At 48.4% G+C, this 117,539-nt stretch overlaps 1 protein-coding gene across 2 annotated transcripts; it reads left to right on the top strand.

Moving 5' to 3' along the window:
• The first annotated feature begins 38,278 nt into the window (after positions 1-38,278).
• Spsb4 (splA/ryanodine receptor domain and SOCS box containing 4) lies at positions 38,279-114,312 on the top strand. Of its 2 annotated transcripts, none has more exons than XM_051140586.1 (3): positions 38,279-38,924; positions 60,829-61,562; positions 113,760-114,312. In XM_051140586.1, the coding sequence occupies exons 2-3, from the start codon at positions 60,983-60,985 to the stop codon at positions 113,885-113,887; spliced, it is 708 nt and encodes a 235-aa protein (XP_050996543.1). In that variant the 5' UTR covers positions 38,279-38,924; positions 60,829-60,982; the 3' UTR covers positions 113,888-114,312. The 2 variants fall into 2 exon arrangements, with proteins under 2 accessions (XP_050996543.1, XP_050996542.1); XM_051140585.1 differs by having other exon boundaries at positions 38,312-38,924; positions 60,829-61,676.
• Positions 114,313-117,539: the final 3,227 nt, after the last annotated feature.

The raw sequence follows: 117,539 nt of genomic DNA, 5'->3' as shown, positions 1-117,539 counted from the left end.
CCATCCCAGCCCCTCCCCCACCCCTCAGCCATTACTCATGGAGACTGTGTTCACAGCCTGGGGAGGCCCGGGATTGCAGTCACCTGCTTTCTTGTTTGTTCCTTTGTTCATATTCAGCAAGTGTCTGCTGATTAGAGCCATTCAGGCAGAGCCGGCAAGGCATGTGGTGAAAGAGCGCTCAGTTGTGCTCACACTGTACCCAGGAGACAGCCTGCTCTAGCTAGCGAGCCATTCTGGAAAGGCCTTGAGGAAGAGTCTGGACTTATGATGGACTCCTGGAGTACCATATACCGAAGACAGGAAGCCCAGCCCACAGCACCCCACAAACTGCTACACTCAATAAGGCAGAACACTAAGGTCAGAAGAAGGGTCTCTGAGTGTGTGAAGATGGTTTGGGGTTTGAAGGAAGCCACATCCAGGGCTCTCCTCCACCTGAGCCCATGAAGGATGCTGTACTTGAGGCCTTTCCTCTGTGCATCAGGCTTTTGCGCAAGTGCTTGTCGACTTCTAAGCTCTGAACAGGCCTGTAGTGTTTCCTCATCTTGTTTTATAGACGGGAAAACAGAAAGTAACCTACTCAAGTTTCCAGAGTCGGTGACAAGCTTGGGGGCTGAAGACCTGTTGGAACTGGGAAATCATGTGACTCGAGACATCAATGGGTCCATGGGTCGGTGCTTGTTTGAATGAGTCTGTCTCCCTCCACATTTCACATGGGGCTAGAGTGCTAGATCTTTTTAGAGATCTGGGGTTTAAATAATTTAGCATGTCAAAACACAGATGTTTAAGCACCAGCAATTCCCCCAGCAAACGGGTCCCTTTTCTCGTTTGAAAAAAAGGCACACCTCTTGCTGTGAGCCTTGTTCTACAGGCTACAGAGAGGCTACAGAGACGGGTGACTTCATCAGTGTCATTCATCAAGGACATGGCAGTGCTGTCCTGCCTTCTACTCACCATGGGTTCTCAATGTCCCACCAGAAATCCTGCCTCAGTGGACAACCTGGTCTCCCCACTCTCCAGTCTCTGTATAAATACAAGGTATCTCAGAGTTTTTAATACGTGATACGTTTTCTAAGAACGCCTGGGTAGCGAAATCCCTGCAGTTTGCCTTATTAGATTGAGAGCTTACTGAGGAACCCATTTCAGAAAGTCACAAAACCTGTGGCAACACCTGCTCTGTATCCGCATGGAAAATAACTCACCCCTGCATTGGAGGAACGCTACACGGGTTGAGTTTGCCTATGTGTGTTGGTATCTGCCTTCTACACTGTGGCAGCTTGTCCAGTTGTGCCCAAACATTAACATACCGAAGTACATATTACTGCTAACTCTGATCTTCACTGGAAAAAAAAAAAAAAAAAAAAAACAGTTCCACCATTTTGGGCCAAATTTGAAGCACGCATTATTAAATATTAAATACTAACCAAGAGATGGACTTTAGTCAGGACAATTCCCTGGAAATTTGCCAGCTGAATGGCCTTGAACCACATGGTGCAGGAGCTTATAAGGACAACCTTACAGTCCACTGTATCTTCCCACAAGGCTTTGTTTTCCAAGAACTACAACTCCCAGCATTCCAGATCCTTGGGCAGGTGGGGCTTACAGGTTAATTTTGGGCATTACATTAGTACAAATGGCTTCTTTTTATTATTATTATTATTTAATTTTATTCCAAGTCATAAAGAGGACCCCACAAAATAATTTTCAACAAAGGGGAAGTTTTATCAGGAAGGCTAAAAGCCCTCGGTTCTCTACTGCTCCTGCTTTTTTTTTTTTTTTTTTTTTCTCTCCTCCCTCCCTCTTGCCCAGACAAAACTTCCTATGTCCCAGGCTGGCCTCAAACTCTCTATGTAGCCCAGGCTGACCTTGAACTTCTGAACTTCCTCCCTCTACCTCCAAAGCTCTGGGATTACAGACACGCATCCCCATGCCTGCTTTATGTGGTGCTGGGGGAACAAACCAGAGCTTCAGGCAAGCCGGCAAGCACTCTCTGCCGAGAAGCGTCCTCAGCTTCTTCTCCGCCTGACACTTACCTCCCTGCAGCAAAGCGCCCTAATAAATGGCTTAAACGAGACAGAGATCTGTTTCTCTTTCTCATAAATGAAATCCAAAGAAGAATGATTGCAGCTGGCATGACAATTCCGGCAGTCACCAGGGACCCGGCCCCCTTCGATGCCTCTGTTCCCTTATCTTTAATGCCAGGCTTTCATTTTCAAGGTTGGGTCCAAGATGACACTGGAGCGCAGGTTGCTGCAATCACAGGCCGAGCAGGAAGCTAGGAATGGCAGGAGGACAATGGGGTACCTCGCAGCTGTCTGTCCCCCGCTAAGGAGCTTACCCAGAAGCCCCATCCAACAGCTGCGGTTCATCCCTTTGCCCCACCTACTGCAAAGGAAGCTGGGAAAAGCCATCTCTCAGCTCAAGTGCTTTGTTCTATGGGATGAAATCAAGAGTGATTAAGAAAGGAAGAAAGGACATTGGTGTGGCATTTAGTGATGATCTCAGTGACTTGCTCAGTAACTTGATAAAAGAGAAACAACTCCTTCTCCAGATGTGGAGAGCTGATGACTTTCTAAAGAACAAAGCCTGCGCCGCCATTCAAGAGACACACTCGTCTAATCCGGGGCCCCTCCACCGACTGCGTGCGGATCTGAGCCAGGTGACAGCCTCTGAGCTTTCCTTTCCTTATCGGTACACGACGGACAGAAATAGAACCTACCTTGCGTCCCATGAACTTTAAAGAAGAAATTGCTCACAAAGGCCCTGTCAAAGCCCCGAGTCACCATTCACCTCCTCCCGCCCAGTTACACGGTTAACAATAAGCAGTGCTGGGTCCTCAGTAAAGAAAAAGCCCAGCGCTCTGTTCCACACACAGCAGAGGAAACTGGTCTCTAGGAAAACACCCGCCTCACACCTGTCAGCTCTTGGCCCCCGACTCCGCGGGAAGGATGCGGAGACAGCTGGGTTTGGTTTTTCTGGGCTCTTCTCCACGAGACTTTCCGGCAGGGCCAGCCAGAGGCCAAACTCTTGAGCATAGTCTAGTCTCTCGCAGCATCTGCCTTCCGTATACAAGAAAAGCCCTGACTGGGGATTGTGCGGGCTTCGCATCCCCTTCCTGTCCCCACCGCACGCTTTTAAAGAGAGTCCTCTCCCTTAATTAAGCACCACTTACCTTCCAGAGGAACCAGGGCTCCTGGGAAACATGGCTGATTCCAACCAGGACATGATCTTCACAAGATAATCCTGGGATAGTTCACATCCAGAGAGCATGGAAGCTACCAGAAAGTTAGACGCAGCAGACAAGACATAGAAACAACTAGAAGGCCAACATTTCTGATGGTCAAAGATGACTTGTGTATCAAAACCAATAATGATCATATAGTTTTAATGCAGTTTATTTTTAGCTTGCCTTGTGTGCAGTGTGCATATGAGTCATGTACATGTATGCATATATGTGCATGTGGGAGCCAGAAGTCATCATCAGGTGTCTTCCCCCGTTGCTTTTACCTTAGTTTTTGAAGTGGGTTCTTTCACTAAACCTGGAGCTCACTGATTCAGTCATATCGGCCGGCCATGAGCCCGAGATACCCCTGTCTACCTCCCCCACACTGAGGTGTACACTGATAAATATAACATTTTTAACATGGGGCCTGAAGATTTGAACTTAGGTCCTCACGCTTGCTTGGCAGGCTTCCGGTTTTACTATGCTTTAAATGACAGAGAACACTTATTCTAGTTTTCTTGTTTAATATCGAAAGGACAATATTCCGAGAAAAGGTAAATGAAAGAATCAACTAGAAATATTTATTCTGACTTTAGTGGGTAGACTATCTTTTAAAGTAATCAAATAAGTGGTTATTATTTTATCCCTTTTTATATTAATTTATCCTTATAGAATAAACATAGATAATAGCTGGTTGAATTGGAACCCCCTGGCCTCCCACTTTCTGCAGGCCCTATTGGCATCATGGATCTAAGCCACAACCTTCTGTGATCTGAAGCAATGGTGTGAAAGGAGAGGGCATCCAAAGATGGATGAATCTGAAAAAAAGTACCCTGTCCTGGTGTGGCGTGCTTCTAAGCGCGGGGCCATAGGAAATACCCAGCACCCCGGGGAAACAGTCCTCCAGACAAAGTATTTTAACCTGATGGAAACTGAGTCTCCCAATCATCCCTTTGCTTTACAAGGCGTGAAAGAGCAGAGTAGGAAACAGCACGGGGACACAGTCCTTTGGGTCCTGGGGGCCGGAGCATCTGCAGGTGAAATGTGTCTGCCCCTTGGGTTTACAGATGGTGTGCTGTGAGAGGTAAAAGGGAGAGAGATGCTTAAGTGTGAGGCACTTAAGACACAGAAGCCGGATGCAAGAGAAGGAAAAGAACAAGACTCTGATTTAGAAAAGACACTCAGGACAAAGGGGGAGACAAGACATAAACATAGAATAGCTAGCAGAGACCATTAATCGCCATAATTTGGAGTATAATAATGATATCTTTGTAATGTTGTTCCTTAATTTTAAAATATGAAATCTATACCGCCCTCAATCCTCAAATGCTTTGCGCCCCCTCTCCCTCTAAGTTCCAATTTCATGTTCTCTTCCTTAGTACTATTACATGAATACACAACCTACCTCGCCCATTTAGTGCTTTTCATATGCACATGTGTCCAGGGCTGGAGGCTTGCATTGAACAACATTTGTATGTGAGATACCTCTGCAGGAAACCGCCTCTCTCTCTCTCTCTCTCTCTCTCTCTCTCTCTCTCTCTCTCTCTCTCTCTCTCTGCCCCGCCCCCCAGCAGGCACTGACCACCTGGAGCTCCCCATCTAGAGGTGGGACCATGGAGAACTCCCCCTATTCACAACTGGCAACAACTGAGTAAGCCAAACTCACTCATTTCTTTTGTTTGTAGTCTTTGTTGGCGGTGAAATGATGTGATGTCTAGTTCACTTTTAAATTCTCCAGGAAAGCCGGGTGGTGGTGGCGCACACCTTTTGTCCCAGCATTTGAGAGGCAGAGGCAGGCGGATCGTTGTGAGTTTGAGACCAGCCTAGTCTACAAAGCAAGTCCAGGACAGCCAAAGGCTAAGACAGAGAGACCCTGTCTCGAAAAACCAAAGAATAAAAATAAAATAAATTCTCCAGTGTAGGAACCAGGCCCGACTGGGCTGCCTGCCTGTCTTGCTGTTTCATGTCCTGTTTCTAGCGGCCTCCACGTCTGTGTTTATCTTGGTTAGCTAGTCATGTTTACTGCTCTGAGAACACGCCTCTCCCTTCCTCAAGACTTTTCCTCCTGTGTGTGATTACCTCTTGAGGGATTTCACCTGGGAGGAGGATGCCTGTTTTGCTGCCTATAAGAAGGCTCTTTGGAACTCTGGAAGGTGATGAGAATAAACCGCAGCCGTGGCTGCTGCTGCTCTCTTAGCACGAAGGACCCTCTGTGTTTTTGTGTGTTTGTGTCTGTGTGTGTGCATGAGTTAAATCCGCAGCCCCTCGCCCTCGACTCGGTACTGCTGTGGCGCGGGCACCACAAGTGGAGGTTGCACCGAGATCAGGGAAAGAAGGGAGGAAGCAGACGGATCGCCCAGGGAAGCTGGCCAGCGCCTCAGGGAGGTAGGAAATGGGCGTATTGGAAATAGGTGCAGCAGGTTCGTCCACGGTTCTGGTGGGCTAGTGATTAAGGCACCGGGATTAAGTATGAGAGCGTTAAAATGGGTGCCGCAGGTTCGTCCACGGTTCTGGTGGATCAAGTATTGAGATTGTTAGAGGATCAAGGCACCGGGATTAAGCATGAGAGTGTTAAAGATTTTATAAAAACAATAGAATTGAGTAGTCCTTCGTTTATGGTATCCGGAGAGCTAAATATCCAAGATTGGGATCAGGTGAAGTCTGATCTCCAGAGGACTTTACGAAATGAAGGGTCCAACACTGTTCCTATTGCTACCTTTTCGTTATGGCGTCTTGTTAGAGATGCGCTTGGGAGCAAGGATGAGAAAATAAGAGAGCAGCTAGGAAGTTTGGAACTTGCCCTAAATGAAGTGCAGGAGGAGCAATCTGTAAAATCTTTGGCCCCATCTGAGATTGCCTCTGATAGATCTTCTTCTAATTCTGAGGAGGAAGAGGCAACTTTAACCTCTGAGATACAGGCCCCAAAGAAGAAGTTGAAGGAGTGTAAGATTGAAGGAAAAGAAACTAGAGGAGAGTGGCCTGCAGCATATAACCCAGATTGTCAGTCAATTATCTTTGGCAAAGCCTTCTGCTCCCTCTTGGGGAGTAGTCTTTTCAGTAGTCAAAGTGCCTCACCCAACTAACCCAGGGCAAATGCAGAGACAGCATGAAGCCCTCCAGTTTAAAGACATAAAACAGCTTAAGGAGGCTGCTATGGCCTATGGTCCACATGCCACTTTTATGATTTCCATTTATGAATCCTTCACAGGACAATTTTTAACACCTAGTGATTGGCAACAAATGTGTAGACCAGTCCTCTGTGGGGGTGATTATTTGCTTTGGCACAGTGATTATCAAGAACAGTGTATTCAGTGTAATGCGGCAGCTGCGGTTCCACAGAGAAACGTGGATACGCTAGCAGGCATGGGTTTGTGTACTGAACTTAGTGCCCAGATACAATATGACCCAGCTGTGTATGCGCAGATTGCAACTTGCGCCACGAGGGCTTGGAAGTCTTTGCCTAATAAGGGGGCAGGAGAACAGCTGTCTAAAGTGGTCCAGGGAACCTTGGAGCCCTTCCAGGAATTTGTTGATCGCCTTATGCAATTGGCAGGAAGGATTTTTGGAGATGTGGAAGGAGCCATGCCTATTATTAAACAATTGGCCTTTGAAAATGCTAATAAGTATTGTCAGGAAGCCCTTCAGCCTTATAAATACAAAAGTGTGAATGACTACCTGAAAATTTGCCGAAGTATAGATACTACACACATAATGGGACAAGTAATAGCTTCTGCTGTTCAGGGACGGTCACCTTCTGGGGGAGTCTGGCCAAAAACATGTTTCAGATGTGGCCAGATAGGACACCTTAAGAGAGAATGTACTCGAAGGGAGATTCAAAGGGCGCCACACTCTGGGAAAAACAAAAGTTGAGAGAAGAATAGAGGACAGATAGAAAGAGCATCTGAAAGCCAGGGGCATACCCTCCTGCCTGGGAGGTGGGAAGCAATTTGAGCCCCTGGCCTCAGCCCCTCCATGGCCATCCTGGGCCTACTGATCAAGGCTCAGGACTGAGGAATAAGATTAGCCCCTCCAGCCTGATTTGAGGTTACAAAGAACAGAAGGCAACTCTGGGAAATAAAGGAAAAGAAAGCTGATGGTCTTTCCCCCTCCCTTGCCCCCTCCCTCTCTGCCTCTCCCTCCCCCTCCCCCAGGGGACACAATGAGCTCTCACCCCTACTCTCTGAGGTTACTCACCAGGAAGCCTGGCCTCTGGAGACCCAGCACCCCTGTCATTCTTCTATTCCAGTCAAGACGAGACTCCTTTACCCAAAGTGCAAGCATCCGCCCCAGAAACTCCTTTTCCTTGACCGATTTGTGTCAAACCACACCTCTGCGCCCATCCCTGTGGTCTAGGGATTGCATTACGGTGAGGACATAGGCAGCTTGGTCACTCATCCATCCCAGGAGCTAGGCAGCTTCCCCTGAACCACAGCGGGCTGAGTGGGCCAGGTAAGCAGGGCAGGTAACATAACCTGACATTGCTACGAGGTTGGGGGGCTTGATTTTTTTGGTTTGGTTTGGTTTGGTTTTGTCTTTTGAGAAAGGTTTTTCTCTGTTTAGCCTTGGCTGTCCTGTACTCACTGTGTAGACCAGGCTGGCCTCGAACTCACAGCGAGCCGCCTGCCTCTGCCTCCAGAGTGCTGGAATTAAAGGCATATGCCACCATCCCCAGCCAGGGGGAGCTTGATTCTTGACAAAGAAGACACACAAGGCCCCTCTATCACTATGCCCCGACTTCCACTTCCTTGCCTGTAAATGAAGATGCTGTTGTGTCTTACCTGAGGTCTCAGCAGAGTCTATCAAGCTCCTGTCCCTCAAGCCTGGGATGAAAGGAGCTGTTTTCCTCCATTCTCTCTGGTGGCCTTATGTCCGTTCCTTTTTGTGGACACAAACCATAGACCTCAGGGTCCCCTGAAGCCTGCACATGTGTGCATTATAACAGCCATGCTTTGTCACCCTCTTCTCCCCCACTGGTGTTGGGGAACCCTGAAATGGCAATAGTAATTGTAACAATAAAATTAGGAGGCTTCATGGAAATTGTAGGCCACCATAAGGTGTTTATAGAATTTATCCAGTGGGCCCGGCAGATTAGCTGTGCTCAGTCAAAACTCCCAAAACAAATAAATAAGGCCAGGCATGGTGGCGCATGCCTTTAACCCCAGCACTTGGGGTGCAGAGGCAGGTGGATCACTGTGAGTTCGATGCCAGCCTAGTCTACAAAAGCGAGTCTAGGACAGCCAAGGCTATACAGAGAAACCCTGTCTCGAAAAACCAACCAACCAAACAAACAAACAAACAAAAATTAAGCATACAGAAACATTTCTAATATGATGTGACTGTGTTTAGTCAAGTAGTTTGGCAGCTGGCTTCATTTGTCCCCACTTTGGCTATCACAAGGTAAGGGTTGAGCGTTTTGTCTCTCTTTAAATTGTATACAAGAAGTCACGAGCTTAACATTCACCATCTAGAACTCATCTGGTGAAGGAGTTCTAGCATGTAAGGCTTGGGGGAGCAGACATCCTGGCTTAAATCCTGAGCGCGCTAAGCATTTCTGAGACCCAGTTTCCACATCTATAAAAAGGGGAGAGGGTGAGGGTAGAATCTGGCTGTGGCATTTAAAGGAAGAAATTGGAATTTTCCACAAAAGGCCATTTCCCTCTCTTCCGTATGCCATTGCTTCCGGGGGTACAGCATGCCTCCGAGGGCAGCAGGGCAGGGGCTCCCTGTGGGGACTGAGCTATATGACTTGCCTCTTTTGGGCGTTCCTTTTGTTCACCATCTGTCCGGCGAGCCAAGGCCAGCTGCCACATGAGGTTAGCATGCACCACCTCTGCCAGCCTGGGGGAGGGGTTGTGCAGGACCTCCTTCAAAACAATGCCCAGGGGGCTTGGGTTTTGTATATGCCTGTGGGCCTCTTGCCCCGCTCAGAGCCAAGCCCAGATGGGCTGGAGTGGAAAAGGGATGGGGCAGACAGAGGAGAGGATTTACTGGCCTGGACTCTCCCTCCCTTGCTGTCGCACTCAGGCCTTGGCAATGTTTGCTTGCAGGGTGGGTTCCGACCACATGTGAGGACTGACCAGACAGAGTCATGTGTGTGCGTCTGGATCCACACTTCACACACAGATCATTCTGTCTCCTTTCAGCTAGTCTGTGTCCTTGCTAGGGATTTTGGGATTAGGACTGTTCACTAAGGAAGTCACCTGATTCATAACAGGGAGAACTTGTGGAATGGGGTGTGTGATTATGGGGACAAGGAGGATGAAGGGAGGAAAGGGAATAGAAATAAATAAGGAAAAAGAGTGGTTTTAAATACTGCAAGTGGTAGTTTTCCATGCCTATTTATATGCATATATAAGACTTGGAACACACAGGCTTTAATGCCTCAAGTCCAAATGAGTGAAGAAAGACACAAAAATCATTAAGCAAATTTGTTTTCACGGAGAAAGAAATCAAATGGGCACTTTGTAGAAGATTGTTGCAGACTTTGTACATCTGATTGTCATTGACAGCCCTGTGAGACAGACAACTTTGTCCACAGGAAATGGAAAGCCAGAGACGGCGAGTGGATTGCCCACAATCACACAGGTGGTGGATGGCAGACGCTGACTCAGGCCCAGGTTTGTCTGGCTCCAGAGTCTCTGCTCGCCTCAGCAGGCACCAGTCCCCTGGCAGACCTGCAGCACGATGGGGTGCTGGTGCCATCACTGCTTGCACACGCGTGGGCTGTGTGACTCAGTGTGGCTGCCACACTTGCCTTCAGTCTTCTTCCCTGTAAAGTGGGTGTACCACTCAGTCTGCCAGTCAAGGTGGTTTTAAGCCTAGACTGAGATGCTTGGGTGGGATATCCTCTATATAAATGCTTCTTTTTCTACTTTTGTTGGTGTTTTGTTTTCCATCCATGCTAAGGTGGCTCAGGGATCTCAATGATGGAGAAGAGACATATGGGACAGCTCCGGCCAGGGAGCAGTAGGCCAACTGTGATGGCCGCTGTGGAGAAGAGAAAATGAGGATGATGAGGTGGTCACAGGCAAGAGAGAGGAATGACTGGAACCTTGGAGACAGAGTAAGAGGAAAGGATACACACACATACAAACACACATGCATGTACACACACACATGCTTGCACACGCACATGCACACACACGCATTCACAGGTGCATGTGCATACACATACACACACAGACACATACATACACGTGCACACAAACACACACACACACACACACACACACACACACACGCACACGATCTAATGGCACTACAAGTTCTCTAGTGTGGTACTAAGTGGGTATGTCAAGACTGAACGTCCCACTTCCATTCTCTGGAGGGAACCCTCAGTCTCTCATCAATGCTGTGAGTGCATTTATCATTCCTTGGTAGGCGTCATTTATGATGTGGAGATTTTGCTTTTGCTTACTGTTTGGTTTTCTAAGAGGTTTTAAAAGCACTAAGTGGGAAATTAATTTTATTAAATATTTTTCCTTGGTAATCAAGAGTTGGTTTTTAGCCGAGTGGTGGTGGCACACACCTTTAATCCCAGCACTCGGGAGGCAGAGGCATGTGGATCCCTGTGAGTTCAAGGCCAGCCTGGTCTACAATACGAGTCTAGGACAGCCAAGACTACACAGAGAAACCCTGTCTCAAAAAGCAAAAACAAAAAAACTAAACTAAAACAACAACAACAACAACAAAAACCTTAAGAGTTCTTTTTTAGGGTGTTGCACTGAAAAAGTTCATTCTGAAGTACATTGGGTTGATTTCCGAATGTTGATGCTGACCCAGTTTGGATTTCTGACAGACATCTTTTTTCTGTTTTCTGAGACAGTGTCTCATTATGTAACCCTGACTCAGAGATCCACCTGCCTCTGCCTCCTGAGTACTGGGACTAAAGGCGTGCGCCACCACGCCCAGCACTCTGATGTAAATCTTATTTTGGTTATATTGTAATATACACAAAATTAAATATGTATACAATTAAAATTGCTAATTATGCGACTGCCTGGTGACCACAGAGGCCAGAAGAGGGTGTCAGACCCCTGAATTGGTGTTACCCATGGTTGTGAGTCATGTGGGTACTGGGAACAAAATCTGGATCCTATACAAGAGCCACAAGTACTCTTAACTGCTGAGCCATCCCTCCAGCCCTAACTTGCTAGGTTTTTCAAAAAAGGATATTTGCATCTGTGTTCACATAGTCTGTGTTTTTCTTTTCTTATTGTTGTCTCTAACTTTCAGAGTGAATTGGAAGGTCTTTCTTCCTTTTCTACTTTCTGGCAGAGTCTATGTAGAGCTGGCATTATTTCTTCTGAAGGTTTAGTAGAAAACACAACCACAACCATCTGGGACTGGAAATTTTTTTGTGGAAATATTTCTAATTCAGAATTCAAATCCTTTTCTAGACCTGGAGTTTCTCAAGACACATGCTTCTTACTGATGGAGTTGTGTTCATTGGTGCCTTTCAAAGCACTTTCCTGTTTGTTGTTTGTTGTTTTTGTTTTGTTTTTTCGAGACAGAGTTTCTCTATGTAGCCTTGGCTGTCTTGGACTCACTTTGTAGACCAGGCTGGCCTCGAACTCAAAGCCATCCAACTGCCTCTGCCTCCTGAGTGCTGGGATTAAAAGTGTGCACCACCAACGCCTGGCTACTTCCCCTCCCCCCCTTTTTTAAATTATCAAATGCACTAAGCTGTTCACATGGCTGTTCACAGGGCCATGTGTTAGCTTTTCGCCACTGTGATGATTACCTGAGAAGGATAATTTAAAGGAGGGAAATTTTATTTTGGCTCACAGTTTCAAAGCTTTCAGTGCCGGATTTCTGTCTCCATTGTTTTGGACCAGGGAGGGGGGAGGGGTTCTTGGGACCTTTTATCATGGTAGAAGATTATGGTGGATCAGAGCCTCATGGCAGCTAAGCACAGACGGGCGATGCCAAGAGCAAGATATGGCCCCCAAGGAAGTGCCTCCAAAACTGTTTCCTCCAGCCAGGCTCCACCTCCCAAAATTGCTAGCACCTTCCTGAATAGCTCCACAAGTGGGGACCAACCTTTCAACATATGAAGCTGTGGGGGTGTTGTGTAATTGTTTTCCCCAAATTAATTTCTTGAGTTCTTTATATAGTTTGGATATTAGACCCTTGTCAGATGCAGGGTTGGTGAAGATCTTTTCCCAGTCTGTAGGCTGTCGCTTTGTTCTTTTGACAGTGTCTCCTGTCTTACAGAAGCTTCTCAGCCTCACTTTTCCCCAAATTAAACATTCTCTCCCGGAGGTAGACTCAGGAAGTTCAGGAAGGTAACAAAATTTACAAGCCCCAGGAAGCTGAAGGAAGTCCCAAGTTTCACAAGTTACACACATTCCAATAGCGGCCCAGAGAAGCTGGGGTTCAGTTGTCCAGGGATGAGTCATCACCCTTGCCGAGTGGGCTTCTCAGTGATGCACCTTCTGTTGACCTCACGTCTGTAAACAACCTGTTTACAGTCCTGTCATCCTATAAGGGGCCTCAACAAGCTCACTGGGTTACTATACAAAATTGGGGCTGTCTCATGTGTCTGTTCTTGGTGCCTTATCTGGGGCTGATAGTCCTCTGTTCATGCAGGAAAAGTCACACACATTTCATATTCAGAGCACAACAATGGAATAAAAAGTTTTCCACTACCATACTTGTACTGTGTATAGGGTTTTAATTAATATCTATTATTTCATTTCTAAGAATAATTTTTCTTGAATTTATCAATTTTATTTCTCTTAAAAATAAACTAGTTTCGTCGATCTATGTATTTATTTTTGTTTCTCTGTTCACTAACTTGTATTAGTCTTTCTTATTTTTATTTTTTGCTTGCACTTGAGTTTATTGTTTCCCTGCTATCTCAACCATCAAAGTTATCTCTCTACACCTCTTTTGTTGTTGTTGTTGTTTTCTTTTCTTCTTTGTTTCTTTCTTTTTCTTGGTGTTTTTCAAGACAGGGTTTCTCTGTGTAACAGCCTTGGTTGTCCTGGAACTCACTTTTTAGACCAAGCTGGCCCCAAAGTCATAGAGATCCACCTGTCTCTGCCTCTCAAGTGCTGGGATTAAATGTGGTTGCTTTTTCTTTTTTTGTGTGTTATTTTTCTTAGCATTTAATTGTAATTTTTTTTTTTTTCTTTTTTGAGACAAGGTTTCTCTGCGTAGCTTTGGCTGTCCTGGACTCACTTTGTAGAACAGGCTGGCCTTGAATTTATGGTGATTCGCCTGCTTCTGCCTTCTGAGTGCTGGGATTAAAGGTGTGTGCCACCACGCCCAGCTTAATTGTAATTTTTTAAGAGACTGTCTCTTCACTTTGTGAGTTATTAAAAAGTTCGTTGCTTAATTTCCAAATGGTACATGTGCCAGGCGTCCTTCAGTTCATGATTTCTGTTTTAATTTTGTCACTCTCCCTCTCATGTGATTTGACTTTTGTATCATGTAGCTTCTTTTAAACATGATTGGATCCGTCTCATGACTCAGTGTATGCCCCACTTTCATTCTCCATGTCCACTTAGGAGGAGTGTATACTCTGTTCTTTGAAGGTAAAATTAAATGTCAGTTGTTTGATCTGTGTGGCTTCAATGTATTTAAATTTACTGCATGACTCATTGTGTATTCTGTTTTTGAAGTCTGTAGACTTCAAAAAAGCATGCATTGGGCTGGTGACATTGTTTCATGGGTAAAGGCACACATGTTTCTAAGCCTTATGACCTAAATCCAATTCCTAGACAACACATACGCTTGCGTGCACGCACACGCACGCGCGCACACACACACACTAAATAAACAAATAAATAAATGTAGAAAAGATATAGAAGAAAACATGTGTTCCACAGGCATTCTATAGCTATTACCAGATCAATATTGCTAACAGTATTGATCAGACTTTGTTTTTCTTTTCCTCAGAAGTTAAATTCCAGACTTAATGAAGTCATTTTTCTCCCAACCATTTTATATGCTTCCTGATTCTGACCCAGATCACCCATCTCCTGGTCTTGCTCCACCAGGACCATGTACCATCAGAAAGTCTTTCAAAAAATAAACCTTGGTAAAAATAAGAGGTGGAAAAAAAAAAAAAGAGGTGGGGGATGCTAAAACCTTGGGTTGTGGTCTTAAAACTGTTGATATTTTCTCTTCCTTCATACTTCTGCTCCATAGATGATAAAGCCATGACATTAAGCACATGTACATTTATCGTTGATATGTCTGATTAATTCCTTTCTAATTATTAAATGACCCTCCCCCTTTTTTTTAAATCTCCACAGCACTTCTATCTTGAAGTCTTTTTTTTTTTCTGTCACTAATATGGACACTGGTTTTATACTTATTATTTGCCTGCTATATTTTTAAAAAATGTTTTCATTTTTATGTATGTATATGTATTCATGTATATTGTTTTCCTTGGCCAGAAGATGTCAGATTCCTTGGCACTGAAGTCATGAGACAGGTGATGTGGGTGCTGGGAGCCAAACTTGGGCCTGTGCAACAACAGCAAGTGCCCTTAGCCACTGAGCCACCGTCTCTAGGCACCTCCACTCACGCATCTTCCTTTTCCTCCTGGTTCTTGGTTAAACTGTTGTGAAAATAACTCACAGATTTAATTCAAAGAGAACCCGTCACCTCTCCTCCCTGGTCCCTGTTTCATCCCACAGAGACAACTGTGCATAACTTGTGTGTAACTGTACAACGGTTTCAAGGAAAGTGTGTAGCTACTTCTTAAGAAGACCTCCCTGTGTGGGGACCGGGTTTGCGAGTGAGTCCACAGTGATGGTTTCGTTTCTCTCAGTTGATGATATGCGTCGTGACTTCTACATCACCAGGGTTAGATAGATCCCATGTTTTCCAAGTGGCACATAGTACTCCAATACAGGGATGTACCACAATTACCTTACCCAATTTCCTATTGATGGATTATCAAGGTTTCTATTATTTTTTTGTTGTTACGAACCACACTGGATAAGGAACTCTCTTGTAAAGACATGTTTGCGCACACGTGCATGCATAGGATAAATTCACTTTAGTGGAATTTCTTGGTGAAAAATGTGAACATTTACAACTTTGAGTGACACTGCCCAGTTGTTCTCCAAGACATGCGTATGTGTGGCCTTTTCATCATTAAATCCAGAGGGTGCAGCTGTTATCAGGAGTCTGTTAGTATGCTTAGTCACTGAACAGCATTAGCTTTCCACTCAAACAGAAACCAAGCATTTGGGATCAATAAATATTTAATTAAGTGTCTCTACAATGTATTACTTCTAATGTTATTATTCATAGAAAATTTATTATATTAGAAAACAATTTGTAGGTTAAATTTTGTTCATTTTGTAAGAACTCACAAGCATATATGACTGCTCAGCAATGGCCCGTCATAAATCAAATAGTCTATTATAAATTAAATAGCTTATAATAAATTAAATAGTCTATCATGAGAATTACTGATAGTCATTTCCAAAAGCGAAACTAGAAAAACTTTCAATATTTCAGTATCAGCAAGATTACACTTAATGTGAATGGATATATATTTTATATCATATAGGAGCTCATTTATAAAAGTAAGGAAGCCTAGGACTCACGTGGGGCTTAGGATAGCCTTGACTGTACCAACCACATAGGGAACTGCTGTAATATTTATATCCTTGTCACGGTGCATATTTTTGAACAGTCCTCAATCATGTGAGGTTACAAATATTTCGCTCCAACTTGTTTTCAGCCTTACAGAGTTTTACACACTTTTCTCAAGCTTAATGCAAAATTCCCTTCATGACATCCTACAGGAAGTCTAAGAAGAGCAAAACAGAGGTTGTGGTGGTTCCAGGATGGAAGTGGTGTGATCTGATACAAGCTTTAAACGTGGGGCCCAGGGCTGGAGAGGTGGCTCAGAGGTTAAGAGCACTGGCTGTTCTTCCAAAGGTCCTGAGTTCAATTCCCAGCAACCACATGGTGACTCACAACCATCTGTAATGAGATCTGATGCCCTCTTCTGGCCTGCAGGTGTAACACTATATACATAATAAATAAATCTTTTTTTTTTTTTTTAATAAACGTGTGGCTCACATCTTAGGAGGCAAGATGTGACTGCAGAGAGGATCACTGTGCCTGCTTCCCTTGGCCACATTTGTCTGGATCCACAACCCACATGATAACAACGTGTTGACTAATTCCACACACTTAGTAGCTGGTGTTTTACAGTAAGAAAGGGCTGGCCTCTCTGTATGCATTTGTGTAGTAGATACAAATTCTTTTTAAAGATTTATTTTTATTACTTTTTAATTATATGTATGCGGAGTGGGGGCCTATGTACACATGAGTGCAATGCTTGCAGAGGCCAGAGAGTTTGGGTCATCTGGAGGAGAAGCCACAGGCAGGCAGTTGAAAGCTACCTGCTGTGGGTACAGGGAACCTAATGTGGGTCCTTCATAAGAGCAGTACACTCCCTTAACCACTAAGCCATGTCTCCAGCCCCTACATATTAATTCTTAATGATCTCAGTTGGCTTCAGTCCATCATTTCATAAATCTGGGTGCTTTGTGCCTTTGAAGGGAAGTCCCCTTTCTCATATCGCATGCATGTTGCTAATATTTCATAACATGATGTTCAATGCTTCTCTTTAATCTGCTCTGTCCCCATCTTTGCATGAGCCATTTCTTCTGAAATCCTTGGTCTCTCAGAGCAGAGAAGAATGGCTTTTACAAACCAGGAATGGACCGGGTGTGGTGGCAAACGCCTTTAAGCCCAGAACTTGGGAGGCAGAGGCAGGCGGATCGCTGTGAGTTCCAGGCCAACCTGGTCTACAAAGTGAGTCCAGGACAGCCAAGGGTACCCAGTCTTGAAACCCAAAAAAACAAACACACAAACAAAACCAAAAAGAAACCAGGAATATGTGCTTACTGCCGTTAGGGCATCAGTTGTTCTGGGGCCCTTCCACTGGACAACTCCAGAAACACTGGTACCCATACTGCCACACGGTGCTGTTAGGTTTGCTTGCCTTGTTCACTCACAGTTGCATCTCCTTCATCCACAGTGACAAGAGCTTACCAGCTATGTGAGAATCTTTAAGGTGGTATAGACAATGCGATGGATAGGGGGAAAAAAAGATGGCAATGAGCTAGGAACCTCCCTTAAAGACCTCTTCAGTTTTTGCTTAGGAAGATTCACAAGGGAAACTGGAATTAGGTTAGTTGACCAGATGGTCAGTAGAAATGAATATATGGATACAAAAAAGGCAATGCCCCAAACAGCAAACCTGATGTCACTGGGAATCTCTGTAAGAAGCTACTCCTTGTTGACTTTGGCTTGGCCAAAGAGTGCACAGACAAGACAATGCATATGGCACAGAGAGGATAAAAACCTCATGGTCACAGAAAAACAAAAAAAGCTGGGCATGGTGGCACATTCCTTTAAACCCAGCACTCAGGAAGCAGAGGCAGGTGGATCTCTGTAAGTTCGAGGCCAGCCTGGTCTACAAAGTGAGTTCAAGACAGCCAAGACTACACAGAGAAACTCTGTCTCAAAACAAACAAAAAATAAACTCAAACAAAAACCCCACGGGGGATGCTTGGTTGTGGTAGCATCTGTGCAGAGGCTGGTCCTGGGCAGAGTGGCTGAGATGACATGGAATCATTAGGATGTACTTTATTAGAACCAGCCTACCTTGATTAGGACACGGTAAGGATGCAATGAAAGAAGCAAACGGAGGAAAGATTTCCAGTCGCCTTAAAGTTTTGCATAGGGGTTTCCTACAGGGATCTCCATGTTTCAAGCTGTTACTTATGATGGGCTGTGGTCCAAGGTAGCCTGGTTACACATCCACATGCATTACAGGATCCTGAGCCATTAATATGATCACACATTTGGTTAGGCGCTGTAAAAGCAGAAAGCATTTGCAGGCAGCCTCTTCCAGTGCACCAGGGCAGCAGGTCCAGATGCCCACAGGCAAGCAAAGTGACAAAACGAAGAGAAAGGAGTGTTTCCAAGCATGAATAGAGGAACCTAAGAAACAGAGCAGAGGGTCAGAGTGGCATTTGTGTCTGTGCAAATCTGGAGGTTTTAGTTCACAAGTATATGTGCCAGTGGGTGCAGACAGCATTTAGCTGGTGTGTGGAATTTGTCAGGACAGCACTGACAAAGCTGGACTCCGAGTCTCAACTGTTAATTGTAAACACTAAGAGGGTAAAATACATCATGTTCTCTTCGGGAGGCAGAGGCAGGCGGATCGCTGTGAGTTCGAGGCCAGCCTGGTCAACAGTGCGAGTCCAGGAGAGCCAAGGCTACACAGAGAAACCCTGTCTCGAAAAACAAAAATAAAAACAAACGAAAAAAGCAAGTGATGGGAACCAAACTCAGGTCCCCTGCAAAAGCAGTATTCACTCTTAATCACGGAGCCATCTCTTATTGGCTCTTAGTCTTGTGTTAAGATCAAAATTCACAGTAATAGTGCTACAACACTCGAGTGTACATACATATTCTCACCACTAGAGGTGTGTTGGAAGAAGCCTGCTGTTTGAGGTTGCTGTCCTTGCAGGGCCCGGAGGGTAGCCACTCTGAGCTTAGGTGCAGGACTCCCTCTCCCCAGCAGGGCCTCCGGGTTCTCTGCCTGACTCCATCTGGAGAGTGTCTTTAGACATAGATACCCCTAATCACATTGGATACATGGCCCTTGACACAGATCCCTGCTAGCTCTCCCCTCCCTGCGCCTATAGGATAATTAGGTGCTGTGTTCCCCACTCATATGATAGGAGTGTGCTTGCTGCCAAATGCAGAACAAACATCCTTAAAGTGCCTGGTTCCAACCCATTATGAATGCCTATCCTGGAAGTTCCCCATTCATTCCCCGAAGGCTATATAGATTTTGTTCTCCCTGATTTAAGTTGAACTGTCTCCTGAGGTGGTTCCCAGAGTGTTTGATCCCTGCTATACTTATGGTCTGACAGGCCCTGCGTCTCGTCTTCTGCTTCTCTTGCCTCGGTGGGCTGGTGTCCAACAGCCCCCCAGGGAAGAGGAGAACCATAGAGGTGTATTACATCTGGGGTAATTTTTTTTTTTAAAGATTTATTTATTATGTACATCATGTTTTGCCTACGTGCCAGAAGAGGGCACCAGATCTCATTATATATGGTTGTGAGCCACCATGTGGTTGCTGGAAATTGAACTCAGAACCTTTGGAAGAGCAAACAGTGCTCTTAACCTCTGAGCCATCTCTCCAGCCCCGGTAATTTTTTTTTTTTTTTTTTTTTTTTTATGTGATCTGCTTGAAGGGTGAATGCTTGCGCAACTGTTCGGTGCCATGAATTTCTCAACACTTCCATTGGCTGCTGCTAGTTGTCTTACTGCCAGCAACGTATGAGAGTGATGGCAATAACCCTTGACCTCAGAGTGCTCCTTAAAGTTAACCCGCCCAAGTTTTCTTTATGGCCAAAGTCTGCTGGTGTGTGGGCAGGACAGCCTCTTTACTTGGGACTCACGAGAATTGAGAGAAGTCACTATTGAGTCAGGGGCTGGGACTTGATTCATTCACGGAGGATCTTCATGTCAAAGTCAGGAAGTTTGTATTTTATTCAATGGCAAGCCAGTCAAGAAGTTTTTTTTGGGTTTTGATCATTGCAACAATTAGGGACCTTTCGACAAAAAGCAGCGAGCAGTCCCCCTGTAAACGGCTGAGGCAGAAAAGGCTGTAGAACTACTACCACTTGTGTAATAACATAATAACAGAAACACCAGCTGCATTAGCATCATGGCTTTTCTTCCACCTTGCTGGTCTCCTCTCTGTTAAACACACAGGTACTCCCAAAGTAGGGCCTCACCCTAGGTACCTGGAATCCCATCCCATGCTCTGGCTACCCAGTGGCTCACACACCAGCCCCACTTAGGATTTTGCTTTAATGCTGCCTTCTCCAAGATGCTCTGGTATTTGTAACCCCCCTTTCTTTTCTCTGTCTCTTAAAATGCTTGTCACCCTCTTGTGTTTTCCTCTTCTATTACGCTGACTCTCGCTCCCAGTGCCTCAACTCTATAAAGTGGAAAGTCACTGATGTCCCTTGACATGTCCTTGGTGCCATGATAAATTCTGGGCATGTGCGGAGGCAACAGAGCCATGGTTGACTTCAGCTCAACACAATCCAAGGTACTGAATTGGCATCTCCGAGTTTCCCAGCCTTGTCTTCATAGTTGAAAAAGGCCTATGGCTTCAATCATATTATTGTAAGGAAAAGTCTCATATTGGAAGGAAAGGACATGAATAAATGGGGTTTTCTACTCTCCCTTCTATCATGATAGGAAAAAAAATCTTCCTTGGGAGGCCTCAGGAGAATTCCTCTTCAATTTCATTGACCAATTTCACTGGCCATTTGTCTGCTCCTAGCTCAATCCCCAGTGAAGGGAAATGTGGTCAGGGCTGGCTGAGACTGATCAGGAATTGTTTCCTGAGGTTCAGTAGATTGCTACTGGACTAAAAGTAAAGCTATTGTTCTATTAATTTAACAGATGGAAGGAGTGTTTCAGCAGCTAGCCAGGGGTGTCCAGCCATGCCGCACTGGAGAGTATTTGGAGAACACAGGAGGAAAGAGGGAAAAGAAACTTCCAAGGTGCAGGGGAAATATCTGGCTCGGGAGAGCTGACTGCAGACATGGAACCAGCTAAGTCCCTCCTGACTCTTGTAAACACACTCATCCCAGCTTCATAGATAACACATTTCATATGTGCATCTTTGAGTAGACTACTAGATGGGTGGCCTTGAACACACTGTTCACCTCTCTTATGCTGTGTGCTCGCTGGGAGAGAGAGCCCATGAACCTGTCTATGCTGTTGCTACAATGATTATTCCACATTTGTGTCTCACCGGCGGTTTTGGCCAACACGGCACGCTTTTCTTTAATTGGCACACATCCCCAGATCCTTTTACTAGGCGGCATTGTAACTACAGTGTTCACCTTAGACTCCTTTGTTGTCTTAGAGAGAATGAATGATCATGTCAAGAGCATAAAAAGATAATTCAATGAAGCAGACAACATATTTGGCTGCCTTACAGGTCATAGCAGGCAAAAATAGGTCACGGATGGCAATAGATCAGACAGCGTAGCATGGATGGCCTTCAGTACGTGGGTGGAATACCTTTCCTGCTATGAATTCCTCGTGTTCTCAACGCAAGCCTTCTTCGCTGATGCCATGGCCTAACTTCTTCTCAGCGGGGCAGTGCTATCCAGGATGTATTGACTGTAGGCAGGTCTTTGAGAGTCAGCTATATCTGAACTGAAACCAACGTTAGTTCCTCACTCTGCACGATGCTGTTAAGTGTGAGTAAGACACTATGACTCCCACAAAATAAGACATGCCCTCAAGGGGATGATGGATGATGAGAGCCAAGCTGACAGGCGCCATTAGTGTGGCTCCTTTCTTCCCTTGTGACTTCATGGATTTCCCAACCCAACCCTGTCTGCCCATGTACTATTTCACCCCTTGGTGACCTCAATCTACTGTTCCCTCAGCCAGCTGAGCGTTAGATCAGCAGAGAACAGGAGCCAAGAAGGACTATCCTTTTTCCCAATCTCATGCTCAGCACATTTTTTTTTTCAGGACTCAAGGAACATTGAGCCACCTGCTTCTCTCTTCATAAAGAAAAATTAATTGTTTTTCAGATACCCACCCAGTTCCCAGGCTTCTTACTGGATTCTGTGAGTGATATTTAAAAAGGATAAAGATCTCTGGTTCTTGCTTTCCAAGAATTAAAAATGCCCTTGATCACAATGCCAAGCCAAGAGAGCTGTGTTAAATTCCAGTTCTGCCATTTACTGCCCCACGGCCTTTAAACAACCACTTAGCTCCTCTCTGAGCCTATGCAGGAACGGTGCCACCGGTACCCCTGCCATCACGATCTTTAAATTGCTACTCATGTTAGAGGCCTGGCACAGAGCAAGCGCTTGGAAAATCTGAGTCCCTTCCTCGTCAAGCCACACGGCAGTTAAATAATATAACAGGAGACCTATTACAAGGCAGCCTATAATTCACTGCCAAGTGAAATGCCATCCAAAACAAGGTTCTTAGAATGTAGCGTAGGGCAGAAGCCATTCGTGCTGGAGGACGTGGAGGGGTTTACTGGGTAAGAAAGAAAAGTGCCTGCCATTCTCCTGGCCTGGGCTGATTTTCTCAGGTACGACACAGGCACCGTGGCCCCAAGCCTTTTCCCTGCACCCATGGTAAGGAGTAAAGACTCAAGCACTCAGGATGAACGTGTCACAGTGAAAGCTAAACACCACAGCTCTGTCTTCTCGCCATGCTCAGACCACAGATGCTGTCTTCCTCAAGCAGTGTGTCTCCCACCCACCTGTCTGGGTGGCCTTTCGGACCATTGGAGGAGAATCATCTTCCTGCTGCAGCATAGGTCTACAGAGGCCCCTGGGCAACAATAGAGCATGTATAGAGCTAATACACGCCTGAGATTAAGGAAAGTCCAGTGTTTAATCCCAGCATTTAGAAGACAGAGGCAGGTGGATCTCTGAGTTTGAGGCCAGCCTGGTCTACAGAGTTAAGTGCCAGCACAGCACAGCTAAGGCTGCACAGAGCTACCCTGTCTCAAACAAACAAACAAACAAACAAACAAAAATAAAATGAAGAAAAGGACTAGAGAGATGCCTCAGCAGTTAAGAGTACTGACTGCTCTTCCAAAGCACCAGGGTTCAATTCCCAGCCCCCACATGGCAGCTCACAACTGTCTGTAACTCCAAGATCGGACACCTTCACACATGCAGGCAAACCAACGCACACAAAATGAAAATAAATTATTTTTCTTAAAAACAAACAAAAACAAAACAAGAAAAAGGAAGGCCTAATAGACAAAGAGATGTCTGCTCCACTACACATAAGGAAGATCTGCTATTCTTAAGAATGTGCAGAGAAACTCATTTGTAGCAGCATCTGCTAATAGCGATCATCAGCTGTGGTAGAGGGCACTCGTCCTCCCAATTCTCCTCTCCTTTGTATGTACATCCTTTTCCAGCCAGGACTCTCTCTCTGGGTGGAGAGTACAGCAGGTTCTCACATATTTTCATGACTACATGTAACCTACTTTGGGCAGTGACATATGAGAGGATGCAACAAAGATACCACATCAGGGCAACAAAACATTAAGTGAACGTCCATGGCTTATTTGGCTCCACGCCCTGCCCTGTACCACAACAGTGGGTCTCCGATGATGCTGCTATCAGCTTGAGTCCCAGAAGGAGAAATCCTGGTACTCAGGGCAAATTATGTGGAGTTTTACAGAGCGCGGCAGACCAGTAGGCTGGCAGATGCAGCCACTAGGAATGTTTGTTATGTAAGCACAGAGATGTGCTTACAGGTTTTCTGTTACCACAGCAAGAGCTGACTAAACATATCAGCAGCATTCATCAAGCATCTGCTGGCTGTTGGGACTGTCCCAGGCGGTCTACGTATGCTCTGTCATGTAGTCTTCACATTAGTCACGGAACCTGTGTTTTAAGCCAGGCCTCCTCCGTGGAAATCATCAGGAAGTTACACTGGCTGTGGTTGCATAAGGAAGTCCAAAAAGGAAGGTTTCTGCCTCCAACCAAAATGGAAGAGTCGAGTCTGGATGTGCTTCCCTATGTGGGCAAAGGAAAGCCAGTAAGATGCACGGAGCATCTCTGAGTGAGACAGATCTCTGAGATGCAAAGCAACTGTGATGACTCCTAAGCTGACACATCCTTCTGTGCAGAGAGAGCATCTTCAGGTCATGGGAGGCCTGGCGAAACTCAGCTATGGCTCTGACTTCAGAAGACAGAGCAGAGAGCAAGGAGGCCAAAGTGGCTTCCTTTGCAAAGGAGAATACAAGAAAATAAGCCACCACCCAGAGGTCCTCCCTGGGAGGACTCAGCTTAGTACAGAGCAGCAGTACGAAGGACCTGCAGGGCAATGACCAAAAAGCTCAGAGCATCAATCTCAAACAGGGCTAAAGACAGAAAAGTTCTCACCGGTGAGACAGGATCCTGGGTGAAATGAATAATCAAGAAACCTTCTCGGTGGGAAAAGATTACTAAACATGCAAAGAAGCAGGCATATACAGGCCCAAATGAAAATACAATCACTTAAACTGATTCCCAAATGGCACAGAGAGTAGGATTAGCAGACAATGAAATAAAGAAATACTATTGTGACTATATATACCAGACATTCAAGAAATTAGAGGGAGTCGGGTGTGGTGGCGCACGCCTTTAATCCCAGCACTAGGGAGGCAGAGGCAGGCGGATTACTGTGAGTTCAAGGCCAGACTGGTCTACACGGCGAGTCCAGGATAGTCAAGGCTACACAGAGAAACCCTGTCTCAAAAAACAAAAAAACCAAAAAACAGAAGAAGAAGAAGAAGAAGAAGAAGAAGAAGAAGAAGAAGAAGAAAGAAAGAAAGAAAGAAAGAAAGAAGACGAGACACATTAAAATCACTGTGAGTAGAACCAATGATAAAGAAACCATGACAGTTGGGTTTGGGGCCAGGAGAGATGATTCCGCATTTAAGAGCATTAGTTGCTCTGGAAGAGGATCAGGGTTTATTTCCCAGCACCCAATGGCAGCTCACAACTGTAACTCCAGTTCCAGGGGCTCCAATGACCTCTTCTGAACTCAGGTATCAGGCACAAATGTGGTGCACAGACATACATTCAGGCAAAAACACTCATAAAGTTATTTTAAAAACGAATACCAGGCGTGGTGACGCATGCCTATAGTTTTAGCACGTAGGAAGAGATGGAAACAGGAGGCCATTCTTGGCCAATAAGCAAGTTTAAGGTCACCCTGGGCTACTTGAAACTGCCTCCAGAAAATGTTAAAGAAAGTCAGGAAAGAGGGAAAATGACAAGGAACTAACATATAAACACCAAACAAATAGCAAGATGGAACATTTAATCCCAATAATTGATAATCTTATAGATATTATGCAACAGTAAAAACAAGTCACATCTATAAGCTATTAAATTTATTTTTAATATAAGGGCCCATTTAAACCCATGGTCAACATATTGGAAAAGATACCATGTTAGTCTAATTCCAAAAATAATCTAAGGTGGGTATATTAATATTAAACTAGTAGATTTCAGAGTGATGAGTCGTATCTGGCATAAAGAGGGTCATATTGTAAAGGCACATGTGGTAGTTTGAATAAAATGGTCCCCATAGCCTCATGGGGGGGGGCAACTAGGAAACGTGGTCTTCTTGGAGTAGGTGTTATTTTGAAACTCTTTCAGACCCGCCAGGGGTTTAAAAATCATAATACTGGGACTTGTAATATAGTTTAAAGCTTAGGCCTTCTGCTGGGGCTGTTTCCTAGCTACTGTCCAAACTTAATCCAAAACTTGATCCAACTATTCTATCACTAGATACACCATGTGGCTAAGCGCCCCCCCCCCCTTCTCGGTTTTTCGAGCCATGGTCTCTCTGTGTAGCCTTGACTGTCCTGGACTCGCTGTGTAGACCAGGCTGTCCTCGAACTCACAGCGATCCACCTGCCTCTGCCTCCCGAGTGCTGGGATTAAAGACGTGCGCCCCCGGCTGTGGCTAACTCTTTACCTCCCTGCTCCTCTTTGGTATGTGCTGTTCCCTTCGGTGTCTTCTTCAATTCTCCTGGTTCAGTTTGCAACACCCTGTGTCACTCTCTCTCTCTGCCTTCCTCCTTCCCACCCCAGCTATTGGTTATCATCTCTTTATTACAACCAATCAGCAGCGAGACAACACCTGACACATCTCTTACATTGCCTTTAGGCATAGAGAGGGCTGTCTGTCTGACCTTCATGTTTTTAGCAGATGTGGAAGGACAAGCATTTACACCTATAGGGCCATAGAAATAACCTCACCAAGACCATGCCAGCCCTCAGCTTTCAGCCTGTACAGTAGTCAACAATAGGACAGTCACCCCAACAAGATGTGGCCTTGTTGGAGGAAGTTTGTCCCTTGTGGGGAGCTTTGAGGTCACAGAGGCTCAAGCCAGGCTTAGTAATTCTCTGTCTCTTCCTGCTGTCTGCAGATCCAATAGAGAACCCTCAGCTCCTTCCTCAGCGCCATGTCTGCCTGCATGCAGATGCTTCCCGCCAGGATGCTAATGGACTAAACCTCTGAATGTGAGCCAGCCCCAATTAAACGTTTTCCTTTATAAGAGTTGCCATGGTCATGGTGTCTCTTTACAGCAATAAAACCCTAGCTAAGACAGAACATAACAAACCTAAAGCGTGCGCAGCTAAGATGAAAGCTTCAGGAACCTGAGGAGCTGCCAGGAGACAGGGACATGCAGCTGTAGACTTTAGCATCCCTCTCTCTGTAACAGAAGAGCAGCCTGACAGCAGGGGGTGGGGGGGGGGGGGCCTGGAGGGCTGGGCATCAATCCCACTGCCATCTCCAAAGCAAACAGCACAGGACATCTATTTCTCAGGCGCACCTGAGCATTCACAGCGATCAACTATATTCTGAGCAAAAAGGAAATTCAGAACAATCCTGGTCATACGAAGAGTGTCCTCTAGAGGGGTGGAGAGATGGCTCAATGGTTGAGAGCACTGGCAGATCTTCCAGGAGTCCCACGTTCAATTCCCAGCACCCACATGGCAAGCCCACAACTGTCTGTAACTCCAGTTTCAGGGATCTGACACCCTTACACAGGCATAGGTGCAAAAAGCCACCAATGCACATAAAAATGAATAAATCATTTTTTAAAAGTTTTCTGACTAGAACAAAGTTAAATTAGAAAAGATATTGGACAGATATCTAGAAGATCTCCAAATGTTTTGAAATAAAACAATACAACTCTAAGTAAGTATGAGCCAAAATTACTTTTTCTTTCTTTCTTTCTTTCTTTCTTTCTTTCTTTCTTTTTTTTTTTTTTTTTTTTTTTTTTTTTTCTTCAAGACAGGGTTTCTCTGGGGAGCCTTGACTATTGTGCACTCACTTTGTAGACCAGGCTGGCCTTGAATTCACAGCAATCCACCTGCCTCTGCCTCTCAAGTGCTGGGATTAAAGGTATGTGCCACCACCGCCCGGCAAAAAAATCAGAATATTTTCAATGTAAAGAAAATTAAAACACAACATAAAAGTTGTGGGATGAGGCTAGCATCATACTTAAAAGGAAATTTGTCTAACTAATTAGACAGGAAAAACAGCTTCAAATCAATGATTTCTACTTCAAAGTTAATGAAATAGAAGCAAGAAAAATAGAAAACACATTATAGCAAAAACTGATTCATTGAAAAGGTCAATAAAACCGATGAGCTTTTAATGAGACTGGAGTGGGGGAGAGATGGGGAAGGGCTGGTGGGGAGAAGGCTTAGGGAGGAAGAAAAGGAGCAGACAGGAACAATCTCCTTTCCCATTCTGCATGTATTTCAGCGATAATAGGAAATCATAAGCCTGGTTTGATGTTCAGTTTTTCAATAATTACATAAAATGCAACAATTCTGGAAAAGTATAAACCACCATAGTTTACCCCCAAACAAATAGCTACATATCTTTAAAAAATAATTACCTTCAAGAAAAGACCCTGAGAGACCCAACCAAAATCCGTTTTGAAGCAGGGTCAAAAAGGGGCCAGGCCCTGAGGAATTCCACCCTGCAGAACTGACAGTTTTAGCCTGCACAAGCAGGAACTTACCCCACTGGCCCCCAGCCTGAGAGTTAAAACAACAAGCTCCCCTCTGACCCTGATCACCTCCGGGCTGAGGCATAGTTTTCGAACTACCCAATAGAATTAAAGGCCATGCTAAGTAGCCAATAGGATTGTTACAAATCTGACTTTAAGAAAAGTATAAGAACTCAGTGCTCTTGTTACTCAGGGTCGGGTGCAGGTGGACCTCATTGCATCGGACCAATAAACTCCCTCTTGCATTTGCATCGAACCAGCCTCTGCCTCACATTCGGTCACTTCCCGGAATAGACTTGGCCGAATCAGAGTCTCACAACCCCAAGGTCAAATTATTTCACTAGTAAATTCTACGAAATTTTTTCAGTTTTGGACAAGGTCTCACTATGTAGCCATGATAGCCAAAAACTAAATATATGTAGACCAGGCTGGCCTCTGGAACTCATGAGAGATCTGCAGGCCTTCTGCCGCCTGAGTGCTTGAGCTCAAAGCCACCACACCCAGCCTACAGGACATTCAAGGAGCAAATAACATCAATTCTACACAAACTTTCCCAGGAAATAGAAGAAGAAGAAGAAGAAGAAGAAGAAGAAGAAGAAGGAGGAGGAGGAGGAGGAGGAGGAGGAGGAGGAGGAGGAGGAGGAGAAGAAGAAGAAGAAGAAGAAGAAGAAGAAGAAGAAGAAGAAGAAGAAGAAGAAGAAGAAGAAGAAAAGAAAGAATACTGATTCTTTAAATTAAGATTGGAGAAGATGGCACCAGAAAAGTAACACAGAAGGGGAGGCCATGAATTTGGGAGGGAGTGGGGGATGGGTAGAAGAGAAGTTAAAAGGGGAGGGGCACTGAAAGGGAAGGATGAAAATGATGTAAATACAGTACTTCTGCATGAAAAATTCTCCCCCCCCCCCAAAAAAAAATTAAAAAAGGGTGAATGCCTCGTGACTAAGTGGGACTTACAGCAGGAATTGAAAACCACTTCCACATTCAAAACTCAATCAGTGTGATTCACTTGGAGCGCAGCTTCAGAAAAAAGGAAATTGGGAAGATCGTGGACTGTTCCAGAAGGCTGGGGAAATAGATGGGGTTGGGGGAGAGGGAGGGGACAGGAACAGCAATTCAGAGCACAGATCTATACGACTGACACCACACGTTACACCAACCCGTTAGAGGCATTTTCTCTTTCTGCTTTCCCTTTTCAAACCGATTTTGCATTTTTCACAAGTCAGGGGCCTTCTGGTGGTGAGGTCTTACCCTTGGTGCACCTTTCCCTGCTGTCCCGAAAACAGGAAGTTCACCGCTGTCCACTCTCTGCTGGTGCCCACTACATACCTAAATAAGAGCAGTGAGCACTGGCCAGTGTGAGAGCCTAGCATCCCACCTTCCCTGGAAATTTCCTCTGCCCAGACCAGCAGTCCTTCATTTTTAGATTCACTTTCAGTCACATCTCAGGACATTGGCAAGGATGAAACCAGTTCTGGATAGAGAGCTTCTTCTTCCCCTCAGAAACCTCATGAGATGGGCCTCCCTGTTCTTTTTTTTTTTTTTTTTCCCCTAGTCGGTCTGGTTTTCCAGCCTCCCACCAGAATGACCTGGTGAGCTTTGTTTACAGCAGTGTTAGGTCTGGTTTTCCAGCCTCTCACCAGAATGACCTGGTGAGCTTTGTTTACAGCAGTGTTACGCAACAGTTTCCTCCCGTATTGAAACAGGAAAGCTCCTTAATCTGAAAGGCGAACCACTCAAAATACCTTCAGGAAATCCCTGAAACTTACCAGATTCACTAAACCCCTCCCTGCCAGAGTAAACTATAAAATCTGAGAGGACCCCCCCTCTCAAATGAATGAAGCCAAATTGCCAAGAAGAGGAGGAAAAGTGGCAAAGGCGACTGAGACCAGACCAGCTGCCAGGAAGAAGTAAAAACCAGCCAAGTAACTGAGTCACTTGGACAGGAGACACTCCAACCTGTTGAGTTGCCTACAAGCTATACAGTGTGCTCTAGGCTTTCAGCTTTTGTGAGCTGTCATTTATGCTGGCGTGGGCTTTGGGGATACGCCTCTTTGTTTCATTTATGGCCCTATAAGTAATTCCTTACCCACATCCCTGTAAGTAACCCTAGTAAAACTCATTGGTTCACCAAGTTGGGCCTTGGTGGAATCTGTATTACACTTTACTGTGTTGATCACCATCTGGGCTTTTAGTGTGCAATCCCTCCCTATCTGGGGTGAGTGGACATGTGTGTGGTGTCTCTCCGGGAAAATTTTTGTCACATAACAAGCATTCTTGGGTTTTGTAACCCCAAATTCCAAACCCTTTCACATTCCGCCTAAAAACAAGATCCCGAGGACGGAAAAAACGGGGTGACCACTTTTTATCAACACCCCGGCTCCTCAGCACCAGCCCTGGGCCCGAGCTCCTCTTGCTGTTTTGTTTATGTTCCACATGCCAGACAAGACCGCTGAAGGAGGAAAGGGCTTGTTTTGGCTCACAGTTTACGGGTACAGTCCATCACCACAGGGCATAAGGCACCTGCGGGCAGGAAGCAGAGAACAGTGACCGCTGGTGCTCGGCCTGATGGCTCCTTGTGACTCAGTTCAGGACCACAGTTGATGTCAGGGAAGATGGGAGAAGGTTAATTCTTAAGTGGATTGACAGCTAGGGGAAGAGGTCCTGGATTGGATCTCAGGTGTCTTGCTTCTGGGGTCTTCTCCAAAAGAAACCCTCTCCGTGATAATTCCAAAAGTCCCTTCCCATGCCCCCATCGAGTCTGGTTTCTGCTGTTACTTAACAGAACTCAAGTCACGAAGTGCAGCCTGCATCACGGACCCAATTCAAGAAGGACAAAGGGGACCTAGTTCAGATCTACACTCTATAAACAACGTAGACACCCAGACATGGAGGAGGGGACAACAAATGGTGCTTTAGCTCTAAGCCCCCTCTTGTGCTCTGTGTGTGTGTTGTTGTTGTTGTTGTTTTCTTTGTAATGAATTTTGGCAGTGTCCTGTGGACTGCAACCTTCCTGTTTTGTAATTCTTTACCTGATAGAGAACGAACTCCAGAAAGGAGAGCTAACAGGCAACATAAAATAGTGCTTACCGTATGTACAGTGCGTCTCGCCACTTCAGTCTTCAAACTCTCTCACAGGCATGCCTACAGATTTGTTTTCTAGGTGAATTTAGAGCCTTTTAACAGACAATCAGTAGTAACCATCAAAATCGCTAAAAAGGTAAGTGGGGGAGGGGGAGAGTATATCATGATGGGCATCCTCCAGATGTTGTGCTGCGCATTTGGTTCCTAAGTGTTTTCTGAGGACCGGACATTGCTAAAAGTGCCATAGCTAGAGTCACGAAGCCTCCATGAGCACTGGCCCACCTCCACAGACACCAGCCAACCCCAGTTAGAGTCATATAGCCACAGATAGACTTCCTCGAGAAGCCTTTAAAAGACCCTGCAAGCGCCTGGCATGGTGGCGTCTTTAATCCCTGTACTTGGGAGCCAGAGGCAGGCAGATCTTTGTGGAGTTCGAGGCCAGCCTGGTCTACAAAGTGAGTGCAAGACAGCCAAGACTACACAGAGAAACCCTGTCTCCGGGGGGGGGGGGAACGAGAAAGAGAAAAAAGACCCTGCAAGCTCCCTATTGAGGTTACCACCATTTTGCATGGATGGTTGACTCCTGCATACAGGCTGTTTCTGCAAAACAAACAAATGCTCTTCGGTTTACATACTATTTAAGTCTGTGGTCTTCCTTCAGTGATTTTGGACCCCTACAGTTTATTAAGTCATAAAAATAAGTCAGTAAGGGCTGTGGCTGTCTGAATGAGACTGGCCCTCATAGCCTCATACGTTGGAATGCTTGGTCCCTACTTGGTGGAATGGTTTGGAAAGGATCAGGAGGTGTGGCCTTGTTGGAGGAGGTGTGTCACTGGGGGTGGGGAGTTGAGGGTTTTTCTTTTCTTTTCTTTTCTTTTTTAACTTTAACATTTTATTTTGTGTGAAAAAGGGCAAATTTAGTCAATTATTTTCACCTTGTACACAGTTATAATTTTGATGTTTTTCACATCCATGCTGAAAATTTGCATTTTGGTATAAATGAGAGAAACATAAATTTCTCTGAAGGAATTTTTCACTCCATTATATACATTCCATGAGAAAGCTTCAAACACTTTCTCAATGATCACAAGTTACCAGAAAATAAAAGATTACATTTGTCCAGATATTGATCTATATATCAAACGCACACAAAAATGATGTAAAAACCGTATGTACTTTACTTTGGCCTCTGTCCTTGAAAGGTTGGGAGCTGAGGTTTTAAAAGCCCACACCATTCCCAGTTCTCTCTCTCTCTCTCCCCTCCCCCCTCCTTCCCTCCCTCTCTCTCCGCCTCATGCTTAAGGAACAGATGAAATCTCTCCAATGCCTGCCTGCCTACCTGCCTGCTTGCCATGCCTGCCTGCTCCCTGCCTGCCTGCCTGCTGCCTTGTTCCTAACCATGATGGTCATGGACTCATCTTCTGAAATGGTAAGCAAGCCCCCATAAGCTCTTTTTTTCCCCCTATACATTGCCTTAGACACTGTACAGTAAAAGGTCCGAGCCCACTTCCGGGTTTGAAGATTTATGAAACCCCACCAATCCCCGCAAAACCCATCAGTACCTGAGTTCGAACTCTCACTAATCCCCAAGTTTGCCTTGAAATCTAACTAATCCCCACCCTGGAAAGCTCCTCTACCAACAAACCCTATGAGTCTGTCTCCTGCTCAGTTCCCTGCCGCGTCTCATCTGAGCAGAGGCAGCCACCCTCTTTGTATCTCTCCCGGTAAATCTCCAGTGTGAGGTTTGTTGTGTGGTGTCACTTTGTGGTATTCCTTGCTTCCCAACTGCCAGGATATCACTTCCATGGGGGGAAACCATGCCTCAGAGCTGCATTAGGGAAGCGTTCCTCCACCCTCACCCCCACCCCCACTCTGGCCCAGAACTGTAACACTTAGAGACGCGGTGTTTTGTCATGGCGGTGGAAAAGCGCCTAACAGAGAGGGCATGTGTAAACTGATGATGCTAGTGTGTTGTCAACTAAAGAAGATGAATAATCCAATTCTGATTGTCCGGTGCCTTAAATATGAAAGAAACAAGGAAAGAGAGAAGTTGGACAAAGCGCCTTGGCCTCTTTCTTCTGTTTCTAGTTCCCTTTGCTTTGCCTTCAGTCGCTCATCCCTAGAACCTTCGTGGCTATCTACTTTGTACCAGGCCTTAAACAGAGTGCCAGAAGCGGTAATATGAGTCCAACAACCCTAAATCTTCACTGTCCCAACTGTATGCCATAAGTATTTACAAATATTATTTCAGTTCATCTGGTTTGTTGTTTGTTTGTTTGTTTAGTTGGTTTTATTTTATAGAAGAGAGCCCCTGCCAGGTGCAAGAATGTGATCTGAAAATCCCAGAGGGTTTACAAGATGTCAGAACCAACTGCTGTGTGATTATCAAATAAGTGCCCCTCACCCAGCCAGAGCTACTAAGGAAAAAATATTTTCATTGTGCCTTGAGAAATTAGTGAAAAGAAAATACAGGCTTGTTAACAAAGTTACAAAGATGAAAAAGACACCTTTGCCCTTGAAGTGCTCCTGTCTTGGAGTGGGGACAAGAAAAGAGGCAACTGCAGCACTGATGGAGGGTGGGGGGGCAGGGACAGGGAGACAGAAGACACACACTGGAGAACGTAAGTCAAGCCTGGGGTACAGAGCGCTTCCTGGAGGGGAGGTGTTGCATGCAGACTGAAAGGCAAGTTAGTTAGAGGTACCTGGGGGTAAGTCAGCATCAGGGAAAAGGATCTGCAGGTGTGGAGGCCAGTGTCGGGGAGAATGAGGTGGACACACTTTAGGGGTTCTGTGGTTGATTATGCCCTGTCCCAGGGTCAGATGAAAAGAGGTAAAGTTAGGTAAACAGGCAGACCCAGATTCCATTAATAGTATAAAGACCATCCGATGAGTCATGGGAGCAGCCTTGAAGGATGTATCAGGTTTTTGGTTTGTTTTTGTTTTGTTTTGTTTTGTTTATGAAGACCACTCAGACATCACATAGAGATGATGGCACCTGAGCTGACGAGAACAGGATCATACTATACTGCAGGTCAAGGTGAAGACAGGCAGATCTTATACCCCTGCCCTGACACAAGCCTCCTTCCAGCAAGTTCTGCATTCCAAAAAATGTCACAAAGCCCACAGATTTTCCTCAGCTTCGGTAAAACCAAAGTTGAGCACTTCTGAAAGACCAAGAAAGAGTCCAGGGTTTGATAGCTGACACCTGGGTAGTAGCCTGCAAACCAAGACCTGGAGAAGCAGAGGCAAGCGAAGGCCGGCTCAGGGCGTCCATGGGTCCACTTACTACACCATGCTATGTAAATCTGCATGCCCGAAAAACCTAAGAGAGGGGTTTTAGACACAGGCAATCTCATAGACATAGGCATGACTCTTCATTCCAAAAGTCCAAGAATGTTGCAGATTTTGGGGTACTGACCAAAGAAGCATAAGGAAAAGGCTAACCGAACACCTACTTTGTAATATTCTACAACATAAACCATATACACAGGAGAAATTCTTTACACCCCCCCCCCCCCATTGTGGTGGTTTGAATGAAAATGGCAGCATAGGCTCCTAGAGAGTGGCGCTATTAGGAGATGTGGCTTTGTTGGAGGAAGTGTGTCACTAAGGGGCAGGCTTTGAGGTCTCAAATGCTCAGGCCATGTCTAGTGTGACATTCACTGCCCACTGCCGGGTCTGTCAGTCCGGATGCCTCTCAGCTGCCTTGTCAGCAGCACTATTGTCCGCCTGCATGAGTCCAAGCTTCCAGCCGTAACAATGATGTACTAAGCCGGTTAAATGTTGTCCTTTATAGGAGTTGCTGTGGTCACGGTGTCTCTTCACAGCGATAGAAGCCCAAACTAAGACACCCTGGTTTTCAAATAAGAGGGCTAAGAGCAAACATGTCTAAGCTGAGATTTAAGCCCATAAGTGCTTGGCTATATGCCCATGAGACATCGTGTGCTCTTTGGAATGAGACTGTGCTGAGTTCTTCAAGGATCTTTAGATCCGCTCTCTGGCAGTTAAGAATATTTTGTTAAGCCGGGCGTGGTGGCGCACGCCTTTATAATTCCAGCACTAGGGAGGCAGAGGCAGGTGGAGTCTGTGAGTTTGAGGTCAGCCTGGTCTACAAAGTGAGTCCAGGACAGTCAAGGCTACACAGAGAGACCCTGTCTCAATAAATAAATAAATAAATACAAAATAAAAAGATTTTGTAATCAAGAATATGTTGTTAGTTATCCGATGCTGATGAGCAATCCCAAGATTTGGAATCCCAACATTTTCTTGGCATTCCCTACAGTCACGATCAGTATAGCTTAGCGTGTGCCTCTGATTCGGTGGTTTTGAATGTGGTCAAGACATCAAAAGGACTGCAACCTGATGGGACAGCTCGGTTGAGGAGAGATGCGCAGCCTCGTTCAGTCCCACAGTGCCAGGCCTCAGTCCCTCACCAAATTCCCTCACAACACAACACAACACCTGGCTTCCTTCAGGGGGCGGTGCCAAAAGAGCAGGAGAGACAAGGAGTGCCCAGAGGAACGTCCTGTCTGTTGTGCTGTGTTCTATTTGTGAAAAGCAAGAGAGCAGAGTCCAGCCTACACTTCAGGGGGAGGGAGCAGGATGTGGCAGTCCAGGGTCAGGGATTATCAGAGGCCAGTTTATAGGCTGCAGACTACAGTTTAAAGAACACTTCATCAGGTTATCCTGAATGGCAAAACTGTTTCCTCTTCCTGTATGGGTGTTTCCTCTGAACTGAAATATTCTGAGAGTAAGGAGAAAGGTTCAATAAGACTCCAGAAGCTCATAAAACTGAGAAGGCTCAGAAAGCTCATGAAAGTTACAAGATTCACAAGGCCCCTTCTCAAGCTTGTAAAAGCTGGGGTATGGAGACTCTTCCGATTGCAAGCTGTGCAGGGAGCCCCAGTGATACAGCTTTCTCGAGTTGGCATCCATACTAGAGGGGGCTTTTTAGTGACACCTTTGTGCCTCCTATGCTTCTATAAGTAACTCCAATAAATTTACTGGTTCACCGAACTAGGCTTGGGTGAAATTATTTCTCTGGATACCCTATCTGGAATGATTAACCATTTGTGCACATTTCAAACCTCGGGACACCCCATACCTATGCTATTCTGGACATTGTGGAGTGTTTGGGGAACTTTGGTGACACCTGGGGTGGGGTACTGCTGTGCCCATTCCTTAGTGCCTGAGGTAAGTCACATTTGTAAAGGTCTGTGTAGTGAACCTATCTGGCACATAGGTTTGTGTTTGGGGGAATAGTTTCTCAAATTGGGGCTACTGACTCCTCCTACCCTGCCCCCCCCCCACTCCCGTGCTTGTTCTTAAGCTGTTGTGAAGTCTCCCAGCAAGGAGGAAGAAATGAGTGTTGGCCAAACGGTATCAGGGTCCAGGAAAAGAAATCATCAGCTGCAGAGTCTTCAGCATCTTGTTGTTCTTTTCAGGTCTAAATGTATGCGTGTTGTGCCTGCATGAACGTATGCACACTGTGTACATGACTGGTGCTCATGGGAAGGCATCTGATTGCCTGGAACTGAAATTCTGGATAGCTGTGAACTACCCTGTAGGTGCTGGGAACTGAACCCTGGGAGATCAGCAAGTGCTTCTTTTTAACCTTTTTTTTTTTTTTTTTTTTTTTTTTTTTCTAGACAGGGTTTGTCTGTGTAGCCTTGGCTGTCCTGGACTTGCTTTGTAGACGAGGCTGGCCTCGAACTCACGGCGATCGATCCACCTGCCTCTGCCTCCCGAGCACTGGGATTAAAGGCATGCGCCACCACCGCCTGGTGCCAGCAAGGGCTTTTGAGCACTGGAGTCATCTCTCCAGTCCTTGGAAAGTCTTGCTCAGGCTCTCCTTTACTCTGAGTTCTCCTCAGTTCTCACCTCATGCTGTCCAGGTCTGTCAGTGCCACAGCAGCTAGCAGAGCAGATGCCCCCAGAAACATCCTGAGAAGGGAGGGGATTCCAAGAGGAGCAAGCAAGAATGTGCACAGGTCTTGTTCCTTCAGTAGCTCTTCTGTGCTGTCCCAAGGGCAACCAGAGACACGGAGGGACAGAGAGACAGACGTGCAAACACAGTGAAGCAGAATAAATAAAATCATAAGCACCATAAATACTTGTTTGGTATACCCCTTTGCACACCACTGAGTTGTCCTGAATGGTAGAGCATCGTTTATTGCTTGGATCTCTATAGCAGCATCCCAGCTGGCCTGCTCTATTCATCCATCTATCCACTCTGCCACTGGATTATCTTTCTGGACAGCGAATCTGTGAAGGTCAAAAGGATCTTGGGGAAAAGCCAAGCCCTTTGGATGGTCTCCAAGACCCTTAAGTATCCACTCCTGTTTCATTCTACCTTGTGCTCTGGCTCCAGTCCTACCGCAGGCTGTTACAGGTACCCACCATGAAACTGTAATGCCTTCTGCGTCCAGCAGCTTATTCTTGCAGCCACTTCCACAAGAAAAACATTCTCAAATTGCCCTCCCTAGTCTGGGAGAGAAATTCCATAGCTTGGGTCAACACATTTCCCTCACAGGGATTGGATCGCAGGTGCTTATCTTCAGCGGCCGTTGGGGGGAGGGGCGGGAAGGACACTTTCTGATGTAGAATCTTTGCTTGGAGCCCATCAGAGAGGAGTGAGGTCAGTAAAAACTGGAATGGACCTAATGTCAACTCTGGGATTGCCAGCAGGATGCCCTGGCCAGGAACCTTTGCTTTCTTTCCCCAAGGAAACAAATGTGGGAGGAGTAAAGAGGGTACCTCGCTCTGGCCACGCCCTCTTCCTTACCTCTGAGCTCCCGCTAGCTAGGGAGCCGCCCACCGTCAGTGCCAGTAGCCCTCTGAGCAAAGACCCTTTTCTTAGGTGGGCGGAGAAAGATACAGTAGAGCAGGTGCTGCATGAAATTAGACTTTGAAAGATGAGTTGGAGTCTGGCCTCAGAAATAAAGTATGGACATGTGTGTGCCTAAAGCATTCTCTCTCCCGGTCGCTGTTTCCCACACGCCTTGAGTGCAGGCACCAAAGCTATCTAGTGACTGTGCTGTTTCCTCTCTTCTATCCCTTGCCCCCAGAGGCACCCACGGTGGCTCTCCAAGCACGCTTGAATGAATGAGGGAGGACCCGTGCGCATGAATGAACGCGTGTGTGAGCAAACGTCCAGGCCGGCCAGCAGGCAGATGAGTGAATGGCGTCCGCGTCACTTCGGCCCAGGGGCGCGGGCGCGGGTTCCACTTCCCTCTCCCGCCAGCTGGTGGCCTCAAAAGGTGGCAGAGCCGGCAGCGGCCCGAGCTGGGACGGCCGGGGCGCGGGATGGTGGGGGAAGGGGCGTTCCCGGCGGCCGCGCCTTCCGCGGCTATTGGATTAGTGGCCTTCAGGGATGAGCTCAGCCGGATCGGCTTTCAGCTGCAGCCTCCGGGCCGGCCGGGAAGGCGGGGAGCGGGCGACCGTGGAGGAGGAGGGGGAGGCGGCGGCTGCAGCATCCAGAGCTGGCCCAGGCGGTCGGCGCGCCCCGCGCACAAAGGCGCCTAGCCCCTGGGGAAAGCGATGAGCGCACCGCAGCCCAGGCCCTGGCCACCGCTGTAGCCATCGCGGCGTGCGCCCGGGGCTCCGGGGAAGAAACCCGGTGCACCAAGGACCGGTGGCCGAGGTGCGGCCCGTGCGCCCTAAGCACGGAACTCGCCGCCCTCCAGGTCAGGCGCCAAGCTTCAGGGCGGCCAGAGGGAGGGCTTCCGCGCCACCCCTGAGATCGGGGCAGTCGGACGCTTCACCGCTCGGGACCGGACCTCGGCGCCCCCTCGCTGCCCCTGAGCGCCAACTTCGCCGAGAACGTCCCTAACTCCAGGGCACCCTGCGGGGAGAGAAGGCGCTGCCCCGGGCACAAGCCGGGAGGACGCGCCGCTGGCGAAGAAGCAGCCAGCATCCGCGGGGTCGCTCGGGCGCCCCTGAGTGGGCAGCAGCAGCAGCAGACCTCTCCCGGACCTACCGGCGCTGGGGATTCCTCCCAGGCAGGCACTCGCCCTCTCTTTTATGGTAAGTGTTCTCCAGTTCCTGCTAAGGGGTAATCGCCGGCCGGTACCGGTCACACCCGGTGTTCTTGGGGTCCCGGTCAGCGGAAATGTCTCCGCGAATTGTGGCAATCCGAGCTGGCTGGTTTGCGCCCAGCCCCGGGCATAGCGTTGAGGCCAGCCTCTGGTACTTTTGGTTTGAAACCCGCTGCTCTCTCTGTGTGGTGGAGACACCACCAAAAATTGACCCCAGAGTCACCCGGCTATGTTTCGGTAGTACATCCGTTCACTCTCTGGGGTGACCTTGGGCCAGGCACCACAACCTCGGTCTTCTTCATCCGTAAGATGGGGATTTGAATTGTGCCCTCTTCACTCGAGTGTTGGAGGGAACTGCGGAGTGGTGCGGAGGCATGCGCCTGGCACTCAGGAAGCACTCAGTCTAGCGTTCCTATTAGCCTTGTGAACCCAAGCACATCATCCAATTTCCCAGAGCTGCAGCAGCTGCCTCATCTGTATGACGAGGGCAGTAATTTCTGGGGTCTGTGGCTTTCTGAGCTGCAGAAGTGCCTGGCACTCGCTAGGCGCTGGTGGAGATTGTTATGGTTCATCTCCGGCAGTTGAGCAGTGAACACTGTGATTGCCCTGTCCAGGAGCCGCTAGCAGACGGACCCCAGCCTGGCTGCGAGACAAACTTGGAGAGAACAGGGGGCTCGGGGTTCTGGGAAGTAGGGAGGAAGCCAAAGCCCTGTGTGGGGCAAATATGTCCACTCTGGTTGAGCCAGAAAAAACAAGGGACACCCCCGCCCCCGCGCTCCCCCTCAAGCCCCGTGCTGGAGAGGCCCAGGAAGTGTGACTCCCAGCGCCCCGTGGCCAAGCGCGGGTTGCTGAGCCAACAAGAAAGAAGAGGGCACGTTTGTGTGGCTGTCTCTAGAACTCTCGGTCCTGCAATCCCGGATTTGAATTCGAATTCTGATTCCAGCGCCACCCGCAGTGTGACCTTGAGCAACAGTTTATCTTTAAAGTCTGCAGCTTTTTTTCTGCCTCCCTTCCCCCTCCTCTCCTCCCTTTTCCTCCTCCTCCCCCTCCCCGCTACTTCTCTCCCTCCCCCTACTCCAGGGTTTGGGTGTGAACATGTCTCTTCTTACCCTCCCACTCATCTGCCCCAAACAGTTGTTGAGCCAGTTTGGATGTAGAAAAGGTAAATGGAAAAGGGAAAAGTTTCCTTTTCCCACTCTGCCCTGTGGGAAGCAATCTATTAGTCTGGCTGGTGGAGGACCCTTCCAACTCTCGGCTCCAGCCCCTCCCTCTCCCAAACCATGCGATACTGGATTAGGGCTGCTGATAAACCCACTTATACAGCAACAAAATCTCAACAGTGTGATGTAGACATACTTTACAGGAGGCCATGGTTCTTGAGACACACACCCTGATTCCATGTCTTAAAACTTCCATAGCAAGGACGATAAAAAGAACTTAAGCCACACTCTTGGCAAGCTGCAAACAAAATTAGACCCGCCACCCAAATATCTCTTCAGTTTGCATTTCTCATCGATTTTAAAGGACATTCGGTGACATAGAAATAAAATCTGCAAGGAAAAGAACTTGCCCAGAAGCAGTGGAAAGACATGGCAAACCCAGGAAAGAATTGCTGCTTGCTGCAGCGGCTTTGCGTCTTCTAGTTCAGAACAGATTTGGGGCTGTGTGCTGGGAATGGAACCCAAGGCTTTGTGCGTGCTGGACAACTGCTCCGCCTCTGAGTTCTCAGCCTCAGTCCAAAATGTGGAAAGAATCTTCAAGACAAGCAAGAGCCTCAGCCCAGAAGACAAAGACTACAGAGACACACAGGGAATGAAAGAGAAATAACACGGAAACCTGTGTGCCTTACCTCACTCACTAAAAAAAAAAAAAAAAAAAAGTGTGCTACAGCCATAAGATTCAGTTCTTCAGACATCAGATCAGCAAATAACCACTCACCAGTAAGAAGCTTTTATCCTCAAAAATATAAACAGGCCAAATTCCTCTCTAGCTAGAACTTCCTCAAGGCTGCCAGGAGTAAAGGCCAGGCATGCCCTCTAGGCCTGCCAACACCAACACCACCATCTTTTTCACCATTTGTCTCTTCCCCACCTCTGAAACCCTAGCCTAAGATCTTGGTTCTGGTCCAGCACTCCCAGGGTGTATCCCTTTCCTGACTCCTACCCCTACCCCAGTTGGTCACAGGGTCGGCACCTTGTCTTTCTTCACATAAGCCTGTCCTGCAGAGGTCATTCCCGTCCCAAGATGTGGCCCAGGCTCTGGCCTGAGGCAAGGTCTTTACCCTTTGAGCAAAAAGTCCAGTGCAACTCACCATGTTCCAGTTTGTTAATTTTTTTTCTAAGCTGTCTGGCTCGTTGCCACACATCGGTGCTCCTGAAAGAGCTGTCCCCTGTTGGCACGGTAACAAAAGATCTCCAGGAGCTCCCTAGATAGAACAAGAAAGTAGATGTGGAAAATCAGGAGGGCATAGGGACCTAGATCCAAGGCAGTCGAAGTCTTTCCTGGTAGTCATTTCTTTCTTTTTTTTTTTTTTTTAGAAGTACTTAATGTATGCACTTAACTTGTGTGAACGTGATCGCTTATACTTGGCAAAAAGATCAATAATAAAAAATTAAAAATCTCACAGCACATTTAAATAAAGCATGGTCCCTACATGAGCTGACTGGCTTTCCTTCCTGCTGCTGCTCAGATACAGGCATCTGTTCCAAGGCTGCAGGAAGCAGCCCGTTTGGCCCATCCTTTGGGAAAGACCCCAGATGAGCTGTCATAAACTTGTGGAGTGTTGATTGCATGGGATTCTTGTTTCACACGTTGAATTTGAAACTTAATCCACGTTTCAAATGTATACTTCAATTATGAAAAAAATGTTTGTTGGTAAAACCCACAAATTATTCAGTCAGACAGGTATTTCCTCCTCCTCCTCTTCCTCCTCCTCCTCCTCCTCCTCCTCCTCCTCTTCTTTTTGAGATGGCTCTCACCTTGCAGCCTATGCTGGACTAGAACTCACAGTGTAGGCCAGGCTGGTCCCAAACTCTCAATCTTCCAGATTCCTCCTCTCGAGTGCTGGGATTGCAGGTGTGTGCCATCATCCCTGGCTCTGATAAGCACCTCTTAACTCAGGCAGGGAGTGTGCCCAGGACTGGTTTCAAAGACGGGTGGCAATTAGCTGGGTACTTGGCTAGCCTTCTAGAAATAGCATGTGATGCAGGAGACGTTGGTGGCACTAGGCTGTTAGGATGACATCATGGGGCAGAGAGGTGGAGGGAGGATCCCGGTGGGGCCACAGAGGAGGGAGAGAATGTCCGTAGGCAGAGACGGGTGAGCAGGCTCCAGACCCTTGAGGAAGGAAGGGGATGAGCTAACTTGAGAGTTTAGCATCACTGGTTGGAGAAAGGCTATAAGGAGAGACTGTGAGGCCCCTGGGTGCCAGTCAAGGGTGCATGTTTGAATGAGCAGGTGATGGATGGCTTGCTTGCCTTAGCCTTTTGGCAGCAAGGTGGGTGGGTGAGAGAATGAAGCCGAGAATGACAGGCCCTCCCTGGGAGACTGCTTCAACAATCCTGCTAAGGCGGTGCTGCTCAGCCTTCCTAATGCTGTGACCCTTTAATACATAGCCCCTCACATTGTGGTGACCGCCCCCCCAACCATAGCTTTCATTGCTACTTCATAACTGTAATTTCACTACTGTTGTGAATTATAATGTAATATAACGTAAATATCTGATATGCAGGATGTCTGATAAGAGAGACCCCTGTGAAAGGGTCATTTGATGCCCAAAGAGGTCAGAGCCCACAAGTTGAGAACCACTGTGCTAAGGTGTAAACCAAGGAGGAAGTAGAAGGCATTGAATGGGAGCCACAGAGATGAACCTGGGTCAGAGGAGGAGGAGGCTGAGCTCAGCCCAGGACATCTGATTCTCAAGTTCCGGTGAGCCCTCCAAGTGCCACGGTGTTGAGAAGGTAGCCGTGCGCTCCATAGAAAGCACTACAAGGGAGCATCTGGGCTGGCCAGAGGCTAGGGAAGGGAAGGTAGGCAGGGCTGGAGACCTCTGCAGAGGGCTAGAAGGGCAAGTTTTGAGAAAACACACACAGAGAGGAGGAAGCAGAGTCCCAAGATGTTGCCTTGAGGCGTCGCCCTTACGGGGGCCAGCAGGAAAGTTGATATGGATACTCGACTTCCCCTCACGCCATACGTTATGTCCAGAGCAGTGCTAGCAGCGCCTGTCTGGGTTGTGACCCACGCGTGAATTTTGTCTATGGTGAACCAAACCTTCCGGTTAGCTGGCCCCACCTGTTAGCCACAATCTGAGATAAGCGAGGGAGTGGTAATTACGAGTCCTAAGGATGGAGCACTTGGGTCCTAGGGATGGAGCACTTCACACAGTTAGGTCCCTCCTGTCTGCCTGTACCTTCTCCTCTCCAAGCTTGGTATGCAGCAGTACACGCTAAAAAGATGCCTCAGATTTACCAGAGGTATTCACAAGTCTCCATTGCAATCCCCTAGGTTAACCCCAATGCTTGAATGGCCCTGCTTTTCTTTCCTTCAGGAAACCCATTTTCAGACAAGCCCTTGCATCCAGCGAGTTACACTCATAAGTGAGAGACTGGGCATGCGACTACTGGCTTCTTTTAATAATTGTTTTCCTAGAGGGTCTCACGGGCAGCACCTTCCTCAGCCTGCTTTGCCATGCTTTGCCTCAGCTTGAACCAGTGCTGGGCCTCACAGATGACAGCTATCCTACGAAACACACCACAGGTACCTGGGACCAACACACCACTAGCCAGGAGTGCTCACGGGGGTCCCCCAGGATCTGTTCTGTGTCTCTTTCAAATGACCTTGTAGAGCTTGCGGGCCTGCTGCTCACCATCCAGCAAGCCTTCCTCCTCCCCCCAACTCCTGGCTGACAGCTGAGCTTTTATCCCAGGAGCCTTAGACTGTGTGTGGGGGGCGGTGGGGGGAGGGGGAGTGCTGGAGGAAGATCCCCATGGAAACCCCAGGAGGAGGCGAGGCTGGGGAAGCCTCATTGATTGAGTTCTAGGAAGATGGGATGTGCAGGAGGCAGGAGTTGGCCCCACCTGGCCTGGACAGATGGCTGCTTTTATGAGTAGTGGGGGGGGGGGGGGAGACCGGCTAGCCCAGCCAGTTGTCTCGTGAGCTCCCCTGTGTGTATCATGGGAAAAACCTAATGGACATCTGTGATTAAAGCCCTGGGGGGGGGGGTTCCATAGTTTATTCACTGTTGGTAGGTTCATTCTGAGTGATCATCTTTTAATAAAATACCCATCCAATTTAGTGTTTGTAGCAAGAAAACCTCGCAAACAGTCCATCAGCTGGACCAGGCAGGTCTTGTTAGCCCCGACATAGCTGTCTGGAAGAGCCGGAGGCAGCATGGTACTGCATTTTTTTACTCACACTGCAGTAGTTCCCAAGACACTCACCCACCATTTTCTCTCTACCCGACCTTTGTAGATAGAGTCCAGAGAAAGCCAGCTCCTGTTCTGGAGGTAGTGTCCCAGTCTGGCTCCTCATGATAAGTGCTGTGGTAGGGACAAGTACAGGCCCTCAGGAGTGGGAGGTGTTGGTCCCAGAGTTGCCGATGTGGCCAGGCTGAGTGGAACTACATAGATAGCGCTTGGGAGAGGTGTGCAGGGACAGGGAGAGAGAGACAGGGGCAGGGAGATGGAGAAGGGATTCATTCACTGAGTGCTGTAGGCATTGCTGAACATCCTGGGAGGGGTTAGAGTCTGGCTTAGAAGTGAACCTGGCGCACGCCTTTAGTCCCAGCACTCAGGGAGGAAGAGGCGGGTTATGTCTCTGAGTTCGAGGCCAGCCTGGTCCACAAAGTGAGTTCCAGGACAGCCAGGGCTACACAGGGAAACCTGTCTCAAACAAAACAAAACAATCCTTAGGAGGGCGTAAGTAGAGAGCGGGGGGCTTGTATTCTTACAAAAGTACCCCACAAGCTACTAAAGGAAGTTCGGTGGTGTCAGGCCCCTTGCTTCTGCAGTCCTTGTCATTATTCACAGCTGTCGAGGGTCCTGACCCCTCTGTGGTGTCCTTCCTCAGAGGGGAGTAATTGTGTTTCATACTTTCCTGTAGCTGTGATTCCCCAAGGGGACATCATTAGCTCTCGTTAAAAAAAAAAAAGTACGAAGCTTGCCCCTGGTTCCTGACCCCAGCAAGGGGTCAGCCTGAGGCCACACAGAGGGGAAGGCATGTCACTCAGCAATCACCAAATGCCTTCAGTCACCAGGCCCCTCGTAGGCAGACCCCCTCCCCTGATGAGTCCAGCTAAACGTCTAAGACTGATTTGACTGTGGAAAGTGCTTTATAACATGCAAATCGCCAAGGCTTTTAAAACAGGGTGGCAAGGCTAAGTCATGCTGCCTCTTTGCCCTGCTGAGTTAGTGACACCCACCAGGGACCCAGGAAAGGCCAAGGACAATTTGAGTTTCTGTTTTCCTGCTCAGTCACGATTGAAGCCCGAGTGAAGAGGATGCCTCAGGATAATGCCGTTAAGCATCGCCACTGGAGCATGGCAGAAGCATTCAGTTTGGTTCGGGAAGTGGATTCACAACTCTTTGGTTGTGTGTCGGTGTGCCTGTTGCTTATTGGGTTTATTCCCATCGGGAAGTTAGATTCTGTTGTAGGTCCAGTGTGCCTGGCCACGTGCCCCGTGCTGCCATAGAAGTGGGAGAAAAAATGTGGCTGGCTAGAGGGAGGGAGTAGGGGCTAAGCCTGGTAGAGTCATTGCTGTGTCCCCAGCTCTTAGCTATATAGTGCTTGGCACACGCTGGGCATTTCCTAAGTGTCTGTTGGATGAATAAACCAAGCAGAGGAAGACAGAGCAGTACCTATGGGAGAGACCAATGGGTTACAGCCGAGAGCCGGCAGCTCAGAGAACATGGCGTGTGCAGTGCTTTGCGCCTCAGCACCTCTGAAAGAGCCTCCCTGAGCTGGGGCTTGGGGACTCCTTTCAGCAACCTACCTGTGTGTGCATGCCTGCCTTGTGTGTGCAGTCCCTAGAGGGCATTCCTGAAGACAGGAAGGGCTTCTGGGGATGGGGGTGTTGCACAGAAGTGTAGAGATTTTGGGGGGTGGGTAGAGGGGTAGGTGGCCTCAGCAAAAAACAGATGACCAGGTCCAGAAAGATGTCCCTCCTGACTAGTCTAGGGTGTACAGAAGTTGGAAAAGGCCTCTAGAGATTTGGGGGACCAGGGCAGGTTCCCTGAAAGAGGTGGAAGAAGTCACTGTTCAGGGATTCTCAACTCCAAACACCTCCACGCTGTGATTTCTGGGTATTCAGCACAGACCTTCGCTCCATAGCAATGACAGAAGACACACACAACTTAAGGGAAACCTTGTCCTTCCCAGGATGCCCAATAGGATGCTACTGATAATCACTTCCACCATTGCGAAGGCAAGAAAGGCAAGCCGAGAGTCAACGGCGCCTTAGCGCTGAGTCTCAGACGTTAAGTCCTTGCCCATGGCCCAGCAGACAGACAGGATCCATCCAACCCAGGTCCCTGGCTTGAGTTATGTAGCATTGCTGTTGGTTTTCTTCAGTGTTGTGACACCAACACCCATGAAAACCCTGAACTGGGGAGCAGCCAAGGGACTGTCTATTTATATGCCCACTTTGTCATGCCCTGAATACCAGGAGCCTGAGGCTAATAGGGATAAAGACTTGGAGGGAGACTCTGTCAGGGTGACCCAGCATAGGACAGACACTCAGGACCTGGTTAGGAGCTGTCCCAGGGAATCCCCCAAACTGCAGCACCTGCAGAATTGTCACACTGTGTAAATAGATAAAGCAGGTTAATATTTGGGGGAATGGAGGATGGTCCTGCAGAATAGTGAAAATGTCCTGGAGGGAACTTTTCTAGACAGTACAGAGAAAGATGTGAGAGTCCATGCTTACCTCAAGCCTGCTATTTAACTAGTTATGTGACCTCGGATCACGTGACACAGTGTCTCTGAAGCTGTGTCCTCCTTTGAATGAAGGAGCGTGCTGTCTGCCTCACAGTGCCTGTGGGAAAGCTGGCAGGCTGACTGGCATCTCTGACATCCTGGGTTTTCCACCGTATCCATAAAGCCTATACCTTTATACCTTCATTCAGTGGCCACTCAGGGGCTCTCTGTGGAAACTCTCACTCTGCTACACATTGCCTGGTTTCAGTGGCTCTCTGGAGCCGTGGAGCAAACTTCTGTGACCCCCTTAAGGTTCTGTCCTTCATGCCTGGAAATCTAGTACCTCATAGGCAGTGTTGCCAGCTTGAGATATAGCCTGGAGGCCCTGGCCACAGCTGCGGTGGCCTCTGTATGTATGCCAAGGTGGCTGGCTGGATCTGAAATTGCTTTCCTAGTACGGATATCAGAGAGGCTTGTAATGGAGAAACAGGAGAAATCACAAGCAGAAGAGGCTTTGAGTTTAAGATGGGACCAGCTCCGGACAGCATCTCTCTCCACTTCGGCCTCTTAGACTGTTATTATAGGAGCACAGGCATCTTTTAATCAACTGTAACGATTCCAGGTTGCAGCTCTCTTTCCTTCTATCTTACACCCTTGGGCAATCAGTATAGACCCACAGGTGTGTCCTTGAACCCATGTTGGGTTCAGCAATTTCATCCCCCTATTCGGGCGCCATGCTTCACGAACAAAAATCTGTGTAACGTTTACAGTGTGAGCGAGGCTCAAGGGCTGAGTAAAATCAGTAAGAAGAGCAAGAGGACAAAAGCAAGTTGCCTTCTAAAACTGTACTGGGACATCCACTTTTGCTACTTTTTGGGTCCATCTTTTTATCCCATTCTCCCTCCTTGAACTCTCCCCTCCACAACAATGGCAGCATGACACACGGGTTACCCTGTTGCTTGTTTCTTAGATTCTCTGGCCTCTCGAATCTTCCATTGTCATTACATTCTTCTCCTCATAGTTTTCTGTAAGATGTGTATTAGTTACCTTTTTCAGTGCTGCTACAGAATACTTGACAAGAAGCAACGTGAAGAGGAGGCACGGTGCATCGCGCTGGGGAAGAGTAGGCTGCAGTAGAGGGAAGGGCCTGGTTACTCTGAATCGGCTGGCGGGAACCAGAGACAACAGAGAGAAATGGAAAAATAATAAGAATAAAAGAGCAGGGAAAACAACAGATCCTATGGCTCCATGTCCAGCACCTGGAACTCTTAATGAAATCATCTGGGCCCCATAGAGCTTACGTAGCCCAGCCCTCCAGATCTTCCGCCCTCAACATATATCGCCTCTCTCTTAGGCCAGATCTATTCTATACCTATAGATTTCCTTAGTAGGTGTCCCAAAGTCCCATAGTCTAACATCCTGGGTTCTCCCTTGCAACATAGATTTTTACCTTCAAGGCTTCACAGCAGTTGCCTCTCAAGGCCTCTTTGTGTGAACTCTGACCCTGCCACACATTGTTTGCTTTCAGTGGCTCTCCGCACCCATGAAGCAAACTTCTATGCTCTTTAATGCCTACAAAACTAGTACCTCATGAATAATATAATACAGCTTGAGATACAGCCTGGTCACCTTGGTCACGGCTGTGGTGGCCTCCACAATGCCTTGTTGTTAGATCTTTTGTTTCTGTTTTTGTTTTTTTTTTTTTGTTTTTTCAAGACAGGATTTCTCTGTGTAGCCTTGGCTGTCCTGGACTCACTTTGTAGACCGGGCTGGCCTCGAACTCACAGTGACCCTCCTGCCTCTGCCTCCTGAGGGCTGGGATTAAAGGCGTGCGCCACCACGCCCAGCCCTGTTGTTAGATCTGAATTGCTTTCCTGGGAAGTTGTTTTGGATCAGGGAACCCCTTTAGATGCTTCTGCGGCTCAGCTTCTCTCCTTTGAGTTAAAGTTGGGGTGTTAGATGAGTGATGTCCTGTGTGCATGGACCTTTCCTGTTGTCCCAGGAGAGAGCAGGTTCCTCTCTAATGGGGCCAACCTTATTAACAATTATAGCCTCTCCTCTTGCCACCTGCCTGATCTTACTCATGGTCTTAGTTTCTCTTCTATTACTGTGACCAAACACCAAGATCAAAGCAACTTGTAAAAGAGAGCATTTAATTCGGGGGCTCACAGCTCCAGAAGGTTACAGCCCGTGCTAATTATGGCAGGGAGCGTTAGCAACAGGCAGGCAGGCATGGCACTGGAGCAGTAGATGAGAGCATACATTTGATCCATAAGCAGTGGGCAGAGAGAGGGAGGGGAGGGGGAGGGAAAGGGAGAGGTAGAAAGAGGAGACTGGGAATGGCATGGGCTTTGGAAACCTCAACGCCAGAAGCCGGCTCCCAGTGACACACCTCCAAGAAGGCCACATCTCCCAATCCTTCCTAAACAATTCCACAAACTGGGGGCAAAGCATGCCAGTATATGGGTCTATGGGGAGCCATCGTCATTCAAACCACCATATTCATTCACTTCCTTGCCAAAGTACACATTTAAAAAAAAAAAAAATCTTTTCGCACCATTGTTGCTAATTTTCACTGCGGACCTGGATAAAACTGGTTAGTGGTGACAGTTGCAAGGTCCAGTGTCACCTTTTCTAAACATTTCTTCTGTCACACACATTAGTTTGTTACTTTGAAATTCAGCCTCAGTCAAGTTCTCAGGACAGGGGCATGGGTGAAGCCATGTTCTTTGCTAGACTAGCACACACACGCCCTTTGACCCAGATAGATCTCAGTAGGGTCCTTGTTCTGCCCTGAAACCTTGTGATCTCGGCTTCCACTGCCCACATTTCTCTCAGGACTCTGGCCTTCCAAACGTCCACCAGAATACTCTGTTAAGTTCTTCTTATAGGCTTATAAGGTTTTTGTAACCCAGCCTTCCAAAGTCTTCCATATTCCTCCTTTGGACAAATTCCAAACACTTAAAGGCCACATGGCCGGATACATCAGCGCAGCGGCCTTGTTTCTCATTGCCAATGCTCCATATCAGTTGCTCTGTTGTTACTGTGGCAAAACACTTGACGAGAAGCGACTTAGGGGAGGAGAAGTTCCTTTCGGCTTACAGTTCATCACTCTGTGGAGAAGGCAGGGTGGCAGGGACAGGAAGCCAGCAGGTCACATTGCATCTGCAGTCAGGAAGTAGCGTGAATAGAAAGTGGAGCTGAGATGTAAAACCAGCCTCAAGACCCACCTCCACAGACAGATGTTCTCCAAAGAGTTCTGTGTCCCTGAAGATCCCACAGCCTTCCGAAAAAAGTGCTGCTACCTGGGGACCAAGTGCACACACATGCAAACCTACAGGGGGCATTTCACGTTCAAGCCGTGGCGGGCAAGCTTATCGTTATTTTAATCTGTCTTCTCTTGGCTTTACTTCAATATTTTACTATTGAAACAATGCTGAGTGTGCACAACATGTAAGATGTTGTTGAGCGCAACTGAGAATGTAGCTAAGTAAGTGTGTAAAATGGAATCGCTAGGTTAAGCACACGTGCCATTTTGAAAGACGGAGTTGACCAGAATACATTCAGTTCTATGATGAACAAGGCTGTCAGCATTTGCACACCTCCTGCAAAAAGCCATTCAACTTTTAGATCTTTATGCTAATCTGATAGACAAAAGAGAGTTGTTTCTGGCCGCGTATGATGGCACACACCTGTGATCCCAGCATTTGGGAGGCAGAGGCAGGCAGATCACTTTGAGTTTGAGGCCAGCCTGGTCTACAAAGCAAGTCCACAGCCAAGATAACATAGAGAAACCCTGTCTGGAAAAACTAAAAAAAAAAAAAAAGTTGTTTCTGTTCCATTATGTCTTTCACAGAGCACATTAATTAATTAATTAATTAATTAATTAATTAGTTTGTTTGTTTGTTTATTGGTTAGAATGCAAAATAGTATGTTTCATAAACATCTTCATTCATATGTATAGTTGTACCTTTCTCCTATTCTCCTGCCTTCGAGCCCTTCCCATTATTTCTCTCCATCTCTCACTGGTCCCCTCTGGTCTCTGAGATCAGCTTCTATTTTCAGGTTTTGTGTGTGTGTGTGTGTGTGTGTGTGTGTGTCTGTGCGTGCATGCGTGTACTGTTTGTTGATATTATTTCACGTACTGATTTGGGGGTGGTCTTTTCATATTCATTTGTTGGAGTTTATCATTAATTTATAAATAATTTGTGTGGCAGATATTTCCCCATATTAAATCAACAATGTCTAACTTCTTTTATGAGTGTTTTGGGTTTTTTTGCTTTGTTTTGTTTTTTTGTTTTGTTTTGTTTTGCAAGACCAATTTGTAAACTACCTCCTCCCTTTTATATTGAAACAAGGTCTCTCTCTGTAGCCCTGACTCGCCTCAAATTTTGATCATCTTGCCTCAGCCTCCTGAGTTCTGAGCTAAAAGACCTCTACCCCCATACCTATCTATTACTTTTACTTTTTTTTCTTTTCTCTCTCTCTCTCTCTCCCTTCCTCCCTTCCCATCCCCCTCTCTTTCCCCTCACTGCTCTGTTTTGAGACAGGATCTCTCTAAATACCCTGGCTGTCATGGAACTCACTAAGTAGTCCAGGCTAGCCTTGAACATGTAGAGATTCACCTGTCTCTACCTTTTGAGTGCTGGGACTAAAGGAGTGTACCCAGGTTGCCACCTTTCTTGTTTTATGTAGTATGTCTTCTATTTCTTGAATTTAAAATTAGATGGAATGACCTATATAATTTATTTTTAAAATTTGGTCACCGAAAACATGCATCTAAAGTACACTTTGTAATACATGAAAATGTTAATTAATATTAAGTAAAATGGTCTGAATAAAGGTCTGAGGCAGGTTTGAAAAAAAGTAAATCTAGTAGACCAGATTTTAATATTTTACATACCATAAAGAAAATGAAATGCATTTAAATGTGTTAGATTAGGAATTCTTAGCACTTAACCTAGCATACACTAGGCCCCAGATTCAGTCTCCATCATGGGAAGAAATCAGAGCAGAAAGTAGGGTCGGGGAGGGGGAGGACTAAACCAACAAGTAGAGAGGTCTCATTTACTGACCCCACAAGCATGCTCCTTCCTCTACAGTTAACTCTGACACCTACTGTTACGTACTTATCACAATTAACGGAGAAATATTGCTACATTATTCTTCAAATGTTTTTTCCTGTGGGATGGATGAGCCAGAGGGCCGCCAGGAGCAAGAGTGAGGTCCAGAGTAGGACTGTTTCCTCCCTAGCCTGGGCCTGCATGTTCAGGGGCCCGTAGCTTTATGACCAAGAGTGGCAGAGGTGAGAGTCGTAAGGCTAAGTGCACCTGAGCATGCAGGCCCAGGCTAGGGAGGGGAGTCCTACGCCCTACTCTTGACCCCACTCTTGCTCCAGGCTGGCCAGGTTACAGGTTAAACTTCCTCTCTTCTTATAAGGTCATGTCCTGCAAAGCAGCTGGACTTCCTCTTCATGCAAATAATGCTTTCAAAGCACCAATGCATACTCACCCTGAAAATCCCTACCCACTCCCCAAGGTTTATATGGCCCCTGCTACCCCTCCCCCCAAATAAAGAGAGCTATTTCACTGAAAATTGCCTTCAGCACTCGTGTCTGACTAAGGTCCTGCCTGCACCCGCCTGCCCAAGGGTAAGCTCTACTCCCTCCAATGCAGCCTCAGGACAGTGTGTCTGGATACTCCGAGGGGAAGTGCAGACCTGGGGCAGCATTTGCCGATAGCTCTTTTTTTTTTTTTTTTTTTGGTCCCAGTGTCCAACCCAAGGGAACCTGTGCTATGCTAGTTTGGTCATTTATGTCTCTTTTGGCTCTTCTTAGTTGTCATACTCTCTTGACCTTAGTTTTAGGGACCTTGACAGTTTGAAGGAGTGCTGGCTGGGTAGCTCAGGTCCCTCACTTCACCACTTGGAATTTGCCCTTTTATCTTTATGGTTAGACTTGGGGAAGACGAAACCACAGAGTGAGCAGCACTTCATTGTGCAATGTACTAGCCTTGTGTAATGGGTAATAAGAGCTATTAGAAAATGCAGTATGATTGATTACATTGCATTAGTTGTATGTGTTATTAGCTTACTTTTAGTTTTGTGATATCTAGCTTCCCCTCTCCGCAAAAAAAAAAAAAAAAAAAAAAAAAAAAAAAAAAAAAACCGGCTCTTGGAGTTTTCTCTTAATTCTGTTGTTTTTCTACTTAATTACGCTTAGTTTATATATTTTCATTTTAAGAAGTATCTCAGTATGGGGCCTAGTGAGATGGTTCACCCAGGAAGGAGAGGTACATGCAACCAAGCCTGAGGCCCTGAATTCAGTCCCATGACCTGTGTGGTAAAAGGCGAGAACTGATTCCCATAAGTTGTCTGTGAAAGTATCTTTTATTGATCTTATATAATTATCGTCTCAAGGGCTTACTGCCTCCACCTGCTAACCTAGGCCTCATCCTGGAAGCCTCTAGCGTCCATATAATCTAGTGTAGGTCTAGAATGTCTTCGCCTCTGAGATAAATACTGCTGAATAAGCTCACCCTTTCTAGTTCTTTCTGACTCCTGCTGGCTGGTTCAACTCAGCTATTGTGGATCATACTCATCTCCCAGCTGACTGATTCAGTCTGGCTTTGCTCAGCTTCTGACTTTTTGCTCTGCTTGGCCTCAAACTAACTGTAGCAATCTGTTCTAATCTTCTGGCACCATCTCATTCTCTTTCTTCACCTGTGTCTAGCTTGCTCTTTCTTCAGCCTGTCTCTCCCAGTAAAATTGCCTCACCTCTCCTCCCTCTGTGCTGCTCTCTCTTAAGTTGCCTCTCTTGACCCTGCTATTTTTGTGAGAGTTGGACATATTCTGTTCTGTCAAATCTTTCTCTCATTCGTCACTTTGTCTGCTTCTCAGTAGATGTCACTTTTAAACATGGCTGCTTCCTTCTACAAACTAACCTTACCCTCATTGTTTGGAATTAAAGGTGTGTGCTAAGGGCATGTCTGCCTTCCAGCTGGATCTCACAGATCTAGAAGGTCTTTGGATGTGATGAGAGGGGCCACGTTGCTGGATTAAAATTCCTCTGCAGGTGTCCTCTGATCTCCACATGCTCACCTTGGCATACATTCCCTTCACCCCAAGATAAATGAACAAATACAAAAACACATCATCTGCAGTTTCCTCTCGGCATCAAGTCTGAGTCTCCCACAGATTTAATAGTGGGATTTTTGTTATTGTTGTTGTTGTTACTCTGTAGGTACTATGCATTTGTATATGAAAATCTAAAAAATGCTCAGTGATTGGGATTTTGTGATGTCTACTTTAGTGATTTCTTTCTCTTTTCTCTCTGTCTCTGTCTCTCTGTCTCTGTCTCTGTCTCTCTCTCTCTCTCTCTCTCTCTCTCTCTGTCTCTCTCTCTCTCTCTCTCTCCCCTCTCCCTCTCTCTCTGGTTCAACTCAGATCCTGTGTTATATTCACTTTCTGAGGCTTCATCTGGGCCTTAATATGTAGGAAAAGTTCTTCATGGTTCCATAGACACCTGAAGGAACATGCATTTTTACTTTTGAGACACAGAACACAGTGCACACATCAAGTGGCTCTAGCATATTAATTATACAGGCTTCGCCTTTTCGTTGTCTGTCTTTCCTTCAGTCAGCTGGCCCCTCATCAGCTGGAAGATGAGAGTTAAAACCACCTGGCCTATAGTCCCTCCAGCTTTTGCTCTGAATTAATGGGTGCCGTCTGATGCATTTGATCTTTCAGCTGTGGCGCATACTCTTTATTATTGCAAAGCCCTCTCCTTTGCTTTATTTAAAACTTCTGTTTTGAAGCCAGGCCTGGTGGCACACATCCTTAATCTCAGCACTTGGGAGGCAGAGGCAGGCGGATCGGTGTGAGTTTGAGGCCAGCCTGGTCTGGTCTACTAAGCGAGTTCAGGACAGCCAAGAGAACACAGAGAAACCCTGTCTTGAAAACAAACAAAAAAATAGTAATAAAAATTAAAAATCCTGTTTTCAAATCCGCTTTACATGCCTCATGCTAGGGTTGTTAGGTGTGAACTTCACACAGCTTTGCCTGGGTGTCTGTCCTTCAGTCGTGTTTTGCTGTGACTCACTCTCGTGTGTGGTATGTGGTTGGGGGTTTTGTCTTGCTCCTAGGTTTTAGTCTTTGCTTTTGAGTACATTGTTATGGCTACTACTCTGGTTCTTAGTTTTACTATCACGTCTTACGTCTTTATGTGTCCTTACTTCAATCACTTTTTAAAACAAAGCCCTCAGGGTACGGCCTGTTTTACTTTGTGCTGCTTTCCTTCTGACAGTTTAGAAGGTTTGTGTTTTATTGTTGGCTGTGGAAGTTATCTTTAGAATAACTATGTAGAATGAATTTAATCTTTTGTTTAGACTGTCTGCCTCCTAAAATGAGTGGCTGCAAAGACTGTTTACCGAGTCCATCACCGGGTCTATCTGCTTTTACGGCAGCTGTTTTAGAGGACGGCAGCTTTTCTTGATTTGCTCTTTTATTCTTCTTCTCCTCTGTTTCTCTGATAGCATCTGAAAACATTTTGAAATGACACTTACTTAGTTTGTGTTTGTGGGGTAGGGGGGAAGGGTGAGTGTGGAGTCAAGCCAGGGTGGGAGTGTGCCACAGTGTGTATGCAGACATCGTAAAACAATTTGGCAATTGGTTCTCTCCTCCCACCACGTGGGTCTCAGGCTCAATCTCAGGTGTTCAGACTCGGCTGAGCTGCCCCAGCAGTCCTCCTAGCAGCTTGCCTACATCCAGTTCTGGTTCCCCGAGTGTCCAGGTGCACCTTTCTTGGATCAGAATTCTGCAGACTGTATGTTATGTGCAGAGGGAGTGCTGCAAACCACGCAGGGAGCGTAGGACTGTTCGTGGCTCACAGAAACGCGGTTCCCAGACGCAGGTGATGACTTAAGAGTTGCTTCTTTTCAGTCAGCAGAGAGATGTAACTGTGGACTTCTCTCAGCCCCATGCTCTCCTCCTGCAATGCCCCCTCCCCCGACACTCGGCTGCCCATGAAGAAGGCATGCCTGTGCTTTCCTGTCACCCCGAGAAGCCAAAGGCAGCTTCCGACACCAGACAGCACATCCTGTGCCTGATGCTCTCCATCAGACCACTGGAGTCTTCCTTCAGGAATCCCAGCTGCTGGCTTGCTCTGCAGGCTTTCCTCCAGCCCTGACCCGCAAGGTGCCTTCTCGAGGTGTTTTGGACTGGCTTTGATCTTGGCTGCTCTGGGCTGCCTCTGGCTGTGTTTGGCAGACTTCCCCTGTAAGCTGTGGTTTAGGTTACAAACGTGTCCGGTTTTGCTTAAGAGGGCGTTTGCATTTCTCTTTCTCTTTCTCCTTGATTTTTGGGTGATTTCAGAAGAGAACACGAGTTCATTTTATTCTGCCACCTTTAAACTCTCTAGTGTTGAGGATTTTTATGATCTAGTATTCTCTCAGATCAAGCATCAGCCAGAACTTTCCAAATAGAGTTGACACCAGCTAAAGCAGAGTCTTGACAACAGAAGGGGACAAACATGGGAGTTGAGAATAAGACTGGAGGGTTAAAAAGAAATCCAAAACCTGTGTGCCCATGATGAGTAGAGGCAGGGGTCCTTCCTTCCCTTCTGGACTTTGGTTGGGTTGAGCTACTGTCTGGGGCTTTCCTGTCTGTAACGAAACACCTGAGTAAATGACCTAAGGGCAGAAGGGGGGTTGTTTGTTTGTTTGTTTGTTTTTGTTGTTTTAGCTCACAGTCTCAGAGTTTCACTTCACTGTGGCTGAGAGGATGTGCTGGAGGAGGGCGGATCTGGACTCAGAGGCCAGAAGCACCCAAGGAGTGCCTTCCGTAGTTCCAGAAGTGCACCCGACTACCCTCCAGGCAGTTCGAAGTCCCGGTAGAGTTGACATTCAAGATTAGCATGGGGCGGGAGAGATGGCCCAGACTGCAAAGTGTTTGCTGTACAAACACAGGGACCTGAGCTTCATCCCCAGAAGTTAGGTGAAAAAACAAGGCACAGTGGTTTGAGTGCACTTTTTGTTCCAGCCCTGGGGAAGTGGAAACAGATGATGTGCTCCCTGGGATCTGCTAGTCGGCCAGTTTATTCCAGGCCATGAAGAAGCCCTCATTCAGAAAATAAGGCAGACAGCATCTGAGGGATGCATTCAGGGTTGGCCTCTGGCTTACTTACACACATATGTGCATACGCACCTGCATACACATGTACACCAGCTACCACACACACACACACACACACACACACACACACACACAGGTGTTCACACAAGCAAAAAAAAAAAAAAAAAGAACTATCGCAAGTTCACACCATATCAATTAATAATGCAAGCTATACAGTATACAGTTCACCTCTGGCTCCCAAAAGGCCCAATTCTCTCTCTCATGATGTCTTAAAATTCATTTAGTCAATCTTGTGTAGCCCCAGAGTCTCAACAGTTGCAACAGTCCTCAAATCCAAATCATCCTCCCAACCTCCGGGCGCACATTCAGCCCTGAGCCCCTGTAAAATCTAAAGCAAGGCACCTGCTTTGAAGAGAGGATGACACAGACTAAACATCACCATCTCAGTGGACAGCGTGAGGGGATGGAGAGGCTGGAGCCCACACAAGACTGAAACCTCTTAGGGAATATATGGGGCACGAGGCGTCAAGATGTCACTTCTCAAAGGCCCCAGCAGCCTTGGTCCTATGACCTTGTCACTTGCAGATAGATCACCTTGCCTCTCTGTTGCCTGTCTCTGCTCATTGCCGGCTGCTGTCTTCAGCAGACATCCCACCTTCCTGCCATCTTTGGCTTCACCGTCACTGTTTCATGCATTGCCCTCTTGGAGGAATCACGTGGCTTCTCCCTTGCCTGCAGGCAAACCACATCTGTCTCAGGCTGTCTCGCCACCTAGGCCTTCCTTTGTGGTCTAGGTTTTTAATCCTCCATGATCCAATCAATAGCTCTTGAATCCTGCATGCCTGAAAAGCCAGCATGGTAGATAACGCTAACATACGCCACCTCCTTAAGCAATAGCTAGGGTGTCTTGAGCAGAGGCTGAAGTGGCCTCTGAGTGCCTTGGTGCTTGGATGCAGGGAGTATTTCCTAGCTACCTGATGCAGGCAGGGTATCCTGGAGTTATCTTCTTGGGGCAGAGTCTTTCATATAAGTGAAAACCTTCACACTCTTGAGTCAGTTGCCAAGATGCTCCCGAGGGAGGCGGCTTTCCCATTGTCCTAATGTCCTTCTATGATGGATGGCTCTAATCCTGCGGTTCTCAACTCATGGGACCCCACCCCTGTGGTGTTCGAATGACCCTTTCGCAGGGGTCGAATATCAGATATCCTGCATATCAGATAGTTACACTCCGATTTGTAACAGCAGCAACATTACGAAGTAGCAACGAGAATAATTTTATGGTGGCGGGTCACCACAACAGCAGCAACTGTATTAAAGGATGGCAGTGTTAGGAAGGTTGAGAGCCACCCCTCGAATCCCTTGAGAGGCCACATTTTATGGTGGCTGCATTTGTTACTTTTCTCATTGCTGTGGCAACCCTGACAAAAGCAACTTCAGGGAGGAAGATGAAGCTTGCTGTGGTTCATCTGGGTGGAGAGAGCCTGGTGACAGGACTGCACCCATGGTGAGAGATGAGCGAGAGGTGAACGCTGGCTCCGTTCACCTTCTCCTTTTGATTCAGCCCAAGGCTCCAGCTCATGGAGTGGTGCTGCCCACACTCTAGAGTGAGTCTTTCAGTCTTCCTACCCTAAGCCAGCCCAGAACACCCCCACCCCCGTGTAACCAGGGCTTGGTCTTCTATGTGATTCTAGGCCTTGCCAGGTTGACCATCGGTGTTAACCATTGCGGTTTCTTTTATAGACAAACTTGAAGAATTTTAATCTTCCCACTGTGTATTTTACTCCCAGAACTCACTATAAATACGGCTATAAGATCCAAACATTGGAGCCAGGTGTGGTGGTGCACGCCTTTAATCTCAGCACTCGGGAGGCAGAGGCAGGTGGATCGCTGTGAGTTCAAGACCAGCCTGGTCTACAAAGTGAGTCCAGGACAGCCAGGGCTACACAGAGAGACCTTGTTTCAAAAAACCAAAATAATAATAATAATAAAAACAACAACAACAACATAAAATAAATCCAAACATCGCCACAGCCTGAAAGCTGGGCTGCCCTGAGATCCCGTGCTACAAATGAAATCATTCTTCACCTTTAAATTCAGTCTCTGTGAAGCCTTGGGACATGGACAAAATGTGCGCAGCTTCTTTGGCAGAGAGCAACACAAATGGCCTGGGTTCGGTTCCTGTGAGACATTGCTTCGGCCTGGATCTGAATGAGATGCCCGTACTGTTTGTTGGCATTTCTGTCAGTATCCTGGTCTCCTGTGGTCTCCTCGGCACCACCCATCCAGCCTTGAAGGATTTCTCTAGCTGGCTTCTCCAGACTTTTCTGAGTCCCTCCTATGAAGAATTCTAGACCCCGTATGTGGTCAGGCGTAGTTCCAGCACCAGCTGCATCCCAGTGTCAGTTTTCTGTGCTATGACAAAATGCCTGACCAAAATGACCTAAAGAAGAAAGGATTTGTTTTCCTTGGAATTGCAGAGGTTTCTGATCATGGTGGCAAAGAGGGCATGGCCCAGCACAGCCAGTCACATCATGGCTTCACGGTGACAGTGGCTGAGACGGTGCAGGGAAGGGGATATGTCTAGAAGGGCAGTTTCTCTTTTCCTCCTTTGATTCTGTCTGAACTGCCAGCCTATGGAATGGTGTTGCCCACATTTAGAATAGACATTCTACCTCTGATGAACTCTGGAAATGTCCTGGCAGATATACCTAGAGGTAAGCTGTATTAATCTCATAGGATTAGCCATCACTGATAGGAAGTCATGGGTTGGGCAGGACACAGCGTGACTGCATTCTGTCTCGGGGAAATTGTCCTGAGCCAAGCAGCTCTCAGGCTGGGGAAGAAGAAGGCACACACCTGTCCTCTGCCAGCAGTAGGAGTGAAGGGGGACAAAGCTCAACCTTTCTTTGCCCATATGTAGGGCTGTCTAAGCACTCCAAACTCCTTGGAGTCTGGCTGACCTTCCTGTGGCCTCCTCCTGGAAAATTGCCATCTTGCATTAAGGGCTGCTAACTGGGATGAGTGTTATCAATGATGGTTAGATACCTAGGGAAAACACCGGTGTCTCCAAGGGAAATAATTCCCCGTGGGATGATCTCAGAACAAAGCCAAGAAGACACCTGCCTCCAGAGCCTGAGACCTGAGCTTTTATAGTATCATCTTTCAGAATCTCATACCACCCGGGGCGGGGCGTGTTTTTAATCCCATCTTACAGAGGAGGAAAGTGAAGTCCAAGAGAGGCTCAAAATAAGGAGGGTTTCTGTAGCAGTGCTGTCTGGCTCCACAGTTTGGAGTGGCCAGTTCCCTTTTCCTCTTTCTTTGCCATTTATTTTCCCGTGGCAACAACACGGGAAAGGATGTTAGCCTCCTTGTCCCTGAGTGACCCTGCTGGACACTTGCTCAGTGTCTTGCTTCCAAAACTCAAGACAACTGGAGCTCCAAACCCATGAGCCACACCCTAGGTGTATATGGCCCCATGTGTCAGCACTGGCATTTCTTGGGGTTCAGCAATGTTATTGCAGCAATGATTTCCAGTGGCTGCTCTGGTGCCAAGAACAGACTCTGGGAATGGAGGACTTTGGTTTGACTGTTGCCTCAGTCCCTTATTACCCATGAGGCAGGCTAATCATGGGCCTCTGTAAGATTCAGATGAACGAGGAAACCTTAATTATTGAGGACAGCGTCTGCCATATTTCATATACTTGGAAACTGCGAGATATGAAGTATCATTAATTATTATGCACATTAATTGTCACACTTGCAAAGGGCCCTACCAAGGCCTGGGCATAAATGAAGGACTGAGTAGCTGGCTGTTGATGCTTCTATCATAACCTGTGCTCTTTGCTTCCTTCCAGGAGCTTGGGCCCCTGCCACAGCCCAGCAGAGGCTGTGGAGGTCAACCATCAGGAAGCCTGGTTCCCAGCCCGAGGGCCCATCCCTGGCTACCAGGAGTGGAGGCTCCGGAGAGGTAGCAGTGGCCCGCCAGCGGTCCCCTCCCCATAGTGAGCCATGGGTCAGAAGCTCTCTGGGGGTCTTAAGTCTGTGGAGGTGCGAGAGCCAGCGCTTCGGCCAGCTAAGCGGGAGCTTCGAGGATCAGAGCCCGGACGGCCAGCTCGGCTAGACCAGCTGCTGGACATGCCTGCAGCAGGCCTGCCTGTGCAGCTGAGACATGCGTGGAATCCTGAGGACCGCTCGCTCAACGTCTTCGTCAAGGATGATGACCGCCTCACCTTTCACCGGCACCCGGTAGCCCAGAGCACAGATGGCATCCGCGGCAAGGTGGGCCATGCCCGAGGTCTGCATGCATGGCAGATCCACTGGCCCGCTAGACAGCGGGGCACCCACGCTGTGGTGGGCGTGGCCACGGCCCGTGCTCCTTTACACTCTGTGGGTTACACCGCGTTGGTGGGCAGTGACTCCGAGTCCTGGGGCTGGGACCTGGGTCGCAGCCGCCTGTACCACGACGGCAAGAACCGGCCTGGGGTGGCATACCCTGCCTTCCTGGGGCCAGATGAGGCCTTTGCTCTGCCGGATTCCTTATTGGTCGTGCTGGACATGGACGAGGGTACTCTCAGCTTCATCGTGGATGGTCAGTACCTGGGTGTGGCCTTCCGTGGCCTCAAGGGCAAGAAACTGTACCCAGTGGTGAGTGCCGTGTGGGGCCACTGCGAAGTCACCATGCGCTACATCAATGGCCTTGACCGTAAGTGTGCTAGTCTAGGTGGTGAGGGTTGTCTACAACCTTCCTGCCGCAGGAGAGTTGGGAAGAGGGGAAGAGAGCAAGTAAAACAACGGTTGGGGAGTCCTGATGTTCACAGCAGTGGTCGTGGTTTTGAATGCTGACTTCTTTGAAGACTTAGCAGTTTTGGGGCTGTGCCTCGATTTTCCCATTTGCAAATGCCTCAGTGGTCATAATCTAATTTAGGGCACTCAGGAGCATCATGTGGCCGTAATCCAGCCCAGGGCACGCAGGAGAGTCACATGGGGTGATACGTGTGCTTAGTGAGTGCATTTGATAACGGCTATGAGTGCTGAAGAGATTGATGAAATGACTCAACCTGGCCCCAGCTGGAGAGGGTCACCATTGCCCATCCCTGGGCAGGAGTCCAGCTATCAAGCAAGTAGTGTTAGCCACTGTCATTTATTGCCAGGTCTGCACACCCAAATCCTAGCTCCTTCTGTCAGCTGTCAAAAGAAACAAACTACTTCTCACCCCTAGCTGGCTGTAGCCGCATGGACAGGGGGCCCTGGGGCTATGGAATTTTGCCATTTTTTTCCCAGACAACTAGAAATCTAGATTGTGTGAACAGTCCCAGCAGCTGCTAATGACGCTGTGGTTGAAGTCAGACCCCCTCTGTTGGCTGCTGGGTTTCACTCCACCAACATGAAGTCTTTCTTTATTCAAAATGCATAACCTGTGGGGCAGTTTAAAAGTCACAGGAACAACCCATTGCTGGAAGAGGAAATAGCAGCCTCCAGAAAAGGCACACATAGCTACATGGCCCAACTGGAATCCCAGCACTTTACTGGGCTTGCTCACTCACACATACCAGCTACTGTGGTGTGAACGTGAGACATCCCCCCCCCCCCCACCATAGGCACTTGTGTTTGAACACTCAGTCCCCAGAGGATGGTGCTGATGTGGGAGGTTGTAGAACCTTCAGGAAGTGGAGCCTGGCAGGAGGAAGTTCATCACTGCCAGGTTTTATAGCCTGACTGCACGTTATGTCTGCTCTCTCTCTGCTTCCCGACTGCAGATACCATGTGACCAGCTGCCTCCCACTCCCACTGTTTGTTACATTTTCCTTGTCATGGGGACAATATCCCTTCTTAACCCTAAGCCAAGATGAGCCCCCCCCCCCCACTTAAGTTCTTCTTTGTCAGGTATTTGCAGAGTGCCTCCCACACACCTACCAAAACTCACAGAGGGGAGTGCTTGCAGCTCCAACTCCAGGGCTCATTTTAAATGAGAGATATAATTGCCGGCCAGTGTGCCTGATTCCAGACCCGTTTTTCCTTTGAGAGAGAGAGAAAAAAAAACCAACCAAACAATCAAACAAACAAACAAAAAACCCCAAAGCACAAAGTTGCAGAGCCATAAGCAGGACCAGCCCCCTAGGTCTGTTGGCCTGTGAGACTGACCATTTTTCCTATGTTCCTCTCTTCAGTTGAGAGTCCAAGAGTAACACTCCAGGAAAGGAACCACGGGCGAGGTTTGACTCGTGTTAAGTTTGTGTTTGCTTGAGCAAAGTGTGAGCTGAGGGTTTTCAAGCGTGGCAGGCTAACACAAAAACGACTGGAGCTCCCAACACTGGTATAATTGGCAGCATTTTTCCTGGTGTTTGTTTCTGTGGTTGTTGAGCTAAAGATGAATGGTGGAATGGTGCTCCATCTTCTGTTTAGCTATAAAACCCTGGGGTGTATGGGTCTACCCTGAGCAGGGTGATTCTGTCATCGCAGTGCCTTGTGGGAAATGTCTGCAATCCTCTTAGGTAGACATGGTGAGGCAAATCCTAGGGATGAGAATAAATGACATTAGTGAGCGCTCTGGTCCAACTTGGAAGTTTACTGCTGGAATAAATTCGGGCTTACAACCAGAACTCTTAGGGGGTATCCAGCACTTCTGTACATCCCTAAGTCAGCAGTTCTGTGTCTCTAGAGAGGCACCCTGATTCCCTGAGATCCACTTTGCTCATTTATAAAATGGGACATCAGAGCCCTTTCTTAGTTTGAAGGTTGGCATCAATGCGGTAGCCAGTATTAAATGTGTAACATTGACAGTAGGGGGAGCTATGAAAGCCTTAAAAACAACAACAACAACAAAAGAGAGAGAGAATTCTTCCTTTTGGTTATTGATCCACTCCAGTCTATTGCATGATATTCTACCATTCTGTCCCTTTAGCTCCCGTGTTGCTTTTAGAGTTAGGGATCTCCTGCACTGCTGAAGGAGGCTGGGTGGGAAAGGTAGTTGTGTTTGATGCATTTTGACTTCATGGATGGTGCCTTTGGATGGTTTCATCTTTCTCCCCAATGGCTGGGGGCTTTTCAGTTTGCAGAATCGGAAACAGGATTCAGGAAGTGAAGGCGAGTGGGGAACAGGGACTCCGATGGTGGAGTAAGATGCCATGATGCAAGGCTATGGCATCTCCTATTTGATGACAGGGTCAGTTGGTCAGATAACGGTGCTAGCCAGTTCTCCAGAAAAGAGTGGCATCATCTACCATGGGCAGAAGTATGATGGCAGAAAGGGGAAGCAAAGCCTGGGACCAGCCCTGACTGTGTGGTAGGACATAGCCATACATGACACAGTGGTAAGACAGAGCTTCGTCCAGTGGAGCACCAAGGCTGGGTGGTGATTGGGAAAGGCTTATGTGGTAAATAGAGAGGATGAGCTGGACAGACTCCACCGTGGATCCTAGAGAAGGAAACAGTTTGGCCCCAGAGAGTCTCTGAGTAAGCTAAGTAGACCAAGGTGAAGATCTGTGGATTGAAAGAATAATTCTGAGCCTTTGTTGATTGTGGACATAGGTTGGGGAATTAGAATGAAAGCGTAATTGGAAATAAGAAATTTGCTCCTTGGGGTTGCTTCTGAAAGATCGCCTCCCTCCCAGTCTCAGTGTTCCCTCTTCATCTTGGGGGGTAACCAGGCACACCAACACTGAGCAGACACCCAGGAGTTTGAGCCCATTGCTCCAATTAACCAGCCGCTCTGAGGGAGGTTCTGGGAGGTCACAAATGGACTACAAAGAGCGGCCTTTGTAAAGCATTTTCCTCTAATGCAGTGGAAGTTGTTAATGGATAACTCTTTTTCAATTCATGATTTTTTATGACTGTGAAAGCAAGCCTTCAAAGCCTTACCGTTCTGAACCCTGAAGCCCATGTTTGACAGGACAAGCACTCCTGGCAGTGCAATTTCCTCTCGCAAAGGCACGGTGCCCTGGAACCTCTTACGGACTTGTTCTTTCCACACCGTGGGGTGATACGACTTAGCATCTGGGAATTTACTGCAGAGACCTGCAGGGTGCCTATGGGTCTGCAGCTTAAGAACTGTGTGACTGAGGTAGATGCAGCCAAAGCCAGGCCCATGACCAGGCTGTCTCGGTTGTTTAGAGCCAACCTAGTAATACCAATAATAGCACCAGCTAGAAACATCTTGTTCTGCTGGGCTTAATTGTCAAAATTCTCTTTAAGCAACTATGTGGCTGATCTCTTTTATTCAAGGGATTGAGGTGCAGAGAGCTCAGATGTGTTGCTCAAAATCACACAGCTCATAGCTTGAGGAACCTGGGTTCAGGCCGAGGCAATTGTGTGAGATGCTTGTGGGACCTTAGCAGACAAGGCAGGGGGAGACAGCTGAGGAGAGTTGGCGCCACCAGTCTGTGTGGCCCTGTGGGATGAACTTAGCTGAGATCCAGCCATACTGCCTCTGTTACTTTGTCCCCTTCCATCGCTTCCTTCCCAACCCTCAAACAAAACAAAACTCTGCAGAGTACACTGAAAGCTAGGCTAGGTGCGGAGGACGGTTCCGCTGCTGGGACTCCGGTATGCTCCGTCACTGTGAGCAGGCAATGTTACAGAACATTCCCTAGCTATTTGGGACCTGAGTGACACAGGAGGAGAGGAGCCTCGGATAGAGGCCAACAGCCTCGAGGCCTCATCAGCTTTGATAAAGGGATATTAATGGCTTGGTTTTTTTTTTTTTTTTCTAGATAGAGGAACCCATGAGCTGTGTCTTAGGCTAAATGTGTTACTTGGGTGTTTGTTTTGTGCTGGTTTAGGGATGGTCTGCACAGATACACAGGACTGACTTTTGGACGGAGAGCAGAAGCAAAGGTGTGGTGTCCTGGGACCCGCTGGCTGTGAGGGCCCATCCACCTGCGCCAAGTAGAAGTTATATTTCCAGACGTCATCCCTAGATGGTTGAGTCGACCTGCCAACGAGTAGTTATTGGTGTAACCGTGCAGTAGAGGAGGCAGGCAGCTGGCTGCAGCTTCTGATATTGATGTGAGCCCCAGAGACTTCCCACAGGACTCAGGATGACTGCAAGGACACCCTCCCCTTGTCAGTCTGTGGCCCTGCTCTGTGCTGAGCCTACCACCTTCTCGCTCAGCAGTCATGGGTCGTATGTGGGCAGCGAGGGCCTCCCAACTTCCCTGAGGACTGGATGTGGCTACTCCACCGAGGTCTTTTCCATCCTCTATCAGTTTGTCATCACAGCTCACTGCCAACCAGAGAGAGAGAGACCCTGTCTCTACACCATCAACGAGCACCCCTGGACTCCACTCAGTGGGTTTGCTCTCTTTGTTCACTCAAGTAATGGAGAATACTCACGCGAGGATGATGACTAGGGAGACGTTTGTGACCATTGGGAAAAAGTCAAGATTAATGCATGTAAGTTTCCTGTTAATAGGTAAAGATGAGGTGCACACAGTTGTACCCTGATGTGCCCCTACCGCATCCTCCAGTCCCCAGCCCCCCCCATCCTTCCCACCAGCCACCATCAGCAGTTTCTTCTGTATCCTTCCAGAAATATTTACGACAGAGAATTTTTAGCTCAGACTGTAAGCAGAGTGCTGCATCTTGATTCCTTCCCCTACCTTAATGGATCTTGGCAGTTGTTTAAGTATCAGTTTGGTAGGGTGGCCTCATTTCTTATTAACCGCTGCGTGTATTTTCGTAGTATGGTTGTCTCATAATTGAATTATTCAGATTCCTATTTCTATACAGCCAGGCAGTTTCCTGTAAGAATCAACTTTTAATCTTCGTTTGAATTGCGTTGATTCTGCCTTCCCGCCAACCTAACATTTTCAGGGCCTCAGTTTTCCCACCGGTGCAGTGGGGTAGTTAGAAGACCTTGCCAGGTGCTATAGAAGCGATGGCAGAGGTGAAGTCTGGCCCGGCACGTGGTGACCCGCTCTAGATGTTCCCGTGGGAACCGCCGGCATGCTTTTCTATTTCCCATCATTCCACTGAGCTCATCTCAGGCACCCAGTGAGCACAGCGGATGGTTTGGTTTCAGGTTGACAGTACAGTAGTAGAGTTACATGGCTTTGGTGCTTAGGAGGCTGTAGACATTATTGCCGTGAGATCACTGCAGCTGTCCAGTCCAGCCAATCGGAACGTAGGGTCTAATTGGCACCATAAGAAGCGGATATCCGTGCCTGCGTGGAATAGACCATAATATGTATGTTTTGTGGTGCTGCTGCCCCTGCTGTGGGGTAATGACTTGGAAGTGGAGACTGCATCTATTCTGGCCTTCTTGTCTACCTCTCCTTAAAGCACCTCACGCGGAAGTGCACAGTAGGTGCTCCGTAGTGGGAACTGCATCTTCGTCTTCACATCGACCTCTTTCGTAGCACCCATGCACAGACTGTACAGTAAGTTCACAGCAAATGTGCGTGAATGCGTTGGCCTCTCGCTACCTGAACAGCTTGTCTTTTTTTTTTTTTTTTTTTTTTTTCCCCCTTCACAGCAGGGATTGGGTCACAGTTAGCCAGAGCAGGAGGAGCTGCCTGTGGTCACTGCCCGCCTTCTTCGCAATCTGACCCATGTGTGACCCATCCCCATTTCCCATTGTGTGCTTTGCAGAGCACATCTGTCCCCACAGACAGACCAGCTGCAGGCTGTGTGATAGGCCAGGCAGGTCCATTCAAGATCCTGGCATTCAGAAACTGGCCCCCCCTACCTTTTATTCTCCACAAAAGGAACAGATTTTCAGCAGAGAAAGAGCCTTACTCAGGGGCCACAGTCCTGCTTTGAGATCAACTTCAGGCATTTAATAGTCGTGAAAAGTCCCACACAGCCCTGCCCTCACCGAGGCCTTTGACATGTAGATGCGGGTATCTGAAATCAGATGTAGGAGGGACTGGTGTCACTCTGTCACTCTCAACTAGTATGATCTGGAGGTAGATCTGGCCTCAGGATTCCTTGGGTACTTTGGGGTCTGAGTTGCTCTTCCTAGCTGTCACCTGACTAAGTCACTTTATGTCTGCACTCAGTTTTTTGTTTTGTTTTGTTTTGTTTTAATCTGAGAAAGAGAAGTTTATTCTGCCGCAAGGTGTCAGGATCATTGATGATGTATCAAAAATGACCTCTTTAGTTTGGGTCACATAGTAGGGACTTAGAAAATAGTAGACACAAAACTACTAATTCTGCTTATTATTGTTCCATGGGTTTGGGAAATCACTCTGGACAACAGCTGTTAGTAAACTTTGGTCCACGCTCAAATCAGAGGGATTCCACACAAGGAACCGTGCTGGCATTGGGAGGTTTTAGAGTATGTGGTAGAAATTACACCACAGGTTCAGAGGCCAGTTGTGATTTTTTTTTTTTTTTGTCCCAGGTGTGTTGGGTATGTTCGGCCTTCTCCGGGAGCCTTCTCAAAGGTTTCCCTGTGAATGTCTTGTTCAAGTGTTTTTTCTGACAGGTACAGTTTCTGCTAGGGACTTGCTTGGTGATCACCTGCTCAACAAGGCCACGCACACAAGTGCCACCACTCCTGCTGTGGCTCATGTGTGCCAGCGGGGAGAAGGTGGTAGGTGGACAGCCCAGCTACTATTGAACATTTGTGGGGGGGAAAGGGAGGAGGGAAAGTGTCTCCAAGCGTTAGGGTGAGAAGACATGGGGTCCTGCAGCCAATTGGTAGCCACACGGTACGAGCGGTTCTGGAATGGTCTATAGAACTGGCGGGACTTGTCAAGGCCACCTACCAGTGTGCAGCAGAACCAGAATCAAAACCCAGGCTCCAAAGCCTTTGAAGATGTTCCTGGCAAGACATGAGAGAGTCAATCAGCAGTGTGGTTCAAGGCTTTACACTGCAAAGTGGTACAGGATGCAGGTTATGGATACGGGAGGTTGGGCTACCACGGTCAGTGAGGACTAGAAGAACCAGGAAGGCTATTTGGGGGGGGGGGGAGGCCTTTGGCACAGAGAAAGGGATTTGACCTGCCATCTCTCCATTTCTGTTCTTACCCTCCCCCCACAATCACATACACACATGCTCACATATGCGTCACACACACACACACACACACACACACACACACACACACACACACGAGATTCTTGCTGGATTCCTAGTGACTCCTTCATCTCAAAAACCTCTGCAGGCATTGGAACCGGATACCTGGGGAAAGAACCCTGTTGTTTACTATGTGGACCCCACCCGTTACAGCTTTGTGACCGATGTGTTTCTCAGAGCCTTCACCTACAGAGTAACTGTAGTGATGACACTTGCCCCGGGGAACGTTTGACTGTGGAGATTACATGTGACCCTGTAGGTCTACGGAGGCCCGAGATTCTGTTTTTCTAGCAAATTCTGGGCTGAGGCCAGTGGCGCTGTATGTTGAAGGTGTGGAAAAGAACACGCTGCCCTCCCCCATCCCCTGCCCCAGAAATCCCTACTTTCCACCAACCCTTCCTTGCCAGGTGACCCTGCAGCCAGGCTAGTTTCCAGCTCCTCCATAGTTTGGTCTGTCGGAAATGGCATGCTTGCCCATGACAACAAAGCCTGTTGCTGCCCAGGTTATCTGTGCCCTTTGTCTCTCCTGCCGGCTGATGCCAGGGCAGGTCCTGGGCCTTTTGCACTCTGTCCCTAAGGGTCCTCAGCATCTCCTCCTCTCCTATCCAGCTCACTTCCGTCTTGTGCCTCCTTTCCCATCTGCCACATGGAAAGTCCACATGATTATGGCAGAGTTTTGCTGTGAGATGCTGGGGGGAAGGGTTACAAATCAAACCACTTGGCCCCCCAGCACATCTACGGCTGCTCAGGACCTTCTGTTTGGTGTCCCACTGAGTCTTTATGAATGACTCCTTCCCATCCATGACCTTCATTTGCGCATGCGACGTTGGAGGCTTGTGCACAAAGAGCCAGATCATGGAGACTGTCTAGTATTGACCTGTAACTCACAAACTGGAAGGCGCTGGAGTTGGCGTTAGAAGCCTGTAGTGCCATAGCTCTTTTTTGTGTACTTTTAAACCATGTCCAGCCCATTTCTCAGGCCATCTCATGGCACTGGTGACCATTCTGAAAGTAATGAATGAACAAGCCTATTTCCAGAGACCGTTTCAATAAGTGGGGAAAGCTGCAGCCTGCAAGGCTGATGGCAATATCTGTTTGCCTTCCATCAGGGAGCCGGCTGATTTGCCCTGTCTTGTCCTTTGGTTAAGGCAAAGGGGTAGTTAGGCTGAGGTACAGTCTGGCCCAGACACTAATAAGGCTGCTGTCGGAGCCCTTCCATAATTCAAGGGAAGACTGTGCCGTGTAATGGCCTTCTTTGTCAGATCTTCTGGGACTCAGGGCCTCCTTAATGATTTATTTGCCTAGGATGAAATTAAGCCAAGACAGCGTGAGCTTGGAAAATACTGCCTTGTTGGCTTTCCCAGTTCATCCTGTTCAGAGGCCACCTTCTATAAATAGAGCTGCGAGAACTCTGCTTCGTGACCTGCCTGCTGGGAGCCCTGACAGGCAAGGGCTGCCCCACCACGGGCCTCGGAAACCACACCTGGCCAGCACTTGCTCCCTGTCTCCCACTCACCAAGCCTAGAGCCCCACTGGGTAACATTGGTGAAAGAGACACTAACAAAGAACTTATCTTTGTCCCAGCTTCAGCATCCTTTTAGGACATGCTTAAAAAAAAAAAAAAAGATTATTTTATTTTTATATGTGTGTTCTACCTGCAGGTCTGCCTATGCACCATTTGCAGGTGTAGTGCCTACAGAGTTCACAGAGTATCTGATTCCCTGGAACTGGGGTTACAGAGGTTTGTGAGCTGCTACATTGGTATGCTGGGAACCTAGATCCTCTGCAAAAGCAACAACTGCTAACCTATGAGCCATTTCTCTAACACCCAGGACATGCTTTTAAGTAACTCCATTTGGACCCAGACTGTGTTGAGCCCCACCCCTGAAACACACACACACACACACACACACACACACACACACACACACACACACACACACACACACACATTTCACAGGGGTGCCCCCAGGGCAGAAGCAGATTGGCTTCTGATGTTTAGTGAGGCAGATGACAGTCCTCTTGCCTGAGGCTTAGGCCTTGCTAGCACCCAAAATGAAAGGCTAAGTAACTTAAGCCATGTGCTAAGAGTCAGGAAGGCTCCTTTGGAAGTCTAGAATCCAGAAGAGTCCAGTTACCTCAGGAAGGATGTGAACATAGGATGGCATTAGAATTGCAGGCGGCTGCGGCAGTGGCAGTGGTGGGCACAGGATTAGAAGAGACTCTGCCCTTCTATTTAGACTGATTATTGCCTCAACTACCCATTGGCCTTAGGCTATTACCCCAAACCCATTGCCAAGCTTCCCAGTGTCTTTGCTGTGGTTCCTCATAATTTTAGGTGCCACTGGCTGCTCATTACCGTGGCCATTCCTTTGTGTACTGAGAACTTTCAACGTGTGCCACCTGACACACTGCTCCTGAGGTCCTTTACCTAACGTTCTTGGTCCTGGCTCCCAGCCCTCTGCTTGGCTCCCTCTGGGAAGTATTGTGGGCACCCTCAAGTTGGTCACTTGGCACCTGTCTTGGGGCAATTATGATACTGTACTGTCATCTGCTAAGTCAGGACTCCTTCAATGACCCTCGAATGTGTGTTATAAGCTTCCTGGTCAGTTTTTTGTTTTGTTTTGTTTTGTTTTTACCAAAAGCCCAGCACTGGCTAGAAGCTAGCCATCTGGGATGCCCTACTGGGGAAGAGTGTGGCCAGAGCAGAGCAAGGAGTGCTACACTGAGTTTCTAGAAACAGGTTGGGGACTGCTGTTCAAGGCTGAAGTGGTCTAGCTTTCAAAGCCTTTTCCTTGGCTCTAAGACCAAAAGGCATGCCCAGGAGAGTTCAACTGCTTTCCTTTCCAAAGGGAGAAGGTGTCTGTGTCGCCCAAGTGAAGTGTTGGGTACCACTGTTTGGAAAGGTGTCCATACTCCAGCCATGTCTCCTCAGGACATCCTCAAGGCCTCTAGGGTGATGAGCAGTGTGAGGGAGTACTGCCTAAAGCCAGGTCCCCAGAAACAGTCCCATTCTCTGTGTGTGTCCTTCTGTCCCCTCAGTGTTATGTGGGAACATTCTCGGGCCCTTGGGTCTCCATGCCTCCTTGCCACCCTGTTTCCCTGTGTCCCAGCTTCTGGCCCTTGGTGGGTTCTCAGTAGGTGCTAGTTGCACAATTGACTACCTAGCTGAGGGTTGGGATGGGGTTTGAAAAGCACCCATGAGCAGCTTGTGGGAAAATGCTTCCTTTGCACAGCACCTGCAGGGTGGAGGAGTGCACACACACACACTCTCGCCGGTGCTTCTGGGAAGGAAGCTGGAGAGGCTACCCGTTAGGGAAGGATTCTAAATTTACATTAGTTGTGCCCCCCCCCCCCCAAGGCTACTAACTTGATATGTGTGCAAAGACATGATCTGGGCAGTCATTGCTGCCCAGTGGCTTGGCGCCTGATCTGTGTACTGGTGTTTGTACTGACACCAGCCAGAGCCCGGCTGCCGAAGTGAGCAGAGTAGGTCTGGTTTCCACCACTGTCCGGCCTGCACTCAGGATTAGGTTTGTTCTTGCTGTTCTTGTCAATGGGCCACTCCACGGATCTTTTCTCCATTGTCTGCTGTACGTCCAGCTTTGGGAACATTGTGATGATAGTTTGAGCAAGAAGAAACTGACTGAACAGCTCATAATAAATAAACAAATGCATGCTTATGTTCATTCTGAATATTGATAAATATGATTAGGAGAACAGAGAGGGGTAACTGACAACTGTTACCCAGGAGCTCCTTGGGGAGAGAGACTGAGAGGAGCCCAGACAATGAGATGGGAGAGGCCAGTGAAGGTTTTAGGGAAAGTAGTGGGGATGAGCCTGTTGCCAACAGCACTGGACACTCTGGGAAGTGATGCGCCATGAGGCTCTGGGGGCCAACACCACTTCCCAGGCTCCTTCTGACTCCACTGTTTGAATAAAAGGTTTCTGAATTTCATGTGAGAGCAGCAGTACCTCCCTTCTCTCTCCCACTGGCACTCGCTTCCTGCTTCTACGGAGTGGCCTATGGTAAGTAAGGCTGCTGAAGAGGCACCTTGGTCAAAAGTGCTTATGATTTTCTGTTTCACCCACGCGTCGTTTGAGAACTGAGTGGCCGGGAGACTACTGGTCAGGGCAGCCACAGAGCAGCTCTGAAGGCCCCTACTGGTTGTTCTCTCACTTTGCTACCCCCCCCCCCCCGCCCCAGCCAAATTTCAGGCTTTTTTGTTTTGTTTTCACAGAGCTCATTAGGTTAGCTCAGAACCATCTGGAAGTCTAGCCCACAGAAGCCTCTGTAGACGGAGGATCCCTAGTGTGAGCCTCAGCCAGCACTGCTCTCTGGCTAGGTGTTTGCCTTTCGGTTTCTCCCAGCTGGAAAGCTGGGCAGGTGATGCCGGGCACAGAGCCTAACCCATTGCCTAGACATAAGCCAAGCCGGTCTATTGTGCTTTTAATCCTTTACATTCTTGGAGAGACCCCTGGAAGGGCGCCAATTCAAGGCTCTCTTAGGCACACTCTACCTCTACTTTGTGTCTCCTAAGTTGAGAGAGCTTCAAGGATAGCCTGAGTGTCTTTTACCTCAAACTACCCAGAGTGGACTTCTGTTTCCTTTCTGGCTGACACAGGCAACCTTCCTTGACTGCTGACGATAACGAGCCAAAATGGATTGTTCAGATGTGTGAAAATTAAAGTGCGCTCTTCAGTTGAACTAACTTGACATCCCCCAGAGTCGGTGCTGGATGTGGGTGAGGGAGGAGTAGGGTAGATGCTGGAAAGCATCCTGGATTGGGAGCCAGGAAGCTGGAAAGCTGGTTCCAGCTAGGGCAAATGGTCTCTGTCTGGCTTCCCCGTCAAAGGAAAGAAGTTTGGACAAGATAACCTCAAGGACCTCTGCCCTTCCGTTATCTCTGATGCTGATGGTCTACACTATCTGAATTGCTTGATAAATTCTTTCCTTGTCCGTGCTGTCGCATAAGGTGACCACAGGTGGCTTCTACAGTGAAGTGAAGTAGGTCTTCAGGTCCTTCTTGTCTGTCCTGTCCATATTTAGATGTCCTCCGACATGCACAGACAGTGGCCACCACATTAGACAGTGGCGATGGGGGCCATTCCGACCACCAGTTGAGGCTCAACACTCTGGGGACAGTTGGGGGCTCATGGGCAGGGCAAAGGTATGGCTTCCCTCAGGACCTACTAGACACAGAGTGGACTTCAGGTGTCCTCGTCTGAATTCTCTCAGGGCTCAGGAGCCAACTGAGGAAGATGAGAGTAAGGAGCTTGGTACTGTCATGGATAGAAGACCTTAGGGAATATACGAGGTGGAGGAGGAGGCCGACAGGAGGAATGCCAGGAATTCCAAGGCAGCCTGGGGCAGTAACCCCACTGCATCCAGGCCTCCCACCCTCCATCCCCCACCCCCTGTTCCCACACAGTGTAGCCAGGTTGAGCCAGTTACCATCTCTCCTAGCTTGGTAATTTTCTCAACTCCATAAACCTGCTGAGCCTCTTGTCTTTGTAGGTAAGATGTGAGGAATAAGCAAGATGGGTTCTCGGGGTACAGTAAAACAAGACCCCAAGAGTCCTGTGTACGTGGGTAGAGGCCACCACACAGCACCATACTTTATTCTGTGATCTCTCTCTCTGTCTTTGTGTGTGTGTGTGTCTCTCTCCCCCCCCCCCCACCCCTGTGACTTTAGGGGGTCCATGGTTTCTGTCTTGACTTTTCAGTAGGACTAAAGAATATTTGGAGAAGGGGGCAAGTACATGCCTCCTTTGTCCCCACAGCCCTGAACACCCAGCAGCCTCCTCTATGCTGTCCCACCATAACAGATGGCGCTGCTGGCACTGCTCAGGAGGCATACATTGCCTTCTTATCCCCTGACCCTGTGGCCTTTCAGCCTCCTGATTTGTGCTTGAGGAGCTGCTGAACACTTCCCTTGTCTGCGACACATTCGAGCATCTGGCTGGGGCTGGTTGTCATTTTCTAAATCCATGGCTCATCTCAACTCTGATCACCTCCCATCCCCACCCCCACCCCTGCCATGTATAAACAAATCCAGGGCAGAGGTCAGAGGCCAGAGCAGGGCCTTGCCAGCATTTCCCCTGGGATGTCTCGGTGGAAAGCAGCCTGGAGTCAGGTTTCACTGTTGCCCTCCTGGGCGCCCCAATCCCCCCACCACCACCCCACCTCCTGCCCTCCTGGCTGAGATGGGCCTTGCATCTGGGAGGTGGCATTTCTTCTTGAAATGCTGAAGCGCTGGCAACAGCCTTGGGCTGAGTTTATTACTCAGGTGCAGACCTGGTTTTCCTGAAGTCCTTACCACAGCCAGGCAGTGTAACTCTTGCCAGGGAAACTGATGGTATAGCGAAGTCAGACTCACCAGTCGCTGGTCACCGATGTCCTTGTAACTCCCAGGTTCAGCATGTTAAACATGTCATTTCATGGATGAGAGCACAGGCCATGAGATGCTAGCTCATCTCCGATCAGAAGTGACATTTGGATTGTGGCCTGTTTGGTCCTCTGCTTTGGGCCGTGTGTCTTCCTCCTCCACGGCATCCATCTCTGCTTTGGCCTCAGTATGGTCATTGGCTTCTCTACATTCAGTTTTAAGGTTGGGGTTAGCTGTCCTGTGTGGTCAGGCTCGGTGTGGCTTGGGCCTCTGGATGTCTCTGGACAGTGGATTTCCTGGCTTATTTTTGCATATCCAGGTAGCTTGACAAGTGTGTGGCCTCACAAGGCTGACTTTGAGAGCCACAAGGACCTCTTTGTCTCTGTGCTGCCTACTCTCCCAATCCGGAAGACCCGGTGGGTAGTCTCCTGGTTCCTGGAGATGTCCAGCAGGATACACACTAAAGGCCACAGCCCCTAGCTCCTCCTGCCCCAGAAGAGGTCTGACACCCTCCTCATGGGGTTAGGCCATAGTTCATTTCTCTCTCTGATGAGTGCCAGGTCTTTGGAGGCCCTGCAGGACATAGAGAAGTTCTGCAGCTGGCCAGGAGGCCTAGGCCAGGTGTACAGCTCCCCCAGCTCAAGCTGTAGATCCAGTGGGTACCATCTGTCAAAAGCAGCACTCATGGCTGAGAGGCTGAGCCATTGCAAGGAAAAGACCCAAGTGTCTCCACCTAGAACCCATGCACCTTGCTTCTCCCAGTACCAACTCAGGTAAACAGACTTACAGTGACATGCTTCTCGCCTTTTGAAATCCCATGCTTTCTCTTGCTATGTTCCGTACTGAAAACAGCTAGAAGCTGGGCTCAGAAGCAGGTGGCTGCTCAGCTCGGAGGTTACGTCTGTTTCCCCAACCCCCAACCCCCCCAGTCCCTTCTTTCCATCTTTCCGCTCCCCTTTAAAGCTCTCTCCACATTCCCCTTATGCCGCCTAGGTGGCTGCTCAGCCTATAAATCAAAACAGTCCCTGGAGACCTTTGACCTAAACCAGATGGCAATCCTTTAAGCTGAGTTCAGCAGCCCACAGTGCTTGCCACTCCCCACCCCACCCCCCTCCTTGCCCTGGGCTTGAGGCTCTTGTAGGCAGCTGCCCTGTCAATCACCTATAGCAGCTGGAGACTGTGACCACTCTTAGGTTCTGCAGGGCATTGTGGGTATGCTTCATTAAGTCACACAAAGATCTCCTGAGGGTCTGCGATGCCTGCTTTCTATGCCCATAGTCGGTGGCCTGGTTCATTGCCCAAAACTGGCATGGCCCAGGTTCAGCCCACCCTCCTCTTTCTGGATACCCTCCTTGGCCACACACCTTCCCTAGTCCCTTTGGGTGTGTCTTCATCTATGCTTTCTTCTTTCTATAAACATTTACTTTCTACTTTCTGCCAGGGAGGGCCCTGGAGAGGGCTGGGAAGTGTCCTTGTTACTAGAACTCCCACAGAAAGCTGCACACTGGATAACCCTAAGAACTGGGCTGGGAAGCTGGGTGTTGTGGCATATGCCTTTAATCCCAGCCCTTCACTGCGAGTTCGAGGCCAGCCTGGTCTACAAAGTGAGTCCAGGACAGCCAAGACTACACAGAGAAACCCTGTCTTGAAAAAGAAAAAAGAAAAGAAAAGGAAGGGGGGAAAAAAAAAAAAGAACTGGACTGGGGGTAGCTGGGGACCCAGAGCACGTGGGAACTCTGAAGGTATACTACAGCCTTTGACTCCAGGGCAGCATTCTTGAAACTGACTGAATCTTGTTTTGTTTTGTGACAGGATCTAAACCTATATTCCAGGCTATCCAGGCTAACCTAGAACTCAAAGCAGTCTGCCTGCTCATCCCCTAATATGGCCATAACAGAGATGGCCGCTGTATCTGCGGGATACAGATACAGTGGGCTGGGTGGAGAAGCTGGTATTTGCCAAGGAGATGGGGCATTCTGAGAGCAGGAGCAGCATGTGTGGGGGGCACAGGGACGGGGGAGGCAGCTTGGTGGAGTTCAGGATCAGCTTGTTGGGAAGCTGCTGGAGGCACATCACACAGTGAGAGTTTTAAAGGGTGCCAGTAGATGTTAAGTCTGGCTGCTTGTGACCCAAGCCACTAATATATAGGTTTAAGCAAAACTGAATGTGTGTTTTTCTTTCATGTAAGAGAAGTCTGAAGGCAGGCAGCCTCTAGCCACCTGCTTAGACTAACCAGGCGAAGGTTCTAGCCATGTCTGTGGCTGGGGTGGGGCGGGACACTTTGGTATTTACAACCCTAAATGGTAGGCTTTCCTTTAGAAGCAAAAGTTTGGTTCTGCTCAGTGAGCAGGAAAATGGAAGTGACCCCGGAGCTGAGATTTAAAACTGTGCTGTCTGCAGGAGAAGAGCCAGGGCTACAGCAGAGTTTGGGGGTGGGGGAGCTAAATCTGTTTTCTGCTGTGGGGCATTAGTGGCCCAGTAGTGTCCCACCTCTGCAGGCTCTCTGGATCCCAAACCCCTCCCCAAGGCCTGTCTTGGAAATGGATCCATGGGGTTCTCACACTTAGGACCTACTATTAGCACTAGCTTTCAAGAAAGCTGTCATCAGGCCACTATGGGACACCAAAGAGCACAGAGTGTCAGGCACCATAGGCATACAGCATGGAAAACCCTGCCACGAGGGTACCTAGGAACTTCCTTATCTATAGAGTACATCCCCAAAACTCTGGTGAGTGCCTACACCCACAGGCCACACCAGACCCTGTGTGTCCTTTGTTCTTTCCCGGGCAGACAAGTTTATGACAGAATATACTTTATAAAATGGTTACCACAAGAAATTAACAACACAACTTGAGCCAGGTGTGATGGTACACACCTGTAATTCCAGCACTCAGGAGGAGACAGAGGCAGTAGGATTACCACAAGTTCCAGCCCTAGCTTGGGTTAACAGTTTCAAGTCTAAAAGTGACAACCACAATAAGCAGTAGACCCAAATAAGGTAAATAATAATATAGAAAGACACTACAGTAAATGTTACTGAAAAAAAAAACAAAAAACAAAAACAAAAACAAAAAAAAAACGTATGAACAGTTCACGCTGGAGTTTTCCTCTGAATGTTTTTACATGAAGAAGACATGACACTGAAAAATGAAACCTTGAGTTAGGGGGTCCATTTGACTTGAAACAGTTTAGCCAAGGTTGTCTCTGGCAGCGAGGTGAAAGTTGAGGTTTTCATGGCTTTCCTCTCGTGTGTGTGTGTGTGTGTGTGTGTGTGTGTGTGTGTGTGTGTGTGTGAACTTAATGACTGAGCCATGTTCCCAGTTCCTCTAAATGCTCTTACTGCTTTCCAAATCCATGCATACAAAGGAATGTAAAGGCAAGGAGTCTAATGTCCCGGCATGCTATGTGCCCATACCCCAGCCCTCACCCCTGTGGCTAGTGCCTTCCATCTTCTGCAGACAGTCCCCAGGCAACAAGGCAAAGCCTGAATTTGTAGAAGTTAACACTCTGTGTTTCCAACAGCCCAAGACACAAGAGTCATTCCGCATCAGGGCTCAAAGGGACTCTCAAGGGAAGGGCCCGCTGCCCACTGTGGGCACAGCTCCTTCATTTCCCCCTCCCCCTGTTTGCCTGCCTCCCTTCCTGGTCTCCCCAACTCAGATTCCTTTCCTAAGGTCCTAAGCTAAGGTTAGCCCCATGGAGCACTTACTTTGCCGTGGAGCTGCACAGAGGCATCCCCACACACACATGCTTGGTATTCAGGGCACACACAGGGCTGGACTCACCCATTGCAGCTTGCTTTCCTGCTGGCTGAATGACACTGTAAGGAGGAGGAGTTTGGGAGGCTGGCACTCAGGCCTTTCTGACAGCCTCAGCCTCCCATCCCATGCTTGAGAGCAGCCCAACTAGAGGTGGCCTTCAAGGAAGGGAAGTGTGAGAAATCCTTGTCCCTCCTGACAAGTTGGTATCTCTGGTCCCAGCACTGTCAAGTGTTCTCCCACTTTTATGAAGGCTGGACAGAGTCTCCTGATCCACAGACCTTTTCCACCCCACATACCCAGCAGTTCAGTCCAGAAGGACACCAGGTGCCACAGACTTCAGAAAGGGGATACCCAAAGGAGAGAAGGCCTGGAGTGGGCAGAGGTGGTGATGCCATCCATCCTGCCATGCAGGGCAGAGTTTGGGTGGAGGGGAGCCTTGGCTGGCTGGAGGATGGGGCAGCCCCAGAAAGCAGAGTCTATGGTAGGACCAGAGTGACTCTGAGCAGGTCTGGAGGCTCCTTTCCCAGACCACAGTGACATCCCTTCCCTTTCCCATTGCTGGGGACGGAGGGATGGAACTTACATCCTAGGCAGGTAATCTGCCACCAAGCCAGGACCACGACCTCCCCAACACCCCAGCCCTATAGTGAAGTCTCATAGCAGATAGCTTGGCTGCAGGCCCATGGCTGCCAACAGCCTCAGGGTCAGGAGCCAGATGAGGGATGGGTGCATTTGGACCAAGCTTTGTCTTAGTTTCTGGGGAATTTGTCAAAAGCTTGTTATCTTTGAAAAACCAATTCTCAGGGATTTCACAGGAATCAGTCCAGAATCTGTGGGTGTTGACAGCTTGGCTGTTAATCTGCTCTGTGACCTTGGGAGAATCCCTGCGGGGCCTGCGGTGGGATTACTCTTCTTGCTGCTCGCAGAGCAGATCGACAGGCTGGTCGGAGCATGCGTCCTGTGAAGGCAAGTGATATTGGCCGCTGCACCTGGCTCCCTGCCAAGTGCTTCTAATTAAAGAAGCTGAGCAGGAATTCCCATCTTACCCCATGCCCTGTCTCCTACATGGGGAGTCTGCCCAGAATTAAACCCCTGGCTCTACTCCCCACCATCCAGTTCCATAGCGTTCTGGCTTTACCCATTCGTTCATCTTTTTAAATTTTTATGAGCATTCCTATATATTTTAAAAACACAAACAAAATAAGCACCACCTACCCACATTAGCCAGACCCAATGTCTTTACATCTCAGTGGACTTCTGCACAGTTAGAATAGGCGCTCCGAAGCCATTGAGCTTCGTGCTGGATCTTACAGTTTCACTACCGAATATATTCTTACACACTTATCACCCAAGCCAAAACTCCATGGCAGAGTTAGAACCGGGAAAACAATTCCCTTTGCGTCCTCTTTGAAATGGGTGTCCGGGACCTGCTCTTGGTCTTTGTTCATCCCTTTATATTCAGCCTTTCTTGTTCTCTTTATGCATGCTATGCCGTGGTGCTTACATCTCTACATGTCGTCTTGGCTACATTCCACACATGAGGGAGACATGAGGGTTTTTTTTTTTTTTCCCTCCTGAGAGTGTGTGACCCCTCTCTCTATATTACACATTCACATCCGTCCGTTTTTCTGCAAATGTTGTGATTTTGTTTTCCTTTATTCCTAACTAGTATTATATATGTGTGTATATGTATATATGTTGCACACACACACACACACACACACACACACACACACACACACATATATATATATAATTATTATCCATCCATCTATTGATGGACAACTAAGTTGATCTCAATCCTTTGCTTTAGTGAATAAAGCAGCAATAAACATGGGAGTGCCTCCTGATTGTTTTGTGGTCCTTCTTGTGGTGTGTAGTTCATTGTATTTATGCGTAATATAAATGTATATGTAAAAAGAAAGAAAAACAATAATAATTAAAAAAGAAAGAAAAACCACAGGAGTGCAAACACCTCTGTGGTAGGGTTTAGTGTTCTCAGGGTATGTGCCCAGGAGAGAATTAGCTGGGACCGTGATGGTTCTATTTCAAATATTTTTTGAAAAATCTCCAAACTGATTTCCACAATGGCTGTAATAATTTTCACACCCCTCCCCCTTACTAACAGTGGGCTCCTTTCTCACCACATCGTCTCGAACGTTTGTTACCACACTTGTTGATGATAGCAGCCATCTGACTGGGGCATCTCAAAGTAGTTTTCATTTGCATGTCCCTGATGGCTAGGGGTACTGCGCACTTGTAAAAAGTTATTGGCCATTTGTGTTTCTTTGCTTTTGAAAAACCGTCTATTCAGTTCATCTGCCCATTTGTTGACTGGCAGTTTTATTCCCTTGGTGTTTTATGTCTGCTGTTATTAACCCCTTGTGTGATGTGTAGCTGGTGGAGATTTTCTCCAGTCCTGTGGGCCATCTGCATGTACGGCTGATAGTTTCCTATGCTTTGCAGAAACGTTTTCTTTTCATGTGGTCCATCTGTTGAATGCTCAGGCTAGTTACTATGCTGGTGGTGTTCTTGCCTGCCCCGATATCTTGGAGGATACCTCTGTGTTTTCTAAGTTTCAGTCTTTCCAGGTTTAAATTAAGGTCTTTTCCATTTTGAATTAATTTTTTTTCACAAGCTGAAAGGTGTAGATCTGATTTTGTTCTTCTGCAGTTTTGCCATCACCGTCATTGAATAGGTTGTCTTTTCTCCAATGTAGGTTTTGCCTTCTGTGTCAGAAGTTAAGCGGGCATAGTTTTGCTTGCTATTGTGTTCTATTCTTGTATAGTGCAGTCTACTCCACTGGTCTATTTCTGTGCCAGTCCCAGGGTGTCTTTATCACTAAAGTTCTGTAGGATGGTTGATGGTGGGCATTGCAAAACCTGCAGCAGTGTTCTCACTCCTTAGATTGCTTTGGCTATTCCTGGTCTTTTGTGGTTTCATGTGAATCCTTGTATTGTTTTGTCTCAATTGGTAAAGTATGACATTGCAACTTTGATAGGTATTGCATTAATTTTGCAAGTTAAGATAGAACTAATGCCTAATTGTTCTGTACATATTAGCTGGGCACTTTCTGTGTGCCAAATACTAGAATGGGCTCTGAGGATGCACACCAGCACGCATAAACCAGCCACAGCTGCCTGTCCTCGGAAAGCTTCCGTGTTACTTGTGGAAACAGGCAGTCATTGTAAACACACAACAAACCCTTATTTAGTGATAAGCATTATAGGCAAAAGGTAGGGAAAGGAATAGAGTATGGGAGGTGGTGCCTGTTGGAGCTGACTTGTTTTTTTTTTGTTTTTTTCGACACAGGGTTTCTCTGTGTAGCTCTGGCTGTTCTGGACTCACTCTGTAGACTAGGCTGGCCTCAAACTCACAACAATCCACCTGCCTCTGCCTCCTGAGTGCTGGGATTAAAGGCGTGCACCACCATGCCCAGCAACAGAGCTGACAATTTTAATTAAGTTGTTAAGGAAGGCTTCATTGAGAATCTATCATTTGAGCAAAGAACCCACATTGAAGAGAAAAAATGAGTCATATGATTGCCTCAGAAAAAGGCTGTCATGGCAGAAGCTGCAAGTACAGAGGATCTGAGGCCCATGTACTAGGTGGGAAGAAGATGAGGGGTGGAGCCAGAGAAGAACCGGGCACAGAGAAGGGCAGCTCAACTGTAGTGTCTCTTGAGTGGGATGCAAGGTCACCACAAACTTTTGGGAGGAGAAATAACATAATTCGCATTACGTTTCTGGGGGGGGGTGGGATGGGTAATCGCTTTAACTGTCTTATAAATATTTGGTACAGGATCATTGTAGAAGCAGGGAAGCCAGCTCAGAGGCTGATCTCATGGTGGCTGGTCAAGAGACTGAGGAAAATGACTGGATGCTGGATTTGATATGAAAGTAGGGCCACATGACTGGCTGTGGTGGTGAGAGAAGAGTCAAGGCCGATGACAAGACTTTTGGTTCAAAAAGCCCACACTATAGACTTGCATTGGAAGACTGCAAGCTGGGGTGGCTGTGGAACATGCACACATAAGGAAGGGTTAAGAGCCAATCAGGCATCCCAGAGGGAGCTGTGTATGATCGGGGTCAGTGTAAGATGCTTCAAAGCTCTACTGAAATTCCAGGTAGGAGTGTAGCTGCTGACAAGATGATGAGGCCCCAGGACTGAGCCCTTGGGCATGGTAATGCTTAAAATCCAAGCCTCAATTTCTTCTTCTGCAAAACAGGGACAGGCCCCAACATCGCCTCCTCGGCGTCACTGTGACTCTGCAACTGTGGGTGTTGAGTGTTTTCATAAGTGCTTAGAGCTGAGTACTACCAACAAAGCTTACCACTTGTGAGAGGATTTTCCATCTCAAAAGCACGTTGCCTCCTATTTCAGCTTTGAAACCCACTTACCATACCGTTAGCCAAATCGAAACTGCTGGATCAATAAGACTTAACAGTCTCCCACATCAAATCAATGAGATGCTTAGGTTCAGAGTGACAGAAGGAGGTGCTGGGTCTCCGCTCTATGATAGTATCAGCCAGGACTCCTGCCTCTCTGGTCCCTGCATTACCTGTCAGTAATGACCTATGGCTAGAGTAAAGGATGACAGGTGCCACTTACCAGCAAAAGGTAGATTTGGACTTTGCTTACGATGATACCCAATGTCAGTATCTACCACAGGTGACACAGGAACCAGGGTCAGTTTCCATGACTGAGGGACACACAGTCTGAGACTCAAGGAGATGGTGACAGAGCAGAGAGACCTCTGCATCACTTTGCTCCCCCAAAGCAGACCTGCAGACCACTCCTCCCCTCATTACTGCTCTTCACAATCCAGTCCATGGAGCAGCAAACATCAGGGGCCATGGACTTGGGAACTCTTGAGGGAGCCAGAGGCAGCAGCATGGGGTTAGGTGAAGCCTGGGATTGCAGGATGCAGAGTATAAGTTTTATATTACATAGAACTGTGTCCGGACCTCAGTGTCCCTTCTCCCCAGGTCAGGGACCCAGGACAAGTTCTTGCATCTCTGTGCACTTCGGCATCCTCTTCCACAAGTGTCAGGGTGATGCTGGGTTCTTTTGCGTGGCTCGAGAGCTAAAAGTGACACATGCAGAGTGAGTGGCAGAAGCTGGTGAATGCTGGATGTCACCAGGGGCATCAGTATTGGCATGAGTAGCAAGGGAAATCAACCTGAGATCTGCCATAGCCTTTTTTCCCTTACTCGACCTGTCTGTTATTCTAAATTTTATTTATTTATTTATTCATTTATTTATTTGGTTTTTCGAGACACGGTTTCTCTGTGTAGCCTTGGCTGTCCTGGACTCACTTTGTAGACCAGGCTGGCCTCGAACTCACAGTGCTGGGATTACAGGCATGGGCCACCACCGCCCGGCTCTGTCTGTTACTCTATACCAGGGACAGATGACCAGTCAAGGAGGACTAGTTAGAGTGTGCTACATGGAAACCTTCATTAGTATCAGAGCCAGTGTCTCCTCGGACCTGAGCATAGATTTATGAACAGAGACGCAAACGAGAAGCCAAGATGTCCTTGTCAGTTGACATGGCGAATATTTACCCACTACTCCTTCCGCCTAGAGCGCAAGCCAGGCTTTGCTGAACCGAGACCAAGTGATTATTTCCCAGCAGCTCCTCTTTCTGGTCACATCCCTGTCCTGCACCTGAGTTTCCTTTCTGGGCAGTAGAGGTGAGCAGGATCGCTCCCCTGGGGTGTATGTAAAAGATGCAAGCAGGCTAGGTGTGGTGGCACACACCTTTAATCCCAGCACTTGGGAGGCAGAGGCAGGCGGATTGCTGTGAGTTCGAGGCCAGCCTGGTCTACAAAGTGAGTCTAGGACAGCCAAGGCTACACAGGGAAACCTTGTCTCAAAAAACCAACCAAACAAACAAACAAACAAAATCGCAGGCAGTTGACAAGTGGCCCATGACACTCTGGCCTGCCCAGCTCTTAGCTGGAAGCTAGGTGTGTTCTCTACACTTCCACAGCACTGTCTGGTGCAGCCTCAACACCTGGGTGCAGTTGGCATGGTCACCCTTGGAGGCTGGCACCACCACTATGCTCTCCCTCCCTGACGGCCATGGGCTGCCCCCCTTCCTCCCCCACCCCCAGTCTGTCACTGTCCTGCCTTGACCATGAGCCTTGTTGAGCTACCCCTGTGTTCGTCAGCACTGGGTGAGCATATTGAGCCCATGGGAAGCTGGGAAGGAATGCGTCGTTGAATCTGAACTCGGCTGTATCCATCTCTGTGCTTGGCTCCCCGCAATCTCCCAGCGAGAATCAGCCCTGTTCAGAGGAGAGCTGGCAAGCAGGAGGCTGCGAGAAGACAGTTCATGAGAGGGCCTTGATGAGGACAGGTTTTAGCTTGTGTGTTTCTTACAAGGCCTTTTTGATTTTTAAATTACCCTCAGAGCCCTGTAAGGAAAGGCTTTTAGTAGAAACCATTTGATTGTACTCCAGGAGGACGCTAGTTACCTGCCAGACTGGGATGTTGGCTGATTGAGGCCCTTTCATCCTTGGGGTTGATGCTGACTCACAGTCCCCGTTTTTGCCCAGTGGCCAGACTGTAGCACATACTTCTCAGCCTAGTGTTTCCAGGGTTTTCCTTTATCACTGATTATCCCTGAAAGCCAAGCCCCCCTTTTTTTTTCACTGTCAGTGTTAACCACACCCCAGCTTCTACCCCTCAGAGGTACCTATCATGTGGCCCAGGCCTTGTACTCACTGCAGGAGCTAGCCTGAGAGCTGACCTAGTGTCCCTGCCTGGGCTTGTTTGTCTTTCTGCCTCCAAGATGAGGCCTGTTGTTCTACAGGAAATATGGGGCTTTTTGAAGGGTTTCACCATGGCCTGGGAAGACAGGGAAATGTTTAGTCACAGGGGAGGGGTAGTATGGAGCTGAGGCCTGGCCAGCTAAGATGGGATTCTATCCCCTGGGAGGCTGGACTACATGGCTTCTGTTTGATTTTGAGGTTGGACAAGAGTTTAGGGAAAGTGGGAGATAGGGTGAGGAACTAGGAAGGTTGGACGAGGGCCAGGATCAAGGTATGAGAGAGACAGGATGAGGAAAAAGGCCTGTTGAAGGATGGAGCCGAGACATCACACACACACACACACACACACACACACACACACACACACACACACACACACACACACACAAACACATACACCTCCATGGGCCACTTCAGGGCACATGTCTGATGCTAGTCACGAGGTTCCCACCTGACCTGCACTGCACCCTGGGAGGGAGTTTTCACACTGGCATGTTCAGGAAGGGATTTCCGGGCTGCTCTGATGGGGGAAAATGTGACACTATAAGCTCCTCAACAGCTGTGTCCTCTGTATTGTTTGGGCCACTGCCTGGAATGCCATGGCTACGGTGAATACAAACGCATAATGTATGAGCCTGGCCAGGGGCTCCAGGGAACTCACAAAGAAGCCCTGCTTGCCCACCTGCTCCCTGCCCCCACCCCCAACTCCACTAGACTGTACACTATCCAAGCCTGGGGTGCTCCTGTGTCTGCCGGCTCAGTTGCCAGGTGGAACGGAGCCTTGGCGGGAAGGCTGCTTCTCTCTGCATGTGGCATTGAATGGACAGTGCCAGGGGGGGCTCCCCCCAGTTTCTTGAGAGCAGCTAGGGCCTGGAATGCAAGGGAGAGTCTTAGGAGGTCCCTGGAGCAGGAGAGGGGTGGGCTGGACCTGCAGTCGGTGAGGTGGAACTGGCCCTGAGGGCAGAAAGCAGTTCTTTTTCCATTCTGAGGGAGAAAGAAAGATGTGCATGTGACCTTCGTGTAAATCTGGGGTCCACTTGGTTAAAAGCCAGGGGACCGTTGTGAGCCAGTCTGGCCTCCCGTTTCCTCTGGAGGCAAAGCTTGGAAATCCGTGATAGATTTTTATCTCTCGGCCCAGGGTCAGACTTCCTAGAAATTGGAGACCATTGGGTTTCTGGTTCTGCGCTCCTTGTGTTCTCAGTCTGTTCTAGCTTATGCTGAATTCAGATATGTCGAAGCCCTAACATCTGACATCTCAAAAAGTGATCTTACTTAAAAATGACGTCATTGTAGTTGTATGATGAGTTAAGATGAGGTCACTTGGGTGGGCCTTAATCTCTGTGACTGATGTCATTAGGAGATGGAGGAACTTGGACAGACATGTAGCCTACATGTGAACATGAAGGCAGAGGCCAGACAGAGACCAGCACTTCGTCACACCTCACTTCTCATGACAGCATAGTAACTGTGCTAAAATGTATAATCACACACACACACACACACAGCTGATCACAGTGGGTGTGAGTGGGTGGATCCAGTCACATGAAATCATACTGAACTGCCCGGCACAAGCTCTTTGGGGGTAGATAATTACATTAAATGTATATTCATTCTAACTTGGCGACTTTCTCTCTGTAGCTTTGAACCCATCAATTCTCCCCAGGTCTCATATTGTGTTTTAAGGTCCTGGGAAAGTATGTCGCTTAGGGCTTGTTTATGGGGTCGCTCATAGTTAAGTGGGCAGCACTTTCCCCTGACTCCCGGTCAGCTGAAGGCACACCCCACTGATCTTTCTGTGTCTGCTTCTCCCAGGCTTTCTTAGCCTTTCGTCTTCTGTAAATGGCTTCCCAGTTCATTGCCCTGACATGCCATCTCTCTTTGTTCCAGCATCCCAGGATGTCTGTCATGGGGATAGGAACCAGGCTACCTGTAGGGGTCTCTCTATCCCAGCTCTTGGCTCCTGTGTGAGCCGGTGACTGGTGTCTGTCCTCAGCCTTGGCCTCTGATGACTCTGGGACCCAACATGCAAGGGTCTCCGTTTTCACTGCTGTCCTACTCTTAACTAGCCTGGAGATAGACGGGACTAAACTGTAGACTAGACTAGAGTGACAGCCCAGAGCCCTCAGGAACGATGCTGTGATGACTGACCTGTTTTCCACTGTAGGCTCAGGCACCCCAGATTCTTTTCCTTTCTCCCCTCTGACTTTGTACATTGAAAGAAGATTGACTTGCCCCCCACTTACATGACAGACAGTGGGTCCTGATGCTTGTCCATAGGAGACAGAGTGACATCCCCTGTCACATGAGGCATGGTAGGTTCTGGGATCTGCAAGTGTCCCCACGTGGGATCGAGGACCAGACAAGGAGCCGGCACATAGCTAGTACCACAGAGCAGGTCAGTAAGCTTCCAATCAAGTGGCAGCATGATCATATTTAATAATTCAAATAACTTTATGAGAAAAAAAAAAAACAACCAACCCACAGTACCAGGGTGTTTAATGCACAATTCAAGAAATAGATTATCCTAAGTTCTAAAATGCATGCTATTCTGAACAGCATGAGGAAATCTCTCACTGTCCACTCTTGCTCACCCAGGACCCGAGTTAGCCCTTTGTCCAGTATCTCCCCATAGTCTCTCAGAAGTTCTCAAATCTAGTACCATAGTGGATGTCCAAGGAATGCTTACTTTGCAGAATGTTGGCTCCAAAGTGGCAGAAGAGTGATGCTAGCAATTTGGATTTGCTAAAGAAAATGTGTTAAGTACTTCATTCGAGCAAATGTGCTCAACTTAATAAGGAAGAAAAACAAATGAGGTACTGAGTGAGGTTGCTAAGATGTGTGGAGGAATCTGTAGAACTGTGGAAGAGAAGAAAGCAGGTCCTGCAAGTCTGACTGCTTCACCTTGGACTGCAAAAGCTAGAACCACAGTACACTGGGCAGCCATAATCAGTGGGCTATGCAATAGCTAATCTCAATTGCCAACTCAGCAAGATTTAGCATCACCTAAGAACAAAACTCTGGTATGATCTACAGTAAGAATGTCTCCAGAGCCGGGCATGGTGGCGCACGCCTTTAATCCCAGCACTTGGGAGACAGAGGCAGGTGGATCGCTGTGAGTTCAAGGCCAGCCTGGTCTACAAAGCGAATCCAGGACAGCCAAGGCTACACAGAGAAATCCTGTCTTGAAAAAAAACAAAAAAACAAAACAAAACAAAAAAGAATGTCCCCAGAGAGGTTTAACTGTGGAAGAGATGTGGATGACACCGTCCCATGGGCAGGGATCGTGTACTGAATGAAAAAGGAAAGCAAACTGACATTCTTCTCTGTCCCTCTCCCTCTCCCTCTCCCTCTCCCTCTCCCTCTCCCTCTCCCTCTCCCTCTCCCCACCCTTCCCTCCTCCTTCTCTCTCTGCATGTGTGTAAGGGGCCATCTATCTCCCTCTCACTCTTCCTCTCTCTGACTACAAATGCAATGTGACCAACTGCCTCTCACTCCTTCCACCACAGCTGGAACCCCCATGCCTTCTCATCACGATGGTCTTCACCCTCAGACTCCAAGGTGGAAACAAACCTCCCTTCTCATCAGCAACAAGAAAAGTGACTCCTAGTTCCATCCTGTGTGTGGCTTCAGGCATTCATTTAGGGTCTTGCTGAACACAGCGATGATAAGAGTGACTGTTGCCACTCCTGAGCACTTCGCCTACATGACCCTTACGTGATCCTCATAGTGCATAAAACAAAAACAGACTCCTGGCAGGTACCAGAGATGTCTCAGGTCATGGGAGCTGGGTCTCAAGTCCACCATGCCATTTCTTCCTTATTACACCATTTTCTTACCAGTTACTATTGCTATGAGGAGACACCATGATCAAGGCAATTTATAGAAGAAATATTTAACTGCAGACTTGCTTTAGTTCCAGAGGGTTAATCCATGATCATCATGACAGGAAGCATGATGCCAGGCACGCATGGCACTGGAAACCTCAGCGCCTTCCCCTCAGCAACCCACCTCCTCCAACAAGGCCAACATCCTAACCCTTCCTCAACAGCCCACCAACTGGGAGCCAAACATTCAAATATTTGAGCCTATGGGGCCATCTTCATTCAAACCACCGCAGCAGGCAATAGACATTTACCAATCCCTGTACAGAGGTTGAGTTTCATTGGCTGCTCTGCCCAGTCCTGTCCAGTGCTCAGTAGCAAGTGGCTTTAATTACTGCAGTGTGCCATGATTATAAGGTTCAGGAGCTGCGAGGGCCACTCCCAGCTCAATTCTCAGAGCACTTTCTTTTGTGCTCTTGCAGTTATGATTAAGGTCACCAATAGCCCTGTTGGTATTTTGAAATCACTGTGTTTATACATTATTCTGGGAGGTAATTGACGTATCCAGTCATTGAGCATGCCCATCCGTGCATAAAACAGACCTTCTTCCTTCAAGCTTTCCGTTCTGGCCTTCAGGGTGTTTACATTTTTTTCACTCTCACGGATCTTGTGTGAGTGTGTATGTGTGTTTCGAGACAGGGTTTCTCTGTGTAGCTTTGGCTTTCCTGGACTTGCTTTGTAGATCAGGCTGGCCTTGAACTCACAGTGATCCACTTGCCTCTGCCTCCCGAGTGCTGGGATTAAAGGTGTGCGCCACCACGCCCGGTTTAGGCAATTCTTGTCATGTTTATCCCTAGGTAGTTCATCTTTGTGTTTTCCCTGTGAAAGGAATCCTCTTTTTCTGTTACATTTCCTAAAGTGTTGTTTATCTTGGAGGGAAGCAGATCTTACCAGTCTGTAATGAACTGCCTCACCGAATTCTCACTGCCCTAGTAAAGCTCTGTTAGCGTTCTCCAGCGTGGTCCAGACATACTGCTGAATTGTCTGTAGACAGTGACAATTTTGTCTCCCTCTTCTTACCTAATTGCTTGGCTAATCTAGACCAAGGAGTTAGGGCGTGGTGATGTTTGTGGAAATTGTATTGGTTTTTGATGACTAACTAATAGGTCATCATTTGATTGTACCGTAGCTTAAATGTCCTGTATGTTGTACACTGAAGTTGTTCCTGACTTCCCTTTTTATAAATGACACGACACGAAATGCTTTTCTTGCGCCCGCTCCATCTACTGAATTTGAATCATCATGGCAAGTTGCTAGAAGTAAAAATAATGGGCCAGACACAGTGAACCGCTTTGAGACTATCCATACTGAATGCTTCCTGATTTCCAGGAAAGACTTTTCTGTAATCTAATTTAAGGTGTGCACTTCAGAGCCCCAGGTGGCAGGTAGTCACTTACAGAATCGCAGGACTAGGGAACATGTCCTTGGAAGACAGTTTATAACTCGTGAGGTTTATTTGATAGTGTTGTTGGAACGGGGTTTTATTGCAGCTTATATTTTAGTTAAGAAAAAGACATGGAGCTGGACATGGTGGCCCATGCCGGTAATCCCAGCACTCAGGGAAGCAGAGGCAGGCAGATTGTGTGGGTTCGAGGCCAGCCTGGTCTACAGAGTTAGTCCAGGACAGCCAAAGCTATGCAGAGAAACCCTGTCTCATTTAAAAACAAAAAAAAACAAAAAAAAAAAAACAAGGCATATGGGGGCGGCAGCAGACGGGGCAGACCCAATGTCCAATTCCCAGCACCTACATGGCAGCTCACAATTGTCAGTAATGCATCTCCAAGTAGTTTGACACCTTCACACAGACATTCATTTTATGCAGGCAAAACACCAATGCATATAAATAAATCATTAAAAAATTATTTTTTTAAAAAAGACATGGCATCAGAATTGGCTGATGCTGAGGTCAAGTCTCACTCCCTTGTTTTGTTTAATCTGAGGTCTAAAACATGTAACCTTAATCAATCTCCTTCCAAGAGTTCCCCTTCTATCAGGGACAGGTGTGACCTCACCGTAGTCAGACATGTGCCCAACAACGTCTTAGATAGTCCAGGCTCAAGAAGTCACCATCTGTGGCAGCAGCTGTGGTGACCACATTCAGTGGTTCCTGTGGCTACCTCTGAGCTGAACACGTGTCTCCCTCTTTCGTTTGTGATCCTAGCCACATGCCTCGAGGACAATTTCTCCCTCATAACCCTCATCCGCTCTTATTTCACATAGGCAGAGGTGCTGTGAGTTTAATTGAAGCCCTTCTCAAATCCACAGTTTGTGATAAATCAAGTGTCTCAAAAAAATGGCCTTACTTAGAAATGAAGTCATTGTGGTTGTCGCAAGTTAAGCTGAGATTATATTGGGTGGGCTTTAGTCTCTGTGACTGGTGTCCTTAGGAGACAGGAAAACTTAGACACACATGGATAATGCCCATGAATACGAAGGCAGAGACCAGCAGGTTGCATACACCAACTGCACTAAACATGGTTGGTAAGCCACTGGAAGCTGGGACCAGGCAGAGTCTCCCTCACAGTCTCAGAAGATGCTAACCCCAGCCATTCCTTGACTTTAGGCCTCCAGAGCTATGACAGGACAAATTACTGTTGTTTAACGTTTCTGTGCACCAGCCTGTGACACTGTTTTGGCACCACCAGGAAACCAGCCTGTGGGGTTTATATATAACCCCTCCAAACAAAGGAGTTAGGTGAGTAGATGAGACCCAGGGTGGGGTGTAGGCAGAGAGGGAAGCGAGTCTGTGGCCTGAGTGCCTCAAGTCCCTGGGTCTGGCCAGTGGCCTAGGATGTGAGGGGAGAGTACGCGGATACTCATGACACTCGGAGATGAGCCACATAGTAGCCCGCTCCTGAAGACTACAGTGCAACCCAACAGGAAGTCCCTATGAAGTGGCCACGGCCTCTTCCAGGGGCCACACAGGAGCTGCTCCTCTGCTGAGGCCATGGCACACAGTCAAGTGGGGGGGGGGGGGCAGTGAAGAACATCATCCTCCAAGGCCTGTAACTATAATGGCTTGCCATAGGTCATGGGCACGGACTCAGAGAGCTGCTACCCAGAAGCATATGAAATGTCAGGGGAACCCGATAGCCAAGTTCTTGTCCTTTGGAGATGGCCATCCCCTACTGTTTGGCCCCAAAGCGCTGTAATTCCCAGGGCCAAGAAGCCCAAGGGTTCACCCTTCTTTGTCTCCCCTTAGCACTCTAGATCCTTAGTCTGGGAGACTGGGGAAAATTTGACCAAAGATTCCAAGGAACGTGCACAGCAGGACCAGAGGCCTTCTAGTTTCTATGGCAACACATGCACCTTCAGACTTGGGGATACTGGCCTGACATCTCATTCTGTAGCTGTGATGGAGACTTGAGAATCCAGCTGCCTCTCCGAGCCGTGCTAAGTTCTGAAACCTTAGACAAATTCCTCAGCCATCCCAGGCCCTGTCTCAGTTCTAAACGGTAAGCAACAACTATGGCACCTGCCATGGTTCTCCTGAGGTGCAAATAATGTGACAGGTATAAACTGCCAGCACAGGGCCAACAAACACATGGAAGATCGATCTCTGCTAAGGACTCTTGCTGGGCCGTGTTTGCTGTGTCCCCAAGTGATGGACATGTAGGCTCTTCCCACTGTATGAGTATTTTTACCTTACTCAAAAAGCTAAATAGATGGTCTCTTGCTAAACACAAACTAGGGTCAATAATCAGTCCTGATGGCTCTGAAGCCACTTACTTTGACTCCCTGCCGTGGCTCAACCGGAGACACTTCAGGATCTCCCACAGGCTTAGAAGGATGCTTGTCAACCTCTCTACCTCTGAGCCCTGGGATCTAGGGATACTCCCCCAGACATGTCTTGGGCCTTGTCAGCTAGGCAGTGGAGCATCTGTGGTTCTCACGTGGCTTATCTGGCATTCTAACTCTTCCGTGCTTTCATGTGATTCATTCGTTCGTTCATCAAAGGGCAAGAGTTGGGTGTGGGGCCTGTAATGGTTTGAATGCCTCCCCACCCCCTTGTCCTAGCCTGGCATTTGAATACTTGGTCTCCAGTTATTGGCTCTGTTTGGAGAGGCTTAGGGGGTGTGGCCTTGTTGGAGGAAGTACATCACTGGAGGCGGGCTTTGTTCGATGTCTTGGCTTCCTGCTTGCAGTTTAAGATGCCAGCTCTGAGCCTGCTGTTCCAGTCTCCTTGCCTGCTTGCTGCCATGTGTCCCCCGCCATGATAGTGAGGTACTCTTACCCTCTGGAACTGTAATCCTCAGATAAACCCCCCCAGTCTTTAAGATGTCGTGGCCATGGTGTCTTATTGCAGTAATAGGCAAGTAACTAACGCAAAAGATGTGTCTAGGTAGAAAGACCAAGGGGTCAGGGTTAGAGGGGGCTGGAGCACAGGTTACAGGTTGAGGTGGCCCAGACACTGGCTGTCACTGAGTGCATGCTTGGTGCCAGGCACTGCTGATACTAATGCAGGGAATAGAGAGAGGGATGGCAGCCCGAGGAAGAAACTCAGCAGGGTTGACAAATGCCCCTGATTAATTGCAGAAATTATCATGGAGTTACTTCTATGGTGGGTAGGACATGAGAGAAGTGGTGGTCCAGGAGGGGAATGTGATGGGGCCTTTTCCTGTCCTGAGCACCATAGAAGGGACCTTATAAGAGACATAGAGGAGGATTTAACTAGTAAGAGTATGCTGAGGGGGAGGGAAAAAGACAAGGTATCCACAGTAGAAAGATGAGCACTGGCAAAGGGCCTGAAGATGGGGCCTTTAAAGTGAGCGAGCTGAGGCAGTGGGAGAGGGTGACATGCCAGGAAGCAAGGCTGAAGGAGACAAGTGTTGTCTCCCAGATGCCAAAGACAGTATGCAGGAAGTAAATAAAACCTTCAGCTTGGAAGAATTTTCAGTGAGGGTGCCAAGGCCAGGCGTGACCCCTCTAGACGCCTTGTGGTCAGAGTGGCTGCCCAAGGAGAGCTCTGATTGGCACAACTCATCCTTCTCCCCGCCCACAGGCCTCTCACCTGGCCTCCAGTGTTCCCCAGGCTCTCCTGTGTGCTCACTGCTCCTGGTCCCACTCTTGGCCTCCAACTGTAACATGGAAAGAGGACTCCATCTCAGGCTTTATCTGATATGGTCACATACAAAAGAAACAAAACCAGAAATGTCCCCAAGTCCTCATGCCTGTCCTATGTGTTACTTAAGCCTCTTTGCCGTCACTTTCTTCCCATGATCAGGGATTACAGCCACTCTTTGCTACAAGGCTTTAGAGTCCCCACAGGTGTCAAAGGGCATCCTCTGAAGACAGCAGTTGGCAGCTGGTACCAGGGCATGTATGCTTTGATCCCATCCAGTCTTAGTCCTGCGTGGCCTTCCAAAATGCAATTCATCTCAGGCGGGATGCCACAATGGAGGGCTCGGGAGAAGCCACGCCCATGAAGCAGGTCACTCAGGACAGATTCCAGGCACGAGTGGCCACAGCGGGAGTCCCTAACTAAGGAAGAAAGAAGTGCGGACACAGGGACAGATTTGCTCACTCATGCCTGCCTCAGGCTTTGGAAGGAGCATGCTTTGCCTCTGCAATGTGTTAAATATCTTCCCAGAGGCGTTCTGAAGTTCACCGACAGACAGGCTGCTCAAATGGTCACTTTCGGCTACGTGCCTCCCACTGCACTCAGAGTAGATACAGCAAGAATGTGAGAAGGTGAAGCCAGAGGCTGGCCCGGCCACTGCCACCCCCACAGTCTTCACTCCCTGCCTCCACGCAGGGCAGTGGTAGACAGCAGGGTCCCTCTGTCATGGAAGGCCCTTCTAGAGAAGCCACACACAGCCCCAACCTCAGAAGCCACGCAGAGGCAAAGCTCGATACCCAAAGCGGCCGCCTTCCTGTCTAATTCTGAGCTGTCCAAAAGGGACCCAGTTATTTAGAGTGATCGGTTTAAGGCGAGGGCATAGGCGTTTTAGAAAATCCCCACCCAAAGAGATCAAACTAAAAATACCACTGGTCACTTAAGATGAGAGCTGATGGGGGTGGGGTGGGTGGGGGGGGGGAATTCACTGATGTTGAAAGGGTTCTTTCTCCGGCAGTTTTAAGTAAGTGAGGTGTCAGTGAAATAAATAATTCTGGCATTAAGTAATAAACCTCACCCAGAAGGGTATGATTAGCTGCTGAATAAAGGGTACAGGCAGTGAGGCTGTCGGTTTGTGGGTGCAGAGTTACAGGGGTGGCCCTTGTGCAGCGCTGCTATAGGCAGGAACGGTCTAGAGTAAAGATGCCCCAAGCATGCCAGGCAGGACCAATGACTGGGAGACCAGACTGGCCTTACTTCCTGTGGGAGGGGAAGGAATACAGGAGTCTGGCAGGAGAGGGACTTGTGGGTGGATTCCATGAGGAGAGCCTGCTGGAGCCAGCCAGTGACCCCGACGCTGCCACTCTGGACAGCTCCTGGGTGGCTGCCTCTGGCTGGCTGGCCGCAGAAACTTCTTTGAGGCCTCCCAGGCACAGCCTAAGAAGGATCCCTCGGCATGGCCCTGGTGGCTGTGTTGCTTTTGGCAACTGAGCATCTGCAGGTCTCTTAGAGGTGATGGCGTGGCAAGGTTGAGAGGCTGCCAGGTCCCGTGGCCTGCACACAGGTGGCCAGTGTCAAGGCGGGCCATTGCTGTCTGTGGACCTCACTTGCCCAGACCTGGGCAGGCCTGTGAGGCACCTTTGGAGCCTTGCACAGGCTGCGTGGCTGGCCCAGCACAAGTGAGCCTTTGTAGGCCTGGTTTACAAAACCAGCCAGATATTTCCCCGTCACTTTATGAGGTGCTAGCCCTGCCTTTGCAGGCTGGGGAAAATAAAGCGTCACATAATTTGTACTGCTACAGTTGAGGAGGTCTCAAGTGAACCAGTGCTCCCTTGCAGAAGTTCTGTGCCCCTGGCAAGGCCTTGCGGTTCTAGGGGGAGGAGCAGACTCGGGATTCTACCTCTGGACGGACACCACTGTCCAAGCTAGCTGACGGAGAACAGAGACTGAGGCCACGAGGCTGGAGGGCGATGCCAGGTGCAGAACTGGAGACTTCAGCATCATGTTGTCGAGGCCCTTGAGCGAGGCCCACAGAAGGCAGAGTGGGAATGCTCCCTGCCAAGTTTGCCACAAGGTAGAGAGCATTCTGGAAGGGCTTTGGAACTAAAATCCTTGGCAGGGAGGGCGTGTTTTAGCCTGCTGTGGAAAAGGATTAGTCTCCTGAGGTGAGTCCATGGGCAGCCACCCATGCACTGTAATTTCTGGGCCTCCCAGGAAGTCCCCCTCATGGCCTGCAAAGTCCGCTTTCTTACTGCCTGTGGCCTGTCATTGCATTTTTAGATCTTGTCCCTTCTTGCCTTTAGCTGTCATTTGTTGGGTACTTCCTATACACCGAGTAGTTCACTCATTCAGTCATCTGAAGCTTACCGAACACCTCCTGTGTGCTCCGTTAGAGCCCTGGGCAAAGTGCATGGAGCCCGCCATGACAGATGTATACTTTAAGCTCAGAGATAAGTGACTTGCCAAAGACACACAGCTAGTGACTGACAGAGCTTGGTCACTCATTGGCAGGGTTAGCAAGAGGTAGACAGGGCCGGCACTAAGGATGCAGCTTGGTGGGAGGGCACTTGCTGAGCATGTGCCACGGCCTGGGTTCAATCCTCAGCATAGAAAGAAGAGAGAACAGTCAGTGAAGAAGAGATGAAGAGACCATGTATAAAATCCCAATTATAATTCAGTAGCTTGGTACTAAAGTGATAATCAAATTGACCATAGTCATATATTCTAATTACTTTTTAAGCTAAAAACAAAATAAGTTCGCATGAAAGCAAATCCACAAATGTCCACTTAGAATGCCATACCACGTGAGGTAACTCCTTATCGCCACCTGGTGGCATTGCTTTTGCATAACAGGGACAGTAAGGAAGCCCAAAGACAGCTAGGCATCAGCCTGGGGCCAATGGAAAAGACTCCAGATTGAAAGTGGGAACCCACCGGGTGGTAGTAATGCACGCCTTAATTCCAGCACTCAGGAGGCATAGGCAGGTGGATCTCTGTGCGTTCAAGGCCAGCCTGGTCTACAAAGCAAGTCCAGGACAGCCAAGGCTAACACAGAAAGACCCTGTCTCGAACTCCCCGCCCCCTCAAAAAGAAAAAAAGAAATAGAAAGTGGAAATCCAAAGTTCCAGTCAGTGTTGTGCCGAGGCCACAGCAGCAGAGGCGAGCTACCCCTTCAGCCTCCTGGCTGGCAGATCCTTAGGGGATGCAGCTCTTTGTAGACTGATCTTTCTAGAGTCTTCTCTCAAACTTGAAGCTCCCTTGACTTCTTGCTTCCTTCGTTGCGATGAAGTTGAAGAAAAATGCTCAGACAGGTTTTGGGGCTCAGGTGACGAAGGCAGTTGCAGGGATGGAGGGTGGGGGGAGGAAGTCATGAGTCCCTAAGACCTTCCTAGAAGTTATACTAGTTCTTCCAACAGTCCACGCGGGCTGGTCCTCCACTGTCCTCTGATCCCAGACGCCTTAGGTCACGTTACAGCCCATGCCCATTGTGCTGTTGATACAGACCATCGACCTGACTAGATGGAAAAATATGTAGAATTCAGAAACGCTAACCTCTGGGAGGGCATTTCCAAGCAGGATAACATTTGGTAGAACAAGAAAGAAGGGAAGTTGCCATATTAAGTGTACCACTGTTCCATAGGCCAGAGGCTGGGAAGAGAAAGCTAGCCATCAGGTGACAGTCCCACCCTTAATAAGCCATTGTGTCTGCTGCCCCTCAGACTCACACCAGTGACACAAAAGCAACAAGTATGCCTGCCCCTAGAGAGCAGAGCAGAGATCCCACCATACTTCACTGACTTGCCTGTGACTGTAGTTCAAGGTCAGGGTCCAGAGCAGCCTGGCACAGTGGTAGGGACGCTTCATTTTCTTATAAGGGACAGAACACCTGACCCGGACTTCAGTGTGTCTGCTGGGGTCTGTTTTTTCTCTCTGTTCTGGTCTCCCTTCCGTCTTTGCTCACTGAGGTGGCTTTATTGGGCTTTAAGCTGCCATGCTCTCAGCTTCCCTGAACTAACATGACCCAAGTAAATAGGGCGTTTCCATCTCCTGCCTCCAGGAACCTGTTCTGCATGGTTGGGATCAAATCCCAAAACAACTATGAGCCCAAAGGAACCAGAACTTTGCATCAGCATTGCCTAGGGTAGGCCCCATAAGTGCATATTGATTGGGTCCAGGGACACGTCCACTCTGAACCAATCACTGTGGGGAATTCAAGTCAAGCGAGGAAGCAGCAGGCAAAACTCAGGGAAAACCATCAGTAACTGACATAAGGGTTAGCAGGATAGACGTCTTATAAATGATTTATTTTTCATAAAAACCACAGTGGAAATCTAAGCTGGCCTTGGCAGTGCCATTTCATTGATCAAGAAGACAGTGGTAGAGGAGGTTGGCTGTGTTCTGTAATCCACTGTCCACTCTTCTGTCAGTTTGAACAGTCTAGTTGAAGACACAGCCCACTGGTATCTTCACTTAGAGACCTAGGAGGGAGGGATTTCCTCAGGCTCATGGGCTCCCCCAGAGTGCCTGACATCCTGGAGTATGGACACCCTTCCATTCCCTTCTTTGGTTTCTGGGTGGGAAGTGACGATTTGTGTTTGTTCATAGTGGCTCCTCTCCCAGTTGTACTCCAGTAAGACCAGTGTTTAAGACTCCTGATAGAGCAGGCTCTGGTGGTGTGAGCCTGGAACCCTAGCTACTCAGGAAGCTGAGGCAAGAGCATCACATGTGATGGCCTTGTATGGAAGATGGGGATGACAAATGGCTCAGATTTTACGTAAGTCACATAGTGGGGAAAACCCACCACCTTTCCATGGGTGTGCTACAGAGTGAACCAGCCCCGGATGGCACAGCAGAGAGAGATGCTGCGTCTAGGGGGGTACCCCTCTTCCATCTTCGCTCCAGATGTTAATAATCAACCAGCCTGGCATGCCAGCGAGGCCAGAGGTGGGATGAGAGCAGGAACCATGGGGTCTGGTGGATAGTCAACAAGAAACTCAATGGAGCCAGATCCTACCCTCGCAGAGGACTGTCGAGAGCAGCTTTCTCTTCAAAGGCCACCAGTGCTCATACAACAGAGGCCCTGCCTCAGAGAGTCCCAAGCTTACTGGGGTGGCCACCAAATTATGATTGCTCAGACGAGCATTAATAAAAGGTGGAAAGTACAGCGGAGAGAGACTAACCATCTGGGCCCCCAGAGAGAGAATTGTGGAGGGGCCCACAAGGATGTTGCAGGGAGTACGGAAGAGACTGTTAGATGGAGAATGCCATGAGAGGCATTTCAGAAGAGAGATCAGAGTACACAGAGGCACAGAGGCCCACAAAGGCAGAGGGGCTTTGAAGAGTCACTGCAGAGTGCGAGAGATCTGAGCAAGGGCTCATAGTGGGAGGGAGAGCTCACCAGGAACTCTCAGGCGGCCAGGAAAGCTGAGCTCACTAATGCAGCTGAATCTGCTCATCAAAACTTGGGAATTTAGAGTCCGGTGTTTCTCTCCCTGCCCCTATTTATAAGTTTAATTAAAACACAACACTGGTAAGCATGCCCACTCCTGTGTTCAGCCACCCTTCCCAGAGCCTACTGAGGCAACTGGATTCTTGTATATTCTTTTCAGGTATTTTCCACATGCAGAGGCAGCAGGGTACACTGCACACTGTGGTGTTTACACCTGGGCATGACTCTGCAGCAGGGTACACTGCACACTGTGGTGTGCACACCTGGCCATGACTTTGCAGCAGGGTACACTGCCCACTGTGGTATGCACACCTGGCCATGACTCTGCAGCAGGGTACACTGCACACTGTGGTGTGCACACCTGGGAATAACCCTGCATCAGGGAACACTGCACACCTGGGGATGACCCTGCAGCAGGGTACAGTGCACACTATAGTGTGCACACCTCGGCAGTGACTCCACATGTGGACAATCTCTGCTCTCGTTTGACAGCAGCAACAGCAGTTCAGTTTCACAGCTCTGGCTATGTGTCAGGAACTCAGAAATCTCTCACGGCCTCTGTTTTGTACTAGAATGGGCAGCACAGGAGAAGGTCCAGAGCTGGTGGGGGCTCAGATCCAAGGTCACCTGGCAATTCAAGCACTGACCCAGGACTCAAACTCAAACCTCTGCCTTGTTCATCCCCTCTAGGTCTGGCAGGTTCATCTCCTGCCTCCTTGATCACAGGGTGTCAATCCATGAGTTGGGGAAGGTGATAGCTAAGGCTGCCATTTTTTATAAGCATTACAAGCAAAGACTGTTGTGTCAACAATCTTCAGTGTGAAGATTGTGATCTCAGGGCTTCCTTGGTGTTTGTATTTTTAATAACAGCCCCTTCCTCCTCTTCTGCCCCCCTCCCCTCCCCAACAGCCCTGCATCAATCCCTTTTTGGTCCCCATGACTGGTCACTATGACAACAAGGGCCTTCCATCAGAAAGTGGTCTTCTAGGTATTTTATTTCGAGCCTCAATTAATCAGAGCAGGCAGAAGGCTAGGAGCAATGCAGCTAGGGAAATGTGTTTTATGGCCTTTGAGACAAGCCAGGTGCTATTTATAGCTCCTTAATCGGTGTTGCTAAATGGGGTCTTAATGCAGGCTCCTGTGCCATCACATGTCTACTTCACGGAGAGATTCCTTCCCCAGCCTCACTCCCCCACCTCCCTCCTTGGGAGGAAACAGCTCCATTTTTTGCTAGGAGCTAGAAGCTGTCAGTAGGCCACACAGCCTTTCTGACCCAACATTCACTGGCCTTCTGTAGTCCAGCCTTTGGGATTATTTGTTCTGTCCTGGCACACATCTGTCCAGAATCTGAATTCTCAGGAAGCTGTCCATCCAAGGGCACCAACCTCTCCAGATGCCCCCATCAAAGCCAGAATGCAATGGGAGACATATATGACTGAATATATTGAAGAAACATCTGCATGGTTTTGCGTGTGTGTGTGTGTTTAAAGCCCTTTCCACTAGCACTTCATAAATTAACACAGTCCACTCATTAAAACAAAGCAAGCCAAATGTTTTTCTATGACAGAAGAAACTGAAGCTGGGACCAAGAAGTCAACAGACATCCATTGCCGGGCACTGTTTTGGAACAGTGTAGGTGCCATTCAACTCAGTCTTTACACAGCTCCTCTTTAAAGGGAAGATTAAGAAAAATGCTGTGTCGAAAATTCTAAGCCTAGTGTCCATTGCACAGCGAATGCTCACAACATGGTTCTCCTTGGCCCTAGGCTGGGCTGATGAGTCAGGAAGGATGCATGGACCATAAGAGGCTGCTTTAGGAACTGCAGCCAAAGCAAAGAGGCCTGGGAATGTTTCCGTTGGCCTATACAAAAGCAAATCAGCAGCTCTCCAAGTTTCCTGCATGTCCCCCAGTAGAGAGGCTCCTTGGGGCGTGATTATTCCTCGAGTGAGTCTTTGGAATGACTCACTCCTGCAGAACAGGGCATCTGTAAAGGTCCTTGGACAAGACAGTGCTTTGAACAGGTAAGTACTGTGGTGTTCTCACGTTAAATCTAAACCAAGAGCGTGCTCCTCCACATCCATTCATTTCTCAGACCGTGGCCCTGGCAAAGACAGAGCCAAAGTCCTGTTCCTTGGAAGATCTCGGGGTCCTTCCTTACAGTGGGGGACTTAGGACTCTACTGCCCAAAGCTGCTTCCTCCTTAGATGCTATACTGCACTGGGATCTATTAAAGTGTCACTGGCAAAAGGGGTTCGTTCCTTTGGTAGAAGAGACCCACCAGCCTTTCCACTGGTGGAGAACCATAGCCCCAGACCAATGCAGGGTATGGCTGCCAGGATCCGGGCTAAGATTTCCTCCTGGGTGGACATCCCCAGGGACTCCTCCCCAGCCCAGAGGCTCCTTGGTTGTGGAGGCAGGACAGGACCTTCCTTACCTGTAATTGAGGATGCCAAGGCGTGTGAAAGTGGATGAGTTCGTTTCTAGAGGGTTAAAGTGGCACCTGCTACAGCAGACATACTTTAGGGGGCTGGCTGCTACTGGATTCCTCATGATGAGTTTGCGATACACCTGGTATGCCTGCCTCCCACCACAGAGTTGTGCGGCTAATTTCACAGATGCGTCCTCTGCCCCATCACCTGAGTATGTACCTAAATCCCAGCAGGGTCACTTAAATCAATGACCCTACATAGATCTAGGGGGTACCAGATTCTGTTCCCCTCAGTCCTCTGAGTGGTCAAGCAGGACTGTGGGATCCAGCAAGAGGCTGGGTTTGAACCATTGTCAGGCCAGATGGTGTGCTGGCAGGGTTCATCAAGGGCGGCTGCTGTAGCTCCTGGGCGATGACTATCTAAGGGCAACTGGATTCTCAGTGTGTACCACATTGGGAAACTAGGTTTGCCTCCACTTCATTAGCATAAGCAAAAAAGTTAATTTTCTCTGTCAATTTTTTTTTCCTGCCAATACATTTTGGCTCATAAACCCTTAATGTCTGCCATACCTTGTCTGTAGTAAAATAAGAAAGAAATGTTTGGGTCTGTGGGAAAACAGATGTTGCAGGCATTTTATATCCAAGATAGCAGTTTTCTCATAATTGAGTGGTGTCTTGTAGAGTCTGCCCTGTCTGCCCTGTCTGCCCTTTACTAAGTCTGGGTAAGCCTGGAAATCACGTGATCGCTTTGCTGGCAATTTGCTCAGGAACCTGGTAACATGGGGCCCACAGTCCTGCTTGGAACCAAACACTGATGGCCTGGCATGTGCTCTCTGGTTTGTTGGGCCCGCCTGCCTTTCTCTACACCTGCTCTTCAGATGTACTTAGGAGATGCCTGGCCCCGCTGGGGCATCGAGTTGACGTTTGCAGCTTCTGGTCTGCAGTGTTTGTGCCTCTTGAGCTTGTTTTCATTCATACATTGGGCATTAACATTTTTTAAAATTCAGCTAACGCAAGACACCACTTGCCTTTGAAGCCAGAAGGGGAAACAAGAGTCAGCGCTTCCGAATCTGCTGAGCCTTGTTCTGCATCCTGGCGCTTGTACACAGCACATACTCATCCACAGACCTCATCACTCACCACTTCTGAGCAGACGCCGTCTTCCCTTCTGGAGCTATCTATCCCATAACTACTGGTTCCTCCTGAGCCTAATTGAATCCTTTGGCTGAAGGAGGGAGGGAGGGAGGAAGGGAGGGAGGGCTAGAGAACCAGGCTGACCATATCCAAGAATCCAATTTACTCATCATTTTTTCACAACTTAAGGAAAACAAGCTTCCCCGTCTCCTCTGGGCCTGTTTCTGAGTTCACACTTGGAAAAGTCAAATAAACACAATAAATCCATTACTAGGCCTTCATATTAAGCCCCTGAGGCCTATGCTGGTCAGTAAGAGGCTAACATGGAGACATTTCCCAAGCGGAAGGAAGTTTCTCTGACCTTGAAAACAGAAGTCAGCAGCGACAGTTAGCCTAACAGTTGAGAGCACACAACCCAGGCTGCTTCAAGGACGAAGACCAAAGGGGCTTCTCCTGGTTGCTGGGACTCCAGGGGAAAATCATCCCAGATGGCGTCCAAATCGTACAGGGAACCTGGCAAATTGGACCCACTTGGTAACTGTCTAATACCGGACAAAATTCTTTACCCTAGACTAGAACTTTCAGCTCTCCTGCCAGCCTGTAGCTAGAGTTTGGATCCACCTTCAGTCCTTTCAAGGGTTGTTTGTGAACTACAAACCAGAAGACATCACCACATGAAGCAGGGTTGACGAGGCAATGCAAAGGGGCCTCTTGAGACCAGCTAGGGAACTCCTCAGGGTGGGAAGGCAGGTTGTTTGCACACAACACACACATACACACACACACACACACACACACACACACACAGCCTCCAAATCATACACCAGGTACCAGTTCTATTGTCATCACTCAGCCGTGGCTTTGAGTGAGTTACACGACCCCTCTGTGCCTCAGTTTCCTCACATCTGTAAATGGGCTACCATAAACCAGTGCCTCCCCACGCCGATTACTGTAAATACAGTGAAGACTATAAATCACTAGATGTCAGGGGCCGTTTTCTGGAGTGCTTAACAGAGGCAGGCCAGAGGACTGACAACCTTATCTTGCAGATTCTCACACAGCCTTGAAAACTTGGCAAGATACTTGTGTTGGCCAATTTCTTAGACAAGAAAGTTTATTATTAATTCCAGGTGGGGATGTGGAGCTGGACGGGCTTCTTTGACTTCCAGTTGATAGACATCTAAGCATAGAGAGAACTAAAGCAACTGTTAGCATTCGTTTCTGCTCTAAGAATCTTCTGGTTCCCACATAGGAATACTGGATACAAGGCCTGAGAGAAATAAACTCGGGGCTGCTGTATTTACTGTTCCTCCTCCCAAGTTCTTGTCTCTATCTCTCAACCATGCCCCACATCCAGGTACTGTTCGACTCTGCCGGCTAGCTGCCAGCACTGGAAACTAGAATGTTCCATGGCATTGGAGGTGCTGTGGGAGCCCCAGTACAACTCTTTGTATTTGTAACTGGGGTCCGGTAGATGGGCCTGAAGATGACAGCAGTCATGGGCTTCTCTGTTGGGTCCTAAAACCACTGCAGACTGGTGGATAGGGCTGCAGGCTCCTGTCACGGAGAGCTGCTGAGCCCTGCGTCGCCTGCACAGTAGCTGCTCTGGCCTGTTCAGATGTGTTTAGAGCAGTGTTTCTCAACCTGTGGGTGCTGACGGTTTTTGAGAGGTAAATCTACTGTTTCACTGGGGTCACATATCAGAATCTTAACATTATGATTCATAACAGCAAAATCACAGTTAGGAAGGAAATAGCAACAAAAATAGTTTTATGGTTGGGGTCACCACAGCATGAAAACCTGTTTTAGAGGGTCTCAGCCTTAGGAAGATTAAGAACCAGGAGTTTAAATAACCATCCGTGGTTACCAGCACAGGTGTATCCTACTTTCTAATTGCCGCATTTCTTCTGCTTTGTTCTCAAGGACACCTGCTGCTGTAGCCTTTAATGTGTGACATTGATTGAGAGCCACAAAGGCCAGGGACCTTCCTCCCCTAAGTACTTGGACTCTGCCCCCTACCTGATCCTTCCACTGTGAAGCAAGGAATGACTGTTTTACACACACACACACACACACACACACACACACACACATTCTCAAGCCTGGACTCAGTTTAAGCCTTCAGCTCCAGGTCAGGGCTGTTTCTCAATTGCAGGAATGCCTCTCCCAGGCACCGCTGAGCTCTGTGCAGGCCGGGGTGACTTCATTATTACTCATTAGCTAGAATTAGCTGCAATTCATCTTCTGGCCAAGCTCTTGTTTGAGTTAGGCTGGGACTCTAATTCTCCTCATCTCTATTTTTAACTGAACTTCTGAGAGTGGCAGAGAGCACATCTCATCCATACCAAGACCCCCAGTGCTGTGTCCATCACTTAGCTGCGACCTTACTCATAACACACTGTTGTCACCAGTCCCCTGCCCAGCTCTCTTTTATTCTAACTTGCTTATTTGTTTGCTTGTAATTCATCTGAGATTTAATGCACAGGCTGGGTATGGTGGTGCACACTGTGAATCCCAGCTCTTAGGAGGCAGAGGCAGGCAGATCGCTGTGAGTTCGAGGCCAGCCTGGTCTACAAAGGGAGTCTAGGACAGCCACAGCTACACAGAGAAACCCTGGAGAGAGAGAGAGAGAGAGATTGATTTAATGTGCATGCTTGAATCCACCACCCATCTAATAACCAAATGCCTCTCTGCCTATCCCTGTTCCTTCTTTCCCATAAACCCTTGCGGCATGGTACAGCTCCCTGAGTCTTGTGCTTACTCTTCCTTCACCCTTTTCTTACTGGCTTTCAGCATTCGTGTGCAAATCTGTAAGATTCTTTGTTTAGGTGGCCTATTTGTCTCTTACTGCAGCAGGACCACTCTGGATTCGTGGCCATAGCATTGTCTAACCTGCCAACTAGTGGACAAGTCTGGCTGCCCCAGGTACCTCACTCTTTTCCTATGGAAGAAGATGCGCCCTGGGAATGGGAACCCCACTCCTGAGCTCCACTGCACCCCCAGTGCTGTCTCTGTGAGCACAGCCCTGCTGCCCACGCCCTTTGCCCCACCCCCACCCCCACCCCATGGTCGGCATTTATCTTGGACTCTGTGGGCAGCAGGCAGCCCCCCCTCCCCGGGATGTATCAGAAGAGGAAAAGCTGGAGGGCAATGGCAGTTTCCCTCTTTCCCAGTGTGCCTAGGGATGTCTTTGTCCCAGACCAGCACATCCAGCTACCCTGCAGCTTCCTGGAGCAGGACCCGATCTTAACTGTTTCATCTGGGTCAGGATCATGCTGGGATGGGTGCTTAGAGCTGGCACAGCACAGTACAATTCTGTTTGCCAGAGGGAAGGGCTCTCCCAGGGCTTCTTCAGCGTCTCTGTCTCTTTCTCTGTCTCTCTCTCCCCTCCCCCTTCGTGTGTGTGTGTGTGTGTGTGTGTGTGTGTGTGTGTGTGTGTGTGTGTGTTTCCACACGCGCACACCTACATCTTCCATCCTGTTTGCAGCGGGGCCTCTAGCTAGCCTGGGAGCTTCCAGGGATCTTTCCGTTTCCACTTCCCAGTAGCAGTGCTGGGGTTGCAGATGCAAGCTACCACATCCAGCTTTATGTAGGTTCTGCGCATCTGGACCTAGGTCCTAACGCTTGGGTGTCAAGCACTGGAGCATCTCCCAGGAAAGGACTGCTTTCTATTATTAGTACTCATTACCTGCCTTGAAGTGCTTCTGTAGACACGAAGGCTCACCCCAGCTGCCTCTGCCTCCCAGAACCTGGGCCTCTCCGTCTCCTTGACCTTGTCGTTTCCAGTAAGGACCAGGCAGCAGGGATGCCACCCATTTCTGCCGGCAGGAGTCACAGTCTACTGTGGGGAGGAGATAACCAAAAAAAAAAAAAAAAAAAAAAAAAAAGACACAGTATTGACTCAAGAGCTTAGGGCTTGCTGGAAACCTGGGACAGGGAAAACAAATTTCCCCCAACTCCTACTTAGGATAACAGCGTCTAAGTAGGGCAGGGTACTTCAAGTGAGGTTTTGTCTTCAAATTCTTGGGATCTGTCACCATAATGATGCTGGCCATGCTGGGGAGTGACATGGGGAGGCCAGGGAGTGGGGTTGGAACTGTTAGAGTGGGTAGCAGGGAAATCCGGGTTTGTAGTGTAGTCAGGAAGAGAGCAAAGGGGTTCCGAGTGAATACAGAAGCTGAGAGAGAACACAGGTGCATGGAAAGTGGACAGGGAAGGCTCAGGAGTGAGCTCCATTCAAAGACATGAACACACAGAGTATGGTAAAGGTGTGAGCCAGGGGCCCTGGTATTTGGGCCCAAGTATTGGGATCCACACAATGCTGAGGAGGGGACAGGGACTTGACTTCTTTGAAGAGTGTGGTGGTCTCTGCAGGGCACCTGGGCCCACAGAGCAATGTGTTAAGAGTAACAAACAGGGCCTGTTTAAGAGCTGTCTGAATGCAGTGTGTCTGTGTGGTACCCAGGATCCTACATCTCAGACCCCCACGTGAACCACATACATATCGCGGGGCCACAGAGGACATGGCAAAGCTGATGAGGGTCCCATCCCAGAGCCAGGGTAGAGGTGCCGCCTAACAACTGCCCTAATGTTGCCAGAGTAGGAGCTAACCAAATAATTGAATCGAGGAATATCAACATGAACAGCAATCGCAGAGATTCACCGAACAGTAATGATGCTGAGTTAGGAATAGCAGGCATTCCATGGGAAGGCAAGAGCCATGTCGTATGTGAGTGATGTAAAATGTTGTCAGACGATCATCCTTGCCCACACAGATTGATGGGAATGAGTAACAGTGGCCCCGACAGATGTCTCTGCAGAATCTGGGGCTGGATACGGTTGTGGTGGCCTTCTGGCAAGGCCTTTTGTGCACAGTTCTTGTTACCAGCCACAAATGCACAAGGCTCCTTCCTTTACAATCTCCAGCTTTCTTTCTTTATCTTTGTTAGGACTTGGCAAAGGTGACTTCACTTAGATTCTGACAACTTTTACAGACATGTTACGTCGTTCCTCCTAGGACAGAAACATTTCAAGCGCCAGAAATTTCACTCTGATCAGAATTTAGGAATGGGAAAGTAGAAGAAAAACTATGTGTGTTTAGAATTTTTTTAGTCTCAAGAACTGTTTTTTTTTTTTTTTTTTTATTGGTTCATAGATATATATGACTTTTTTTGTTATAAGAGAAATTTCAAGTTTACTGTTGAAAGAGTCTGGCTTTGACCATGAACCAAGGTCAGGCTGAACTGGGGTCTACTACATCTAGTACAGTTCTATAGACCCCAGCCCCTCTCCCCACTCCCCCCGCACCCCTAACTCAAACACACAGAGGTCTCTCCAGCCCTGCTTACGGACCGCAAGGGCCCATTAGAGCTGAGGTCACAGCCAGCACGATATGGCTGCAGTCCTCACAGCCCACTAGAGCCATCCAGTCGTCCTCGTTACTGGCAGAGGTTCAGTAGCTAGCCAGTGTCCGACTGCAGCAGGGCTGGGTATCCACTAAAGCCAGAAGTGGACAAGCGCCCAAGAGCCTGGCCGGCAGACAGAGAAGGCCTGGGGTACAGGGTCAGGGGTGTGGATAGACAGATTCCTTGCTCCTCTGGAGATGCTACTGTAGACCAGTGGCTACAAATTGCCTTGGTGGTAAAGCCAAGTGTCTTTTCTGAGCAGTCTTGCCTTTGATGTGTGCCACTTAGAACCAGCTTATCCCTGGGGCCTACCCTGTGTATCTCCTGGACATCTGTCTCTTCTCTGGTAGAGGCTTGGCAATCACACCCCTGGTATCCAAGGCCCACCCTACATTTGTCTTCTAGGTATCCCCCCATCTTCCTTGTCATGTGCATTTGCTCCTAGGAAACCCAAGCTGATACAGTACCTTGAAGCTTCCCACTGTTAGGAGTCAAGTGTGAGTTCCATCCTGCCAAACCAGTTGTACCCAGGCTGTCACACCAGGCCATCTGCTGCTTTGAAGGCAACACTGGACCTAGAGTAGAAAATCGAGGCTACTCCGCCACCCTGGGGACAGAGGCCAGGCTCTTGGGTCCTTATCTGTATAGAAATGCCTTTCCTTTCTGGCCAGTCACCCCTCCCCCACCCACTGTGAGGTGTTTGCTCATCCTCCTTTCAGTGGGACCCTCCATAGTGAGCAGGGCTTTCCCAGAAGGCTGTGTCCTTTGAGATAGACTGCAGGCCCGGGCTTCTGCTGGGGCAGCGATGGGAATACCATTGCCCCAAGTGGCGGGCTAGAGCTGTTTGCACGTTCTCCCCATGCATGGTCCTTTTGTGTGGCACTTGTGGCCTCTCTGAGCCTTTGTTCACCCCTAGTGGACAGCACTGTCAGGTCCCTCTGCTTTCACCTCTCCGTCACCAACCACCCCGTCACACTTGGCTTTATGTCATCCTAGAGTTTGCCACCACCTTTCCTAGTTTCCATCTCTGATGTGAACTTCATACACACATGGGGTGAGTGTGCACATCTTTTCAGCTGGGAAGGGCATAAGCCTAGAGCCCAGGCTGCCCCCTACAGCTTACTACTGTCTACCCAACATCCTCACACTTGAACAATTCTAGTGAATGGGGTGGGAGAGGTGCCTCCACAATTAACAGCACTGACTGCTCTTTCAGAGGACCTGGTACCCACATGATGGCTCACAACTGTCTGGAGCTTTAGTTCCAGGGGAACCAGTGCCTTCTTCTGGCTTCCACGGGCACCAGGAGTACGAGTGGCACACAGACACACATGCAGGCAAGACACCTGTGTATCTTCTCATTTCCTTGGCAACCACAACAAACAAACAGCACCCAGGTCTTCTAAGTTCAGCTTTCAAGGATGTCACTCAAATGCTTTCCCATCTGCCTCCCACTGTCTTAACGTTCACCTCAAGATTTAAGCCACGCATGCAGGCGTGATGGTAGGCTGGTGATTCACATCTTTGCATGTCCCATGGCGGGTGGGGAGACATGAGAAGCAGCTGACACCATCAGTCTCCATACCAGACTCTCCACTGGTCTGCATCCCTGAAAGTGAACTCTATGAGCTCTTTGTGCAGATGGCAACAGAGTCTCTGGAAATCCCGTGGTTAGCCACAGGTCATACAGGCGCTAGTGATGGATAACTGAGAAAATGTACCCAGGACTTTCAAGCAGGACTGGGATGTTTGTGGCGTGGAACCAGGCATTCTGTTTCTGGCCTAGCCTGGTTCTCATGCAGGCACACTGGCCTGGATGAGTCTTCAGCAAGAGCAGAAAATGGCTGTCAGTAAGGGTAGCATACCTAAGCATTTTTTTAGAAGCATAATAAACAAAAGTGTAAGTGTTTTCAAAGATATTTCTTGAGCTGATGGCTTAAAATCATACTTAAGCAGTCAGGCATAGTGGTGCACACCTTTAATCCCAGCATTCGGGAGAGGCAGAGGCAGGTGGATCACTGTGAGTTTGGGGCCAGGACAGCCAAGGCTACACAGACAAACCCTGTCTCGAAAAACAAAATCAAACAAACAGATGGTACATCAGCAAGAACTTGTGAAGGCAAAGGGTGGCCAAGCCATGCCATTGTCACCGTATAGTCCATGATGTACTGCCATCATCCCATCCCATCTTACCGAGGAGAAATGTGTGGGTGGGAGCAGAGGAGCCAGATGCCTCCGCCTGGCAGGGATGGATGTGAGCTGGCCTTCCAAGCCGGCCCTTTCAATCCTTTGCACTTACTCTTGCCTGCCCCCATACCAGAAGGGTAAGGCTCTGAGTCAATGAGGGAGCTTCTGTTTTCAGATGTACGTTCTTTTTTGAAGAGTACTAGGTGAAGACAGTGTCCAGATCTCAAGCGGCTGCCTGCCGGCATCGAGGCAAGCTGGCTGGGAGAGCCAAACGCAAATCTAAAGGCAACCCTCTGCCATCACCACCACCACCACGTCACCATGGCCTGGACACTACCAGCGACTTTTGAACTTACAAGGTTTTGGGGGGTCACACATGACACCCTTTTCTTTCACTTAAAATTATGGCTTGAGAAGCTCATCCCTTCCTTCACCTATAGTTGGACCCCCGCTTCTTGCCCAGAGCTGATCTTCTTCTTCTTCATCTTCTTCTTCTTTTCTTCTTCTTCTTCTTCTTCTTCTTCTTCTTCTTCTTCTTCTTCTTCTTCTTCTTCTTCTTTGAGTGCAGATGCAGTTGACTAGTGAGGAGCAGTAACATGGCTGCTTTCAAGTGCCAGTGTTACAGGAATGTGGGGGAGAAGTAGGCTGCAGGGACCTGGAAAGTAGCTATAGGATGACAGTAAGAGCCTGAGGCTGTGACACGCACCAGAAGTCTAGAAGACAAGTGACTTCACCTTCATTCTCTACTCGAGTCTACACTTTTATTATTGTTTTAGGCAAGGGGCAGTGTGACATTCCAAATGCAAGCTTGGCGACTAGACAAGCCTCTCCTCTGTGAGCCTCAGTTTCCTTTTCTCTCAGCCAGGAATGAGTGGCTGCATTGACTCCAGGTGGTGACTTTAAAAGCTCAGCGAGATACACTCATCCTAGCAATAGGCCGAGCAGATTCATGGTAAATGTGGGTAAGATAGAAGGCGAGTTCCCACTTCTGGTTGCCACTTACCAGCTGTGCCTCCTGAGGTAAATGGATTGTGCACTGGTTCAGCTTTCTTCCTCCTTAAAAGAGAGATGATAATAATCATATTTATTGCTCCCAGGGGTTGTTAAAATGTAATACATGCATCCACATAAATTGAGCACCCCACCCCCCCCCCCCCCGTGTCAAAAAAAAAAAAGATCTTAGTGTGTATATGACCATATAATAAACCTGCAGGAAGAAGCAGCTACAAGCATATCTTAAACCTCACACTTCCTGCTAAGGGACCAGTGAGGTATTAAAGGCAGAGGGATTAGAGTAGAGGCTTGATGGACAGAGTGGGGTAACATGAGGACAGGTGCTATGAGTGACAAGGGTTGGGGAAGGATGGAGGTGCAGCTGTAACGGAGGCGGGAACCCTATGAAGGACAAGTCAGGTCGGCATACATAGCTAGCATCCCCTGGCTAGCCTCATTTTGTATGGGAATCAAAGATGAGGAGATCGTGAAGCTATTAGTGCTGGGGTCTGGCCTAAGCATTGGCAGCAAGATGTGGCCTTGGACCATAGCTTCTGACACTCCTACTGAGTCCCACTTGGATTCAGTAGGAGTACTGACATAGACATACACACAGGCAAAACACCCATGTACACAAAATTTAAAACACACACACACACACACACACACACACACACACACACACACACACACACACCATTCATTTGCTTACTCTCAGATCATGAGGAAGTCCCGGAATCCAAGCTCAGCTCCAGGGCTGGCTCTCACCCTAGCTTAGTGCTGGCTATATTCCTGGGATTACCACAGGTCCTGGGAGGGCAGAGGGCCACCAGGGGTATCAAACCCTCACACTTTCCCTCTAGTGGAATCCAACCTGTTTGCTTATTTGTTTTGAGATGGGTCTGACTGTGTTGCCCAGGCTGGCCTTGAACTTGCGGCCCTAAATGATACCCCCGCCTCAACCTCCTGAGTAGCCGGGACAAATCATCCTGTTTCTAAAAGGATTCCCACTCAAACCCTTTGAAGCACACATTCCCCATCAGAACTTATCCTTGCTGTGGGTAAATTTAATACCACTATTACTCTTTTAATACTACCGTTCACCAGTTATTGTTCGAAATCTTCCAGTCTGGCCAGCTATGTCCCAGCTTTCCTAATCATCGTCCCTGAGGGCCTCTGACTGGAAGCAGGGATGGCTCCTCAGGAGCAGGGAAACCTGAGCCAGTTCAGGGACAAGAGTAGGCAGTGGGCAAGCTGGGCAGAGTGAGGAGGTGCGGGCACTCACTCTTCACTGTCTTTGCAGCTGAGCCCCTGCCACTGATGGACCTGTGCCGGAGATCCATCCGCTCAGCCCTGGGCAGACAGCGCCTGCGGGACATCGGCTCCCTGCCCCTGCCTCAGTCTCTCAAAAATTACCTGCAGTACCAGTGAGTGGCGCTAAAGACCTGCTGTCATCTGTGGTCACACAGCAACTAGCTCCAGAGTGTCAGGACACGTCACTGACTTGGGCAAGGAATGCCTGTTGCCATTGCTGCCGTCAACCAGGACCAGGAGTATATAGAGACCATTTCTTCCTCAAGAGAATGAATAAAACATTTGGCAGGAGACGGCATCTTGTTCTCCCCACTGCAGACAGGCCCAGGGAAAATTGGCCAGTGGAGAGAAAATAGCTTCTGAATAATAAATGATGAAAGCAAGTCCTTGACGGTCCCCTCCCTGTCTGCCCCCAGCCAGGGCAGAGAGATCATCCTTCCATTTTGAGACTTAGTACCACTTTGAGAGACAAATCCCCAGGGACCACGGCAGTGCAAAAGTGCCTGGACTTACCTCACTGAGCTGGCTTGTCACCCCTTCCTCCATGGATAGAGTCCTTGGGCTGTCCCCACCACCCCTCTGTTCAGGGACATTAGTCTAGTGACTTGCCCCGGGGTCAGGAGCAGGAGACAGAGCTTATTCTTGGGTATGATCGGTTTAAGTAGGGTTTGCATTTTGAAAGAGGAGTGTGGTGAAGATGGCTGGCTTTCTCCCAAAGGTGCTAAGGAGGATGGGGGCCTTGTGATGCCAAGTCTGAGACACCCTGATTGCCCAGGGCTCTGGCAGTCACCATTCAGGGGGAAGCCTGGCTGTCACAAAGCTTTCTTTGAACAAATTATTTTTTCACTTTAGGAGACTTCCACAGTTTCTTGTTTCCAATACATGTGTGACGTGCTGTTTATTTATCAGCCAGAGTCCCCCCCTCCCCATCATGGTGTGGCCTTGGGACTGGAAGGGGGTGTGACATAGTCTCTGCAGGACCCAAGACCCATCCTCTCACAGAATGTTGCTGCTGCTGCTGCTGCTGCTGCTGCTGCTGCTGCTGCTGCTGCCGCTGCTGCCAATGACACCGTTTGGCATCTTTGGTGTGTTCCAGATATTCTCTGCCCAGACTCGGGTTTAATTGGAAATGGTCAATAGTGTGGGCCAGAGCCGGACAGTGCAGCTTCCACTTTAATGTGAATGTGACCTATAAGCAAGGAACATTTCTAATAAAGTTTGTCACTCTGTCCTTGAGCTGTATGTGTAAAGTGCTCTTTCAGGGGTGTGGGGACAGCACCATCAACCTGGCTGATCTGTCCCCAGATCTACAGACATCAACCCTGGGACCGCCTCTCCATACACATTTTTCCATCTGCTGTCCATAGTCCCCATCTGAACCCCAACCCCAAAGATGGTGCAGAGACCTCACCTGGAAGACACTCTGTTCCCAGGTTCTGGAAACATTCCCATAACCCTTGACACTGAAGCCTTAGATGTTCAAGATGACCAGGGCCAGCCAGGGTAAACCCAAGTCCACTGGAGCCGGGCTGAATGCATGTGGCCACCAGGGGGCAGTGCAAATGGCTGCAGGGTGAATGAGGCAGAACTGACCTGGGTTCTGCTGGGGCTGGTAACTGGCTGGCAGTTAGGGACAGGAAGGATTGACTGGGCAGCATCAGCCACAGATAAACATACCACACCATACCAGACTCCAGGGTAGCATCAGACTAATGTTTCTGTCCCGAGTAGGGGCATTTAGAGTTTGTTGATCTTGAGAAGTTCAGCAGGGAGTGGAGGAGGGGGAGTGAGAGGCAGTTCCTTGTGCCTAGAAGAGTGGATGTGAGACACATTATTTTCTGCCCACTCCAAGGCTGTAGATGGGGGAGGGGTTATCCCCTGCCTTCAGGCTCTAGGCACCTGCCTGCCTGCCAGCCGTCTCAGCCTCCAAAGCTTTCAGTTGTTGCGGTTGTGAAAGGCAGCTTCCTGAAGAGGCACAACCTCGGGCGTTGGTCAGGAAGCCTGGTTGGTGTCCAGGCTTCCTCATCTATACACAGTGACCTTGGGTAAGTTAATTCCTCTTGTCCTAAGCCCTAAGCTTCATTTTCACTGCTTCTTTTATTCCAATAATGCCTTCCCACCCTTTCTCCACCCTCTCGTGAGATCAGCCTTTCTCTGGCCACCCCACAACCATCTATCAGTGTCCTCCTGCTCTGAGCTATTAGGTCTTCACTACCTGGGCATGTGTCTCCTGGCACCAAGAACCCTATACTGAGCACTTGGATTGGGTCCCCTCTGTCCTGTAGCCTCATGTACCCAGGAGGCTGTGGGTCTCTGGAGGGTGGGGCCTGTGCCTGTACCTACCACGCCATTCTAGATCAGACACATCAGCTCTGCAAAGGCCTGCAGCGAGGCAGGGTAGGCAAGATGCCCTCTGCAAACTGAAACACCCACAGGGAAGTGACAGAGTGGGCTTGAGGTCCTTCCAGACCTGGAGACCCTACCCCCAAGACTTCCTGGGCTCCTTGACCTCTCATGCCCACACCTGCAGCACTAACCAGAAATGAGTGAGATTTGGCCCGGCCCTGCCAGACCTCACAGTCTAAGGCGGGGTGGGGGTGGGCGGGGTGGGAGAGAGATGTATGACCACCAAGCAAAGAAGCGCTATGATGTTCAAAGGGGGGGAGGGGGGGATGAGATAGAGGCTAGAAGGCTACAGAAAGATGCTGGGGAAGTTGAGTCCTGACAAGGAGCTAGACATGTGAGGAAGAGGCAGAACATTCACATACATACATTTAATTTTTAAAAAAAAAACTTTTAAGATTATGTTGGATACAGCTATCTTTCCATAGTCCACAATCATTGTCTGAGAACTACCCTGCTTCCGTATCCTGAGGCGCTGCTCCTGCCGCGGGCCTCCTGCACATCTCGTTACCCATGATGGACTTGACGGAGAAGACCTGTGTGGCTCCACCCAACTCCGGCCCAAAGGAGAGCAGGACCACACTCCGGCCTGCTGTGCTGCAGCTGGAGGCAACCCCCTGGCTCCAACAGGCTCCAGGCCAGCACTGTGGCTCTTGCCTTTCCATCAGAGCTCCTAAATAGACCCCAGGCTAGAGGACATACTCTACCCTCAGTGCGTTTTCTTTCAGGGAAGAAAGGCGCACTACCACACACTCTGAGAGGATAACTGCCCACCCTAAGACAGCCACATCGTTTTTCATCTGCACCGCTTTATCCTTCCTGTCTTCTGTGAACTGTCTGTGCAAAGCTCTAAATGTCCTCAACATACCATCTACAAAACTCATGCTCCAGAATCACACACTTGGGGGGGGGGGGAGCGTTTCATAATAAAAATAGAGTGTTTAAGTAAGTTTTCACTTTTGTGTTGGGCCACACTCATAGCAGCCCTGGGCCATATGTAGCCTACCTGGATATGAACCTTCATTAGCACTGCATTTGCTCTCTGTTAACTTTTACCGCAGGGACTCCGACTCCGTGTGAATCTTGCCGAGTCTGCCTTCAAGTGACTCTGTAGAGACCCCACCTCCCACCCCGCTTCTTTCAGCTTTTCTCTCTTTAGTACTTTACAGGCACATGCCACTTGCCAGTCTAAAACACTCATCTCTGCCATGTCTTTCTCCTACCGTGTAAAGATTATACCTTATCATAGAACTCAGCAAGGTCATTAAAACCCTAGTGGTCTAAATGCGAATGCCGCTCCCCCTCCCCCTTCCACTCCCTCCCCCCAGGGTCATGTATTTGAACACTTGGCTCCCAGTGGGGGGAA

Source organism: Acomys russatus, chromosome 32 (assembly GCF_903995435.1).
Source record: "Acomys russatus chromosome 32, mAcoRus1.1, whole genome shotgun sequence".
In the NCBI taxonomy this organism is placed as follows: domain Eukaryota; kingdom Metazoa; phylum Chordata; class Mammalia; order Rodentia; family Muridae; genus Acomys; species Acomys russatus.
Note: the sequence above shows the minus strand (reverse complement) of the source record. Positions and strands in the feature narration are given on the sequence as shown.

What these genes read in the sequence shown, in the direction of transcription:
- Spsb4 (XM_051140585.1), top strand. Translation starts at nt 60,983, where the DNA reads ATGGGTCAGAAGCTCTCTGGGGGTCTTAAGTCTGTGGAGGTGCGAGAG. An exon ending in CTACATCAATGGCCTTGACC is followed by an intron (nt 61,677 to 113,759) that starts GTAAGTGTGCTA and finishes CTGTCTTTGCAG; the next exon opens with CTGAGCCCCTGCCACTGATG.